Source organism: Pseudophryne corroboree, chromosome 1, assembly GCF_028390025.1.
Source record: "Pseudophryne corroboree isolate aPseCor3 chromosome 1, aPseCor3.hap2, whole genome shotgun sequence".
Classification (NCBI taxonomy): Eukaryota; Metazoa; Chordata; class Amphibia; order Anura; family Myobatrachidae; genus Pseudophryne; species Pseudophryne corroboree.
Window position 1 is genome coordinate 100797351 of NC_086444.1, and position 144179 is coordinate 100941529.

Here is a 144179-nt window from a genome sequence, read left to right on the forward strand (position 1 = left end):
ATGTGTAATTTACAGCAAATACAGTTAATGTTCATATTCTACTTTTGTACATAACTATACGCAGGAGCAAGCGATCCTTTCCTAACTAACACCGGAATGTTACTCTTAAAATACCCTACAGCTGGATACTAGACATCACCTTCCAACCTTTATCTGACCCTTCCTATCATGCAAAGACGAATCTCTCTGTCCAGGAACTGTTTAAACTAATATTACTCGTTGTCATGGTCTAGGGGAACTACATCTACAAAATGCACTATTTGGCTTAAATATGCTATGTTCTAATGACCCGCTACACGATCACAAACTCCGCCGTAAATACACATATCCCGCGCAGGATCGCCGGAGCGACTCCTACACAATTTGCGGATGTGTGCACTCACGGGGGACTGGGTGCACGAGCAGCGGGAATGTGCATGGGGTTAGTACAAGGCATATGTATAACAATATTTTTGGACTTTGGCAGTCAACAATAACTGCCACTATCTAAACAGAAAAATATACACTACAATCTTTACAGATGGTTAGATTAAAAGGAAAACAATACAATACCTAAAAATGATTGGGTAGTGGGAGGAGAGGAGTAGGCAGGAAATGTATGACCTAGTGGGATAGTAAAAGCATGTATGTATGAACTTCATGTCTGAGGGGCATGTATCATCGTGCCGTACATGTTCTAGATAAGCTTCGAGATATTGCGAAGTATACATTAAATCCTTCTTATCCCGTATTAAGGGTCTGTAAGTGGGCCAACAAACACTACCGAGCTCTTTTCGGCTTCTTGTTCCAACAAATGGGGTGCACATTTAGTTGATGATACATGCAGGGGGAAAAACATGTGAATGCTAGTATGTGGATATATATATCACCTGTCGACTATGTGTGTCACTACCTGAAGGTTGTAGAGATGAAGATAAGAAACATATCACAAATACATTCACATAATAATGTGTGCAATCATCTTTGGGTGTTGGTTGAAGTCTTGTCCGGATGGCTGTATCCTTGCTGTGGGTGGTAATCAAAGTCTTTCAAGTGTCCATAAAAAGGTCTTTAAAATCTTTAAAGTGTCTATCAAAGTCTGTAGAAATGTCCATCAAAGTCTGTAGAAATGTCCATCAAAGTCTGTAGACTTCTTCCGAATGGATGTATTTTTGCTTTGGAGAAAAACAAAGGAGAAACGGGTGAAAGAAACGGACCGTGGCATCACGTCTTATCACAACATTGTCTCAATTGATGGGTCATAAATTAAACCAGTTTGTGAAACAATGCCCTCGCTCCTCAAACTCATCACTTTGGTACTGCGCTTGCACCGCATTAAAATTCGAACACACCTAAATATCAAACCAATCATTATGACAACTCCCAGGATACAAAGGAGAAACTTTCCTACATTTACGATAACATTTTGAGCCCATTCTCCTAAACCAGAGAACCAATTGCGTGGGTTCAACCATGAAACCCAGCCGGTCAGTTCATTACTCACAGCAGTCAGGGTAAGGTTGTGTCTCCTTCGGAACTCCCACTTCAATTGCAAGATATCGTCCATCTTTTGATCTATGACCTCGGTTGGGTCATTAGTGCTGTTTGTAATATACGTGCAGCACTTCACACCATACTGAGTTGCTAGGGTGACACAGTACCCGTCTGTCACTGCTGTGATGTAATTGAGAACCATCCTGTGCTGGATCAGTTCCGTTTTGTAAGCTTGCAATTCCCTCCCAGTATACCTGAAGGTGTCATCATACATCTCGGTGATATTGTCTATCAGGTTCGCTAGAGCATGAATATACCTAAAATTTATAATTCCTCTGGCGGTATGGGTGATATCTAACGCGAGTAGGAATTGAATCCCGGTGGATTCGTGGATCAAATCAGAGGCTGCGTGCTCTGTCCTATCTATAAGGTTTCTCTTAACAATGTGTTTGTAGTGAGTGTGAGTGTAAGGAGCTTGAGCATTGCGGTGAACATCTTTCATCTTATTATGGGTAATGGTCATTACTTCTGGCAACACTCTACCAATGTAACACAATCCCTCTGAGTTTGGGGCAAGCCACTTATACGCCATCCTCCCGCATATGAAATATGCATCATCGGGGAGAACATATGGGACAGAATATGACATTACCATATTGCAAACCTTCCAGGTGAAAAATCCTATCCCTAACTTTCTCATTTGTTCAGTACATGTATCAGGCTGTATGATATGCGCACAGTACCCTGGAGATACTTCTCCAACCCGCATGGTCCTACTTCCTAGAGTGTACCTATACCAAAAATATCTCCCACCGTCGGCTATTTGGCGTATAAGTTCTGGGTCTACGGGCATTCTATCGGCTCTGTGTGAAAATGCCATGGTTTGGTTATTCCATGTCACTTCCCAATTTCCCGGCTTTCGGGGATTGGAAATGTTGAAACATATTAAGGACCTATCCACATGATATTGGTGGAGCTTCAAACTAGGAGGCCTAGAAATATTAAATTTCTTGTCCACCGGTCTCCCACCCCTTAATTCAAGTACCTCATCTAGTGTTAAAGGGTACGGTACTAATCCTGACTTGCTCTGACCTTGAGGTACTTGTGAGCACAATCAGCATTCTGTTTGGTTTAAAACCTTACCCACTAATGAGTGATAGTCACTCAATGGATGATGGTCCATGTTGATATTAAGGCTGGACTGACATCTCTGGATGCACCCGTCCTCAACTATGTTTTCACAATTTCTACAGAGACAATTTTCTTCAGCCAATAACCCTTCACAATGTCTCCTAGTGTCATGACTACCAGATCGTTTTCTGATACTCGCCTTTGCTCGGTGAATGTGTTGCTCTTGGAATTCTACTAATCCGTCCCTGTCATCAGAACCCATTCCAGATCCTTTCTCGACCTCTCTGGTACTCTCATCGAAATAGACTGCTCTGGTCAACTACAGGGTCAACAGAAAAACCCGGAACACAGTCTCTTGGGGTAAGTCCATCTTGCAGGAGGAGAAAAAAAAAAGTGGTAATGGGAGGTAAAGAAAATAATAGAAAGGAAAGAAAACTAGTGCGACAACCGCCTCTGGTCTTGTAGTTCTCTGTGCTCAGATGCCGTGACAACAGTCCTGCCTCTCAACCTTCCCGGAACAGGCACTCCAGTGATACGGTTTCCTCTACACTCTGCTCTTTGTCATGGGCTTTCTCTGGGTCACCGACCTTCTTACAGTGGGACGAGTGGACCCAAGTCTCTCTTTCGGCAACCTTCAATGCTGTCGTGCTGGTTAGTAAGACTTGGTACGGTCCTTCCCACCGGTCAATAAGGCAACCTGAGCGTAGAAAATTTCGAATCATTACATAATCCCCAGGTTCAATGTCATGACAATTACTGTCTGGCAGGTCAGGAATCACTAGCTTTAGATTGCTGTTTTGATTCCTCAACTGCTTGCTCATCCTAACCAAATACTTTACAGTCACTTCATTATTGCATTTCAAATCATCCTGGGGGTCAATCATTACATGGGGTTGTCGACCAAAAAGAATCTCAAAGGGTGATAGGTTAAGGGGGGACCTGGGAGTGGTTCTGATGCTGTACAATACAAGTGGCAAAGCTTCTGGCCACAACAATCCAGTTTCAGCCATCACTTTGCTCAGCTTGTTCTTAATAGTGCTGTTTACTCTTTCCACTTTCGCACTCACCTGTGGGCGGTACGGAGTATGCAGCTTACTATTAATTCCCATTAATTTGCACATTACCTGAAAGACTTCACCTGTAAAATGGGTACCCCTATCACTTTCAATTATCCTAGGGATACTATATCTGCACACAAATTCCTGCACGATCTTCTTTGCAGTGAACGTAGCAGTATTTGTGGCAGCGGGGAACGCTTCTACCCAATTTGAAAACACATCAATACAAACCAACACATACTTTAAATTTCTACAGGGTGGCAATTGTATGAAATCAATTTGTATTACCTGAAAAGGGCCGTCTGTTGGCGGGATATGGGATGGTTCTGTTGGTATTGACTTTCCAATATTCTTCCTCAAGCAGGTAAGGCATGTCATTGCTCTCTTACCCGCATGAGAAGAGAATCCTGGCGCGCACCAGTAGGCTCTTACCAACTTGCACATACCCTCTTTGCCCAGATGAGTCAGACCATGTGCCGCCTCAGCTAAACTTGGAAGGTATGCTCTGGGAGCTACTGGCTTACCCTGTCCATCTGTCCAGAGTCCTGAGGACTCCTGGCCATACCCTTTTGACCTCCAGACTGCCTTTTCCTGTGGGGAACACAAATTTTGCATTTAATTTAACTTTTGTGTGTTGACGATATTGAATACCATCAGTTGTGTGATGTCTGTTTGTATGGGGGTGCTGGCTGCTGATTTAGCAGCTTCGTCTGCCCAGCTGTTACCAAGTGACACTGGGTCTTGACTGTACGTGTGGGCTTTGCACTTTATAACAGCCACTCTGTCAGGTTCCTGTATCACTGCTAGAAGTCTTTTGATGTGGGTCGCATGCGCCACGGGTGTGCCAGCTGCCGACATGACATTTCTGAGGCGCTATAGGGCCCCGAAATCATGCACTACTCCAAAGGCATACCTAGAATCCGTGTAGATATTGGCTGACTTACCCTTAGCCAATTCACACGCTCTGGTTAGGGCGACCAACTCAGCAACTTGTGCTGAGTGAGGTGGGCCCAGGGGTTCCGCTTCTATGGTACCTTTGTCATCTACGACTGCGTATCCAGTACACAAGTCTCCCGAGTCCGTCTGTCTGTGGCAACTACCGTCAGTGTAAAAAGTAAAATCTACGCCTTCCAGTGGGTTGTCACTAATGTCGGGCCTTGCAGTGAAAGTTTGGTTCAAATATTCCATACAATCATGTGTGTCAGTGTCTGTACTAAATCCTCCTTCACCATCACTCTCATCCCCCACTCTTTGTACCTGTCCAGGCACACCTGGGAGATACGTTGCAGGATTTAGTGCGCTGCATCTCCTTATGGTGATGTTTACAGGGGCCATTAGTGCTAATTCCCACCTTGTAAACCGTGCTGATGAGACGTGTCTGGTTTGGGCAGAATTCAGTAAGGCTGACACTGCATGGGGTGTATGGATGGTCAGGTTGTGTCCTAACACTACATCTTCGCTTTTACTCACTAGCAATGCTATCGCTGCAACACTTCGCAAGCATGTGGGGAGAGACCGTGCTACGGTGTCCAATTGTGCACTGTAGTAAGCTACCGGCCTGCTGGCATCACCATGTCTCTGGGTTAAAACACCTGCCGCACACCCAGCACTCTCCGTACCGTATAACTCAAAGGGTTTCCCATAATCTGGCATACCTAATGCAGGTGCCTGTGATAGGCACTGTTTGAGTCTCTCAAATGCCAGTTCAGACTCATCTGTGTGCGAAATCCTATCTGGTTTGTTTGACGAGACCATCTCTTGTAAAGGTAAAGCTAGTATGGAGAACCCTGGGATCCAGTTTCGGCAATACCCACACATTCCTAGGAAAGTGCAGATATGTTGCTGGGTTTGTGGCAGAGTCATGTCGCGAATCGCCTGTATTCTATCAGCGGTGAGGTGTCTCAGTCCTTGTGTTAAGCAATGTCTCAAATATTTTACCTTGGTCTGGCATAACTGCAACTTGTCCTTTGAAACCTTGTGTCCCGTATCAGAAAGGTGAAACAGAAGCTGTTTCATGTCTCTCAAGGACGATTCGAGTGAATCAGAACACAGCAGTAAGTCATCTACATACTGTATTAATACTGATCCGCTCTCAGGTTGAAAGGATTGTAAACAGTCATGCAAAGCCTGAGAGAAAATACTTGGGCTGTCAATGAAACCTTGTGGTAAGCGAGTCCAGGTGTACTGTACTCCTCTGTATGTAAATGCAAACAAGTATTGGCTGTCAGGGTGCAGAGGGACCGAGAAGAAGGCGGAGCAGAGGTCAATAACAGTGAAAAATTTCGCAGTAGGAGGAATTTGCATAAGGATGACAGCTGGATTTGGCACTACGGGGAATTGGCTCTCAACTATTTTGTTTATCCCCCTTAGATCCTGCACTAGCCTGTAACCCCTCCCCCACTCTTTTTCACAGGGAAGATGGGACTATTGGCAGTGCTGGACGTCCTAACTAGGATGCCCTGTTGTAGCAAGCGCTCTATGACTGGGTACACTCCTAACTCCACCTCTGGCTTCAGAGGATACTGTGGGATTTTTGGAGCTATCCTACCATCTTTTACTTGAACTACTACAGGAGCTACATTTGCCATCAATCCAGTGTCTTGTCCATCTTTGGTCCAGAGGGACTCCGGTATCTGGGAGATCATTTCCTCTACCTTGGATGGACACCTGTCTATAACAGCAGTGTGTGACATTAACCTTTGTGGGGAGTCTAACATATCCTGCACTTCCTGAACGTGATTCTCGGGTATATCTAAGAAAACACCTTCAGGAGTACAATATATGACACACCCCATCTTACACAGTAAATCTCTCCCAAGTAGATTAGTCGGAGCCGATGCAGCTAGCAAAAAGGAGTGCTTGGTCTGCAATGGCCCTATCGTAATCTCTGCTGGTTTACTTAAATGGTAGTGTTGTACTATTTCTGTTACTCCCAATGCTGAAATTGTTTTACCCGTGGCTTTCATACCTACCGTTGAATTTAACACTGACTTGGCCACCCCCGTATCTACAAGGAAAGGTAGTGATCTACCAGCTACATCAATTGTGACCTCAGGTTCACTTCCAAGGCTCGCAATTAATTTCACTGGCTGCAGAATACAGGTGTGGCCCCACCCCTATTGTGTGTGGTGACCCCCCCGCAGCGCGCTGGCAGCTACAATATGTGAGGGGGGTAACTGAGAATTTTCAGAGACCTGCCAGTCTCTCTTTGGTGGGTACCTCTTTGTTTCCCCTGCATGCGGTTCATAACTTCTCCTCTGCGGTCCCTGATCCCAATTCTGTGTGTTATATTGTGGGTCATGTTCTGGTCTAGGGGGTCGATATCTCTTATGTGTACTGTTAGATCTGCAACTCCGTGCAATATGTCCTTCCTTATGGCAGTTATAACATTTTACTACATACGACTTACCATCAGGGGTCTGGGGTTTCAGCTGATGTGGCCTTGTTGTAAGGGCCTGTATACTTACTGTCATCAGCTTATCCCCGTGACTCCCTGTGTTTAATGATGTTCCGATCGTGCTCAATAGCGGACTCTCTTAAGGCAGCCACCGAGATACCTCTCCAGCTAGGTTGAGTGGTTTGTACCCTGGTTCTCAACACTTCCTTTAACCCGTCCATTAATACGGACACAGCTACCTCCCTATGATGTACATTATCCTTAATGTCTTCGATCCCAGTATATCTAGCCATTTCCTGCAGTGCTCGATGGAAATATTCGGATGCAGTTTCACCTTCTTTTTGTCTAATAGAAAAGATTTTATTCCATTTGACAACAGTAGGGAAATATACTCCTAGTTGCAGATTGATCTGTTTTACATTCTCCTGATTGTATTCATCAGTGAGAAGTACTTCTGCATCTAATTTACAGTCAGCAATGAATTTCACGGGGTCAATATTGGAGGGTAAACATGACCTTAGCACTGTCCGCCAATCTTTGTTTGTAGGTTCGGTGGCGTTACCTAATTCTCTAATAAACCTCTGGCATCCGACTAGATCTTTCCTGGGATCGGGAAATTCAGACATAATTGTTCTCAATTCTGCCTGGGACCAGGGACAATGCATAGCAATGTTTCTGATGGGAGTGACTCCCTGTGCATCAGTCTTCCCATTGGGGACTGCGATCACCCTGACAGGATTTAGTTCAATTACATCATTTTGTGTTGACTCTACAATGTGAGGTGCAATTGTTTCTGCATAATGTACAGTACCGTACTTACCTGTGGACACGACCTCACCTGTCCCTCCACTAAGGGCCTTTGCTACTGCTCTTACTGGTTGGGCCATGCCCACTTGAGTATCTTGTATGGTGGCTGCTAGAGAGAGTGCCGATATCATGCTGGGCTCATCTTCTTGGTCGCAGTCCTGAGGGAAGTTTAAGATGGGATACAACTTGCACGGGTTAGCATTATCATTAATACATTTGAACAATAAACAAGAAAAAGCGCTAGGAAACTGGATAAGAAATTTCTGACAAATTTAATAAAGAATAAAAATTATTCACTGTTGCAACAGCGTTTCGCTGTTATACACAGCTTTCTCAAGGTGATCACCTGGACTGTGGCAAAAAAGCTTCTTGGGATGAATTGTTTCATTTGAGTACCGGCAAATTTCAAATACCATATAAAGCATATGGGACTTTTTAAATTTTTGCAGTGCTATATTAGCCCTATTTTTAATTGATTCCTATGAATTTTCCAATTATCTGTTGCAACAGTGAATAATTTTTATTCTTTATTAAATTTGTCAGAAATTTCTTATCCAGTTTCCTAGCGCTTTTTCTTGTTTATTGTTCTCAGTTATAGGGTCTAACTAACCCTGGTATATTAGCTGCTCTAAGAAAGACCACTCACTACGAGCGCCAAAGGTTTTACTTGTTAATTCCATTTTTTCATTAATACATTTATCTACTTTACTCTTATCATATACCAGTATGCCATTCTCTGTAGCCACTTTCTCCCCTGTAATGTACGGTGGTGGTGGTGTAGTTGCAATCAGTTTCCTGCTAGGGTTGGAACCAGCTGTTTGAGCTAATCCCCTCTGCGTATCACTCTCTTGTTGCCATAAATGTAAACAGTTTGCATGTCTGATCCTTTCTTTTCGGGATTTTAACAGACATATCCTAATCCTTAAATTCTGCAACACTTCTGGATTAAAACTGCCCACTCTAGGGAATGGTTCCCTATCTCCCTCAGTCATACGTTCCCATTCATTGCATAAAACCTCTGTGTGAGATCCATATTTCTCACACATTATGTACCTCGCTGACCCTTTAGGCCGCGGAATTTCAACCTGAACCCTGGTTACTTGAGCAACTGGCCCCCATATTTGCAGGTATTACTCTCTTGGCTATTCCTGCAAAAACCAAAATACTCAATATAAGGCAACGGTGAAAGTTCACCGAGTGCTCTCACTCACTCTCGCCCACGTTGGCCAGTACACCTACACACTGTCCGCAGCGCTGGTCGTACTCAACCTAGGGCCTTGCGTAACCTCTATTTACTGGAAATATCTGGGAGTGTCTTACCCTAACCAGTAAATATTAGTCGTTGGAGATTTCCTGAGTGACCAGTGAAACTCCCTTAAAATAAAAAAAACCTGTTACACAAATCACGTCTGCGTGTACAATTAGCGTCTATGATCCCGCGATTCTACGCAAATGGCGTAATGGGTATCAAGTTGAACTAACTATTGCACACACTAACGCGCGGTACAGTCGCACTGCGTATAAGTAACTGTTACTTATCCGCCGTACGACCAACGGAATCAATTGTTTAGGCTGCGAAACCTCAGCCGGAGCGTATCCTCAAAACGGGCCTATATGGCTATCTCGCCAACCCCCGGGGCTGCGATATCTCTCTGCTCACCTCTCAGGCCGCAGTATTCAGAGCTTCACTGACCTGCTGGTCTGTGGTAAACTTGCTAACTTGCTCCTTTGTACTCTTATCAATGTTAACGTGAGCAAGCCAATCTCACGTCACCAAGTGTCCACTCCACTGGTGTACTCTCCTACGGGATCCCGAATTCCCTTGGGTCCAAAACTTTTATTGTTTGCACACTCAGACTCGTTCAATCATATATACCTTTTGGTTTTTCTGTACAGAAAATTAACTTTCATTCAGGAAAACAGAATAACTCCAGAGGTGATACAGTAAGTAAGGTCTTTAAACTAAATATTGGACACTGATCAATTTGTGCTATTATCGCGTGGCTACCGTATCGCCTAACCTGAAACAAAGCTATTGTGTGATTTGTATTTAGTGGGCGTACCTGTACGCACGTTGCGTAAAATACGCCACGTGTGTAGGCCTTTACGTTGCGTACTCAGTCTCGAACGTTTTTCCGAAACACGTGTACAATGGCCGTATACGTCCGCAGTAATACAAATACCACACTTCTATAAATGTAAACGATATTTAACTATAATCGCTTACCAAACACCACACAGTATCTCCTGTATAAACCTTTATAACTAGGCCAGGCTGCGTGTGTGTTTTACACCCTTAAATATTACTCTATATTTTTAACTAAATAGCAAAAAATTTCTCAGCACGGGTCAAAATGGATCTAATAATCAATGCTAATGGCAACAAACGAGTAGATATGCAGAATACACAAATAAAATACAGGCGTGTGCGTGTGTTGCGTGCGCAGTTGGCACCAAACAGAAATTTCACAGATTTAAAAATAGCTTTACGTTCTTACCTTTCGGATCCCACCAGCATCCCTACAAACCATGCGGAGCACATGCTTATCTAATCAGCACCAGTGTATCCACCTGACCAAGAGAAGGCTAACAGGGGATACCTTTATACCTTCCCGCCCTTTGCTGATAAAGTCTGCCTTGTCCTGCTAGGCTGCGGATATGAGGAGGACCGGACGTAGCCCCCAATTGATAATGTCAATTATTATCTTTAAAACACAAAGCTATATCACTAAACTCGCTATTACCGTGGAGCCGCTATGGCCGCTAGACTAAGTACACACACTACGTACTAAGTACGCTATTTGCGTACTGAGTACAGTATTGATACGCACTTAGCGTATCAGATGCCGTGCCGTGGGTATAACGCACATGCGGCACGTACGCACATGGATTCACGCTACGTACTAAGTACGCTATTTGCGTACTGAGTACCGTATTGATACGCTCTTAGCGTATCAGACGCCGTGCCGTGGGTACAACGTACACGCGGCGCGGACGCACAGAGTGATATACTGTAAACCTTATTAATGAAACAATGTAAGGATATGCTTATACTTTAAACCTTAGCAGCCAAGTACTGCAACAATGTAATACCTTAAAACCTTAAGTAGCGCTGGCGGTATGAAGTACCCGCAGTGCGTACACCTTAACAATGCTTATACACCTTATACCAATTAATACGCTATAAAGCCCTTTGCAAGAAAGTGAAAACAACACCGGTTTGTGGTAAACCACTGGGCTCTAACACCGCAGTGGATTATTCAGAGAAAAGGGGTAAACAGATACAAGTTATACACTACAGACTAACAAGGAAATCTAAACAGAATAACTAGAGAATAATGACTACAGAGAATATACATACGTGGGGAATCGTTCGCAAGCGCGTCCTGGACCAGTCCTCCGCTATCAGGTAGATAGCGTTCAGAGTCTTCTCACCGGCCAGGCAACAGTGGTCTTTTTATACACAACATGCATACACAATACAATGGTCACTGTAATCTCATTGTTCATTGGACACAGGGATATGTCGCTACATTACAGCAAAGGTCATAGGTGGATTTGAATAGGTAGGCGATGTCCTTCCCCCAACTGCTCTGGTGGGAGGTATCCCCTGGATTCCCGCCGCATGTGTAATTTACAGCAAATACAGTTAATGTTCATATTCTACTTTTGTACATAAGTATACGCAGGATCAAGCGATCCTTTCCTAACTAACACCGGAATGTTACTCTTAAAATACCCTACAGCTGGATACTAGACATCACCTTCCAACCTTTATCTGACCCTTCCTATCATGCAAAGACGAATCTCTCTGTCCAGGAACTGTTTAAACTAATATTACTCGCTGTCATGGTCTAGGGGAACTACATCTACAAAATGCACTATTTGGGTTAAATATGCTATGTTCTAATGACCCGCTACACGCTCACAAACTCCGCCGTAAATACACATATCCAGCGCAGGATCGCTGGAGCGACTCCTACGCAATTTGCGGATGTGTGCACTCACGGGGGACTGGGTGCACGAGCAGCGGGCATGTGCATGGGGTTAGTACAAGGCATATGTATAACAATATTTTTCGACTTTGACAATATATATATATATATATAATATATATATATAATCCACCCTATACAGGTTTCTTTTTCCCTTTTTGCTAAAAAACAAGATTTAAGGTAAGAACTTCCCGTTGTTAAATCTCTTTCTGCGGGGTACACTGGGCGCCACAGGGAATGACATTGGGGTGTAGAGTAGAATCTTGATCCGAGGCACCAACAGGCTCAAAGCTTTGACTGTTCCCAGAATGCATAGCGCTGTCTCCTCTATAACCCCGCCTCCGTGCACAGGAGCTCAGTTTTTGATAACCAGTCCAATGCAGTAGCAGGCAAAAGAGACGACAACTGTCTGTAGCCACAAACACCACATTCTCACGACAGGAGAAAGTGTCAGCGGCTAATGCCATACCAACCCAAAGAAGCTAAGTGCGTCAGGGTGGGCGCCCTGTGGAGCCCAGTGTACCCAGCAGAAAGAGATTTAACAACGGTAAGTTCTTACCATAAATCTCGTTTTCTGCTGCGGGGTACACTGGGCTCCACAGGGAATGACATTGGGGATGTCCTAAAGCAGTTCCTTATGGGAGGGGACGCACAGTAGCGGGCACAAGAACCCGGTGTCCAAAGGAAGAATCCTGGGAGGCGGATGTATCGAAGGCATAGAACCTTATAAACGTGTTCACTGAGGACCACGTAGCCACCTTGCACAATTGTTCAAGGGTCAGAACACGGCGGACCACCCAAGAAGGTCCAACAGACTGAGTAGAATGGGCCTTAATAGTAGCAGGAGCTGGACGACCAGCCTGTACATAAGCATGTGCAATCACCATTCTAATCCATCTGGCCACGGTCTGCTTGTGAGCAGGCCATCCACGTTTGTGAAAACCAAACAGTACAAAGAGAGAATCAGACTTCCTGATAGGAGCTGTCCTCTTCACATAGATACAGAGAGCCCACACCACATCCAAAAACCGCTCTTCGGAAGACAATTCAGGAGAGGCAAAGGCCGGAACCACAATCTCCTGATTAAGGTGGAAAGAAGACACCACCTTAGGTAGGTACCCGGGACGTGTTCTAAGGACCACCCAGTCACGATGAAAAATTAGATATGGTGACTTACAGGACAAAGCACCCAAATCCAACACTCGTCTGGCAGAGGCAATAGCCAGCAGAAACAACACCTTAAGAGAATGCCACTTAAGGTCTGCAGATTCAAGAAGCTCAAATGGAGACCCTTGCAATGCCTCCAGAACCACCGACAAGTTCCAAGGAGCCACCAGCGGGACGTAAGGAGGTTGAATCCGCAACACACCCTGAGTAAATGTATGAACATCAGGTAAAGCTGCAATTTTTCTCCGGAACCAAACCGACAAGGCAGAAATATGAACCTTGATGGAGGCCAGACGAAGGCCCAAGTCCAGGCCCTGTTGTAGAAAGGCCAAAAGTTTGGCCGTACTAAACTTGTAAGCGTCATGATTGTTAGATGCGCACCAAGCAAAGTAAGAATTCCAGATCCTATGGTAAATCCGAGCAGAAGCCGGTTTCCAGGCCGTCAACATGGTTTGAATGACCGCCTCAGAAAATCCTTTGGAGATGGAAGCTTCAAGAGCCACGCCATCAAAGCCAATAGAGCTAAATCCTGATATGCACAGGGGCCCTGAACGAGGAGATCTGGGCGATGCGGAAGTAGAAGTGGACGCTCAATCAAGAGATCCTGAAGGTCTGAGAACCAATGACGTCTGGGCCACGCTGGATCAATCAGAAGTAGGATTCCTCCTTCTTGCTTGAACTTCCTTATTACTCTGGGCAGGAGTGACACCTGAGGGAACACGTATGGCAGCCGAAAGTTCCATGGAATTGCCAGTGCGTCAACGAATGCTGCATGAGGATCCCTTGTCCTTGCTCCGAAGACCGGAACCTTGTGACTGTGTCGAGATGCCATCAGGTCCACATCTAGAAGGCCCCACTTGTCCACGAGGAGTTGAAACACATCTGGATGGAGGCTCCATTCTCCAGCGTGTACGTCCTGATGACTGAGAAAGTCCGCTTCCCAGTTTAGGACCTCCGGAATGAATACTGCCGATATGGCTGGCAGATGGCGTTCCGCCCACTGAAGAATCCGTGATACTTCCCTCATTGCCATGCGGCTTTGAATGTCACTTTGATGATTGATGTATGCCACCGTGGTGATGTCCGACTGTACTCGAACAAGTCTGTTCTGTATTAACTGCTGGGCCAAGTTCAATGAATTAAACACCGCCCGCAGTTCCAGAATGTTTATCGGAAGGAGAGACTCCTCCTTGGTCCACCGACCCTGAAGGGAGTGTTGCTCCAACACCGCGCCCCAACCTCTCAGACTGGCATCCATTGTCAGAAGAACCCAGTTGGAGATCCAGAAGGGACGACCCCTGCTCAATCGTTGGTCCTGAAGCCGCCAGCTCAGTGACAGACGGACCTCCGGAGACAAGGAGATCATTTGAGACCTAATCCGGTGAGGCAGGCCGTCCCACTTGGCAAGAATCAGCTTCTGCAGAGGGCGAGAATGGAATTGAGCATACTCCATGTCGAAAGCAGACACCATGAGACCTAGCACTTGCATTGCTGAATGTATCGACACTTGCGGACGAGATAGGAAGCATCGAATCCTGTCCTGAAGCTTCAGGACTTTCTCCTGAGACAAGAACAACCGCTGGTTGTGAGTGTCCAACAACGCCCCCAGGTGCACTATGCTCTGAGCAGGAACCAGGAAAGATTTCTTCCAGTTAATGAGCCACCCGTGGGCCTGCAGAAACTGGATAGTCAGATCCAGATGGCGTAGGAAAATTTCTGGGGAATTCGCCAGGATCAACAAGTCGTCCAGGTACGGTAGATCCTGACCCCTTGACGGCGGAGTACAGCCATCATTACTGCCATGACCTTGGTGAAGACTCGCAGAGCCGTGGTCAAACCAAAAGGTAACGCCCGAAATTGGTAATGTAGGTTGCCAACCGCAAACCTCAGGTACTGCTGATGCGACACTGCAATGTGAATATGCAGGTAAGCATCCTGTATGTCAAGGGAGACCATATAATCCCCAGGTTCCAAGGCTAGAATAATAGAGCGAAGAGTTCCCATACGAAACTTGGAGACCCTCACAAATTTGTTCAAGGACTTGAGGTTGAGAATGGACCGGGAGGACCCATTCGGTTTCGAGACTAGGAACAGCGGTGAATAGTACCCCTTGCCTCTCTGAGCGTAACCTCGAGTGATGACTTCCCGTACCCAGGCATCGGAAGTGGTCTTCAACTACTCCTGGGCATACCCTAGAAGTCGGTACCCCAACCCTGGGATCCCTCAGAGGGAAGCCCGCCCTGTCATGCTGCAGGCTTGTCAGTTTTGGAAGCAGGCTGACGGGCAGCCCAGGCCCATTTGGGTTCGGGCTTATTGGTTTTGGAAGTGCGAACCTGTTTCGGGTATGCTTTCCCTGAAGGACGAAAAGAGCGAAATGGAGTACTCTTAGCCTTTGGCACCGAAGGAGCAGTACTAGGCAGACATGCTGTTTTAGCAGAAGCTAAGTCAGCCACTATCTTGTTGAGGTCTTCTCCAAAAAGAATATCTTCCTTAAAAGGGAGTACCTCCAGGGTTTTCTTAGAGTCCATGTCCACAGACCAGGACCACAACCAGAGAATCCAGCGAGCCAAAATAGACGTAGTAGAAGCCTTGGCTGCCAGAATACCGGCATCAGAAGCCGCCTCCTTAATGTAATGAGACGCTGTGACAATATATGACAAGCATGGTCTAGCCTGATCAGAAGCGTTGGAAGGCAACTCCGCCTCCAACTCCTGAGCCCACGCTTCCACAGCTTCTGCAGCCCATGTCGCTGCAATGGTGGGCCTATGCGCAGCACCGGTTAGGGTGTAAATTGCCTTTAAAAACCGTCCACACGCTTATCCGTCGGCTCTCTCAGGGATATGACGGTAGTTACAGGCAGAGCTGAGGATACCACCAGCCGTGCTACCTGCGAATCCACTGGCGGGGGTGTTTCCCAATTTTACTTGGCTCCGCAGCGAGGGGGTAGCGAGCCAGCATCTTCTTGTGAGGCGTGAATTTCTTTCCTGGATTTCCCCAGGACTCCTGACGTATGTCGACTAAATGGTCAGAGTGAGGTAAAACTTGTTTAACCACTTTCCCTGGTTAAAGTCCCCAACAGTCACGTCAGTCCAGCTGTACTTGGAGGCCCACAGAGAATCAGATGTCACACCCAGTGCTGGGAAGATATATACTTTTATGTTTTTTCTTTATGTGAGTGCAATGTTATATTAAATATTTATTCTTTACACAAACGGAATTGCACTATATTGCTCTCTTTAAGTTTTAGTCATATAAAGATTGATCTCTTGTCGACCATATGAGGATAATAAAGATTTATGGATCTTCATGATCCCTATGAGGGTGATAAGCGCTGATTCATCTGTATCCATGTGAGTGGGACCAATAAACAAGTCTTTTTTTCTATGGTGCCATCTTTTATTTGCACAATTGGATTCTCCTTTAATTTTAGGAATAATGATCTACATCATGATGGATTGTTGATTTGATTTGATAGTGATATTTACTGTCAGTTACCATTGTGTAAGCAATTTTACTACATCTTTTTAACGGTAGTGCCATGTGTGGCCATTATATCTATATCCTGTGAACTACCTATATTAAATGATAAACCTGACGCACTTAGCCCCCTCAGGTTATAGAATATAGGGATAGCAATCTGAGTGAGATACACGAAATGGAGGTCAAACAGCAGCTATATGCACACACACACAGTGTCACAGTTTGTACAATGCAGAAATTATGACATGCAATAAAACTGCACTGGCCTAGCAATACATAGAAGTACTAAGTATAGCTATACACTCAATAGATAAAACAATGCACAGTAAAGACTGGATGTATACCACAGGGTACTTGTATAACCCTGACTAAATGCACTTTTCTTAACTAACACGGTCAGCAGACAGGTAGAATACTTAAGTGTCCTGTAAAATGCACAGCGCTGACGGGCAGGCGGCTTTACAGAGGAGGATTTGCCCAAACAGTCCCAGGATCAGCTCAGCTTGTCCTAATGGCGCCCAAACGCTGACAGGGAGTAAGGGAGAGAGAGATATGCAGCTCCTGGGCGGGAACATTTACTCTAAATGGCACCCTGGGGCTGGGGCTACAGGTCAAAGCCTTATCCCCCCTGCTGGACTTCACCACCGGGTACTGGTGACTTAAATAAATGGTTTTATGAGAGAAAACCGACCTGTGCCCATGCCCTGGTAGTCTAGTGGGGTCCCTGTATTGCCACAGTATCCACGCCAGCACACGCGGACCGCCACCCACCAGCTGCGCGGGATCGCGATTTACAGCGGGTCCCACCGGGGTGACCCACTTACCTCCTCCCTGAGTGCGGCCTCGCGATCCAGGAGAACAGCGGTTGTGTGTGTGACTAATTTGGAAGAAAACCGAAGCCTCCGCTGTAGGTACCCGGCAACCAGGGCGCGGGAGTATACATTGCTGCTGGGGGAGGTGATGGAGCTGCAGCAGATGTCTGACTGACATTTAACACAGTCAGTGTCTCTGCTGCAGCCCTTGAAGTCTTCAATTTTCTTTAAAAGCTTCTTCTCAGGGCTGCTGGAGCAGCCCCCCTGTTGTATGCCTGCTTACTGCATGGCACCAACTAAAAAACTGAGCACCTGTGCACGGAGGCGGAGTTATAGAGGATGCGGCGCTATGCATTCTGGGAACAGTCAAAGCTTTGAGCCTGTTGGTGCCTCGGATCAAGATCCTACTCTACACCCCAATGTCATTCCTGTTGAGCCCAGTGTACCCCGCAACAGAATTATATATTTAGGGGCGTGGTATACAAGGTCGACAGTAAGTATGTCGATAGGGTCTTTAGGTCGACATGAGTTTTTCATGTTTTTTTGGTGTCGTTTTCTCCGTATAGTGACTGGGAACCCCAATTAGTGCACTGTGTCCCCTCGCATGGCTCGTGAGCTTCGGGCACAGGTTACTGTTCCCAATTGTAGTCCACGTGGATCGTAACGTATGTAAGGTTCAAAAAAAGAAAAACTCATAGCGACCTTTTGACCTGTCGACCTAGAACATGTCAACCTAAAGACCATGTCGACCTAGAAACCCTGTCGACCAATAGTGGTCGACCTACTTACTGTCGACCTAAAGACCAGATCCCATATTTAGTTACATAAATAACAATTATATATTAATCAGCTGCTCCTGATAAGCAGCACACAATCCCCAGTGCCTGTAGAAGCAGCACATCTTGTTTGGGGATCTGGTTCAGCGATGCAGAGTATTTCCATGTAGTCCCATAACCAGACTAGTGAAAGAACATTGCTGCTCCCTTATGGTAAAGATGCAGAGCTCTAACTCGGAAATTGCATCAGCTGCAGTGGTCTGCCTCATCCAGTGCTTCCCTCATCTGGGCTGCAAGACCATCGTCCTGGAAGAGGGCACAGACTGGGACATAAGATACGCACATGCCATTTATTTGGCCCTGGCTGAAAAACACCTGTTAAAGTCAATGCTGCGCAAAAGCAGCAGCAGATCTGCTCAAATCTACTGATACTGAGGCAGTTGTGAGGCATATTGTTACACAGATGACCAGCAAATGATACAATGTCATCAACAATTTCCCTTGAACTCCTGGACAAACGATATAGGGGGTAATTCCAAGTTGATCGCAGCAGGAAATTTTTTAGCAGATGGGCAAAACCATGTGCACTACAGGGGGGGCAGATATAACATGTGCAGAGAGAGTTAGATTTGGGTGGGTTATTTTATTTCTGTGCAGGGTAAATACTGGCTGCTTTATTTTTACACTGCAATTTAGATTGCAGATTGAACTCACCCCACCCAAATCTCTCTCTCTCTAAATGTTTATTATAAATCGCTCTGATTACCAATGTTCTTAGTGTTTAGAGTGTGCACCTGCATTTTATATTTTTCTGTGTGGCATTACAAGTCTCAGTAAGGTAGCACATCTTGTTAAAAATTAGAGTGTGCATGTCAGCCGCCCCCTTTACTCTGTAATTGTGTATGTATGTACACTTAAAGGTTTAGACGCCTTCAATATACACTAGCACCCCACGCAACTGCCCTTAGGTGCTTTTAATTAGTATGGACCCTTGCATTTGTGGTCTACATATAAGAATGGGCACTACGATAGGTAAGACCTGGACACGTTTATAGAATTTGTCAGTATTAGGGATATTAGAGACCCACCTGATGAGGTCACATGGCCATTGTAGGTGGCCCCATATTTCTGGACAAAACTTATGCTAAGAACTGCATTTTCATATATATGTGATTTCGGGAGGGAGGTGTTTTTTTTCCTGTTGGTGTCTTGTGCTGGGTTGCCCTGCCGGGTCTGTAAAGGCTCTCTGCGGCTCCGTGCAAGTCATCGCTGGGGTCATATGGCCATGTGTAGACAGGGAGAGTACTACTTGATGCTTCTGTATTATTGTTATGCTCTATGTTATGGGTGCTTGTTCCGCTGTATGATCCCAGAAGTTCTATCCAGTTGGGGTTGGTGTGGTGGCCTAGGGGGGTTCTGACCTTAGCTGGGAGTTTCTCCTGCCTTAAGGTCATTCAATTCTTGGCCCCCTTTTGGATATTTGTATTTTGGGATATTGGATTTTGGCTTTGTTTACTACTAGTAGAACATGTAACGGTATTTTCTGCCTTAGTCGTTACTGTTAGCGTTTAGGGAGTTTTGTTCGTTAAGGGAACCAGGTATGCTGCAGGTTTTAAGTGGTATACGGGGTGGGGGTTATTTTAGGATGTTTTTGTTTTGTTCTCAGTTCCTGCTGTGCAATGTGCTTGTTCCTGATATGCTTGTGTCACAACTACAAATGGGCATATTTTTCCTGATGTGTGCAGGAGTTGGCTGGAATGTGTGGGGGATCAACGACAAAATTAAGCGCTCCCTAATACTTCGACAGATTAAGCATTATGCATCGGATATAACCTGCCTGATGGAAACTCACTTGGTGGGTACTAAAATTATGTCTCTTAAAAGGCCATGGGTGGGCTGGGCTTTCCATTCCATGCATACCGCAGCGTCCCGGGGAGTGTCAATCCTAATTAAAATATCTGTTCCCTTTTGACTTGATAGTGTGCAAACAGATCAGTGTGGTAGATACGTGTTCCTAAAAGGTAAAATTAATTCCGTCCCCCTGTTGTTGCTTGCTGTATTTGTGCCCCCTCCATACTCGCATGACGTACTTAAAAAGGCGACTGCTTTTATGGCTGCATCCCCTGGGGTAGCTGTTATCTGTATGGGTGACTTTAATAATGTCTTGAACTATGGGTTGGATAGGTTGTCTGCGGCATCCTCCAACCCACAGCCGAGGCGGTCTCCGTTTGCAGACACCGCCTCTGCGCTGGGTTTGGTTGATCCCTGGAGATTGAAATAGCCCGATTTGAGCCAATATTCGTGCTTTTCACACTCACACTCTTCCTTCTCTCAGATAGACTTGGCTCTCCTCTCCCGGGAGCTTGTGCCCAAAGTTTGTGCTGTTAAATATGAAACTAGGGGTATTTCAGATCACTCCCCTGTATCGTTGCATATTGACTTAGATTGGCAGCGGGGACAGGCGGTGTGGCGATTTAACCCTTTTTGGCTGAAGCATATGGGTGAGGGATCAGAACTGGAGGCTAGCTGGCTAGAATTCTTTGCTCTGCATGGCGACACCCCCGATGTGTCTCTGCTCTGGGACACCTTTAAGGCTTTTCTGAGAGGGACTGTGATCAAGAGGGTAAGAAGTCTTAAATCCTCCTTTAGAAAACGTGAAGCTGAGCTGGAGTTGATGCTTCAGAGTTGGTATATTTGCAAGACGGTTTGGATACCTCTAGGCTGACTTGGCTCCATGGCTCAGGGTGAATGGAAGGAATATCTGTGGGGGAAAACCCAGCACAGGCTTCTCTTCTCCTCGCATGTCTAATATGCTACTGGGGACAGACCGAGTTCTTATTTGGCTAATCTTGCAAAAGGGGACCGATCCTCTCATACAGTACTGGAGGTTGTGAATTCAGCCGGGACAGTCCTGGACCGCACCCCCCAGATTGTAGCGGAATTCGTTTAATTCTATCGGGCGCTGTATAGTTCCAAATTGACCTGTTCACCGATAGAACTGTGTGATTATTTAAATGGAATTCAACTGCCCTGTGTCTCTAGTGAAGCCAGAGCTCTTCTTGATGCTCCCTTGTCACTAGAGGAGATTGAGGCGGCAATCTCTGCCTCCCCTGATGGTAAGGCATCTGGCCTTGATGGCATTCCATCAGAATTGTATAAGAAACACGGTAATTTTTTTGCCCCACAATTGCTTACCTTATTCAACACACTCTTTGCCCAAAACATGCTCCCCCCGTCTATGGTGGAGGCATTAATCATAGTGTTTCCTAAGCCTGATAAAGACCCCAAGAGGGTTGAGTCATACCGTCCTATTTCCCTACTGCCCACTGATATTAAAATCCTAGCCAAGGTTCTGGCCTCCAGACTTAATCCAGGTTATAACCCAAATCATTCACCCTGACCAAACGGGCTTTATGCCTGGTAAGTCCACTGCTGTTAATTTAGGACGCCAGGTTTCTCGGGGGGAGGCCTGCTCTTCCGTTATAGCCTCCTTAGATACCGTGAAGGCCTTCGATTCAGTGGAGTGGGCCTTCCTATGGGAAACTATGAGTAGATTTGGCCTGGGCCCTAACTTTATCAGCTATGTTATTATATTTCCTGCCCATGGCCAGAGTCTCCGTGAATGGGTATGTGTCACACTCCTTCCCCCTGTCTAGGGGAACGAGGCAAGGCTGCCCTCTTTCCCCAACCCTGTTCGCCATTGCCATTGAGCCTTTGGCATGTTTGATCAGAGCTACTCAAGACATTGTGGGTATTAAAGGGGGCGCAAGAGAGGACAGGATAGCACTATACACCGATGACCTGCTATTATTTGTTGATGATTGTTTCCTCTATGCCTAAACTCCTCGATTTGATAACTACCTATGGCCACTACTCTGGGCTCAAAATTAACTGGGATAAGTCTACCATTACTCCACTTAGGGGTCCAGTCCCGCTAGCCCCATTGATCCATACCCCGCTTAAATGGGTAGATTCTTTCAAATACCTGGGAGTATGGGTGTCGAATGATCCCTCTACCTATGTTTCTCTTAATATTATGCCGCAAATTGAATATCTTCACTCGAAGGTCAAGGTTTGGGGGACCCTATAATAAAACAGGCCATTATTGTATGGAACAAGTACGTTATCTTATTAGGCCAAGGTATAGACCCAGATACGCCGTTGGACAATGTCCTTGGTTTCCCAGAATTGGCCTCACTACAACCTGTGGTGGCGTGGGGGAGATGGGGTGTGACATCCCTGGGACACTTGTATGATGGAAACATATTGAAATCCTTCCAGCAGCTCCAACAGGAGTACGTTATACCCTCTTCCTATTTCTACCGTTACCTGTAATTGAGACATGCGATTAACGCACAATTTCCCGATACCCCTCCAAAGATTATCGACTCCCCAGTCAAGTCCCTTTTACAGAACCTGGGGAATCGACATTTGGTATCCAATATCTATACAACTATACTTCGGCCTCACTACTCTGACCCGCTGTCCCTTCTTAGGAATAAGTGGGAATCTGATCTGGGTTCCGTCTCTGATGATATGGGAGGGTGCTCTAGGCTCTCCACGACTATCTACCACCACTACTAGATATCAACAAATCCAACTGTTTATTCTACACAGAGTATATATGACACCAGTGCGATTATGCCGCATAGGGGGTACTCACTCCACCAGATGCCCTAAATGTGACAATTTAGATGCAGATTTCTGTCACACTCTCTGGCGTTGCCCCAAGCTATATTCTGGTCTGGTGTTATTAACGCCCTGGTGTCCACTGAAATTCCATCATCTGTGTGCTCCCCAGTGACATGTGTGCTATCAGCTATGGAGGAGGACGCTCTACAGACGTTATGTGATTAATCTTTGTGGCTTGGCCAAGGTGTGTATTGCCAGACTCTGGTTGGCCAGAGAGGCTCCCACGTTACAGTCATGGGTTTCGCTTGCTAATGACATGGCCGCTCATGAGAAATACGTATATTTAGCCAGGAAATCAGGGAAAAAATATCAAGACCTGTGGGGTAGATGGCTCGACTCCCCGCAATCAATGAACCGGAGTGCTTGAGCACATGCCACTGTGTGTCCAGGACCTAGATGTGTAGTGTATTAAGATATGTACCAGGGGGCTTGAATGAGACTGTCGAAAGTAGATCTGCACCGAGAAAGTTGCCTCTCCTTCTTGTGTGTTGTTCCCTGGCGCCCGCCACCAGCCACTCCTATACCTGTACTTAATGCTGTGTGCCGTGTTGCATAAATATGTTTCATTGACATAGGCGATTCTATGTAATGTGCCTGAATACTGTACAATGACCCGTGACACTTCTTAAGAATTTATAGATATATACTTTGGAACTTAAGCCTGCACATCTCTAATGTTATGATTGGAAATTGCTAGTGATGGGAATCTGCGTATTCCCTTAGTTTAGGTAATGTTTATTTTTTAGTGCTTTGTTTTTTTGTTTCTTTGGAAAAAACGGAAAATCAATAAAAACTATTGAATTTAAAAAAAAGAACTGCATTTTCACTCCATGTTAAATTGCAGTTTATTATAATCGCTCTGATTACCAGTGTACTTAGTGCTTACAGTGTGCACCTGCATTTTCTTTTCTTTTTCTGTCAATGACTTAGTGCAAGGATCTGACAATGGCACCTCTGACCTTGTGACCATGCTGTCAGTCTTGCAGTACTGAACAGGTTCCTGGATCTGCCTGTGCCATCTGGTTGCCATCATGCAGCTTCTAGGTCCTTTAAGACAAACTAAAGCAAAGTTTTATGGTAGACCACAGTAAGATGCTGGATTGAATTAAATCTGGGTACAGATAATGAATTCTGAATTTATTGAGGCGACTAAAGGGGAGGATCTCTGATAACACATTTGGGTTGAATAACAGAAAGAGAGCTTTCTAAAGGGGGATGCGTTCAAGATGCCGGCTGTTGGACTGGCTCTCCAGCTGCTGTAAAATTACACAATCCAGCATGTTCTGCTACAGTTTTAGCATTCCATAATGGCAAACCTGTGGCAGGGCATGCTGGGACTTGTAGTTTCACAACACCTTGGGAGCCATAGGTTGGCCTGGCCTGTCCTAGAGGGGGGAAAAATTCTCCAGAAAATTTCTCTAACTAAATGCAACATTACAGACAAAAACCATAATGTAAAATCTTTTATTTACTGTATTTATACAAGGGAGAACAGAAAAGATAAATAACTCTCACAACAATGAATGTACAAAACATGTTAAGTGCTTATACATAATGCAGTATGGCAGCAGCTGTACCTCAGAATTATCAGTGCAGATGGATTCAGTACAGGCGGTCAGGACCATGACCCCCTTCCCCCCACCACGGTAATATTACAGGTTCTATAGTATGACTAAAATAAACACACATCAGACATTCCAGTCTACAAGGGCCCAATAAGAAAATAGGAGGCATTATCCTATGGACGATATCTCTCCGCTAGATTACAGAGTGCTGCATCTCTGAAAAACGTACCAGTCACAAGAGTAAAACATGAAATTAAACTTGATTATTTTTGATGAACTGCTGTATGTACGGATAGCAAGTCTTTGTGGAGTATGTCTAGTGCACATTACACAAATAATGGAACCCTATATGCCTAATGAAGTTTCATTCCTTAAAAGAACCATTAAACCACAAGTTGGCTTACAGAAAAACACTTAAATATTATACAGTGTGGTTTTGGATCACAAACATATGTAAAAAAAAAAGTTAACATGTTACCATAACTTAAGATATTTAAGACACAGCGGATTCCCTATGTGCAATTCCGTGAATGGACACAGCTAAAACTGAAAACAAAGCACTAGCCTGCACTTAGCCGCATAGCAAACGTAAATACTATGTGAAATATCTCAAGTTCTATCAAGATGTGCAAATTTTTACATGTCTGTGATTGCAATCATGTGAAGCAGTATGCGTTTAGGTGTAATGGTTCTTTGAAGTGGGTCTTTTGCCAACACAGAGTGGAGGAAACTGTATTGTGGGGGGATTGTATCAGCTTATTAGGGACTACTGAGTAGTGGGGTCACTAGTGAATTAATAAACTGTATTACAGAACTGCAATAATAAGCCTTCGAGGAGTGTAAACCAGTGATTTTCATATCCAAACCCCATGTACCCAACAGGTCACATTTTCAGGATTCCTATCTGTGAAAGCATGAGGGACAGTTACTGACAAAGCAAGAGAGATTAATTTACCAGTGCATGATTAAAGAAAACTAGAAAACATGACCTGTTAGGAGTACTAACGGACTGGAGTTTAAAACCCCTGGTGTAAACTAGAGCTGAGCGGGTTTGGATTTACTCTGATCACAAAACGGCATCTTACTGGCTCTCGGATGTCATGTTTTTTGGTTAGCCAATAAGAAAAATCCGGATGAATCCGAACTGGCGTTAATTCTGGCGTTAAGAACCAAGTAAATCCGAACACGCTCATCTCTAGTGTAAACATGGCTCATTATATGCATATTCAGGCTATTTAAACCTTTCTCTGAAACTCTATAACAGCAGATCCCATAGACTATAATCTGACATGACAAGGCCTCGTGGCATCAAAATAATCATGACCAAATCTGTGCAAATCTATAAATTAATTACTAAGCATAGCTATACTTAAGCGCACCAATTGCTGAGCAGCCATATTCAGGCTATAACAGTCTTACAAAGAATCATGGCCATTATACATTGGTAGTTTGCAGATTGACTGGCTGCACTATCAGAGATATTGATTGGTTCAGTCTATAAAATAGCTGCATGCGTTGAGTTTCAGCGACATTTAATGATATACAAAATAAAAAGTATTTTTATTTAAACCGGTCACCTACATAGGCGAGTCCTAGTTCTGGGTGTAGAGAAATAGGGCATAAAGACTGGAGTTAGCATTACGGTTAGATGCTACAACTTCATGCTTTGGAGGATTTTAACAAGATTATAATTTGAAGAAGAAAGAAAACTGCCATTAATCATAGCGGAGATATATATATATATATATATAGATAGATAGATAGACATATATATAGATAGATATACATATATATATATATATATATATATATATATATATATAGTTGAGTATCCCTTATCCAAAATGATTGGGACCGGAAGTATTTTGGATATCGGATTTTTCCGTATTTTGGAATAATTGCATACCATAATGAGATATCATGGTGATGGGACCCAAGTCTAAGCACAGAATGCATTTATGTTACATATACACCTTATACGCACAGCCTGAAGGTCATTTTAGCAAATATTTTTAATAACTTTGTGCATTAAACAAAGTGTGTGTACATTCACACAATTCATTTATGTTTCACATACACCTTATACACACAGCCTGAAGGTAATTTAATACAATATTTTTAATAACTTTGAGTATTAAATAAAGTTTGTGTACATTGAGCCATCAGAAAACAAAGGATTCACTATTTCGCTCTCGCTCAAAAAATTCCGTATTTCGGAATATTTGGATATGGGATACTCAACCAGTATACGTATGTATGTATATATATATATATATATATATATATATATACATACACACACACACACACACACACACATACATACATTCACATATATATATTTATACATATATATATATATATATATATATATATTTATTTATTTTGGGTCATATTTCCTAAGCAGCAGGTTTCCAAAACTACAGACTTTCAGTGGTTTCGCCTGTGATATTTTAAACAGCAAAAAAATTAGTAGTTTTGAAAAGTTGAGGCTTAGTAAATATACCCATAGATGTCAGAAATGCAACTACTGCTGCAAAGAAAATTAAAGTGAAATGAATGAAATCATCAGGGATTAGACTTGAGGGCCTTTAAAAGTATAGCTCCATATTCTAGACTATAATAGGTGCTACGTAAACAACAGCAAGACTATAGGAGGAAGGGGGGTCATAGGGTCTGGTTGAGACATTTTTTATTCAAGGACACAATTCCTCTAATTGTCAGGAACAACAAACAGTAAACAGTAAAACAAAAGGTTGGCAATCTAGGGCTCTCCGCATGGTCTGAAACTGCAAGTACCAGCATACCCTGCCAGCCAGTTTACAGGGCATGCTGGAAATTCGGTTCCACAACAGTGAAAGAGACACAGGTTGCGTAATCCTGCAGTCTGAAGACACATTACATTCTGAGAGATACAACACACCGGCAATCATACTGAATGGCTAAAACAATCTATAATGAGGGCAAGAAACTCATCAATGACCGCATCAGGCTGGAAACAAAGCTTGAAAATCATGTCACATGGTCACAGCTTCATTCAGAAATAAAAGGAATCCGATTACACAGCCCGCCAACATTCCCCATATCATTAATATATTTCAATGCCTTTTTTATTTTTTTTCCACATTTCCTTCCATTTGCACAAAACTTTTTTTTTTTTTTTTTTTTGAGGCAAGATTGGTATTCATTCAAAACCTAAAACCACAGAATCTACACACTTTATCACTAAAGCTATATAATACAATATCAATATACATCTGGCACCTTCGGACAACAGCCCCTTCCACGTTAGGTTTCCACTGACTTGTTACATAGAGAATGGAAATCATCTGCATCACAAACAGAACCCTCTTCGATATTTTAACGTCACCCCCCTTACAAAGTTGATGAAAGTGAGAACACAAACGGTCTGTTTTTGAGAAGATCCCGTGGACATGCTGAGCAAACAGAATACCTGTGGGTAAACTAAGCTGTGTGTTTGCTAAGGAAGGTTTCCATGTCAAGGACACAAACAGATCCAAAATACTTCTGACAAAAGGGAAATGGGCAAAGTGGGGTGGGTGGGTGTAAGCTCGTCACGACCAGCTACACCCACCCAGTCTGAATGATTCGGCCTATCCTAGGCCTCATTCAGTAACTGCCACATCCCTTGTATCATCTGCAGTTCCCATCTCATCAAAGTTATGACAATATACTTTTGAATTTGTTTCATTTTATTGCAGCCAAAAACACTGTTCTTTTAACTGTACAGAAATTAAACTATAATATATACACAAACTGTCGTTTTAAGTTACAGGGTATCAGCGTACGCTTTTTTTTTTTTTGGCATTCAGTTAAACAAAGATTGCATAAATTTCTAGTTTTCAGATAAGCTTGAACTTAACAAATTTGGTGTAAGAATGATACATCTGCCCTGTTTGCTGAACATACTGGACGTGCCGCGCAATCGGTTCACTACGCCTGTGTTTTCACTGTTTTCTCTTGCGCTCTGACTCCAAGCAGAATTTTTCGTAGGCCTCTTCCATCTCTGGGTCCATCGCGTCGTCATCTAAATCATCAAGGAACCTAATGAGGGAAAAGAAAACACAAAGTATTAACCTTACAAAGAATTAAGGGTCAAAAAGGGTTGAGATTACCTAAAGGATCAAAAAAAGGGGCAGACTAGATGGGCCAAGTGGTTCTTATCTGTCGTCAAATTCTATGTTTCTATGTTTATTATGAGAACATAATTGTAGACTGTGCTGCCATCTTCTAGGCAGACTTACTTACTGCATGGGCAGGCAACACAGCACGTTCAACATAAACCAGCACACACACGTCCAGCATATTTTACACTATAATGCATGTGTAAGCCTCATGTAACCAATTACTAACCACTGTATACATGGTGAGTTTTGATGTCCTGAAGCCCATGTAACAAGGAAAAATTAAAGTACTCCCTACTATAAATTAATACAGATCTAACACATAAGTGATGTCAATATAAACATGAATACATGTACATAAAACCTGTATGAACAGTGTGTTATGACAGAAGCCGATTTGCAGCCACCATGTGATTCACACAGCTCTTATGGGAGCTTGTTTAAAAGACTCTAGATTAATAGAAAACTTTCCCACCCATCGTGTGCATTTACATTTTTACTTCATGTATTTAAAAATGTGGGTGAGGTCACCAGATAGACAAATAGGAATTAAATACGGGGGGGGGGACAAAAAGACACATTGAGGAGGGACAAGTTAAAACCAGGCTAAACGCGTGTACAGTAAACATAATTATGTTGGGAATTATATGTATGTTAATGTGTACATGTGTGTTTGTGGATAGAAATGTGCAGCGGGGAGTATTACTAATGTATGTCCACGACCTGTGGGTACCGTCTGTGGTCCACACATTAATAGTACCCAGTAAAAGCACAGATTATGGATTATAAGACTTTAAATATCTGTTTCTTCTACTTTGTTGCATTAGTTTGAAAGACTTCACTGCCGAAATCTATTTTCTCAGTCACTGAACAAAGTAAATAAAAATATATACAGAAAAAACCCAAAAAAACTGTGTCCTCTCTCTAAATTGTGGATCTGATTGAGTTACTAAATTTAAATATTCAGTGCCTGTCCTGCTAAAGCCCTCCATATCCCAAGAGTACTCCAGTGACCCCTAGTGGATGAAAAAGAAATCATGTTTGTAAACATTCATCTGTCTTTTGGCACTTGGGAACCGTTACAGTCATACTGACCATGGAAGGGGGGGGGGGGGGGGATGGAATACAATAAGCCACAGTACTAATTGATCCCTGGGGATTTATTTAATTGCCCCTTATATCAGACAGTATCAAAAAATAAGATTTTAAACCTACCGGTAAATCTTTTTCTTTTAGTCCGTAGAGGATGCTGGGGACTTCGTAAGGACCATGGGGTATAGACAGGCTCCGCAGGAGACATGGGCACTATAAAGAACTTTAGAATGGGTGTGCACTGGCTCCTCCCTCTATGCCCCTCCTCCAGACCTCAGTTATAAGAACTGTGCCCAGAGGAGACGGACAGTACGAGGAAAGGATTTTTGTTAACCCAAGGGCAAGATACATACCAGCCCACACCATCCACACCGTACAACTTGGAACATACGAACCAGTTAACAGTATGAAACAAAACAGCATCAGCCAGAGACTGATCAAAATTGTAACATAACCCTTATGTAAGCAATACTATATACAAGTCTTGCAGAACTTCGTCCGCACTGGGACAAAGATTTACCGGTAGGTTTAAAATCTTATTTTCTCTTACGTCCTAGAGGATGCTGGGGACTCCGTAAGGACCATGGGGATTATACCAAAGCTCCAGACCGGGCGGGAGAGTGCGGATGACTCTGCAGCACCGACTGAGCAAACACGAGGTCCTCCTCAGCCAAGGTATCAAACTTGTAGAATTTAGCAAAAGTGTTTGACCCCGACCAAGTCGCCGCTCGGCAAAGCTGCAATGCTGAGGCGCCTCGGGCAACCGCCCAAGAAGAGCCCACCTTCCTAGTGGAATGGGCCTTTACCGAATTTGGTAACGGTAATCCAGCCGTAGAATGAGCCTGCTGAATAGTATTACAGATCCAGCGAGCAATAGTCTGTTTAGAAGCAGGAGCGCCAACCTTGTTGGCTGCATACAGGACAAACAGTGCCTCTGTTTTCCTAACCCGAGCCGTCCTGGCTACATAAATTTTTAAGGCCCTGACTACATCAATGGACTTGGAATTCTCCAAGTCACCCATAGCCACAGGCACCACAATAGGTTGGTTCATGTGAAAAGATGAAACCACCTTTGGCAAAAATTGAGGACGAGTCCTCAATTCTGCTCTATCCACATGGAAAATCAGATAGGGGCTCTTGTGAGATAAAGCCGCCAATTCGGACACCCGCCTTGCAGATGCCAAGGCCAACAACATGACCACCTTCCAAGTGAGAAATTTTAATTCAACTGTTTGTAGAGGCTCAAACCAGTGAGATTTTAGGAACTGTAACACCACGTTAAGGTCCCATGGTGCCACTGGGGGCACAAAAGGAGGCTGGATATGCAGCACTCCCTTTACAAAAGTCTGTACTTCTGGGAGAGAAGCCAATTCCTTCTGAAAGAAAACTGATAGGGCCAAAATCTGTACCTTAATGGAGCCTAACTTTAGGCCCATATTCACTCCTGTTTGTAGAAAGTGGAGAAAACGGGCCAGATGGAAATCCTCAGTAGGAGCATTCCTGGCTTCACACCAAGATACATACTTCCTCCAGATGCGGTGATAATGTTTTGCCGTCACCTCCTTCCTAGCCTTAATCAGAGTAGGGATGACTTCCTCCGGAATACCCTTCCCCGCTAGGATTTGGTGTTCAACCGCCATACGTAACCGTGGTAAGTCTTGGAAGACGCAGGGCCCCTGCTGCAACAGGTCTTCCCTGAGAGGAAGAGGCCACGGATCTTCTGTGAGCATTTCCTGAAGATCTGAATACCAGGCCCTTCGAGGCCAATCTGGAACAATGAGTATTGTCTGCACTCTTTGTCGTCTTATGATTCTCAGTATTTTTGAGATAAGCGGAAGAGGAGGGAACACATAGATCGACTGAAACACCCACGGTGTCACCAGGGCGTCCACCGCTACTGCCTGAGGGTCCCTTGACCTGGCACAATACCTCCGAAGCTTCTTGTTGAGGCGTGACGCCATCATGTTTATTTGTGGGAGTCCCCACTGACTTGTTATCTCTGCAAAAATTTCCTGATGAAGTTCCCACTCTCCTGGATGGAGATCGTGCCTGCTGAGGAAGTCTGCTTCCCAGTTGTCCACTCCCGGAATGAAGACCGCTGATAGAGCGCTTACGTGATTTTCCGCCCAGCGAAGAATCCTGTTGGCTTCCGCCATTGTCACTCTGCTCCTTGTCCCGCCTTGGCGATTTACATGAGCCACAGCTGTGACGTTATCCGATTGAATCAGAACCGATAGGTCGCGAAGAATATTCTCCGCTTGTCGTAGGCCGTTGTATATGGCCCTCAATTCCAGTACGTTGATGTGTAGACAAGCCTCCTGACTTGACCATAGTCCCTGAAAATTTCTTCCTTGTCTGACTGCTACCCATCCTCGGAGGCTCGCGTCCGTGGTCACCAGAACCCAGTCTTGAATGCCGAACCTGCGACTCTCGAGAAGTTGAGCACTCTGCAGCCACCACAGGAGACACACCCTGGCCCTGGGGGACAGGCTTATTTTCCGATGTATTTGTAGTTGGGACCCTGACCACATGTCCAGAAGGTCCCACTGAAACGTCCTCGCATGGAACCTGCCGAAGGGGATGGCCTCGTAGGTCGCCACCATTTTTCCCAGTATTCGAGTGCATTGATGGACTGACACTCTTTTCGGTTTTAACAGGTCTCTGACCATGTTCTGGAGTTCCTGGGCTTTTGCCATTGGGAGAAAAACCCTCTTTAGTTCCGTGTCCAGAATCATGCCTAAGAAAGATAGCCGAGTCGTTGGAACCAACTGTGACTTTGGTAGATTTAGAATCCAGCCATGCTGCTGCAGCACTCTCAGGGAGAGCGACAAGCTTTTCTGCAATTGATCTCTCGATCTCGCTTTTATCAGGAGATCGTCCAAGTACGGGATAATTGTGACCCCTTGTCTGCGCAGGAGCACCATCATTTCCGCCATTACCGTGGTAAAAAAAACTTGGGGCCGTGGAAAGCCCAAACGGCAACGTCTGAAACTGGTAATGACAGACCTGTACAGCGAATCTCAGGTACGCCTGATGAGGGGGATATATGGGGACATGAAGGTATGCATCCTTTATGTCTAGTGACACCATAAAATCCCCCCCTTCCAGGCTAGAGATAACTTCCCAGAGCGATTCCATCTTGAATTTGAACTTTTTCAAGTATAGGTTTAGGGATTTTAAATTTAGAATGGGTCTGACCGAGCCATCCGGTTTCGGGACCACAAATAGGGTTGAAAAGTACCCCTTCCCCTGTTGAACTAGGGGAACCTCGACAACCACTTGTTGTTGACACAGTTTTTGAATTGCAGCTAAAACTATCTCCCTTTCTGGGGAAGAAGCTGGTAAAGCTGATTTGAAAAACCGGCGAGGAGGCACGTCTTCGAATTCCAGCTTGTAGCCGTGGGATAAAATTTCCATTGCCCAAGGATCCACGTCTGACTGAACCCAGACGTGGCTGAAGAGTCGAAGACGTGCCCCCACCGGCGCGGACTCCCTCAGTGGAGCCCCAGCGTCATGCGGTGGATTTAGTAGAAGCCGGGGAGGACTTCTGCTCCTGGGAACTAGCCGTAGCAGGCATTCTTTTCCCTCTACCCTTACCTCTGGCGAGGAAGGAAGAGCCCCGACCTCTTCTAGACTTATGCGACCAAAAGGACTGCATCTGATATTGTGGTGTTTTCTTTTGCTGTGGGGGAACATAAGGTAAAACCATTTTATATATGAGAGACGCTCAGAGAGACATTGGGCTGCTAGGTTCGAGAGCCAACGCCATGGCGATTTCTGCTAGGCGAGCCCTGTGGACCCGCCAATGGACGGGTGATGCCGACTCAAAGAGGCATATGTAAGTTTTGCCTTACAAGGGTGAGGTTTTATTTGGGGAAGGTCTCGCGGACCTGTTTTCCACAGCTACCGCGGGTAAATCTACTTTATCCATATCTAGGGTATCAATGTCAGCTGACAAGGTATCTGCCCAAGCTGCCACAGCGCTACAAACCCAAGCCGACGCTATTGCCGGTCTGAGCAAAGCACCTGTATGTGTATAAATTGATTTTAAGGTAGTCTCCTGTCTGCGATCAGCAGGATCCTTGAGGGCTGCCGTGTCTGGAGACGGTAGCGCCACCTTTTTGGACAAGCGCGTTAAAGCCTTGTCCACCTTGGGAGAGGATTCCCACAGTAACCTGTCCTGTGCCGGGAAAGGATACGCCATAAGAATTCTCTTGGGAATCTGCAGTTTCTTGTCTGGAGTTTCCAAAGCTTTTTAAATAACTCATTCAGCTCATGAGATGGGGGAAAGGTTACCTCAGGTTTCTTTTTCTTCAACATGCATACCCTCGTGTCAGGGACAGAGGGGTCATCTGTGATATGCAACACATTTTTTATTGAAATAATCATATAATGAATACTTTTGGCCACCCTTGGGTGTAACATCGCATCATCGTAGTCGACACTGGAGTCAGAATCCGTGTCGGTATCAGTGTCTGCTACTTGGGACAGTGGACGTTTCTGAGACCCTGAAGGCCCCTGTGACACAGTCAAAGCCATGGATTGACTCCCTGTTTTATCCCTGGACTCTGCTTTGTCCAATCTCTTATGTAATAAAGACACATTTGCATTTAAAACATTCCACATATCCAACCAATCAGGAGTCTGCGTTGCCGACGGAGACACAATCATCTGCTCCACCTCCTCCTTAGATGAGCCTTCCGCTTCAGACATGCCGACACACACGTACCGACACCCCCACACACTCAGGGATATATCTATATGGAGACAGTCCCCTAATAAGGCCCTTTGGAGAGACAGAGTATGCCAGCACACACCCAGCGCCACCGGACACTGGAATAAAATCCCAGTTAGTACAGCGCTTTTATATAAATATATCCAATTACACTCACTGCGCCAATTAAAAATGTGCCCCCCCCCCTCCTCCTCCTTTTTTGCCCTCTGTAACAGTGTTCAGCAGGGGAGAGTCCGGGGAGCCAGCTTCTCTGCCGTGTGCTGTGGAGAAAATGGCGCTGGTTAGTGCTGGAGGATCAAGCTCCGCCCCCTCAGCGGCGGGCTTCGGTCCCGCTCAAATTATTTATACTGGCGGGGGTTTTATTAATATACCGCCTCCGCAGTATCTAATCAATACGCCAGTGTCCTTTGAGGTTAATATTGCTGCCCAGGGCGCCCCCACTGCGCCCTGCACCCTTGCAGTGCCCGCTGTGTGTGTATGTGCGGGAGCAATGGCGCTCAGCGCTACCGCAGCACGTTACCTCAGTGAAGATCTGAAGTCTTCCGCCGTCTTCTTTCTTCGTATACTCACCCGGCTTCTATCTTCCGGCTCTGTGAGGAGGACGGCGGCGCGGCTCCGGGACGAACGGCGAGGGTGAGACCTGCGTTCCGACCCTCTGGAGCTAATGGTGTCCAGTAGCCTAAGAAGCAGAGCCTATCATTTAAGTAGGTCTGCTTCTCTCCCCTCAGTCCCACGATGCAGGGAGCCTGTTGCCAGCAGTGCTCCCTGAAAACAAAAAACCTAACAAATGTCATTTTCAGAGAAACTCAGGAGAGCTCCCCTGCAGTGCACTCAGTCTCCTCTGGGCACAGGATCTAACGGAGGTCTGGAGGATGGGCATATCGGGAGGAGCCAGTGCAAACCTATTCTAAAGTCTTTAGAGTGCCCATGTCTCCTGCGGAGCCCGTCTATACCCCATGGTCCTTACAGAGTCCCCAGCATCCTCTAGGACGTAAGAGGAAAAACCCTATAACTGGCCCATATTTGCAAAACGCGAAAAACTCATGGACCCCGAGAGCTTATCTCAGATCCTGTGTTCTTCCCGTGAAAACAGGTCAGTTTTTACTCGAACAAACCAGGATTCAATTGAATTACCCGATAACACCATTGGGCACTTTTTTGGCACGAGAACTTTGTGTGATCGATTGAATTCCCCCCAATGAGACGGAGAAAAGGAAAGAAAAAAAAAATGAACATTGAACTGCTACAGTAACTTAAAATAAATAAAACAAAGATTATGCGACAAATGCAAGAACACAGAAAAACAATACATACGGCTCTCCAGAACCAGGTAAATCTGTCCCGTTTTCATCGCAGAAAAAGTCTTCTCTATCCAGCATCTCCTGGTACTTTTCCTGATAATCTGAAGACAGACCAACAATGAGTGGCTGATTCGTAGCCCAACATTAGCAGCAAGATCAAATCGTCATGATAACTGGAGAGGAGGGAATGTGGGAATGTATTACCTGGGTCGGCCGCAGTGAAGGGAACACCTTCTGATGTGTAAAATGTGGGCTCATTCTAAACAAAGAAAAACCACCAGAACATTCAACAATGAATTTCATGCCGTACCGGTTACTGGTATTACATTTCTGGTTATAATAAAATCTGCTATACACTCATATCTCGGTCATGGCTATATGTAGCTTTCCAGTATCTGTGCGAGATACAGATGGATTTCACAGACACTGACATTAAGGGAGTCATTTCGAGTTGATCGCTAGCTGCCGATGTTCGCTGCGTAGCGATCAGTGGGAAAAACGGCTAATCTGCGCATGCACGGCAATGCGCATGCGCGTTGTACGGGTACAAAGTCCATTGTGGTTTTGCACTGGTTCTAGCGACGATTCCAATCGCACATACGGCCGCAAGGTGATTGACAGAAAGAGGGCGTTTCTGGGTGTCGACTGACCGTTTTCAGGGAGTGTTTGGAAAAACGCAGGCGTGCCGGAGAAAACACAGGCGTGGCTGGGCGAATCCTGGGTGGGTGTGTGACATCAAAAGCAAACTCCCCAACGGCAGAATCAACGCACACGAAGAGTAAGGTCAGGGCTGGTCTTGTTTCGCACAAAATGTTTTTGCAGGCGCTCTACTGCACAGGCGTTCACGCTTCTGCAAAGCGAAAATACACTCCTCGGTGGGCGGCGACAATGCGTTTACACGGCTGCTAAAAACTGCTAGCGAGCGATCAACTCGGAATGACCCCCTAAGTACACAGACTCAACATAGCGTAGCAAGAGTGTTTTGCTTTCACAGAACTGGGTCTAACATAAATAAGTCCTGAGCCCTTCCTTATGAACAAGTAACATGAACATGTGAGCAAAAACAGACTCCTCCACTTACAAACTGTATTTAAACAATTAATAATGATGATGGTGAATGGAATAATGTACTTAAAGCTTGGAAACAAAAAAAAAAAAATAGAACAAAAGAAAAGCTGTATGTGAGACTCCCAATGTTGTCAAAGTCAGAGCAAGGACAGACAGACATGGAAGACCCACTTCCATACAAATGCCCAGCTCCACCTAAACCCGCCCACATCACAAGGCCCTGCCCACTCTGGGTCAGCAAATCAGTACAATGCAGACAAGAGCTGTATTTTGGGAAGTATGAAAGTGATATTTAGAACTCAGCAGCAGCCATAAATATAAAAAACGCACTGTTCAATATGAGTGGGTGCTTATGGCTTCCTGTGTTACATTAGAATAGATCCTATAACTAGTCACATTACTTTCATATGTAGTTGAAATGAAGCACTTTCAGATGCCTTCAAAGGTGTGAAAGTTTCAGACTGGTAGACATTAAATGTGTTAAAATTCACATTCACTAACCAAACGGGACTTGTCATTATTTTTGTTAGTTTGCAACGGTCCTTGGGACCAGTAGGCGCCTACGCTTCACTGTGACGCAAACAGACGCTTCACTTGGACAGTCTGGTCTATAGTCTGGGTGTCCTGAGTCCAGATACATGAGCAAGGGTAGCAAGAGACAGCTTTGGAACTAGTCGCCTCTCCGCTCTGCACAAGATCTACGTCTCTCATCCACACGCATTACTTGTTCACACTCAAAATGACAGGACTTTACCCGGGCTTCACCCACTCTGTGGAATGCCCTCCCACGCACAGTAAGACTCGCCTCTAGTCTCCAAACCTTTAAACGTTCCCTGAAAACTCACCTCTTCAGACAAGCCTATCAAATTCCAGACCCACCCACATAACCTTCAGTGCTTCCCTATCTAATTACATCCTCTGTAGAGTATTCATAACATCACATATCTTGTCTTTCTTTAGTCTCACACCCTCCTGACACTTGGCCAACTTTGTGGGGTATCATCATACAACCCATTAAGAACCTAGCAACCTGGTGGACCATTATGCAATAGGTAGCATCTATCCTTGTGTATCAATGCCTATTTCCCTATAGATTGTAAGCTTGCGAGCAGGACCTTCCTGCCTCTATGTCTGTCTGTTTTTACCCAGTTTTGTTCTATTACTGATTTCTAATTGTAAAGCGCAACGGAATATGCTGCGCTATATAAGAAACGGTTAATAAATAAATAAATAGTTGGTAGAAAGAAAATGGACTTTGACACCAGTGATTCTGAATCAATAAACTAAAGGGAGGGGTGGTTATTATGTTGCAGACTTACTGCGGCTGGCACCCACAGAGAAGGAAGAAGGGCATTCATACACAGAGAACGCGTCATGGCAAAGCTCTGGCCTGTCTATATAATTCGCTCAATCTCCGGAGGTCTCAGAGAATCACTAGTAGCAGGGACCACTATGCGTAATCTTACCATGAAGTAATTCGGGTCATTTTCAGGAGTTGCTTCACTGAAGGTTGATGCCGATTGGACCCTCCCCCAGTTACTCGACCGAAGTTCTACCAACTTCAGTAGCATCTGTTTCACATCTCTGAAACGGACAAACAAACCACATATAATTTATGTAAGAATAGGGATAGGTCATTGCCCTCCAAAAGGGGCTTCTTAGGGTCCCATAACTCAAATTTGATACAAACTGTGATGGGCTAATTGCCATTTTCAACCTGCTACAGTCTGCATCCAGAACCACATTCTTCATTCTCTGGATCACTTCCTCCATGTAGGAGTTCCCTTTCTCTTTCCAGGCATCTTCTAGAACCGATCCAGTTAACTAGGAAACAAAACACAGATAACATCATGTAATTTACTCTCATCTACCAGACACAGCCCAGGGAGAAAGTACATCTACTGTACACCCATATCCATCACATTCACTACAACGTGTTCTGCCGGCACTATTGCTATGGCGAGTACGAGGACTAACTCAATCTTTAGTGAAAGCAAATGGTAACTTATGGTAACTACCTTTTTCCATCTTCGGTTAACTCATAATTTTTTCCCTATTCACGGAGTACTGCCATATATCTATGGAAGAGTTTATACAATCAGCAGTTGTCTATTCTAGCAGCTTCACTATACACTGAAATACTCTGTGCTACTGTACATGTGTAAATGAAAGTAACTCATGTAATCTAATAACAATTTTGAGTTAGTTTACTTTTTACTGAAAAGTTCTAGCAATACTTAAATTATCCCTAATGGACTATAAGTAATGATTTATCAAAGTACAATGTTACACCTCCACTAACACAAATTTTTCACAATTATAACAAATAATAAAAACATATCATGTAGCAGCTGCCAATATAGCCTCCTAGTAAGATCAAAATCCTTCCTGACCCCAATGAGTACAGATTGCTCCGGCGGAGGGAGGTTTGTCACTCTGGTACCAAGCGACCGGGTGTGGGGTGTGTGTGTGTGGGGGGTGTCACTATGGCACCTGGCACCCTCTGATGGGGCTAGGGGGTGATTACTATGGCACCCAGTTACCGGGTGTGGGTTGGGACATGGCATGGGAGTTACTCTGGCACACACTGCTCGGGGGAAGGGGAGCACTCTGGCACCCACCCGAATGTGCGGTTTTCGCGATTTTGTTATCGATTTTATATCACCGGTATCCAATTCCAAAAACACTGTTTCCTTGCAAAAATAAATAGGGTCCGCGAAAAGATGCGGACCAATGTATCTTCGTGACACTTATTGCGGCAAAAAATAGGATTTTGGTACTTACCAGGTAAATCCTTTTCTTTGAATCCATAGGGGGCACTGGAGTACTCTTGGGATATGGACGGGCGTAGCCGAACAAGGGCACTGAATATTTAAATTTAGGACCCTCCCCCCCCTCCATATCCCCGAGTACCTCAGTGTACTCTCTCAGTGTTTTTTACTGAGCGAACAGGAACGATATAGAGAGGTTGACAATGGAGAATACCTATAACATAACGGACAACACAATGTTGACCCATAACCTTACTGTCAACTAAACAGTTGACACCATAACCGATAGAACTTTATAATTTGAACCAATCGGTGAAAATGTGTTACCATAAGCTCCTCTGAGCTTAATATCAATCAAGTAAAACTTGTTACCCTAAGCTCCCTTGAGCTTAAAACAACCCAGGTAAAACTGCTCTGGGTGGGCGTCCAGTGCCCCCTATGGATTCAAAGAAAAGGATTTACCTGGTAAGTACCAAAATCCTATTTTCTTTATCATCCACTAGGGGTCACTGGAGTACTCTTGGGACGTACCAAAGCTTCCCTCGTGGGCGGGAGAGCTGTTTGATACTTGTAACAGTAGGCAGCCCAAAGCTAGATGCTGATGGCGCCACCATTTATAACGTGTAAACGTGCACCAACATGGTGCACATGAAGGCTATATAGCCGCGTTTTAGACACTCCACGACCCACTGGGTCTGACATTCCCACAGAACCTGTGGGATGAGCTATTACTGACGTAGGCGATTGTAACTTAGCCTTAAAGTAAACCTGACTTGTAGTCATTATTATTACCCAACTGGATAATGTCTGCTAAGAAACTGGCTAACCCCAGTTGGCAGTATCATAGAGAACAAACAACGTATTCATATCACGTACTGTTGACGTTCGGGACATATATAAACGCGTAATGCGTGTACCACATTCAGAATACTAGAATGTGCTGTCCACACAGGAACCCCTATTGGTATATTGATGTGAAGAATACGAAAGCGTGATTCGTCCGAAGATCTGCTTTGTCATGAGAAAACTCAAATACGGTGGTTTGGAATACAAGGCACCCAAATATGAAAACAAAACCCTTGCCGAAGCCAAGGCTATAAGAAAATTGTTTTCCAAAGTGAGAAACTTAATTCCCATTTGTTGAAAGGGTTCAAAATATGAAAACTGTAAGAAATCTGAACCCAACTTCAAGTCGCCTGGCGCTGTAGGTGGGATAAATAGAGTGTGAACTTTGATGACACCTTGTAGAAAGATGTGTACAGACGCCAATAGAGGCAAACGTCTTTGAAAATAAGTTTACCACACAGATACCTGCACTCTTCGTGCAGATCAACGCCGTTTTCCATCCCACCCCGTTTAACAGAATACGGGTTACTTGAAGGATGATGTTGGAAACTTCCGAGGTTTACAACCTATGTAAGCACACGAAATTTTGTAAAAATGAGCTGCCTTAAACGGCTTACTATTTCGTAACATGGTTAGTATAACCGATACTGTAATGCTCAATTTCTTAAGAGGGCGGTCTGCACCCTCACCCCGTCAACCGCAGCTGCGGTACATAGATAATAGGTACATAGGTAACTATGGGTAAACTAACGTTCCCTGATGTAACAGGTTGGACGTATTATGAGCGGGCCAAGATCGTGTGCAAGTATTCCTTGAAAATTCGAGAAGCAAACTTCTCCGAAACCCATGAGCTACCACCAGTATGACTGTGACAAACTGTCTTATGAGCCGTTTTGACAACGGAGAGAGCAGCGGAAACTGGTGGAGCCAGATACACGATGCTGAATGACCACATGAATGTGAGAGACTCCACCGCCACTGCCCTTGTGATCTGTTTTGTACACATACTGAGCTTTTGTAATTGTGGCGAGATGCCATCATGTATACTTGAGGGTAACCCCCTTCTGTGGACTCACATATGAAACACCTCTGGATTTAATGTCCAGTTTTCAGGATCCAAATCCTGACGGGTGAGATCCTCTGTCTAACAGATGTCCACTCACGTAATGATCTCTTGACATTTTCACGTAATGGTGTTCTAAGCCATTGAGGATTTGAGTCACATGCCGCATTACCATGCGGCTTCTTGGTTCTCACTGGTTGTTGTGTATGCAACTGCCGTTGCCTTGTTTGACTGCTTAAGGCCAGCGTGAGACAGGCATCAAACATTTACCTGAAACTCATGGTTGTTCCTCTCCACAGAAATCTTTAGTAAAAGGCGAAAGATTTATTCGTTCTGAAGAGAAACCAGAGTATATACCTGGTCAGACTGAAAGCGAATCATGTATTGCATTGTAAAATGCACAGAGTTCTAGGACCTTTATCGACAGCAATCTGTCGTGTTTTAGAACCTTGTTGCTGATTTTAACTACAAATCCTGACCCTCTGCGACTGTCGTCCAGAGTATATGCACCCTTTTCCCTCTGTGGGAAACGCGAGTGAAGGGTGGCGAACTAAATTGAAAACACATCTTTATTCTTAATAGGTGAATACACCAATGTACCGCTAGTGTGCGTGTTTTGCACTAATTACTAGACGTACATTTGTTATTGCTGGTGTAGTAGGTAAAAGTCTTTGATTTACCGTATTTATCATCTTACCTAGGCATTGACATCGTTTAGACGGAATTAGATGTGATTGTTTTCGAACTTGATCTGCTACCGCAGTATACCTTAGTAGCGCAAGTTCCAGGAACTTTGTTGAGACAGAGTTCTTATGTGAGATGAGCTATCATCCCAACCTCACTGTGGTAAATACCCAAAGCGATAAGCAACGGTAGACATGAAATGGTTAATGGTTGTGGCGATTTGCAACCGCTAGAACCTGTGAAGAACAAACCGGACTGGGTAAATACGCATTCAAATGCAATTATGCAATTGTGTGGCTCCAATAAGCAAATACTAACCGCAGAAAATCCATTTTCTAACTGTAGTAAATGACTTGCTGATTGATATTGCAACGGAGCTGTTTGGTTTTGCTCAAACAGAGGGGAATAAGTAACTCTGACTCTGTTGTCGTACTACTGCCTGGTTTATAAACCAGCAAAGACTAAATGACAACCTGCCAACCGTTCGACAGAGGCAGTTTTGTCCTTTAAGCTGTAAATAGCTGAGACCTGTATGAGTTGAAGTCCTGAAACCTCGCAAATGTAACATGTAAAGACGCGCTTCCACAATTGTAAAAGAAGTCATCAAACCACTGGCTTGCTGACTGTAACGTCCTGTCGTTACAAGGCGTGACTGTTCCTTATAAAGGGATAAAACGCCGTTACAAATATACTGTATGCGGTAATGGCTGAATATCATAAAGGGATAAAATACCGTTACAAGTATATCAAATTTATGAGCAAACAAGCTCTGGCCTTGTCGCGCTTAACTAGCGACAATGAAAATAACCGGCGTTAGCAGAAGCTTTACAGATATACTCTGCAGCTTCTTTTACCAGTGATCGTCATTGTTTGATACATAGATTCTTGTTTGACAGAAAATCATCTAGCAATGGCGGATCGCGTCCTTTTGGAAACGATTATGTATGGTTGTTAACAACCCCCCCGCACTATCTGAGTGCTGGTCTAATGTACCCTTCTCACTCGTAGTTATAATTTGACATAGAATCGAGTGAAATAAACACTCTGGTACCCAAAGGGAAATTGGCCCTTTGGAAGACTGTCTTTTGTTAGGGCTGGCGGAGTCATTCCGAGACTCCGATGTTACCGCTCTTTTAATTTGAATTGCCAATGTTAACATAGGATTTTTAAAATTATTTTTAGTCTGCACTATAGCCTTACTCGCTATGTAGACAGACACCATAAAATAATAGGCAATAGACAGACACTTGCACGACAATGAAGTTATTATGTGTCATATATATATATGTTATTGCTGAACAGCATATTCATATGAAACTCAAGCTTGTTTCTCTCTACGGAAATCTTTAGCAAAAAACGAAAGATTTATTCGATATGACGAGAAATCAAAATATTTTCTTTTATGTGAAAAGCAGTTCACATGGGCATATGAAACCCGAACCAAATTCCTACTAACTTCCCTGCGCCTCTGGTGGCTGAGAGATGTAGGGCAGGAATGTTCTAGAATTAATTAGAAATACAGATTACATGGCTGACTTATGTGAAAACTGAACCAAAAAATTCCCACTAACACCCCTGCGCCTCCTTGTGGAGTATAGGTGTATGGGCGGAATGTTCTGGAATTATAACCTGGAAGAACAGCAATGATTAAAATGACCGTCATGCCATGCTTCCACTGAAAATCACAGGACAGGTTACCTGCTGCAGCGTTAATATATAGGCTTAATAGCCTATTATACATTAAATATAGGCTTAATAGCCTATTCTACAGTTTCTATTATACAGTAAAATCCGTATGCTTTAGTTAGCCTTCCAGTTATTTTCATTAACTGTTTAAACACTAAGCAGTCTCTTACCCCATGCAGCCTTCTGCTGCTATGGGCTTTACTCAACACTGCCTGCAGTGAATTGTATTATTTCCAACATATCTTATTCCCAAGCAGCCTTTGCTGCTGCTATGGGTCAATAACTTGTTTAAAAACTGAGCAGTCTCTTATTTAGAACTGAGCAGTGTCTTAACCCATGCAGCCTTTGCTGCTGCTATGGGCTTTACTCACCGTCACCCCCCCGCAGCCGCGCTGCTTGTGATGTAGCTTCTCCCTGTGCAGCGCCGGAAGCGAGTGCAGGGAGCTCCGGGGAGCGCTGCTATATTGCGCCGGGGAGCCCTAGGAACGGGCGGCGCCTCATACAGCAGTGGCCGGGTGCAGCGCTGGAAGAGCGGCCGGCGTCTTTAGTGACGTACGGCCGCTCGGAGCTTTAGACCCGGGTACGCAGAGTGGCTGCTTGGGCGGCGCTCGCGTACAGTGGCTGGGAGAGCGGCCGGCGTCTGAGTGACGTGCGGCCGCTCGGTTACCGTGCTGGGAGAGCGGCCGGCGTCTGAGTGACGTGCGGCCGCTCGGTTACAGTGGCAGAGTACTGGTACAGTGGCTGGGAGAGCGGCCGGCGTCTGTGAGTGACGTGCGGCCGCTCTCTCGTTCAGCGGGGTCCTCTGTAAGCGGCGGGCAAAGCGGCGGTAAAAATAAAGGCTTTTCCCACACAGCAGGGCGGCAGCGTGAGCTGACCGCCCTGACCCCCCCACCATACCTTGTAGTGTCGCACTTTTGTAAGCTCCGTCCAGATTGTGACGGGGCTTCCATCCTGGCTGTGACGGGGCTTCTTACTGTAAGCACCGTCCAGTTTTCAGCTCTCCTCCTGGCTGTGACGGGGCTTGTAATCTCCGTCCAGTTGCAGTAGGAGACAGTCTGCCTGTGGCTGTGAGGGTGCTCTTTGTGAGGACCGACACGCCATGCGCTGCCTTGTAGCGCCTGTGGCTGTGAGGGTGCTCTTTGTGAGGACCGACACGCCATTCGCTGCCCGTGCAGCGGCACTATCCCGGACCCATGTTTTTCCAGAAACTGGGAAGGGATGTGCTAAGTGTAAAAATAAAAATTAAAAATAAAAATCCAAGTGTGGATATACCACAAGCCTTGTTCGTGCTGTGAGCACCGAAAAAACACTGAGAGAGTACACTGAGGTACTCGGGGATATGGAGGGGGGGGAGGGTCCTAAATTTAAATATTCAGTGCCCTTGTTCGGCTACGCCCGTCCATATCCCAAGAGTACTCCAGTGACCCCTAGTGGATGATAAAGAAATAGTCACTTATCGGGGCTTAAACCAATCCCTGATAAGCGTTGGCTATCGGGGCTTATAAGACAGCCCACAGTGAACCAATAAGCCATGGTAAACTACCGCAACTAATTGTATAGCCCCCCCTATATGAGAGTAGCAGGACCCTGCAAATAGTACAAATGATACAGGAAAGAGAGCTACAAGAAACATAGTTAGACTTTATCCAGTGTTTAAACGGAGGTTGACATTATACCCATGTACAGATTTCCTGTCTGAAACCCCGAGGCGGACTACTGTTTGTAATTACAGCACGAATCAGATGGCCTTTTAAAGTAATGTATATAACAATCTAAGGCGGACCCTTCGTATACATTTACACCAACTCTAGCAGTGAAGGCTACATGAATGACAAAGGTTTGGATCGGGTTGGTCTGCTAAACACTTTCTGATCACGGTCTTGTACAAACAACACACATATCTCAGCAGTCAGTGACCAGGATCGCCCCAGCTGCCGGATTACCTTCAGTAGTTTCACAGCGCAGATGACGTTATCATCCACGGGATTGGAGAACAGAGCATTCAGCAGCTCCTTCAGACCGCTCTGGAGGATCACAGCTCTGGTCACCTGGCCTTTTGCTCCTTTGATCTGCAGGAAGAAGCAGCGCATATTTCTTGCTATCTCTTGGTGACGGGCCACAAGTAACCCTATGAACACTCACATGTATTCCCCAGCTCCATCCTGATAGTTTGTCATCGCTTGTAAAGCTTATATAAAATGCCTGCTGATACCTTATTACACATAATGGTACCTCTCACTGATGTATTCAATTTCTACAGAGATTAAAATATGCGACATGAAAACAAAAGTGGTTACCGTGAGTTACAGCCCATGTGAGCACCAACTACGGTGTTATGAAATAAAACTTTATCAGAACTAGAACTTATTTACAGCTGTGAAGGTCCACTGCATTGGAGAACCTCAAGGTGCAAATTACAAAGAGAATATATTCCGTAATCAGCCTTTCACTACCTGCCTAAAGCATTTGCTATACTCCACCCTTGTCATAATACACTTTCTTTGAATTTTTGTAACTAAGAAGCCTGAGGTACATTGGTGTTGCCACACCAAGGGCCCAATTCCTTTAACCATAAAGCTCTGTACTGATGGCATTCTGAACAATGTAAAGGCAAGTACAACATCTGTTAGTTTTACTCACACCTACCATGATACTACACATCGGGTGAGTTTCTAAGAGCACGCGTCTAAAGAGCCCTACACACTTGGCGAAATTGAAGGACGATATGCACGATAAATCGTTCATATCGTTTAGTGTGGATGCATCAACGATGCGCGTCCCCGCAGTCGATCATCGTTAGTCAATCAACGTTTATTCATGCAAGCCAATTTGCGCGATATCGATATAATGTGGTGTCATATTGTCCAAATCGGCCATGAAAATCGTTCAGTGTGTATGTAAAAAATGGTTGATGTATAATAGGCCAACGATAATACCGTTGGTCGTCAAAATCAGCCAAATCGCAGAGTGTGTAGGGCCCTTAACTGGATCTCCTACAACGTTGTCGTATTGCAACTTAAAAAGTACAAGGGGTGCAGTGATTGGCTGCTGGCCGCACATGTTAAAGATACTGTTGGGTTATAGCCCCTAAATTTAAGCACGCGAAGCCAATCATTACCCTCACACCCAATAATAATTGAAAATAAATGAATCAGTCATTAGTAATGAGAAGGTAAATGTTATCCATCACAGCTACCAGGTGCTGAAGGACAGTGGTACAGATCCAGTCACCTACTGATTGGCGTGTGTCGCCACGGAACACACTGTAAATGCAGTTCTTTCACATAGGTGTAACCCAGTTATCCAGACAGGTCACATAAAAGAATATATAAAAAGATGGTGCATTTACTGAAAAACATCTTGCTGTCTTACCTCCAGGTTAAGATAAAGTTCCCCCAAAAACAGTACAAAGGCATGAAAGCGCTTCCGTGTCGCTTCGTCTCCTTTCGCTGCCTGATCTCTTTTTTCAAATTCTGTCTGACACCTGTAGGCGGGATTACCATTAGTAATACAAACAGCTAGAAGATGTGGGATAAAGGATTAGTAACGTACAGCATCAGAAATATTCTCAGTAACACTAATAAAACATATCGGCGTAAGTAAAAAGGCATCTGGGGACAAGCTTGGCGCTACTTTAATGCTTTGTAGAATTTATGCTAAGAAACACAGATCACAGATGTACAAAATCCCAGTGTCTTCCACTCCCAAGGATAAGGAACAGGTATGAGTTACCAGAGGGATGTAAACAAGCTGTCACTACGTTCTATGTGGTCTGTCTGGGGTCTGATCTGGCAGCTGGAGCATTACCTAGCTCGTTCTGTGTACTATGAGACGACCTGTGCATTTGTAACTTTGCTATGTTGCTCTGAGTACATATTTGTTACATGGAGGGGTCCCATTACCTACTTTGCCAAAGATAACCAAATTCCTGGTATCCGCTTGTTACTATTATTAAAATAAAACAAAGGCTTACCAAAAAAAAATAAGAATTTACTTACCGATAATTCTATTTCTCATAGTCCGTAGTGGATGCTGGGACTCCGTCAGGACCATGGGGAATAGCGGGCTCCGCAGGAGACAGGGCACATCTAAATAAAGCTTTTAGGATCACATGGTGCGTACTGGCTCCTCCCCCTATGACCCTCCTCCAAGCCTCAGTTAGGTACTGTGCCCGGACGAGCGTACACAATAAGGAAGGATCTTGAATCCCGGGTAAGACTCATACCAGCCACACCAATCACACCGTACAACTTGTGATCTGAATCCAGTTAACAGTATGATAACAAAAAACGAAGTAGCCTCTGAAAAGATGGCTCACAACAATAGTAATAACCCGATCTTTGTAACAATAACTATGTACAAGTATTGCAGACAATCCGCACTTGGGATGGGCGCCCAGCATCCACTACGGACTATGAGAAATAGAATTATCGGTAAGTAAATTCTTATTTTCTCTAACGTCCTAGTGGATGCTGGGACTCCGTCAGGACCATGGGGATTATACCAAAGCTCCCAAACGGGCGGGAGAGTGCAGATGACTCTGCAGCACCGAATGAGAGAACTCCAGGTCCTCCTTAGCCAGAGTATCAAATTTGTAAAATTTTACAAACGTGTTCTCCCCTGACCACGTAGCTGCTCGGCAAAGTTGTAATGCCGAGACCCCTCGGGCAGCCGCCCAAGATGAGCCCACTTTCCTTGTGGAGTGGGCCTTTACAGATTTAGGCTGTGGCAGGCCTGCCACAGAATGTGCAAGTTGGATTGTGCTACAGATCCAACGTGCAATCGTCTGTTTAGACGCAGGAGCACCCATCTTGTTGGGTGCATACAATATAAACAACGAGTCAGATTTTCTGACTCCAGCTGTCCTTGAAATATATATTTTTAATGCTCTGACAACGTCCAGTAACTTGGAGTCCTCCAAGTCGCTAGTAGCCGCAGGCACCACAATAGGCTGGTTCAAGTGAAAAGCCGAAACCACCTTAGGGAGAAAATGAGGACGTGTCCGCAGTTCTGCCCTGTCCGAATGGAAAATCAGATATGGGCTTTTGTATGATAAAGCCGCCAACTCTGAAACTCTCCTGGCTGAAGCCAGGGCCAATAGCATGGTTACCTTCCATGTAAGGTATTTTAAATCTACCGATTTTAGAGGCTCAAACCAATGAGATTTGAGAAAATTCAAAACTACGTTCAAATCCCACGGTGCCACTGGAGGCACTATTGGGGGTTGTATATGTAGTACACCTTTGACAAAAGTTTGTACTTCAGGCACTGATGCCAATTCCTTCTGGAAGAAGATTGATAAGGCCGAAATTTGAACTTTAATGGACCCCAATTTTAGGCCCATAGACAATCCTGCTTGCAGGAAATGTAAGAATCGACCCAATTGAAATTCTTCCGTTGGAGCCTTCTTGGCCTCACACCACGCAACATATTTTCACCAAATGCGGTGATAATGTTGTACAGTCACTTCCTTTCTAGCCTTAATCAAGGTAGGAATAACTTCCTCTGGAATGCCCTTTTCTTTTAGAATCCGGCGTTCAACCGCCATGCCGTCAAACGCAGACGCGGTAAGTCTTGGAACATACAAGGTCCCTGCTGAAGCAGATCCCTTCTTAGAGGTAGAGGCCATGGATCCTCCGTGAGCATCTCTTGAAGTTCCGGATACCAAGTTCTTCTTGGCCAGTCCGGAGCCACCAGTATTGTTCTTACTCCTCTTTTCCGTATAATTCTCAGTACCTTTGGTATGAGAGGCAGAGGAGGGAACACATACACTGACTGGTACACCCACGGTGTTACCAGAGCGTCCACAGCTATTGCCTGAGGGTCTCTTGACCTGGCGCAATATCTGTCCAATTTTTTGTTGAGGCGAGACGCCATCATGTCCACCTTTGGTCTTTCCCAACGGTTCACAATCATGTGGAAGACTTCTGGATGAAGTCCCCACTCTCCCGGGTGAAGGTCGTGTCTGCTGAGGAAGTCTGCTTCCCAGTTGTCCACTCCCGGGATGAACACTGCTGACAGTGCTATGACATGATTCTCCGCCCAGCGCAGAATCCTTGCAGCTTCTGTCATTGCTCTTCTGCTTCTCGTGCCGCCTTGTCGGTTTACGTGGGCGACTGCCGTGATGTTGTCCGACTGGATCAACACCGGCTGACCCTGAAGCAGCGATTTTGCCAGGCTTAGAGCATTGTAGATCGCTCTTAGCTCCAGTATATTTATGTGAAGGGACGTCTCCAGGTTTGACCACACGCCCTGGAAGTTTCTTCCCTGTGTGACTGCTCCCCAGCCTCGTAGGCTGGCATCCGTAGTCACCAGGACCCAGTCCTGTATGCCGAATCTGCGGCCCTCTAACAGATGGGCACTCTGCAACCACCACAGGAGAGACAACCTTGTTCTTGGTGACAGTGTTATCCGCTGATGCATGTGCAGATGCGATCCGGACCATTTGTCCAGCAGATCCCACTGAAATGTCCGTGCATGGAATCTGCCGAATGGAATCGCTTCGTAAGAAGCCACCATCTTTCCCAGGACTCTTGTGCATTGATGTACTGACACAGTTCCTGGTTTTAGGAGGTTCCTGACAAGTTCGGATAACTCCCTTGCTTTCTCCTCCGGGAGAAACACCTTTTTCTGAACCGTGTCCAGAATCATTCCCAGGAACAGCAGACGAGTTGTCGGGGTCAATTGAGATTTTGGAAGATTCAGAATCCACCCGTGTTGCTGAAGCACTACCTGGGTTAGTGCTACACCGACTTCCAGCTGTTCTCTGGACTTTGCCCTTATCAGGAGATCGTCCAAGTAAGGGATAATTAATACGCCTTTTCTTCGTAGAAGAACCATCATTTCGGTCATTACCTTGGTAAAGACCCGAGGGGCCGTGGACAAACCAAACGGCAGCGTTTGAAACTGATAATGACAGTCTTGTATCACGAACCTGAGATACCTTTGGTGTGAGGGGTAAATTGGGACATGCAGATAAGCATCTTTTATGTCCAGGGACACCATGAAGTCCCCTTCTTCCAGATTCGCTATCACTGCTCTGAGTGACTCCATCTTGAACTTGAATTTCTGTATGTACAGGTTCAAGGATTTCAGGTTTAGAATAGGTCTTACCGAACCGTCCGGCTTCGGTACCACAAATAGTGTGGAATAATACCCCTTTCCCTGTTGTAGGAGGGGTACCTTGACTATCACCTGCTGAGAATACAGCTTGTGAATGGCTTCCAAAACCGACGTCCTTTCTGAGGGAGACGTTGGTAAAGCAGACTTTAGGAACCGGCGAGGGGGAGACCTTTCGAACTCCAACATGTAACCCTGAGATATTATCTGCAGGATCCACGGGTCCACTTGTGAGCGAGCCCACTGATTGCTGAAAATCTTGAGTCGACCCCCCACCGCTCCTGAGTCCGCTTGTAAAGCCCCAGCGTCATGCTGATGGCTTTGTAGAACCCGGGGCGGGCTTCTGGTCCTGGGCAGGGGCTGCTTGCTGCCCTCTCTTACCCTTTCCTCTGCCTCGCGGCAGATAAGACTGTCCTTTTGGTCGCTTGTTTTTATAGGAGCGAAAGGACTGCGGCTGAAAAGACGGTGTCTTTTTCTGTTGGGAGGGGGTCTGAGGTAAAAAAGTGGATTTGCCGGCAGTTGCCGTGGCCACCAGGTCCGAAAGACCGACCCCAAATAATTCCTCTCCTTTATATGGCAATACTTCCATATGCCTTTTGGAATCCGCATCACCTGACCACTGTCGCGTCCATAAACTTCTTCTGGCAGATATGGACATCGCGCTTACTCTTGATGCTAGAGTACAAATATCCCTCTGAGCATCTCGCATATAAAGAAAAGCATCCTTTAATTGCTCTAGTCAATAAAATACTGTCCCTATCCAGGGTATCAATATTTTCAGTCAGAGAATCCAACCACACTACCCCAGCACTGCACATCCAGGCTGAGGCTACTGCCGGTCGCAGTATAACACCAGTATGTGTGTATATACTCTTCAGTGTAGTTTCCAGCCTCCTATCTGCTGGATCCTTGAGGGCGGCCGTATCAGGAGACGGCAACGCCACTTGCTTTGATAAACGTGTGAGCGCCTTATCCACCCTAGGGGGTGTTTCCCAGCGCGCCCTAACCTCTGGTGGGAAAGGGTATAATGCCAATAACTTCTTGGAAATTAGCAGTTTTCTATCTGGGTTAACCCACGCTTCGTCACACACGTCATTCAATTCCTCTGATTCTGGAAAAGCTACAGGTAGTTTTTTCACCCCCCACATAATACCCCTTTTTGAGGTACCAGCAGTATCAGAGATCTGCAAAGCCTCCTTCATTGCCGTGATCATATAACGTGTGGCCCTATTGGAAAATACGTTTGTTTCTTCACCGTCGACACTAGATTCATCTGTGTCGGTACCCGTGTCGACTGACTGAGCCCCTGACGGTGTCTGAGACGCCTGAGCCGGTACTAACTGGTTTTCCGGCCGTCTCATTTCGTCAACTGACTTTTGTAATGTGCTAACATTATCACGTAATTCCATAACTAAAGCCATCCATTCCGGTGTCGACTCCCTAGGGGGTGACATCACCATTACCGGCAATTGCTCTGCCTCCACACCAACATCGTCCTCATACATGTCGACACACACGTACCGACACACAGCAGCCACACAGGGAATGCTCTAATCGAAGACAGGACCCTCTTAGCCCTTTGGGGAGACAGAGGGAGAGTTTGCCAGCACACACCAAAAACGCTATAAATGTATATAAACAACCCTAGAAGGTGTTGTTTTTGATATAAGCGCTTTTAATATATCAATATCGCCAAATTATGCCCCCCTTCTCTTTGTTACCCTGTTTCTGTAGTGCAGTGCAGGGGAGAGTCCTGGGAGCCTTCCTCACCAGCGGAGCTGAGCAGGAAAATGGCGCTGAGTGCTGAGGAGAATAAGCTCCGCCCCTTTTTCGGCGGGCTTTTCTCCCGGGTTTTAAGAAAACTGGCCTGGGTTAAATACATACATATAGCCTTAATGGCTATATGTGATGTATTTATTTTGCCACTAAAGGTATTTAATATTGCTGCCCAGGGCGCCCCCAGCAGCGCCCTGCACCCTCCGTGACTGAATCAGTGAGACGTGTAGCAACAATGGCGCACAGCTGCAGTGCTGTGCGCTACCTTCATGAAGACTGAGGAGTCTTCTGCCGCCTGCTTTCCGGACCTCCGTCTTCAGCGTCTGCAAGGGGGATCGGCGGCACGGCTCCGGGACGAACCCCAGGAGGACCTGTGTTCCGACTCCCTCTGGAGCTAAGTGTCCAGTAGCCTAAGACTCCAATCCATCCTGCACGCAGGTGAGTTGGAAATCTCTCCCCTAAGTCCCTCGATGCAGTGATCCTGTTGCCAGCAGGATTCACTGAGATTTAAACCTAAAAAAACTTTTTCTAAGCAGCTCTTTAGGAGAGCCACCTAGATTGCACCCTTCTCGGACGGGCACAAAAACCTAACTGAGGCTTGGAGGAGGGTCATAGGGGGAGGAGCCAGTACGCACCATGTGATCCTAAAAGCTTTATTTAGATGTGCCCTGTCTCCTGCGGAGCCCGCTATTCCCCATGGTCCTGACGGAGTCCCAGCATCCACTAGGACGTTAGAGAAATAGGATTTTAATACCTACCGGTAAATCCTTTTCTCTTAGTCCGTAGAGGTTGCTGGGGACTCCAAAAGGACCATGGGGTATAGACGGGATCCGCAGGAGACATGGGCACTTTAAGACTTTAAATAGGTATGAACAGGCTCCTCCCTCTATGCCCCTCCTCCAGACCTCAGTTATAGGAACTGTGCCCAGAGGAGACGGACATTTCGAGGAAAAGGATTTTGTTAAACTAAGGGTGAGATACCTACCAGCTCACACCACCACACACCGTACAACATGGCCTGTAACTACAACCAGTTAACAGCGTGAACCAAAGCGATCAGCAACAGGCTGACCTTAACCAAAACACAACCATTGTGTAACATAAGCAATAACCGTTAACAAGTACTGCAGATAGAGTCCGCACTGGGACGGGCGCACAGCATCCTCTACGGACTAAGAGAAAAGGATTTACCGGTAGGTATTAAAATCCTATTTTCTCCTTCGTCCTAGAGGATGCTGGGGACTCCAAAAGGACCATGGGGTTTATACCAAAGCTCCAGACCGGGCGGGAGAGTGCGGATGACTCTGCAGCACCGGTTGAGCAAACATGAGGTCCTCATCAGCCAGGGTATCAAACTTGTAGAATCTAGCAAAAGTGTTTGAACCAGACCATGTAGATGCTCGGCAAAGTTGTAATGCCGATACACCTCGGGCAGCCGCCCAAGACAAGCCCACCTTCCTAGTGGAATGGGCCTTCACCGAATTCGGTAACGGCAGTCCAGCCGCAGAATGGGCATGCTGAATCGTATTACAGATCCAGCGTGCAATAGTCTGCTTAGAAGCAGGAGCCCCAACCTTGTTGGAAGCATACAGGACAAACAGCGCCTGTTTTCCTAATACGAGCCGTTCTGGCTACATACATTTTCAAAGCTCTGACCACATCGAGAGACTTAGAATCAGCCAAGGCTTCAGTAGCCACAGGTACCACAATAGGTTCATGTGAAACGAAGAAACCACCTTTGGGAGAAATTGTTGACGAGTCCTTAATTCCGCTCTATCAACATGGAAAAACCAAGTAGGGGCTTTTGTGAGACAAAGCCGCCAACTCTGACACCCGCTTTGCGGACGCCAAGGCCAATAGCATGACCACTTTCCAAGTGAGAAATTTAAAATCAACCTTTTGTAAAGGTTCAGACCAATGTGACGTCAGTAACCGTAACACCACGTTAAGGTCCCATGGAGCCACCGGGGACACAAATGGAGGTTGGATGTGCAGTACCCCTTTCACGAAAGTCTGTACTTCTGGAAGCGAAGCCAATTCCTTTTTGAAAGAAAATAGATAAGGCTGAAATCTGCACTTTAATGGAGCCTAACTTTAGGCCCGCATTCACACCTGCTTGCAAAAAATTGAGAAAACGACCCAGCTGTCTTCTTCCGTAGGCGCCTTCTTGGATTTGCACCAAGACACACATTTTCTCCAAATACGGTGGTAATGCTTCGCCGTTACCTCCTTCCTAGCTTTCAGTAGAGTCGGAATGACCTCTCCGGGAATACCCTATTGAGCTAGGATTTGGTGTTCAACCGCCATGCCGTCAAACGCAACAGCGGTAAGTCTTGGAACACGCACGGTCCTTGCTGTAATAGATCCTCTCTCAGAGGAAGAGGCCAGGAATCTCCTATGAGTAATTCCTGAAGATACAGATACCAGGCCCTCCGTGGCCAATCTGGAACAACGAGTAACGCCTGAACCCTTGTTCTTCTTATGATCCTTAACACCTTTGGAATGAGTGGAAGTGGAGGGAACACACAGACCGACTGAAACACCCACGGTGTCACCAGAGTTTCCACTGCTATTGCTTGAGGGTCCCTCGACCTGGAACAATATGTCTGAAGCTTCTTGTTGAGGCGAGATGCCATCATGTCTATTTGAGGCAGTTCCCAACGACTTGTCACTTCTGCGAAGACCTCTTGATGAAGACCCCACTCTCCTGGATGGAGATCGTGTCTGCTGAGTAAGTATGCTTCCCAGTTGTCCACGCCTGGAATGAAGACAGCTGACAGAGCGCTTGCATGTTTTTCCGCCCAGCGAAGAATCCTTGTGGCCTCCGCCATCGCTGCTCTGCTCCTTGTGACGCCCTAGCGGTTTATGTGCGCCACCGCTGTTATGTTGTCCGACTGAATCAGAACGGGTAGGCAGCGAAGGAGATGTTCGGCTTGTAGGAGGCCGTTGTAAATGGCCCTTAATTCAGGAATGTTTATGTGCAGACAAGCTTCTTGGCTTGACCATATTCCCTGGAAATTTTCCCCCTGTGTGACTGCTCCCCAACCTCGGAGACTCGCATCCATGGTTACCAGGACCCAATCCTGGATCCCGAACCTGCGACCCTCTAGAAGGTGAGAACTTTGGAGCCACCACTGGAGAGAAATCCTGGCCCTGGGGGATAGACTTATCCTCCGATGCATGTGTAGATGAGACCCGGACCACTTGTCCAACAGGTCCCACTGAAAAACCCTGGCATGGAACCTGCCAAACGGGATGGCCTCGTAGGCCGCCACCATTTTCCCCAGCACTCGAGTGCCTTGATGAATCGACACACTTGCCGGTTTCAGAAGTTCCTTGACCATGTTCTGGATTTCCAGAGCTTTTTCCAACGGGAGAAAAACTCTCTGAAGATCCGTGTCCAGAATCATGCCCAAGAACGACAGCCGTGTTGTCGGAATCAACTGTGACTTTGGCAAATTTAGGAGCCAGCCATGTTGCTGTAGAACCGTCAGGGAGAGCGCAACGTTTTGTCTTAACTGCTCCTGTGATCTCGCCTTTATCAGGAGATCATCCAAGTACGGGACAATTGTGACCCCTTGCTTGCGCAGGAGCACCATCATTTCCGCCATTACCTTGGTGAAAATCCTCGGGGCCGTGGAAAGACCACACGGCAACGTCTGAAATTGGTAGTGACAATCCTGAACAGCGAACCTCAGGTATGCCTGATGAGGAGGATAAATGGGGACATGTAGGTAAGCATCCTTTATGTCGACTGACACCATAAAATCCCCCCCCCCCCCCCCCCTCCAGACTGGAGATAACTGCTCGGAGAGATTCCATCTTGAATTTGAAACTTTTCAAATACAGATTGAAGGATTTTAAGTTCAGAATCGGTCTGACCGAGCCATCCGGCTTCGGGACCACAAACAGGCTGACACAGCTTTTGTATTGCCGCACACATTACCTCTCTTTCCGGAAGAGAAGATGGCAAGGCCGATTTGAAAAATCGGCATGGAGGCACGTCTTGAAACTCCAGTTTGTATCCTTGGGTCACAATTTCCAGCACCCAAGGATCCAGTCCCGAGAGAACCCCGACCTGACTGAAGAGCTGAAGACGCGCCCACACCGGTGCGGACTCCTGCAGGGGAGCCCCAGCGTCATGCGGTGGACTTGGCAGAAGCCGGGGAGGACTTCTGCTCCTGGGAGCCTGCCACAGCCGGCGATCTTTTTTTACCTTTTCCCTTACCTCTTGCCGCAAGGAAGGATGACCCACGTCCTTTCCGGAATTTCTGCTACAGAAAGGACTGCATCTGATACTGAGACGTTTTCTTTTGCTGTGGAGGAACAAAAGGCAAAAAAGAGGACTTACCCGCGGTAGCTTTAGAAACCAGGTCCGCGAGGCCTTCACCAAACAAAACTCCACCCTTATAGGGCAGAGCCTCCATAGCCTTCTTAGAATCAGCATCACCATTCCACTGATGAGTCCACAACTACCTCCTAGCCGAGATTGCCATGTCATTGGCCCCTGATCCCAAGAGTCCAATATCTCTCGCAGTCTCCTTTAGGTAAGACTGCAGCGTCCCTGATATGACCCAATGTCAAAAGCCCGCTATCCCTATCCAGGGTGTCCATTTCAGATGACAAAGTATCTGCCCACTTTAGGAAACGGACATGCCATAGTAATTTTCCTGGGAATTTGCCACCTCTTGTCTGGAGTTTCCCAGGCCCTTTCAAAAAGAGCGTTCAGTTCATGAGAGGGAGGAAACGTTACCTCCGGTTTCTACCCATTAAATCAACAGACCCTTGTCTCAAGGACAGCGGGGTCTTACGTGATATGTAACACATCTTTTATCGCCACAATCATGTATTGAATACTCTTAGTCACCCTAGAGTGCAACTTTGCAACCTTATAGTCGACACTGGAGTCTAAATCCGTGTCGGTATCAGTGTCTGCTATCTGGGTTAATTAACGTTTTTGGGACCCCGAAATTTTTTATACTGGCGGGGGTCTCCTAACAGTGCCTCCGCACTGTATATACATGCCAGTCCTTATTTTTTAGGTTTTTATTGCTGCCCAGGGTGCCCCTCCTGCGCCCTGCACCCATGTAGTTGCTGTGTGTGCGGGAGCAATGGCGCGCAGCGCGACCGCTGCGCGGTACCTCAGGAAGACTGAAGTCTTCTGCCGCCTTCACTGAAGTCTTCTTTGCTTCGGTTACTCACCTGTCTTCTTTCTTCAGGCTCTGTGAGGGGGACGGAGGCGCGGCTCCGGGAACGAGCAGCTAGGTGACCCAAGTGATCAGACCCTCTGGTGCTAATGGTGTCCAGTAGCCTAAGAAGCAGAGCCACTCAACTCACAGAAGTAGGTCTGCTTCTCTCCCCTCAGTCCCACGATGCAGGGAGCCTGTTGCCAGCAGTGCTCCCTGAAAATAAAAAACCTAACAAAAGTCTTTTTAGAGAAACTCAGTAGAGCTCCCCTAGTGTGTGACCAGTCTCCTCTGGGCACAGAATATAACTGAGGTCTGGAGGAGGGGCATAGAGGGAGGAGCCAGTTCACACCCATTTAAAGTCTTAAAGTGCCCATGTCTCATGCGGAGCCCGTCTATACCCCATGGTCCTTTTGGAGTCCCCAGCATCCTCTAGGACGAAGGAGAAATTTAAAAAAAAATTTAAAAAAAGAAGAGTAGAGATACAGTCCATAGCAACTCAGATTCTAGCTATCACTCATGTAGTAAAGTGTTCGGCCAACAGATACACTACAAGGGCCATACATCCAACCTTCAAAAGGGCGGTGCATAACCTTACTTTTAAGAACAAAAAAAGCAACTGGTGGGTTAGGAAATGACCAACAGTCATAATGTCACCAGTCATCATACCGAGATGGTCATACTGTCGACGTTGAACCTGTCAACAGTCATCATGTAGACAGTGATGAAATGCAGATATGTTGGAATATCAATGGTGACTAATGGTGACTTTTTATTATTATTCTTATTATTATCCTTTATTTATATGGCGCCACAAGGGAGCTGCAGCGCCCAATTACATAGACAAATAATCAAAACAGGAAAACAGTGACTTATGGTTGAAGACAATATAGGACAAATACTATAAGTACCAGGTGGCAGAAAATCGCAGAATTTGGTGCTGTTGAAGATGGCTTAAGTAAGAAAAGGATAAGCACATGAGGGAAGAGGGCCCTACTCGTGAGATCTTACATTCTACTCCTGGCGGCTGAGGCGGCTCTAGCAGTGTTCTCGGTATCCCAGTGGTCATGTGACCGACTCATGGGTCAGACCTCTGATCCTCTGGCGTTCAGGTATTTCTCCCGCTATCCCTAACCTCCAATGTCTAACGATAACCCCCTGCTTTCACAGCCTAACCCTCCCGCAGCCCTCCCCTAATTTCGGGATTTCACCTGGTGACATGTTGACACCATAATGGTCTATATTATGAATATTGACAATGTCGATGTTTTGACTGCAACCCCCCTCTTTCCTCCAAAAAAAACAGAAAAAACATCTGCACACTAACAATCCTCATCCTGAACTCTCCCCATATGCCCCATTACCTGCTCTAAAATAGCCCCACGTGTCATAAGACTTCAGATACTCTAACGTACAGCAAAACTCCCGCACCTGTCACTCACCCACATGGCCCCCAGACCTCTTACACATGCCAATAAGAGCTCTCATGTTTACCTACATTAATCATATGCAGCTATGCAACTCTGCAGATTTTGAAGCCCTGAATCACAACAATGGTTGAGCTTGGGCACACTGGCGACATGTTAGGATTCCGCATATCTCAGTGTTGGGAGTAAATACGTTTACTGGTGCCCGCAGAGAAGGAGGGAGAACAAAATGCACCCACTCCTCCGTTTCGTGACCTCCCGGTAGAGAGCGGAGCCAATATATGACGTGGCCGTGAGCTGCTCTCAGTCAGGTTAAAACTGCCCATACCCTGAACCATAACCAGTACAATCTAACAAATGTTCCGAACGACTATAGACTAGTGCATGGTCATGAACGATAAGCGATCGCAACCTGAAACCGGTCGGGATCACAAGATTAAAAAACCAGACTGAGCCGTTCAGCAGATTCCATGCGGTAAATGTAGATCACCTCCATACATCTTGCAATGTATAGAGGCAGCCGGTTATCGGGCCATCACACCTTCCCGCAGGATCCCGGTGGTCAAAATCCTAATACCAGCATCCTGACGCTGAGAAAGCCAGCGGATCACTGAGGAGAGTATGAGGGTTTGGGTGAGGTGGTGTAAGGGGACTGTTAGGGGTAAAACACTTACCCGGAAACAGTCACCATTCTCTGCGTCAGGATTCCGCCCGCCCGGATTTCATAACCAACCCAATCTAGCAAATAAGAGTCATAGCAAATACAATATTGGTTGGAGACCAGCAGCAGCAAAACAGATGAACTCCTGGGCATAACAGGAAGATTAAAGAGACTTTTCTATTTACCTCTTAAGCAGCAACTGTCTGAAGTTCCAGTTCTGTGGGTTTATCTGAAGGTTAATGGACAGGTGATTGCACAGACGTGCGCCCGTGTAGGAGAAATTCGGTACTGAAGTTGCCTTCAAAATATAAGTATAGATAGAATAACTATAGGAAATGTTTATGAAAGCAATTTAAATTGTAATATAATATAACTGGAGAATGATATCTATTAAGTAGTGAGGCGCTGATATGACGGTATAATTACACAATGTACAGTGGAAGTGAGACTTCTAACCTGCAATATAACCTCCTGTATTAGTGAGTTATAAAAAGAAAAATACTGTACCGAATATTAACATTTTGGTTATTACATTATAAAATCAACGCCATATATGCAGACATAAGTCGCATCAGTCTTGGCCCCATTAGAGGTTACGGAGCTTAATTTCTCTACCGCCCACATATAATAGAATCCATTATTAACTGTATGTTTTTGGAATGTGGGAATAATTTCGGAGCAAACGGAGGAAACTTGTGCAAAATATATTATCATACAAGCAGCACACAGATACTGTACCAGCAGCTGTGTGCAAAGCTAGCCACAATCCTGACCAAACAGTCATGAAAGTAATTTAAGAACAGATATCATTATGGCAGAAGCATGATGGAACTGGGGGAGGGAGTGTGACAGAGGCCTACAGATCAGACACAAAGGGGGTTTTCGCTCAACATACAGCGTCAATCAATTTAAAATTCTATTTCATTTTTAGTTTTTTAACCATCCATAGAACATTGCTGCCCCTTCCTCACAGGGTAGAGAATGGCTTCTCAAACACAAATAAAACACCAAAAACCAAACAGAATTTTAAAACCACATCAATTAAATGCACACTGTGGGAACATCATGTTCAGAAAAACAGGACCCATATAAATACAAGCTGTACCTTTAGATATTTGTGTGTTTCATCTATCTACAGTACGCTCTTACACTTGTTGTTCTCTGTCACTTCCAATCCAAGTGACCATAAATATTATACATGCTCCATCAATATAACCCAGTATATTCCCTGTTCTGCATATAAATCACCCTTCCCTGGTTCCTAATAATCTCAGCAATAGATCACTATTAGTGCAAATAAATTGAGATTGTTATTTATTTAAATTAAATGTTGACAAGTAACAGGATCTTTAAAAATCATGGGACTGTAAATAAATAAAAACACGAATCACTCCTGAACGGTCACCTGTTCACACAACGAAACGCGTTACTTACCTGCTGATAGAGAAGCTCCACCACTTCCTGTAAGGACTCTTCGGTGGTGACCCAGTTGTTTAGTACATCTGTAAACTGGTAGATTTCAGCCTCAAAGCTCCCAGGCTGTTCTGTTAAATGGTTTAGTAGATCCTGGACGTATTCTGCCATAGTCGGCTCAGGGACAACCGGGTAGCCTCCGTTTTCTTCCACATAGTTCTAGGACAATTATTTACCCCAGGTTACCATTTTCATATGGCGACAATAAGCAAAGCAGAATATAATAACTGTGCCAACATTTCCAAAACACCAACTTGAGACAAAAGCGGAAAATCAATTCCAGGCAAATAAATCGGAGCAGCGAGCCATACCAACAATAGCAGCACTTTATGGCAGTCCGATATTGCACTAGTGTTTGCAGCACCATAGGGTAGCAAGCACTTTTGGGTGAATTTGGGATTCATCCAAGCGAGCAAAGGGTGCGAGAAGCTGTGCCGTTACCGGCGTTTAAACACCACAACAATTCGCACCCGTCACCTGAAATTGATTCTCCCCCCAAACCATGTGGTTCAATAAATCAATAAGAGCACCTCAGAAAATGCACAAGTGCAGCTACTCACTCTTCCATTAGCGCCTTCAGGCCAGGTTCCCCCTGCATACTTCATAGTGAAATATTTTAAGTCAAATACTTTTTTTCTCTCTAAAGAATCATCTTAAAACAACACACAACATATATACTACCCGCCCGCTACTATTTTGTACGACAAAGAAATGATCAAAATAACAAATTCTGACATCTCTTAATGGAGCTTATTACAATTGGTTATTAAGATGACAAGGAAATGACATTAGGAGAGCTGTAAGAGTGACAAAGATGCGGCATGTTACCTATATAAATAGGAAACAAGGTTCGTATGAAATCCCATTCTGGTGACCAGTACACACGGCTGCACTCAATATCCTGGTGAACAGTACACACGGCTCTACCCCATATTCTGGTGACCAGGACACACGGCTGCACCCCATATTCTGGTGACCAGTACATGCAGCTGGGCCTCATATTCTAATAACCCAATCACAAGGCTGCACCTAGCTCTGGTGACTAGTACCTTGTTTGGGTGGCTAATATGTATACCAAAGTCATCTCTTATGACTACTGCTAGGTTGTGTCAGGCACAATTATTCACCTGTTTCTTTCTCGGCAAACCAGATGTGCACCATTGCTCCATCTCCTAGCATTTACATCACAGAGCGGCAAACCCTACTTACAGATCAAATGGATCTGAGACGCACTGACTGGTAAAGGGGCTTTGCATGTTGCTTCTTGATATGTAGTCTTTCAGAACTGTATTATCTTTTATGTTTATGGAATAATGTGACAGTAACAGGTGCTGTCCAAGTATTTCCATGCAGAGGTCTGTGTTTTCTAGGACCCACGTGATTACGAACTTGGTGCAATCATGCTATGGCAGAACCAACTGTGGTGGCTAGTATACAACAACAGTGCCCCACTGTTGTATAGCAGGAACGCACTGTGTATAGCAGAGTGCATTTCTGTGTTGGTCTACTCAGCCCGAACACCTGTGCCACCACTAGCTGGTGGAACTCTGGCTCCTCCTGCAGCGAACGCCTGTTTGCGGGTTACTAACAACGTTGATAGAAGCGCCTGTTTGCAGCGCGAGAACTTCCCCAAATTTAGCAGGACTTTTAGGTTAAGAACACTGTAGATTTACCAGACCTTCTAAAACAGACAAGTGGTGTTGCCCACAGCAACCAGATTCTATAATTTTTTGTAGAATGCAATAGAGCAGTGATGGGGAACCTTTAGTACTCCAGCTGTGCCAAAGGTTCCCCAATACTGCAATAGAGGAATGATAGCTAGAATGGGCAACATTTTTATTCAGTGGGAGTAAACCTACCACTAAATAAAAAAGCCAAAGAAAGTCAACAAAATGAAATAAACATATGAGAATGCCGCAAGCAGTAGGTCATATGACTCTGACTACGCTTATTACACACCAGGATATGCAAGTAACGAACTGAGCTGAGCCAAAAATGTTCATTAACCCATAAGGCCCATTCCTCTAAACATCAAAGCAGATGCCTGCACAAACCCACGCATCCATAATTGTCGGCACAGAGGGAGGACCGTAATGGGTCCCATACATATTGCTGCAGGAAACTGGGAATATTAACAAGTTTAAAAATCTTGATTCCCTGACCAAATACGGTCAGGATCTGCAAATTGGGGATTTTTGAAACAAAGAATTTCACCAATGGATCACCGATTGGCGGGTCAGGTTACCGAGACTCTGATGTATGGAGGCCAGAACCCAGTACTCTAAAGAGGTGTTCAACCACCTTAATGAGCGGCTGCTGACTGCACAGCCATTCCTGCCCAGCAAAGGAATGCTTTGTAAAAGATACAAGCTCTGGTGCTTCCATATCCTGCTTACCCTTATCAATCACATGGCTGCCGGGGCTAGACAAAAGAAGAGAGCGTGGTTGGGTCAAATCAGCAGTTTAGCTGTCAGTTCCCTTTTCTTTTTTTTATGGTTCCCTTTAGTGCTGAGCCAAGGGTCTACATAAGTGGACGCAGACTCCATGAACTCAAGAGAGGGGTTCCGAAGGTCAGTCTGAGAAAGCTTTGGCTTACGCAGACTGACAGGGCGCAGGAATCATTGCGACCAGTGATCCCATGCTGCTTCTTAAGCTGGGTACACATTTGGCGATAGTGTCCTGTAGTATGCTTATGAAGGACGGAACATGATCGTTCTGTTCTTCATTAACATCACTCGATGTGATTCCAGGTTCCGGTATGTCGACCTGTCATTTCGGCTGGGTGCACATCGCTCGAGTGTGTACCCTGCTTTAGGACACAACACTCTGATCACAGATGCGTACCTTACATGGCATTCCCAGGCCGCTTCCCAACCAAATCAGAATCAGGCCTATAGTTGTCTATAGCAGACACATGGGTCTGAATGACATGCATTTATGGCTCTACATAAATCATACATACGTCATGCACAGCCAGAGGTGGTCTGAGTACTTCAAAGTGTCCACACATCGCTTCAAACAGAACTTACTATCAGATATGAAACCTGTACAGAACTGCCCTCATACCATGCGGATATTAAACAACAGCCAGAGACTGGAAAGAATACACAGAATGTGATACTTACATCTACAGAATATCCAGACGGGTAGAACTCTGCTGCGTTCACGGACAGGTTAGAGATGACGGCCCCGGAATCCTGGTGCTGGCCCTTGGACACTGCCATGGAATTGGTTTGGGCAGATAAATGAGCCTTTTTCTGGCTTATCTGTTGAGCTATGGAGAAAATAAATGAACACTTTGTGATTAAACACTCACCACAGTCACTGCAAGAGATGTAGGTGGAATAGTAGAAAACCAGCAAAGCAATGACGTTACAGTAGAGACATGGCTGTAACATTCAAGAAAGATTATAGCGATCAGTGCAATGGCTATAAGGATTATAAAGAGCTAATAGTGATTATAGATGTACTGAACACGCAACACTAGCCCTAACACAGCAATGTGCAACAGAGGGAGCTAGGCTGCATTCAGCCCCCCGAGCCTTCACCCGCAGACCCCAGATTTGTCTGTTGCTGACTGTAACACTTGTTATCATATATTGGCGTCTCTCCGATTAAATGTATTGTTACTTATTAGTGAAATGAAGGGTAATGCACAGCCCCTATAAAGGTTCGAGTGCCACTCGTGTGGCTTCTGAAGTGTATCAGGCTGCATACTGCTGCCCTAACACATTACCCAGTCTCAGACAGGTGACAGGCTCCCAGAGCCGGAATCCCGGTCACGCACAGGACATATTTTCCAGATTGCCAGGCCACTTCTGTCACACTGACCCAGCCGGCACCAAACCTATTTTAGGCACGACCAACATTTTCTTTAACATGAAGGCTCCTAATAGACAGGTTGCCATGCATCAGAACACATGAAGGAGAAGGTCAAAATTGTTCAGACACAGGAGGGATCTATCACATTATCAAAAGTACACGCTGAACAGTATTTTAGTAAAAAAAATAAAAAAAAATAAAAAAAAAAATAAGATTTTACTTACCGATAAATCTATTTCTCATAGTCCGTAGAGGATGCTGGGGACTCCGTAAGGACCATGGCGTATAGACGGGCTCCGCAGGAGACATGGGCACTATAAAGAACTTTAGAATGGGTGTGCACTGGCTCCTCCCTCTATGCCCCTCCTCCAGCCCTCAGTTAGAGAAACTGTGCCCAGAGGAGACGGACAGTACGAGGAAAGGATTTAGTTAATCTAAGGGCAAGATTCATACCAGCCCACACCAATCACACCGTATTACATGGAATATACGAACCTGTTAACAGTATGAAACAAAACAGAATCAGTCCGAGACTGATCAAAACTGTAACATAACCCTTATGTAAGCAATAACTATATACAAGTCTTGCAGAAATATGTCCGCACTGGGACGGGCGGCCAGCATCCTCTACGGACTAGGAGAAAAAGATTTACCAGTAGGTTTAAAATCTTATTTTCTTTTACGTCCTAGAGGATGCTGGGGATCCCGTAAGGACCATGGGGATTATACCAAAGCTCCAGACCGGGCGGGAGAGTGCGGATGACTCTGCAGCACCGATTGAGCAAACACGAGGTCCTCATCGGCCAGGGTATCAAACTTGTAGAATTTTGCAAAAGGTGTTTGAACCAGACCATGTAGATGCTCGGCAAAGTTGTAATGCCGATACACCTCGGGCAGCCGCCCAAGACAAGCCCACCTTCCTAGTGGAATGGGCCTTCACCGAATTCGGTAACGGCAGTCCAGCCGCAGAATGGGCATGCTGAATCGTATTACAGATCCAGCGTGCAATAGTCTGCTTAGAAGCAGGAGCCCCAACCTTGTTGGAAGCATACAGGACAAACAGCGCCTGTTTTCCTAATACGAGCCGTTCTGGCTACATACATTTTCAAAGCTCTGACCACATCGAGAGACTTAGAATCAGCCAAGGCTTCAGTAGCCACAGGTACCACAATAGGTTCATGTGAAACGAAGAAACCACCTTTGGGAGAAATTGTTGACGAGTCCTTAATTCCGCTCTATCAACATGGAAAAACCAAGTAGGGGCTTTTGTGAGACAAAGCCGCCAACTCTGACACCCGCTTTGCGGACGCCAAGGCCAATAGCATGACCACTTTCCAAGTGAGAAATTTAAAATCAACCTTTTGTAAAGGTTCAGACCAATGTGACGTCAGTAACCGTAACACCACGTTAAGGTCCCATGGAGCCACCGGGGACACAAATGGAGGTTGGATGTGCAGTACCCCTTTCACGAAAGTCTGTACTTCTGGAAGCGAAGCCAATTCCTTTTTGAAAGAAAATAGATAAGGCTGAAATCTGCACTTTAATGGAGCCTAACTTTAGGCCCGCATTCACACCTGCTTGCAAAAAATTGAGAAAACGACCCAGCTGTCTTCTTCCGTAGGCGCCTTCTTGGATTTGCACCAAGACACACATTTTCTCCAAATACGGTGGTAATGCTTCGCCGTTACCTCCTTCCTAGCTTTCAGTAGAGTCGGAATGACCTCTCCGGGAATACCCTATTGAGCTAGGATTTGGTGTTCAACCGCCATGCCGTCAAACGCAACAGCGGTAAGTCTTGGAACACGCACGGTCCTTGCTGTAATAGATCCTCTCTCAGAGGAAGAGGCCAGGAATCTCCTATGAGTAATTCCTGAAGATACAGATACCAGGCCCTCCGTGGCCAATCTGGAACAACGAGTAACGCCTGAACCCTTGTTCTTCTTATGATCCTTAACACCTTTGGAATGAGTGGAAGTGGAGGGAACACACAGACCGACTGAAACACCCACGGTGTCACCAGAGTTTCCACTGCTATTGCTTGAGGGTCCCTCGACCTGGAACAATATGTCTGAAGCTTCTTGTTGAGGCGAGATGCCATCATGTCTATTTGAGGCAGTTCCCAACGACTTGTCACAAGTCGCCGCTCGGCAAAGCTGTAATGCCGAGACGCCTCGGGCAGCCGCCCAAGACGAGCCCACCTTCCTAGTGGAGTGGGCCTTTACCAAATTTGGTAACGGCAATCCAGCCGTAGAATGAGCCTGCTGAATCGTGTTACATATCCAGCGAGCAATAGTCTGCTTAAAAGCAGGAGCGCCAACCTTGTTGACTGCATACAGGACAAACAGAGCCTCTGTTTTCCTAACCCTAGCCGTCTTGGCTACATACATTTTTAAGGCCCTGACTACATCCAGGGACCTGGAATCCTCCAAGTCACTCGTAGCCACCGGCACCACAATAGGTTGGTTCATATGAAATGAAGAAACCACCTTAGGCAAAAATTGAGGACGAGTCCTCAACTCCGCTCTATCCACATGAAAAATCAGATAGGAGCTTTTGTGAGACAAAGCCGCCAATTCAGACACCCGCCTTGCAGATGCCAAGGCCAACAACATGACCACCTTCCAAGTGAGAAATTTTTATTCCAGGGGCTCAAACCAGTGAGATTTCAGGAACTGTAACACCACATTAAAGTCCCATGGTGCCACAGGACGCACAAAACGAGGTTGCATGTGCAGCACTCCCTTTACAAAAGTCTGGACTTCTGGGAGAGAAGCCAATTCCTTCTGAAAGAAAATCGATAGGGCCGAAATCTGTACTTTAATGGAGCCCAAATTAAGGCCCATATCCACTCCTGTCTGCAGAAAGTGGAGAAAACGGCCCAGATGGAAATCTTCCGTAGGAGCATTCTTAGCCTCACACCAAGATACATACTTTCTCCAGATACGGTGATAATGTTTCACCGTCACCTCCTTCCTAGCCTTTATCAGAGTAGGGATGACTTCTTCCGGAATGCCTTTCCCAGTTAGGATTCGGTGTTCAACCGCCATTCCGTCAAACGTAACCGCGGTAAGTCTTGGAACACGCAGGGCCCCTGTTGCAACAGGTCCTCTCTGAGAGGAAGAGGCCACGGATCTTCCATGAGCATTTCCTGAAGATCTGAATACCAGGCCCTTCAAGGCCAATCTGGAACAATGAGTATTGTCTGCACTCTTTTTCGTCTTATGATTCTCAATATCTTTGAGATGAGTGGCAGAGGAGGAAACACATAGACCGACTGAAACACCCACGGAGTCACCAGGGCGTCCACTGCTACTGCCTGAGGGTCCCTTGACCTGGCACAATACCTCCGAAGCTTCTTGTTGAGGCGTGACGCCATCATGTCTATTTGAGGAAGTCCCCAACAATCTGTTATCTCTGCAAAAACTTCTTGATGCAGTCCCCACTCTCCTGGATAGAGATCGTGTCTGCTGAGGAAGTCTGCTTCCCAGTTGTCCACACCCGGAATGAATACAGCTGACAGAGAGCTTACGTGATTTTGTGCCCAGCGAAGAATCCTGGTGGTTTCCGCCATTGCCACTCTGCTCCTTGTCCCGCCTTGGCGGTTTACATGAGCCACGGCTGTGAAGTTGTCTGATTGAATCAGAACCGGCAGGTTCGCGAAGGAGATTCTCCGCTTGACGAAGGCCGTTGTACATGGCTCTCAATTCCAGTACATTGATGTGTAGACAAGCCTCCTGGCTTGACCATATCCCCTGAAAATTTCATCCTTGTGTGACTGCACCCCATCCTCGGAGGCTCGCGTCCGTGGTCACCAGAACCCAGTCTTGAATGCCGAACCTGCGACCCTCTAGAAGGTGAGCACTCTGCAGCCACCACAGGAGAGACACCCTGGCCCTGGGGGACAGGCTTATTTTTTGATGAAGTTGAAGATGGGACCCGGACCACTTGTCCAGAAGGTCTCACTGAAACGTTTGCGCATGAAACCTGCCGAAGGGAATGGCCTCGTAGGACGCCACCATTTTCCCCAGAACTCGAGTGCATTGATGGACTGACACTCTTTTCGGTTTTAACAGGTCTCTGACCATGTTCTGGAGTTCCTGGGCTTTTTCCACTGGGAGAAAAACCCTCTTTTGTTCCGTGTTCAGAATCATGCCCAAGAAAGATAGCAGAGTCGTTGGAACCAACTGCAACTTTGGCAGATTTAGAATCCAGCCATGCTGCTGCAGCACACTCTGAGAGAGTGACACGCTTTTCAGCAACTGATCTCTCGATCTCGCTTTTATCAGGAGATCGTCCAAGTACGGGATAATTGTGACTCCCTGTCGGCGCAGGAGCACCATCATTTCCGCCATTACCTTGGTGAAAATCCTCTGGACCGTGGAAAGCCCAAACGGCAACGTCTGAAACTGGTAATGACAGTCCTGTACAGCGAATCTCAGGTACGCCTGATGAGGGGGAAATATGGGGACAGGTTTAGGGATTTTAAATTTAGAATGGGTCTGACCGAACCATCCGGTTTCGGGACCACAAATAGGGTTGAGTAGTACCCCTTCCCCTGTTGAACTAGGGGAACCTCGACAACCACTTGTTGTTGACACAGTTTTTGAATCGCAGCTAACACTATCTCCCTGTCTGGGAAAGAAGCTGGTAAAACCGATTTGAAAAACCGGCGAGGAGGCACGTCTTCGCATTCCAGCTTGTAGCCTTGGGATACAATCTCCATTGCCCAAGGATCCACGTCCGATCGAACCCAGACGTGGCTGAACAGTCGAAGACGTGCCCCCACCGGGGCGGACTCCCAGCGTCATGCTGTGGATTTAGTAGAAGCCGGGGAGGACTTCTGCTCCTGGGAACTAGCCGTAGCCGGCAGTTTTCTCCCTCTACCCTTACCTCTGGCGAGGAAGGAAGAACCTCTTCTGGACTTATGCGATCGAAAGGACTGCATCTGATATTGAGGAGATTTCTTCTTTTGCTGTGGAGAAACATAAGGTAAAAAGGTAGATTTACCCGCGGTAGCTGTGGAAACCAGGTCTGCGAGACCTTCCCCAAATAAATCCTCACCTTTGTAAGGTAAAACTTCCATATGTTTCTTTGAGTCGGCATCACCCGACCATTGGCGGGTCCACAGGGCTCGCCTAGCAGAAATCGCCATGGCGTTGGCTCTCGAACCTAGCAGACCAACGTCTCTCTGAGCGTCTCTCATATACAAGACTGCGTCTTTTATGTGACCTAAGGTCAATAAAATAAGATTTTACTCACCGGTAAATCTATTTCTCGTAGTCCGTAGTGGATGCTGGGGACTCCGTAAGGACCATGGGGAATAGCGGCTCCGCAGGAGACTGGGCACAGCTAAGAAAGATTTAGGACTACCTGGTGTGCACTGGCTCCTCCCACTATGACCCTCCTCCAGACTTCAGTAAGGATACTGTGCCCGGAAGAGCTGACACAATAAGGAAGGATTTTGAATCCCGGGTAAGACTCATACCAGCCACACCAATCACACCGTATAACTCGTGATAATATACCCAGTTAACAGTATGAACACAACAGAGCCTCTCAAAAGATGGCTCAACAATAACCCTTGTAGTTAACAATAACTATATACAAGTATTGCAGACAGTCCGCACTTGGGACGGGCGCCCAGCATCCACTACGGACTACGAGAAATAGATTTACCGGTGAGTAAAATCTTATTTTCTCTGACGTCCTAGTGGATGCTGGGGACTCCGTAAGGACCATGGGGATTATACCAAAGCTCCCAAACGGGCGGGAGAGTGCGGATGACTCTGCAGCACCGAATGAGAGAACTCAAGGTCCTCCTCAGCCAGGGTATCAAATTTGTAGAATTTTGCAAACGTGTTTGCCCCTGACCAAGTAGCAGCTCGGCAAAGTTGTAAAGCCGAGACCCCTCGTGCAGCCGCCCAAGAAGAGCCCACTTTCCTCGTGGAATGGGCTTTTACAGATTTAGGGTGCGGCAGTCCAGCCGCAGAATGTGCAAGTTGAATCGTGCTACAGATCCAGCGAGCAATCGTCTGCTTAGAAGCAGGAGCACCCAGCTTGTTGGGGGCATACAGGATAAATAGCGAGTCAGTCTTCCTGACTCCAGCTGTCCTGGAAACATACTTTTCAGGGCCCTGACTACGTCCAACAACTTGGAAGCCTCCAAGTCTTTTGTAGCCGCAGGCACCACGATAGGTTGGTTCAGATGAAAAGCTGATACCACTTTAGGGAGAAACTGGGGACGAGTCCTCAATTCTGCCATATCCATATGGAAAATCAGATAAGGGCTTTTACATGACAAAGCCGCCAATTCTGATACACGCCTGGCCGAAGCCAAGGCCAACAACATGACCACTTTCCACGTGAGATATTTCAAATCCACGGTTTTTAGTGGCTCAAACCAATGTGACTTTAGGAAATCCAACACCACGTTGAGATCCCAAGGTGCCACTGGAGGCACAAAAGGGGGCTGAATATGCAGCACTCCCTTAACAAAAGTCTGAACTTCAGGTAGTGAAGCCAGTTCTCTCTGGAAGAAAATCGATAGAGCCGAAATCTGGACCTTAATGGAACCCAATTTAAGGCCCATAGTCACCCCTGACTGTAGGAAGTGCAGGAAACGGCCCAGCTGAAATTCCTCCGTTGGGGCCTTCCTGGCCTCACACCACGCAACATATTTTCGCCATATGCGGTGATAATGGTTTGTGGTTACTTCTTTCCTAGCTTTAATCAGCGTAGGAATGACTTCCTCCGGAATGCCCTTTTCCTTCAGGATCCGGTGTTCAACCGCCATGCCGTCAAACGCAGCCGCGGTAAGTCTTGGAACAGACAGGGCCCCTGCTGCAGCAGGTCCTGTCTGAGCGGTAGAGGCCATGGGTCCTCTGAGATCATTTCTTGAAGTTCCGGGTACCAAGCTCTTCTTGGCCAATCTGGAACAATGAGTATAGTTCTTACTCCTCTTCTCCTTATTATCCTCAGTACCTTTGGTATGAGAGGAAGAGGAGGGAACACATAAACCGACCGGTACACCCACGGTGTCACTAGAGCGTCCACAGCTATCGCCTGCGAGTCTCTTGACCTGGCGCAATACTTTTCTAGCTTTTTGTTTAGGCGGGACGCCATCATGTCCACCTGTGGCCTTTCCCAACGGTTTACAATCATTTGAAAGACTTCTGGATGAAGTCCCCACTCTCCCGGGTGGAGGTCGTGCCTGCTGAGGAAGTCTGCTTCCCAATTGTCCACTCCCGGAATGAACACTGCTGACAGTGCTTACACGTGATTTTCCGCCCATCGGAGAATCCTTGTGGCTTCTGCCATCGCCGTCCTGCTTCTCGTGCCGCCCTGTCGGTTTACATGGGCGACCGCCGTGATGTTGTCTGACTGGATCAGTACCGGCTGGTTTTGAAGCAGGGGTTTTGCCTGACTTAGGGCATTGTAAATGGCTTTTAGTTCCAGAATATTTATGTGCAGGGAAGTCTCCTGACTTGACCATAGTCCTTAGAAGTTTCTTCCCTGTTGACTGCCCCCCAGCCTCGAAGGCTGGCATCCGTGGTCACCAGGACCCAGTCCTGTATGCCGAATCTGCGGCCCTCTTGAAGATGAGCACTCTGCAGCCACCACAGCAGAGACACCCTTGTCCTTGGAGACAGGGTTATCAGCCGATGCATCTGAAGATGCGATCCGGACCACTTGTCCAACAGGTCCCACTGAAAGGTTCTTGCATGGAACCTGCCGAATGGAATTGCTTCGTAGGAAGCTACCATCTTTCCCAGGATCCGCGTGCAGTGATGCACCGACACCTGTTTTGGTTTTAGGAGGCCTCTGACTAGAGATGACAGCTCCTTGGCCTTCTCCTCCGGGAGAAACACTTTTTTCTGTTCTGTGTCCAGAACCATCCCCAGGAACAGTAGACGTGTCGTAGGGACCAGCTGTGACTTTGGAATGTTTAGAATCCAGCCGTGCTGTTGTAGCACCTCCCGAGATAGTGCTACCCCGACCAACAACTGCTCCCTGGACCTCGCCTTTATCAGGAGATCGTCCAAGTACGGGATAATTAAAACTCCCTTCTTTCGAAGGAGTATCATCATTTCGGCCATTACCTTGGTAAATACCCTCGGAGCCGTGGATAGACCGAACGGCAACGTCTGGAATTGGTAATGACAATCCTGTACCACAAATCTGAGGTACTCCTGGTGAGGATGGTAAATGGGGACATGCAGGTAAGCATCCTTGATGTCCAGTGATACCATGTAATCCCCCTCGTCCAGGCTTGCAATAACCGCCCTGAGCGATTCCATCTTGAACTTGATTTTTTTTTTATATATGTGTTCAAGGATTTCAAATTTAAAATGGGTCTCACCGAACCGTCCGGTTTCGGTACCACAAACATTGTGGAATAGTAACCCCGTCCTTGTTGAAGTAGGGGTACCTTTACTATCACCTGTTGTGAATACAGCTTGTGAATTGCCTGTAACACTGCCTCCCTGCCTGAGGGAGTGGTTGGTAAGGCAGATTTGAGGAAACGGCGGGGGGGAGGCGTCTCGAATTCCAGCTTGTACCCCTGAGATACTATTTGAAAGATCCAGGGATCCCCCCGTGAGCGAGCCCACTGATTGCTGAAATTTTTGAGACGGGCCCCCACCGTACCTGGCTCCGCCTGTGGAGCCCCAGCGTCATGCTGTGGACTTAGAGGAAGCGGGGGAGGACTTTTGCTCCTGGGAACTGGCTGTATGCTGCAGCTTTTTCCCCCTACCTCTGCCTCTGGGCAGAAAGGACGCGCCTTTAACCAGCTTGCCCCTATTGGGCCAAAAGGACTGTACCTGATAATACGGTGCTTTCTTTGGCTGTGAGGGAACATGGGGTAAAAATGTAGACTTCCCAGCTGTTGCTGTGGAAACGAGGTCCGAGAGACCATCCCCGAACAACTCCTCACCCTTATAAGGCAGAACTTCCATGTGCCTTTTGGAATCTGCATCTCCTGTCCACTGCCGAGTCCATAACCCTCTCCTGGCAGAAATGGACATTGCACTAATTTTGGATGCCAGCCGGCAAATATCCCTCTGTGCATCCCTCATGTATAAAAGTGCGTCTTTAATATGCTCTACGGTTAGCAATATAGTGTCCCTGTCGAGGGTATCAATATTTTACGACAGGGAATCTGACCATGCAGCTGCAGCACTGCACATCCATGCTGAAGCAATAGCTGGTCTCAGTATAACACCTGTGTGTGTATATATAGACTTCAGGATAGCCTCCTGCTTTCCATCAGCAGATTCCTTCAGGGCGGCCGTATCCGGAGACGGTAGTGCCACCTTCTTTGACAAGCGTGTGAGCGCTTTATCCACTCTAGGGGATGTTTCCCAACTATCCTCTGGCGGGAAAGGGTACGCCATTAGTAACCTCTTAGAAATTACCAGTTTCTTATCAGGAGAAGCCCACGCTTCTTCACACACTTCATTTAACTCCTCAGATGGAGGAAAAGCTACTGGAAGTTTTTTCTCTCCAAACATAATACCCTTTTTTGTGGTACCGGGGGTAACATCAGAAATGTGCAACACATTTTTCATTGCCTCAATCATCGTCGTCGACACTGGAGTCAGTATCCGTGTCAACATCTGTGTCTGCCATCTGAGGTAGCGGGCGTTTTAGAGCCACTGATGGCTTTTGAGACGCCTGGGCAGGCACAGGCTGAGAAGCCGGCTGTCCCACATTTGGTATGTCGTCAAACCTTTTATGCAAGGAGTCGACACTGTCGCGTAATTCCTTCCACAGCACCATCCACTCTGGTGTCTACCCCGCAGGGGGTGACATCACATTTATAGGCATCTGCTCCGCCTCCACATAAGCCTCCTCATCAAACATGTCGACACAGCCGTACCGACACACCGCATACACACAGGGAATGCTCTGACAGAGGACAGGACCCCACAAAGCCCTTTGGGGAGACAGAGAGTATGCCAGCACACACCAGAGCGCTATATAACACAGGGATCCCACTATAAATGAGTGTTTTCCCTTATAGCTGCTTTTTATATATAAATATATACTGCGCCTAAATTTAGTGCCCCCCCTCTCTTTTTTACCCTTCTGTAGCTTGTAGACTGCAGGGGAGAGCCAGGGAGCTTCCTTCCAGCGGAGCTGTGAGGGAAAAATGGCGCCAGTGTGCTGAGGGAGATGGCCCCGCCCCTTTTCCGGCGGACTTCTCCCGCTTTTTCTGGAATTCTGGCAGGGGTATTTTTACACCTATAAAGCCTCTAGGACTATATATGGTGTAGATTTGCCAGCCAAGGTGTCTTATATTGCCCTCAGGGCGCCCCCCCCCCCCCCCAGCGCCCTGCACCCATCAGTGACCGGAGTGTGAGGTGTGCATGAGGAGCAATGGCGCACAGCTGCAGTGCTGTGCGCTACCTTGTTGAAGACTGAAGTCTTCTGCTGCCGATTTTCCGGAACTCTTCTTGCTTCTGGCTCTGTAAGGGGGCCGGCGGCGCGGCTCCGCGAACGAACACCAAGGTCGGATCCTGCGGTCGATCCCTCTGGAGCTAATGGTGTCCAGTAGCCTAAGAAGCCCAAGCTACCACCAGTTAGGTAGGTTCGCTTCTTCTCCCCTTAGTCCCTCGCTGCAGTGAGTCTGTTGCCAGCAGATCTCACTGTAAAATAAAAAATAAGATTTTACTTACCGATAAATCTATTTCTCGTAGTCCGTAGTGGATGCTGGGACTCCGTCAGGACCATGGGGATTAGCGGCTCCGCAGGAGACAGGGCACAAAAATAAAGCTTTAGGATCAGGTGGTGTGCACTGGCTCCTCCCCCTATGACCCTCCTCCAAGCCTCAGTTAGGATACTGTGCCCGGACGAGCGTACACAATAAGGAAGGATTTTGAATCCCGGGTAAGACTCATACCAGCCACACCAATCACACTGTACAACCTGTGATCTGAACCCAGTTAACAGTATGACAAACGTAGGAGCCTCTGAATAGACGGCTCACAACAATAACAACCCGATTTTTTTGTAACAATAACTATGTACAAGTATTGCAGACAATCCGCACTTGGGATGGGCGCCCAGCATCCACTACGGACTACGAGAAATAGATTTATCGGTAAGTAAAATCTTATTTTCTCCGACGTCCTAGTGGATGCTGGGACTCCGTCAGGACCATGGGGATTATACCAAAGCTCCCAAACGGGCGGGAGAGTGCGGATGACTCTGCAGCACCGAATGAGAGAACTCCAGGTCCTCTTTAGCCAGGGTATCAAATTTGTAGAATTTTACAAACGTGTTCTCCCCCGACCACGTAGCTGCTCGGCAGAGTTGTAATGCCGAGACCCCTCGGGCAGCCGCCCAGGATGAGCCCACCTTCCTTGTGGAATGGGCCTTGACAGATTTAGGCTGTGGCAGGCCTGCCACAGAATGTGCAAGTTGAATTGTGCTACAAATCCAACGAGCAATCGTCTGTTTAGAAGCAGGAGCACCCAGCTTGTTGGGTGTATACAGTATAAACAGCGAGTCAGATTTTCTGACTCCAGCCGTCCTTGAAATATATATTTTCAATGCCCGGACAACGTCCAGCAACTTGGAATCCTCCAAATCGCTAGTAGCCGCAGGCACCACAATAGGCTGGTTCAGGTGAAACGCTGACACCACCTTAGGCAGAAACTGAGGACGCGTCCGCAGTTCTGCCCTGTCCGAATGGAAAATCAGATATGGGCTTTTATACGATAAAGCCGCCAATTCTGATACTCTCCTGGCTGAAGCCAGGGCCAGTAGCATGGTTACTTTCCACGTAAGATATTTCAAATCCACCGATTTGAGTGGCTCAAACCAATGGGATTTGAGAAAATCCAAAACTACATTAAGGTCCCACGGAGCCACTGGGGGCACAACCGGGGGCTGTATATGTAGTACTCCTTTTACAAAAGTCTGGACTTCAGGAACTGAAGCCAATTCTTTCTGGAAGAAAATCGACAGGGCCGAAATTTGAACCTTAATGGACCCCAATTTGAGGCCCATAGACAATCCTGTTTGCAGGAAATGTAGGAATCGACCCAGTTGAAATTCCTCCGTGGGGGCCTTCCTGGCCTCACACCACGCAACATATTTTCTCCAAATGCGGTGATAATGTTGTGCAGTCACCTCCTTCCTGGCTTTTACCAGTGTAGGAATGACCTCTTCCGGAATGCCTTTTTCCCTTAGAATTCGGCGTTCAACCGCCATGCCGTCAAACGCAGCCGCGGTAAGTCTTGGAATAGACACGGTCCCTGCTGAAGCAGGTCCCGTCTTAGAGGTAGAGGCCACGGATCTTCCGTGAGCATCTCCTGAAGTTCCGGGTACCAAGTTCTTCTTGGCCAATCCGGAGCCACGAGTATCGTTCTTACTCCCCTTTGCCGTATAATTCTCAGTACTTTGGGTATGAGAGGCAGAGGAGGAAACACATACACTGACTGGAACACCCACGGTGTTACCAGAGCATCCACAGCTATTGCCTGAGGGTCTCTTGACCTGGCGCAATACCTGTCCAGTTTTTTGTTGAGGCGAGACGCCATCATATCCACCTTTGGTTTTTCCCAACGGTTCACAATCATGTGGAAGACTTCTGGATGAAGTCCCCACTCTCCCGGGTGTAGATCGTGTCTGCTGAGTTAGTCTGCTTCCCAGTTGTCCACTCCCGGAATGAACACTGCTGACAGTGCTATCACATGATCTTCCGCCCAGCGAAGAATCCTTGCAGCTTCTGCCATTGCTCTCCTGCTTCTTGTGCCGCCCTGTCTGTTTACGTGGGCGACTGCCGTGATGTTGTCCGACTGGATCAACACCGGCTGACCCTGAAGCAGGGGTTTTGCCAGGCTTAGAGCATTGTAAATCGCTCTTAGCTCCAGTATATTTATGTGAAGAGACATCTCCAGGCTTGACCATACTCCCTGGAAGTTTCTTCCCTGTGTGACCGCTCCCCAGCCTCTCAGACTGGCATCCGTGGTCACCAGGACCCAGTCCTGTATGCCGAATCTGCGGCCCTCTAACAGATGAGCACTCTGCAACCACCACAGAAGAGACACCCTTGTCCGTGGCGATAAGGTTATCCGCTGATGCATCTGCAGATGCGATCCGGACCATTTGTCCAGCAGATCCCACTGAAAAGTTCGTGCGTGGAATCTGCCGAATGGAATCGCTTCGTAAGAAGCCACCATCTTTCCCAGGACTCTTGTGCATTGATGCACAGACACTTTTCCTGGTTTTAGGAGGTTCCTGACAAGTTCGGATAACTCCCTGGCTTTCTCCTCCGGAAGAAACACCTTTTTCTGAACCGTGTCCAGAATCATTCCCAGGAACAGCAGACGTGTCGTCGGGTTCAATTGAGATTTTGGAAAATTCAGAATCCACCCGTGCTGTTGCAGCACTACTTGGGTTAGTGCTACTACGTCTTCCAGCTGTTCTCTGGACCTTGCCCTTATCAGGAGATCGTCCAAGTAAGGGATAATTAATACGCCTTTTCTTCGCAGAAGAAACATCATCTCGGCCATTACCTTGGTAAAGACCCGAGGTGCCGTGGACAATCCAAACGGCAGCGTCTGAAACTGATAATGACAGTTTTGCACCACGAACCTGAGGTACCCTTGGTGAAGGGCAAATTGGGACATGCAGGTAAGCATCCTTGATGTCCAGGGACACCATAAAGTCCCCTTCTTCCAGATTCGCTATCACTGCTCTGAGTGACTCCATCTTGAACTTGAATTTTTGTATGTACAGGTTCAAAGATTTCAGATTTAAAATAGGTCTTACCGAGCCGTCCGGCTTCGGTACCACAAATAGCGTGGAGTAATACCCCTTTCCCTGTTGTAGGAGGGGTACCTTGACTATCACCTGCTGAGAAACCAGCTTGTGAATGGCTTCCAATACCGTCGCCCTGTCTGAGGGAGACGTTGGCAAAGCAGACTTTAGGAACCGGCGAGGGGGAGACTTCTCGAATTCCAACCTGTAACCCTGAGATACTACCTGCAGGATCCAGGGGTCCACCTGTGAGCAAGCCCACTGCGCGCTGAAATTCTTGAGTCGACCCCCCACCGCTCCTGAGTCCGCTTGTAAAGCCCCAGCGTCATGCTGAGGGCTTTGCAGAACCCGGGGAGGGCTTCTGTTCCTGGGAAGGAGCTGCTTGCTGCCTTCTCTTACCCTTTCCTCTGCCTCGGGGCAGATATGACTGTCCTTTTGCCCGCTTGTTCTTATAGGACCGAAAGGACTGCGGCTGAAAAGACGGTGTCTTTTTCTGTTGGGAGGGGGTCTGAGGTAAAAAAGGTGGATTTCCCGGCAGTTGCCGTGGCCACCAGATCCGATAGACCCACGCCAAATAATTCCTCCCCTTTATACAGCAATACTTCCATATGCCGCTTGGAATCCGCATCACCTGACCACTGTCGCGTCCATAAACTTCTTCTGGCAGATATGGACATCGCACTTACTCTCGATGCCAGAGTGCAAATATCCCTCTGAGCATCTCGCATATAAAGAAAAGCATCCTTTAATTGCTCTAAAGTCAATAAAATACTGTCCCTATCCAGGGTATCAATATTTTCAGTCAGGGAATCCGACCAGACCACCCCAGCACTGCACATCCAGGCTGAGGCGATGGCTGGTAGCAGTATAACACCAGTATGTGTGTATATACTTTTTAGGGTAGTTTCCAGCCTCCTATCAGCTGGATCCTTGAGGGCGGCCGTATCAGGAGACGGTAACGCCACTTGTTTTGATAAGCGTGTGAGCGCCTTATCCACCCTAGGGGGTGTTTCCCAGCGCGCCCTAACCTCTGGCGGGAAAGGGTATAATGCCAATAACTTTTTTGAAATTAGCACTTTTCTATCTGGGTTAACCCACGCTTCATCACATACATCATTCAATTCCTCTGATTCAGGAAAAACTACAGGTAGTTTTTTCACACCCCACATAATACCCCTTTTTGTGGTACTTGCAGTATCAGAGATATGTAAAGCCTCCTTCATTGCCGTGATCATATAACGTGTGGCCCTACTGGAAAATACGTTTGTTTCTTCACCGTCGACACTAGATTCAGTGTCCGTGTCTGGGTCTGTGTCGACCGACTGAGGTAAAGGGCGTTTTACAGCCCCTGACGGTGTCTGAGACGCCTGGGCAGGTACTAACTGGTTTGCCGGCCGTCTCATGTCGTCAACTGATTTTTGTAATGTGCTGACATTATCACGTAATTCCATAAACAAAGCCATCCATTCCGGTGTCGACTCCCTGGGGGGCGACATCACCATTACCGGCAATTGCTCTGCCTCCACACCAACATCGTCCTCATACATGTCGACACACACGTACCGACACACAGCAGACACACAGGGAATGCTCTATTGAAGACAGGACCCCACTAGCCCTTTGGGGAGACAGAGGGAGAGTTTGCCAGCACACACCCAAGCGCTATAATATATATGGGAACAACCCTATATAAGTGTTGTATCCTTATAGCAGCTTAAATATAGTAATATCGACAAAAAAAGTGCCCCCCCTCTCTGTTTTACCCTGTTTCTGTAGTGCAGTGCAGGGGAGAGTCCTGGGAGCCTTCCTCACAGCGGAGCTGAGCAGGAAAATGGCGCTGTGTGCTGAGGAGAATAAGCCCCGCCCCCTATTTCGGCGGGCTCTTCTCCCGGAGTTTGTGAGATCTGGCAGGGGTTAAATACATCCATATAGCCTCAAGGGCTATATGTGATGTATTTTTAGCCATAAGAAAGGTATTATACATTGCTGCCCAGGGCGCCCCCCCCAGCGCCCTGCACCCTCAGTGACCGCTGTGTGAAGTGTGCTGACAACAATGGCGCACAGCTGCAGTGCTGTGCGCTACCTCATGAAGACTGAAAAGTCTTCTGCCGCCTGTTTCTGGACCTCTTCAATCTTCGGCATCTGCAAGGGGGGTCGGCGGCGCGGCTCCGGGACCGGACTCCATGGCTGGGCCTGTGTTCGATCCCTCTGGAGCTAATGGTGTCCAGTAGCCTAAGAAGCCAATCCATCCTGCACGCAGGTGAGTTCACTTCTCTCCCCTAAGTCCCTCGATGCAGTGAGCCTGTTGCCAGCAGGACTCACTGAAAATAAAAAACCTAAAAACTTTTTCTAAGCAGCTCTTTAGGAGAGCCACCTAGATTGCACCCTGCTCGGACGGGCACAAAAACCTAACTGAGGCTTGGAGGAGGGTCATAGGGGGAGCCAGTGCACACCACCTGATCCTAAAGCTTTATTTTTGTGCCCTGTCTCCTGCGGAGCCGCTAATCCCCATGGTCCTGACGGAGTCCCAGCATCCACTAGGACGTCAGAGAAAACCTAAATATACTTTCTTTCTAGGAGCTCAGGAGAGCCCCTAGTGTGCATCCAGCTCAGCCGGGCACAAGATTCTAACTGAAGTCTGGAGGAGGGTCATAGTGGGAGGAGCCAGTGCACACCAGCTAGTCTAAAGCTTTCTTTATAGTTGTGCCCAGTCTCCTGCGGAGCCGCTATTCCCCATGGTCCTTACGGAGTCCCAGCATCCACTTAGGACGTCAGAGAAATTATTAATGAAACTTTTCTAAACATTTATAGAGAATATGAAAGTGTTCCCAGCGCGTGAGGGTGTTACCGTTGTGGGAAGAGGGGAACTGGGTCCTAGTTTGAGACAGAATTTCAAATATAATTAATAAAGACCTTATTACAAATATACATACGTGCATTGTATACAAATATGTACTTAATGCTATCCCAACTAACACCATCTAGCTGTATACACAGCATCAGAGCCTAAACTATACACTTATTTTCCTTCTTTTTTTACTACAATCCTAACATCCTCCAAGCCCTGTGGATGATTTGATCTTTTCCCTTTATCTGTAGGCAGGGCTGCTTGCTGTAGCAGCTGCGGGGAGCAGTTAGCTTCCAGACGGATGGAATCCCGGCGGTCAATATACAGACGCCGGGATCCCTAAGGAGGATGCAGTGCCGGTGTCTACATACCAATGCCGCTCGGGATGACGGCGTCACCTTACAGACAGACAGCATTCTGATCATCCTTACAGACAGCGTCCTGCCTCGCGCATAGGGGTTAGGTTTAGGCAGGGGAAGGGGGGGGGGGGGGGGGGTTAGGGAGCAGGGATGGGAAGGTTAGGCACTTAGAACAGGAGGTTAGTGTTAGGCATCAAGCGGGGAGGGTTAGGTTTAGACAGCGGGGAAGGGAGGGTTAGGGTAGGGAAAAAGGTGAGGGTTAGGGGGATTAATGGGGGTCTGATGAACGGAATGCCACTGTCAGTAAACTGGCAGCTAGCATCCCGTCCATCGGCAAATCATACTGAACCCGCAGCTACAACCTCTATGATCCATCAGAGACTGAGCGTAGGTATAAGGTCCTATATTTCCTATTCTATCATTGCTAAGCATTTACTTTCCTTACGCAATGCCTTAATCACTTCCAGACTGGTCACCTTGCGTATGTACAGAACAGCGTGTTTGCAAATATTATACTGTATGTGGATGTGTATTAGGAATAATAAGATTTTACTTACCGATAAATCTATTTCTCGTAGTCCGTAGTGGATGCTGGGGACTCCGTCAGGACCATGGGGATTAGCGGCTCCGCAGGAGACAGGGCACAAAAATAAAGCTTTAGGATCAGGTGGTGTGCACTGGCTCCTCCCCCTATGACCCTCCTCCAAGCCTCAGTTAGGATACTGTGCCCGGACGAGCGTACACAATAAGGAAGGATTTTGAATCCCGGGTAAGACTCATACCAGCCACACCAATCACACCGTACAACTTGTGATCTGAACCCAGTTAACAGTATGACAAACGTAGGAGCCTCTGAACAGACGGCTCACAACAATAACAACCCGATTTTTTTGTAACAATAACTATGTACAAGTATTGCAGACAATCCGCACTTGGGATGGGCGCCCAGCATCCACTACGGACTACGAGAAATAGATTTATCGGTAAGTAAAATCTTATTTTCTCTGACGTCCTAGTGGATGCTGGGGACTCCGTCAGGACCATGGGGATTATACCAAAGCTCCCAAACGGGCGGGAGAGTGCGGATGACTCTGCAGCACCGAATGAGAGAACTCCAGGTCCTCTTTAGCCAGGGTATCAAATTTGTAGAATTTTACAAACGTGTTCTCCCCCGACCACGTAGCTGCTCGGCAGAGTTGTAATGCCGAGACCCCTCGGGCAGCCGCCCAGGATGAGCCCACCTTCCTTGTGGAATGGGCCTTGACAGATTTAGGCTGTGGCAGGCCTGCCACAGAATGTGCAAGTTGAATTGTGCTACAAATCCAACGAGCAATCGTCTGTTTAGAAGCAGGAGCACCCAGCTTGTTGGGTGCATACAGTATAAACAGCGAGTCAGATTTTCTGACTCCAGCCGTCCTCGAAATATATATTTTCAATGCCCTGACAACGTCCAGCAACTTGGAATCCTCCAAATCGCTAGTAGCCGCAGGCACCACAATAGGCTGGTTCAGGTGAAACGCTGACACCACCTTAGGCAGAAACTGAGGACGCGTCCGCAGTTCTGCCCTGTCCGAATGGAAAATCAGATATGGGCTTTTATACGATAAAGCCGCCAATTCTGACACTCTCCTGGCTGAAGCCAGGGCCAGTAGCATGGTTACTTTCCATGTAAGATATTTCAAATCCACCGATTTGAGTGGCTCAAACCAATGGGATTTGAGAAAATCCAAAACTACATTAAGGTCCCACGGAGCCACTGGGGGCACAACCGGGGGCTGTATATGTAGTACTCCTTTTACAAAAGTCTGGACTTCAGGAACTGAAGCCAATTCTTTCTGGAAGAAAATCGACGGGGCCGAAATTTGAACCTTAATGGACCCCAATTTGAGGCCCATAGACAATCCTGTTTGCAGGAAATGTAGGAATCGACCCAATTGAAATTCCTCCGTGGGGGCCTTCCTGGCCTCACACCACGCAACATATTTTCTCCAAATGCGGTGATAATGTTGTGCAGTCACCTCCTTCCTGGCTTTTACCAGTGTAGGAATGACCTCTACCGGAATGCCTTTTTCCCTTAGAATTCGGCGTTCAACCGCCATGCCGTCAAACGCAGCCGCGGTAAGTCTTGGAATAGACACGGTCCCTGCTGAAGCAGGTCCCGTCTTAGAGGTAGAGGCCACGGATCTTCCGTGAGCATCTCCTGAAGTTCCGGGTACCAAGTTCTTCTTGGCCAATCCGGAGCCACGAGTATCGTTCTTACTCCCCTTTGCCGTATAATTCTCAGTACTTTTGGTATGAGAGGCAGAGGAGGAAACACATACACTGACTGGAACACCCACGGTGTTACCAGAGCGTCCACAGCTATTGCCTGAGGGTCTCTTGACCTGGCGCAATACCTGTCCAGTTTTTTGTTGAGGCGAGACGCCATCATATCCACCTTTGGTTTTTCCCAACGGTTCACAATCATGTGGAAGACTTCTGGATGAAGTCCCCACTCTCCCGGGTGTAGATCGTGTCTGCTGAGGAAGTCTGCTTCCCAGTTGTCCACTCCCGGAATGAACACTGCTGACAGTGCTATCACATGATCTTCCGCCCAGCGAAGAATCCTTGCAGCTTCTGCCATTGCTCTCCTGCTTCTTGTGCCGCCCTGTCTGTTTACGTGGGCGACTGCCGTGATGTTGTCCGACTGGATCAACACCGGCTGACCCTGAAGCAGGGGTTTTGCCAGGCTTAGAGCATTGTAAATCGCTCTTAGCTCCAGTATATTTATGTGAAGAGACATCTCCAGGTTTGACCATACTCCCTGGAAGTTTCTTCCCTGTGTGACCGCTCCCCAGCCTCTCAGACTGGCATCCGTGGTCACCAGGACCCAGTCCTGTATGCCGAATCTGCGGCCCTCTAACAGATGAGCACTCTGCAACCACCACAGAAGAGACACCCTTGTCCGTGGCGATAAGGTTATCCGCTGATGCATCTGCAGATGCGATCCGGACCATTTGTCCAGCAGATCCCACTGAAAAGTTCGTGCGTGGAATCTGCCGAATGGAATCGCTTCGTAAGAAGCCACCATCTTTCCCAGGACTCTTGTGCATTGATGCACAGACACTTTCCCTGGTTTTAGGTGGTTCCTGACAAGTTCGGATAACTCCCTGGCTTTCTCCTCCGGAAGAAACACCTTTTTCTGAACCGTGTCCAGAATCATTCCCAGGAACAGCAGACGTGTCGTCGGGGTCAATTGAGATTTTGGAAAATTCAGAATCCACCCGTGCTGTTGCAGCACTACTTGGGTTAGTGCTACTACGTCCCCCAGCTGTTCCCTGGACCTTGCCCTTATCAGGAGATCGTCCAAGTAAGGGATAATTAATACGCCTTTTCTTCGCAGAAGAAACATCATTTCGGCCATTACCTTGGTAAAGACCCGAGGTGCCGTGGACAATCCAAACGGCAGCGTCTGAAACTGATAATGACAGTTATGCACCACGAACCTGAGGTACCCTTGATGTGAAGGGCAAATTGGGACATGCAGGTAAGCATCCTTGATGTCCAGGGACACCATAAAGTCCCCTTCTTCCAGATTCGCTATCACTGCTCTGAGTGACTCCATCTTGAACTTGAATTTTTGTATGTACAGGTTCAAAGATTTCAGATTTAGAATAGGTCTTACCGAGCCGTCCGGCTTCGGTACCACAATAGTGTGGAATAATACCTCTTTCCCTGTTGTAGGAGGGGTACCTTGACTATCACCTGCTGAGAATACAGCTTATGAATGGCTTCCAATACCGTCGCCCTGTCTGAGGGAGACGTTGGCAGAGCAGACTTTAGGAACCGGCGAGGGGGAGACTTCTCGAATTCCAACCTGTAACCCTGAGATACTATCTGCAGGATCCAGGGGTTCACCTGTGAGTGAGCCCACTGTGCGCTGAAATTCTTGAGTCGACCCCCCACCGCCCCTGAGTCCGCTTGTAAAGCCCCAACGTCATGCTGAGGGCTTTGCAGAAGCCGGGGGGGGGGGGCTTCTGCTCCTGGGAAGAAGCTGCTTGGTGCACTCTCTTACCCTTTCCTTTGCCTCGGGGCAAATATGACTGTCCTTTCGCCCGCTTGTTCCTATAGGAACGAAAGGACTGCGGCTGAAAAGACGGTGTCTTTTTCTGTTGGGAGGGGACCTGAGGTAAAAAGGTGGATTTCCCGGCTGTTGCCGTGGCCACCAAATCCGATAGACCGACCCCAAATAATTCCTCCCCCTTATACGGCAATACTTCCATATGCCGTTTGGAATCCGCATCACCTGACCATTGTCGCGTCCATAAACTTCTTCTGGCAGATATGGACATCGCACTTACTCTCGATGCCAGAGTGCAAATATCCCTCTGAGCATCTCGCATATAAAGAAAAGCATCCTTTAATTGCTCTAAAGTCAATAAAATACTGTCCCTATCTAGGGTATCAATATTTTCAGTCAGGGAATCCGACCAAACCACCCCAGCACTGCACATCCATGCAGAGGCGATGGCTGGTCGCAGTATAACACCAGTATGAGTGTATATACTTTTCAGGGTAGTTTCCAGCCTCCTATCCGCTGGATCCTTGAGGGCGGCCGTTTCAGGAGACGGTAACGCCACTTGTTTTGATAAGCGTGTGAGCGCGTTATCCACCCTAGGGGGTGTTTCCCAGCGCGCCCTAACCTCTGGCGGGAAAGGATATAATGCCAATAACTTCTTTGAAATTAGCAGTTTTCTATCGGGGTTAACCCACGCTTCATCACACACTTCATTCAATTCGTCTGATTCAGGAAAAACTACAGGTAGTTTTTTCAGACCCCACATAATACCCCTTTTTGTGGTACATGCAGTATCAGAGATATGCAAAGCCTCCTTCATTGCCGTGATCATATAACGTGTGGCCCTACTGGAAAATACGTTTGTTTCTTCACCGTCGACACTAGATTCGGTGTCCGTGTCTGGGTCTGTGTCGACCGACTGAGGTAAAGGGCGTTTTACAGCCCCTGACGGTGTCTGAGACGCCTGTACAGGTACTAACTGGTTTGCCGGCCGTCTCATGTCGTCAACTGATTTTTGTAATGTGCTGACATTTTCACGTAATTCCATAAACAAAGCCATCCATTCCGGTGTCGACTCCCTAGGGGGTGACATCACCATTACCGGCAATTGCTCCGCCTCCACACCAACATCGTCCTCATACATGTCGACACACACGTACCGACACACAGCAGACACACAGGGAATGCTCTTATCGAAGACAGGACCCCACTAGCCCTTTGGGGAGACAGAGGGAGAGTTTGCCAGCACACACCCAAGCGCTATAAATATATAGGAACAACCCTATAGAAGTGTTGTCTCCCTTATAGCAGCTTAATATATCAAAAAACGCCAAAAAAGTGCCCCCCCCTCTCTGTTTTTGCTGAGGAGATAGGCCCCGCTTCCTATTTCGGCGGGCTCTTCTCCGGTGTTTGTGAGACCTGGCAGGGGTTAAATACATCCATATAGCCGCAGGGGCTATATGTGATGTATTTTTTAGCCAGAACAAGGTATTCTCATTGCTGCCCAGGGCGCCCCCCGCAGCGCCCTGCACCCTCCGTGACCGCTGGTGTGAAGTGTGTGACAACAATGGCGCACAGCTGCAGTGCTGTGCGCTACCTCATGAAGACTGAAAAGTCTTCTGCCGCCGGTTTCTGGACCTCTTCACTTTTCGGCATCTGCAAGGGGGTCGGTGGCGCGGCTCCGGGACCGGACTCCATGGCTGGGCCTGTGTTCGATCCCTCTGGAGCTAATGGTGTCCAGTAGCCTAAGAAGCCAATCCATCCTGCACGCAGGTGAGTTCACTTCTTCTCCCCTAAGTCCCTCGTTGCAGTGAGCCTGTTGCCAGCAGGACTCACTGTAAAATAAAAAACCTAAAAACTTTTTCTAAGCAGCTCTTTAGGAGAGCCACCTAGATTGCACCCTGCTCGGACGGGCACAAAAACCTAACTGAGGCTTGGAGGAGGGTCATAGGGGGAGGAGCCAGTGCACACCACCTGATCCTAAAGCTTTATTTTTGTGCCCTGTCTCCTGCGGAGCCGCTAATCCCCATGGTCCTGACGGAGTCCCCAGCATCCACTAGGACGTCAGAGAAAATAAGATTTTACTCACCGGTAAATCTATTTCTCGTAGTCCGTAGTGGATGCTGGGGACTCCGTAAGGACCATGGGGAATAGACGGGCTCCGCAGGAGACTGGGCACTCTAAGAAAGATTTAGTACTACTGGTGTGCACTGGCTCCTCCCTCTATGCCCCTCCTCCAGACCTCAGTTAAGGAAACTGTGCCCGGAAGAGCGGACATTACAAGGAAAGGATTTTGGAATCCAGGGTAAGACTCATACCAGCCACACCGTATAACTTGTGATAACATACCCAGTCAACAGTATGAACAACAACAGAGCATCAGACAAACCTGATGCAACCATAACATAACCCTTATGTAAGCAATAACTATATACAAGTATTGCAAAAGAAGTCCGCTCTTGGGACGGGCGCCCAGCATCCACTACCGACTACGAGAAAATAAGAATTTACTTACCGATAATTCTATTTCTCGTAGTCCGTAGTGGATGCTGGGGACTCCGTCAGGACCATGGGGAATAGCGGGCTCCGCAGGAGACAGGGCACATCTAAAAAAGCTTTTAGGTCACATGGTGTGTACTGGCTCCTCCCCCTATGACCCTCCTCCAAGCCTCAGTTAGGTACTGTGCCCGGACGAGCGTACACAATAAGGAAGGATCTTGAATCCCGGGTAAGACTCATACCAGCCACACCAATCACACCGTACAACTTGTGATCTGAACCCAGTTAACAGTATGATAACAAAACGAAGTAGCCTCCGAAAAGATGGCTCACAACAATAGTAATAACCCGATTTTTGTAACAATAACTATGTACAAGCATTGCAGACAATCCGCACTTGGGATGGGCGCCCAGCATCCACTACGGACTACGAGAAATAGAATTATCGGTAAGTAAATTCTTATTTTCTCTAACGTCCTAGTGGATGCTGGGGACTCCGTCAGGACCATGGGGATTATACCAAAGCTCCCAAACGGGCGGGAGAGTGCGGATGACTCTGCAGCACCGAATGAGAGAACTCCAGGTCCTCCTTAGCCAGAGTATCAAAATTTGTAAAATTTTACAAACGTGTTCTCCCCTGACCACGTAGCTGCTCGGCAAAGTTGTAATGCTGAGACTCCTCGGGCAGCCGCCCAGGATGAGCCCACCTTCCTTGTGGAATGGGCATCTACATATTTCGTCTGTGGCAGGCCTGCCACAGAATGTGCAAGCTGAATTGTACTACAAATCCAGCGTGCAATAGACTGCTTAGAAGCATGAGCACCCAGCTTGTTGGGTGTATACAGTATAAACAGCAAGTCAGACTTTCTGACTCCAGCCGTCCTAACTATATATATATATATATATATATATATATATATATTTTTTTTTAGGGCCCTGACCACGTCTAGTAACTTGGAGTCCTCCAAGTCCCTAGTAGCCGCAGGCACCACAAGAGGTTGTTTCAGGTGAAAACGCTGACACCCCTTTATGAAGAAACTGGAGACGAGTCCCAGTTCTGTCCTGTTCAAATGGAAAATTTTAATATGGGCTTTTGTAAGACAAAGCCGCCCATTCTGACAATCGCCTGGCCGAGGCCAGGGCTAACAACATGGTCACTTCCCATGTGAGATATTTGTCAACAGCATGGTCACTTTCCATGTGAGATATTTCAAATCCACAGATTTGAGCGGTTCAAACCAATATGATTTTAAGAAATCCCAACACTATGTTGAGATCTCACGGTGCCCCTAGGGGCACAAAAAAGCTGTATATGCAATACATCCTTTACAATCTGGACTTCAGGAACTGAAGTCAATTCTTTCTGGAAGAAAATCTACAGGGCCGAAATTTAAATGTTAATGAACCCCAATTTGAGGTCCAAAACACTCCTGTTTTCAGGAAGTGTAGAAATCGACCTAGTTGAATTTCCGTCGTGGAGCCTTCCTGGCCTCACCCACGCAACATATTTTCACCACATGTGGTGATGACATTGTGCGGTCACCTCCTTCCTGGCTTTGACCAGGGTAGGTATGACCTCTTATGGAATGCCTTTTCCCCTCAGGATCCGGCATTCAACCGCCATGCCGTCAAACGCAGCCGCGGTAAGTCTTGGAATAGACATGGTACTTGCTGAATCAAGTCCCTTCTTAGCTCCCCAGGCGCTTAGTCCTCTGTGAGCATTTCTTGAAGTTCCGGGTACCAAGTCCCTCTTGGCCAATCCGGAGCCACTAGTATAGTTCATACTCCTCTATGTCTTATAATTCTCAATACCCTGGTTATGAGAAACAGAGGAGGGAACACATACACAGACTGGTACACCCACGGTGTTACCAGAACATCCACAGCTATCGCCTGAAGGTCTCATGACCTGGCGGAATACCTGTCCCGTTTTTTGTTCGGGCGGGACGCCATCATGTCCACCTTTGGTCTTTGCCAACGGTCCACAATCATGTTGAAAAACTTCCCTATGAAGTTTCCACTCTCCCGGGTGGAGGTCATGCCTGCTGAGGAAGTCTGCTTCCCAGTCGTCCACTCCCGGAAAGAACACTGCTGACAGTGCTATCACATGATTTTCCGCCTAGCGAAAAATCCTTGCAGTTTTCACTGCCCTCCTGCTTCTTGTGCCGCCCTTCTGTTTACGTGGGCGACTGCCGTGATGTTATCCCACTGGATCAATACCGGCTGACCTTGAAGCAGAGGTCTAGCTAAGTTTAGAGCATTATAAAATTGCTCTAAGCTTATTTATGCGGAGAGAATTCTCCAGACTTAATCACACTTCCCTGGAAATTTTTTCCCTGTGTGACTGTTCCCCAGCCTCTCAGGCTGGCCTCCGTGGTCACCGGCATCCAATCCTGAATGCCGAATCTGCGGCCCTCTAGAAGATGAGCACTCTGTAATCACCACAGGAGAGACACCCTTTTCCTTGGATATAGGGTTATCCGCTGATGCATCTGAGGATGCGATCCGGACCATTTGTCCAGCAGATCCCACTGAAGAGTTCTTGCGGGAAATCTGCCGAATGGAATTGCTTCGTAATAAGCCACCATTTTTACCAGGACTCTTGTGCAATGATGCACTGACACTTTTCCTGGTTTTAGGAGGATCCCGATTAGCTCGGATAACTCCCTGGTTTTCTCCACTGGGAGAAACACGTTTTTCTGGACTGTGTCCAGAATCTTCCCTAGGAACAGTAGACGTGTCGTCGGAAAAAGCTGCGATTTTGGAATATTTAGAATCCACTCGTGCTGTCGTAGAACTACTTAAGATAGTGCTACTCCGACCTCCAACTGTTCTCTGGACCTTGCCCTTATCAGGAAAGCGTCCATGTTTCTTTTAAGAAAAATCATCATTCCGGCCATTACCTTGGTAAAGACCCGGGGCGCCGTGGACAATCCAAACGGCAGCGTCTGAACTGATAGTGACAGTTCTGTACCAGGAACCTGAAGTACCCTTGGTGAGAAGGGCAAATTTGGACCTGTAGGTAAACGTCCCTGATATCCAGTGACATCATATCGTCCCCTTCTTCCTGGTTCGCTATCACTGCTCCGAGTGACTCCATCTTGATTTGAACGCTTGTATGTAAGTGTTCAAATATTTCAGATCTCACCGAGCCGGTTGGCTTCAGTACCACAATATAGTGTGGAATACTACCCCCTTCCTTGTTGTAAGAAGGGTACTTTGATTATCACCTGCTGGGAATACAGCCTGTGAATTGTGTGAGGGGGAGACGTCTCGAATTTCCAATGTACACCTGGGATATTACATGTAGGATCCCGGAGTTCCCTTGCGAGTGTTGCTGAAACTCTTGAGATGACCCCCTACCGCACCTGAGTCCGCTTGTACGGCCCCAGCGTTATGCTGCGGACTTGGCAGAAGCCGTGAGGAGCTTCTGTTCCTGGGAATGAGCTGCTTGCTGCAGTCTTCTTCCCTTTCCTCTCCCCCTGGGCAGATATGACTGGCCTTCGCCCGCCTGCCCGTATGGGGACGAAAGGACTGAGACTGAAAAGACTGTGTCCTTTTCTGCCAATATGTGACTCGGGGTAACAAAAGGTGGATTTTTCAGCTGTTGCCATGGCCACCAGGTCCAATGGACCGCCCCTTTATACGGCAATACTTCCATATGCCGTCTGGAATCTGCCTCACCTGACCACTGTCGTGTCTTCGTCTGGCAGATATGTACATCACATTTACTCTTGATGCCAGAATGCAAATATGCCTCTGCGCATCACACATATATAGAAATGCATACTTAAAATGCTCTATAGACAATAAAATCCTGTCCCTGTCAAGGGTATCAAAATTTTCAGTCAGGAAATCCGACCAAGCCCCCTCAGCGCTGCACATCCAGGCTGAGGCGATTGCTGGTCGTAGTATAACACCAGTATGTGTGTATATACTGTTATGATATTTTCCAGCTTCCTATCAGCTGGCTCCTTGAGGGCGGCCGTATCTGGAAACGGTAACGCCATGTTTTTTATATGCGTGTGAGCGCCTTGTCCACCCTAAGGTGTGTTTTCCAACTCGCCCTTACTACTGGCGGGAAAAAGGGTATACCGCCCATAACTTTCTGTCGGAGGAACCCCACGTATCATCACACACTTCATTTAATTTATCTGATTCAGGCAAAACTACAAGTAGTTTATTCCCACCCTACAAAATACCCTTATTTGTGGTACTTGTGGTATCAGAAATACGTAACACCTCCTTCATTGCCCTTAACATGTAACTTGTGGCCCTAAAGGAAAAATACGTTTGTTTCTTCACCGTCGACACTGGGGTCAGTGTCCGTGTCAGTGTCTGTCGACCGACTGAGGTAAATGGGCGTTTTTACAAGCCCCTGACGGTGTCTGAGACGCCTGGACCGATACTAATTTGTCCGCCGGCTGTCTCATGTCGTCAACCGACTTGCAGCGTGTTGACATTATCACGTAATTCCATAAGTAAGCCATCCATTCTGGTGTCGACTCCCTAGAGAGTGACATCACCATTACAGGCAATTTTCTCCGTCTCCTCACCAACATTTTCCTCATACATGTCGACACACACGTACCGACCTACAGCACACACATACAGGGAATGCTCTGATAGAGGACAGGACCCACTAGCCCTTTGGGGAGACAGAGGGAGAGTTTGCCAGCACACACCAAAAGCGCCATAATGTATATAACAACCCTAGAAGGTGTTGTTTCTATATATGGGCTCTTAATATATAATTATATCGCCAATTTATGCCCCCCTTCTCTTTAACCCTGTTTCTGTAGTGCAGGGGAGAGTGGGAGCCTTCCTCACCAGCGGAGCTGGTCAGGAAAATGGCGCCGAGTGCTGAGGAGAATAAGCTCCGCCCCTTTCACGGCGGGCTTTTCTCCCGGTTATTAGGAAAACTGGCCTGGGTTAAATACATACATATAGCCTTAATGGCTATATGTGATGTATTTATTTGCCTCTAAGGTAATCTATATTGCTGCCCAGGGCGCCCCCAGCAGCGCCCTGCACCCTCCGTGACCGAGATCAGTGAGCCGTGTAGCAACAATGGCGCACAGCTGCAGTGCTGTGCGCTACCTTCATGAAGACTGAGGAGTCTTCTGCCGCCTGTTTCCGGACCTCCGTTCTGCCGTTCTTCAGCGTCTGTAAGGGGGATCGGCGGCGCGGCTCCGGGACGAACCCCAGGCTGACCTGTGTTCCGACTCCCTCTGGAGCTCAGTGTCCAGTAGCCTAAGACTTCAATCCTCCTGCACGCAGGTGAGTTGCAAGTCTCTCCCCTAAGTCCCTCGTTGCAGTGATCCTGTCGCCAGCAGGAATCACTGATTAGAAACCTAAAAAAAAAAAAAAAACTTTTCTAAACAGCTCTTTAAGAGAGCCACCTAGATTGCACCCTCTCGGACGGGCACAAAAACCTAACTGAGGCTTGGAGGAGGGTCATAGGGGGAGGAGCCAGTACACACCATGTGACCTAAAAGCTTTTTTAGATGTGCCCTGTCTCCTGCGGAGCCCGCTATTCCCCATGGTCCTGACGGAGTCCCCAGCATCCACTAGGACGTTAGAGAAATAGATTTACCGGTGAGTAAAATCTTGTTTTCTCTAACGTCCTAGTGGATGCTGGGGACTCCGTAAGAACCATGGGGATTATACCAAAGCTCCCAAACGGGCGGGAGAGTGCAGATGACTCTGCAGCACCGAATAAGCAAACACAAGGTCCTCCTCAGCCAGGGTATCAAACTTGTAGAACTTTGCAAAAGTGTTTGAACCCGACCAAACAGCTGCTCGGCAAAGTTGTAATGCCGAGACCCCTCGGGCAGCCGCCCAAGAAGAGCCCACCTTCCTTGTGGAATGGGCTTTTACTGATTTTGGAGGCGGCAAGCCAGCCGCAGAATGAGCCTGCTGAATCGTGTTACAGATCCAGCGAGCAATAGTTTGCTTTGAAGCAGGAGCACCCAGCTTGTTGGATGCATACAGGCTACATAAATCTTCAAAGCCCTGACTACATCTAGTAACTTGGAATCCTCCAAGTCACGAGTAGCCGCAGGCACCACAATAGGTTGGTTCACATGAAAAGATGACACCACCTTTGGCAGAAATTGCGGACGAGTCCGTAATTCTGCCCTGTCCATATGGAAAACCAGATAGGGGCTTTTACATGACAAAGCCGCCAATTTTTGACCACTTTCCACGTGAGATATTTTAACTCCACGGTCTTAAGCGGCTCAAACCAGTGAGAGGAAGTGAAGGAAACGGCCCAGCTGGACTTCCTCTGTAGAGGCATTCCTGGCCTCACACCCAGCAACATATTTTCGCCGTATACGGTGATAATGTTTAGCCGTCACGTCCTTCCTAGCCCTTATCAGCGTAGGAATAACCTCATCCGGAATCCCTCTTTTCTACTAGGATCCGGCGTCCAACCGCCATGCCGTCAAACGCAGCTGCGGTAAGTCTTGGAACATACAAGGTCCCTGCTGCAACAGATCCTGCCCTAGAGGCAGAGGCCATGGGTCCTCTGTGAGCATTTCTTGCAGCTCTGGATACCAAGTCCTTCTTGGTCAATCCGGAACAATGAGTATTGTTCTCATTCCTCTTTTCCTAATGATTCTCAGCACCTTGGGTAAGAGAGGAAAAGGAGGAAACACATAAACCGACTGGAACATCCACGGTGTCACCAGTGCGTCTACAGCTATCGCCTGAGAGTCTCTTGACCTGGCGCAATACCTCTGTATCTTTTTGTTGAGGCGGGATGCCATCATGTCCACCTGTGGCAGTTCCCACCGACCTACAAGCTGCGCGAAGACTTCTTGATGAAGTACCCACTCTCCCGGGTGGAGGTCGTGCCTGCTGAGAAAGTCTGCTTCCCAGTTGTCCACTCCCGGAATGAACACTGCTGACTTACTGCGCTTACGTGATTCTCCGCCCAGCGAAGAATTCTGGTGGCTTCTACCATCGCCACCCTGCTCCTTGTGCCGCCTAGGCGGTTTACATGAGCCATTGCGGTGATATTGTCTGACTGAATCAGAACCGGTTGGTCGCGAAGCAGGGTCTCCGCTTGACTTAGGGCGTTGTATATGGCCCTTAGTTCCAGGATATTGATGTGAAGGCAAGTTTCCTGCCTTGACCACAGCCCTTGGAAATTTCTTCCCTGTGTGACTGCCCCCCACCCTCGGAGGCTTGCATCCGTGGTCACCAGGACCCAGTCCTGAATGCCAAATCTGCGACCTTCGAGAAGGTGAGCACTCTGCAGCCACCACAGGAGAGACACCCTGGCTCTGGGGGATAGGGTGATTAACCGATGCATCTGAAGATGTGATCCGGACCACTTGTCCAGTAAGTCCCATTGGAAGGTCCTCGTATGGAACCTGCCGAAGGGAATGGCCTCGTATGATGCCACCCTCCTTCCCAGGACCCGAGTGCAGTGATGCACTGACACCTGTTTTGGTTTTAATAGATTCCTGACCAGTGTCACGAGCTCCTGAGCTCTATCTATCGGGAGATAAACCCTTTTCTGGTCTGTGTCTAGGATCATGCCTAGGAAAGGCAGATGAGCTGTAAGAACCAACTGCGACTTTGGAATATATAGAATCCAGCCGTGTTGCCGTTACACTTCCAGAGAAAGTGATACGCTGTTCAGCAACTGCTCTCTTGATCTCGCTTTTATGAGGAGATCGTCCAAGTACGTGATAATAGTGACACCTTGCTACCGCAGGAGCACCATCATTTCTGCCATTACCTTGGTGAATATTCTCAAGGCCGTGGAGAGAACAAACGGCAACGTCTGAAATTGGTAATGACAATCCCGTACCGCAATTCTGAGGTACGCCTGATGAGGTGGATAAATGGGGACATGAAGGTATGCATCCCTTATGTCCCGAGTCACCATAAAATCTCCCCCTTTCAGGCTTGCAATAACCGCTCAAGCGATTCCATCTTGAACTTGAACCTTTTCAGGTATATGTTCAGGGATTTTAAATTCAATATGGGTCCGACCGAACCGTCTGGTTTCGGGACTACAACATGGTCGAATAATAACCCCCTCCTTGTTGAAGGAGGGGAACCTTGACCACCACCTGTTAAATATACAATTTGTGAATTGCAGTTAACACTGTTTCCCTCTCGTGGGGGGAAGCCGGCAGGGCCGTCGGTGAGGGGGCATCTTCTCAAAGTCCAGCTTGTATCCCTGAGACACAATATCTATTGCCCAGGGATCTAACAGGGAGTGAACCCACTTGTGGCTGAACTTACGAAGGCGTGCCCCCACCGGGCCTAGCTCCGCCTGTGGAGCCCCAGCGACGTGCGGTGGATCTTTGTAGAGGCCGAGGAGGACTTCTGTTCCTGGGAACTAGCTGTGTTGTGCAGCTTCTTTCCTCTGCCCCCGGCTCTGGCAAGAAAGGACGCACCTCGGACTTTCTTGTTTCTTTATTCGAAAGGCTGCATTTGATAATGTCGTGCTTTCCTAGGCTGTGCAGGAATATAAGGCAAAATATCAGAATTACCAGCTATAGCTGTGGAGACCAGGTCCGAGAACCCTTCTCCACACAATCCTTAGCCTTCCATATGCCTCTTAAGTCGGCATCATCTGTCCATTGCACATTCTACAGGACACGTCAAGCAGAAATCGACATAGCTTTGACTCTAGGACCCAGTATACTCATGTCTCTTTGGGCATGTTTTATATATATATATATATATATATATATACACACCTATCTCTTAAGACAGCATCTTTAATATATATATATATATATCTCTATATATATATATATCTCTATATATATATATATATATATATATATATATCTCTATATATATATCTATATGCATACTAGGGTCTCAATCTCTGCTGATAAGGTACCTGTCCACGCTGCCACAGCGCTATAAACCCATGCCGACACAATCGCCGGTCTGAGTAGTGTACTAGAATGTGCACGCTATCTGCAGGATCCCTGAGAATAGCTAGTGCTACCTTCTGTGCAAACGTGACACCCTAGGGGAAGATTCCCATCACATACTGGCCCTAGTGGGGAAAGGATACTGCCTGAGAATTCTTTGTGGGAAGCTGCAGTCTCTTGTCTGGAGATTCCAGCTCTTTTTCCTCATTAGAGGAGGGAAATTTACCTCAGCTTTCTTCCCCTTAACATGTGTACCCTTGTGTCAGGGACAAATGAGTCATCAGTGATATGCAAATCATCTTTTGTTACAATAATCATATATTGAATACCTTTCAGCCATTTTGGCTGTAACTTTGCATTATCGTAGTCGACACTGGAGTCAAACTCTGTGTTGATATCAGTGTTTATTATTTTGGATAGTGAGCATTGTGAGACTCTGAAGGTCTCTGTGACATAGGGACAGACATGGGTAGATTTCCTGTCTGTTCTCTAATCTTTTGTGCAATGAATTTGTGATAAAAGATATATTTGGTAACTACAGCAGAGAGCTGACCACTGTTTGTTTCTTGCTAAAAGATATATTTGGTAACTACAGCAGAGAGCTGACCACTGTTTGTTTCTTGCTAAAAGATATATTTGGTAACTACAGCAGAGAGCTGACCACTGTGTTTCTTGCTAAAAGATATATTTGGTAACTACAGCAGAGAGCTGACCACTGTTTGTTTCTTGCTAAAAGATATATTTGGTAACTACAGCAGAGAGCTGACCACTGTGTTTCTTGCTAAAAGATATATTTGGTAACTACAGCAAAGAGCTGACCACTGTTTGTTTCTTGCTAAAAGATATATTTGGTAACTACAGCAGAGAGCTGACCACTGTTTGTTTCTTGCTAAAAGATATATTTGGTAAATTGTTTAAGTGGATTATTATCTGTAGTCAGCAAAAACTTTGACTGGGGTTTAGTGACCTCACATTTGCTAGTTGATTAACACCTTTTGGTGGAGGGTTGCTGTGTGGGGGAGGGGGTTGTAATCATAAAGAACATGTGTTTGTAGACTTACTTATTCAGTATAGTATAGGACGCCAGGCCTATTAGGACGCTGCAGTGGCTAGTGTATGAAGTGGCTAGTTATTAAGTGGCAGCTAATATCAATAGCAGTGTTTGTTAAACCGAAGGAAAACAGAAGGTAAACAAACTAATAAGATAACAAACGGACTGCATTACAACCTAAAAACTCTGGAACTTTATGTGGCCTCTCCTCGCCTCAAACATGAGAACACCAAGACCAGGCTTACCACCTCTCTGGCTGAGAACATCAAGTCTGCCCCTGGGCCTAACCATCAAGATGAACAGGGAACTGTGGGGGCACAGCACCAGGCTCAGCAGGGACATCCCCATTGCTTCTGAGTATGCCCCCCACATTCTCCTACCCACCCATACTATGATCTTACCAAAATAATGTTATCCCAATTTTACTTCTGCCACTAGTTACCTGCTATTGTGTTTTTTTTTTCCTTCAATAGCTCGCTTCCACCCCACCATGTGTTTTTCCTGTAATGTTAACCTCCACTGATTGCACACCTTGCCATTGCGCCCTACATACAGGGTACATCATACTACTACATAAGCATCAGTTTTCCCATATATGAACTTGGCCCTTGTATGGCTCACCTCCCACAGTGTAACCTTCAAAGTGCGCCCAACATGGCTGCCCCATATGGTACACTTGTGGATGGGATGAAAAATACATGGACCTTGTGGTTTTGTTGGAACCCTACTCTAAACTGTAGGACTCTGAAATCACCCCCATTTTGTGTCATCTCTTCTAGGAGTAGACTATTCCACCCTGGGTAATCCTACGCTGAGCGCCCAAGATGGCTGCCGCACTTGGTACCTGTGAGGGTGGTATACACAACCCTTGGAAGTTATTACCCAAAATGCCTACACCAATCCTGCATTATGCTTTCTGTGTGCTTAATGTTTTCTTTTATGTCTGTGTGGCTTATCTATTGCTGTATTACTTAAATCCTCTGTATCATGTGTATTGTTTTTGATGTCTGTAAAGCGCCTTGAGTCCTGTTGGAGAAAGAGCGCTATATAAATAAAATTATTATTATTATTATTATTAAATTCACCTCAGCATTTACACATATCCAAACAGGTGTCGGCGTTGTCGACGGAGACACCCTCTCACACACATATTTGCTCTATCTCCTCCTTAGGGGAGCCTTTTACCTCAGACATGTCGACACACACGTACCGACACACCACACACACAGGGGATGCTCTATTTGAAGACAGTTCCCCCACAAGGCCCTTTGGAGAGACAGAGAGAGAGTATGCCAGCACACACCCCAGCGCTATATGACCCAGGAATCACACAGTAACTTAGTGTTAACCCAGTAGCTGCTGTATATATTGTTTTTACGCCAAATTTATGTGCCCCCCCTCTCTTTTTCACCCTCTCTATCGTGCTTCTGCAGGGGAGAGCCTGGGGAGCTTCCTCTCAGCGGAGCTATGGAGAGAAAATGGCACTGGTAAGTGCTGAGGAAGAAGGCCCCGCCCCCTCAGCGGCGGGCTTCTCCCGCGATTTTGTGTAAAATTAATGGCGGGGGCTCATGCATATAACAGTGTCCAACTGTACATATGCTGCTTTTTGCCAGGAGGTAATCAATTGCTGCCCAGGGCGCCCCCCCCTGCGCCCTGCAGTGACCGGAGTGTGTGGGTTAGTGTGGGCGCAATGGCGCACAGCTGCAGTGCGCTACCTCATATGAAGACAGGATTCTTCTGCCGCCGATTTTGACGTCTGCTTGCTTCAACCCGCCGGCTTCTGACTTCTGGCTCTGCGAGGGGGACGGCGGCGCGGCTCCGGAAACGGACGACAAGGTCAGGTCCTGTGTTCGATCCCTCTGGAGCTAATGGTGTTCAGTAGCCTAAGAAGCGCAACCTAGCCGCAGTTAGTAGGTTTGCTTCTCTCCCCTCAGTCCCACGTAGCAGAGTCTGTTGCCAGCAGTAGATCTCTGAAAATAAAAAACCTAACTAAAATACTTTCTTATTAGCAAGCTCAGGAGAGCTCACTAAAATGCACCCAGCTCTGTCCGGGCACAGATTCTAACTGAGGTCTGGAGGAGGAGCATAGAGGGAGGAGCCAGTGCACACCAGTAGTACTAAATCTTTCTTAGAGTGCCCAGTCTCCTGCGGAGCCCGTCTATTCCCCATGGTCCTTACGGAGTCCCCAGCATCCACTAGGACGTTAGAGAAATATTACATCCTAAAAATAACACTTATTTTCCTAAAACAAAACAAGAGTGCCATCCATTTGTTTATTTGCTACGTGCCTATGAACGGGGTGTGCAAGACTGGACACAAGGGCAATATTTCTTCTGGACTGAGTCCTGGGCATACACTATATTATTTGCAATAAAAAATTGGAGTTTCTTACTGTGCGCAATACGAAGCAGCCACACTGCTGATCTAAGTGATACACCACTCACTCAACACAAAAATTCGATCAGACTGAAGCGGCGCCAAGTATGAAGAGGAAAGAATATTTACTCCCCATGCATGTAACTACCGATGCACAGATAGTCCGTACACTGTAGGGCGTAAGATACCCGGCATGAGAGACGTTAGTTGGTTTTGCACAATACAAATTGCAGATGAAGCACAATGGAACTCGACGTGAGGAAAGGCTGCGGCTCTTTTTACACAGATTCTGATGTACAAATGTCCCTTCATCATATTGATCAGTGTAACCTAGCGATACAGTTCTCTCACTCCCACTTGTTTTATTTATGCGATTAAGACACATTTTGAGCAAGTGGGACGTTACGGAGCAAGGCAACTTTCTGAGGACGTGATGCTCTGAGAGGGGCTATTTGTTGTGACAAAGGCAACATTAAAATCAGGACAGACCTAGATGAAGTCCAGGTGTACCCATCAAGACTACCTCTTGTAAGTAATAGTTGATTTGAGAAAACAAAAAGGAATGGGGAAGAATTAACTCCACTAATGTATTTTTTTATACAGATCAGAATGTAACTCTATACCCAGTGTTAAGCATTTGGTCCGGTGCCCCCTCGTGGACGTAAAAGAAATTTACATTTGCAAAACAATCAGTATTAGCTCCAGCTAGATGTAAGGCATAAAAGACTATACACTTGAATTTATTTTTAACAGGAGCTACAGCCAATATGGCTCTTACCACTATACCGTGCGGTCATGTGTGTACAGCGACAGGGGAAGCCCACCGTATACCTACAGTTCTGAAATTCTATTGATGTAGTACTCAAACAAAGCAATGAATGTATACACATATTCTTGCTGTAAGTTACGGGGAAATAGGAAAACTGCTTTAGAACACATGTAGTAATCTCCCCCCTGAAACGACATTAATCTAAAATGCAGTGTAATAATGTGTGTAATAAAGTTTTACTGTCACGGTGTCTGTGTCCTGTTTTTATTTGGGTATTTTTTTTCCAGTAGAACTACAGGTACCAGCGGGCCCGTTTTTCTCCCGCATGCTGGTACTTGTGGTTCTCCAAGTACCAGCTTGCGGGGGAGGCTTGCTGGGACAATTTTTTCAAGGCTATCAGCCTCCCATCCGCAGCCAATGGATGGGGGGGATAGCCTCGGGCTTCACCCCTGGCCCTTGGGTGGCTGGGGGGGGGGGACCCCTTGATTGAAGGGGTCCCCACTCCCCCAGGGTACCCCGGCCAGGGGTGACTAGTTGGATATTTAATGCCACGGCCGCAGGGCACGGCATAAAAGTGACCCCCGGCTGTGGCATTATCTGTCCAGCTAGTGGAGCCCGATGCTGGTGTTAAAAATACGGGGGACCCCTGCTCGTTTTGTCCCCCGTATTTTTGGCACCAGCACCAGGCGCAGAGCCCGGTGCTGGTTTTAAAAATACGGGGGATCCGCTGTTAATTTTCCCCCCGGATTTTTAAAACCAGGACCAGCTCGAAGAGCCCAAGGCTGGTTATGCTTTGAAGGGGGGACCCCACGCCATTTTTTTTCCGGATTTTTCCCGTTTTTTAAAATCGCGGCAAAATCCGGCAAATCGGCCGTTTTTCGCCCGCGGGACTGTCGAATCCGTTTTTCATTGAATATGGTGAATTCCGGCAGCCACCTGCCGGAATTCACCTGTCGAATTGTGTCGAATTAAAAAACGGCGATAATTTGCCGCGATTCGCCGTGAATTGCATATACCCCTAAGTCTCATAAATGAAACTGTGATTTGTTTGATATATGTGATATGCCGTTGTTATGCAATTTCTGTAACTTTATCTCCATTCTTTTGAATAAAAATTACTTTATTAAAAAAAATATATATATAAGCAGAAGCAATGGAGTAGTGGTACAGGTTGAGTATCCCTTATACAAAATGCTTGGGACCATAAGTATTTTGTATATCGGATTTTTCTGTATTTTGGAATAATTGCATACCATAATGAGATATCATGGCGATGGGACCCAGGTCTAAACACAGAATGCATTTATGTTCCATATACACACAGCCTGAAGGTCATTTATTACAATATTTTTAATAAAATAACTGTGTATTAAACAAAGTTTGTGTACATTGAGCCATCAGTAAACAAAGGTTTCACTATCTCACTCAAAAAATTCTGTTTTTCAGAATATTTGGATATGGGATACCCAACCTGTACTGCAGGCTTTCCCAACCACGGTCCTCAAGGCACACCAACAGTGCAGGTTTTAGTGATATCCAGGCTGCAGCACAGATGGTTAACTCAAAATAACTGAGCTACTAATTAAGTCACCTGTGCTGAAGCCTGGATATCACTAAAACCTGCACTGTTAGTGTGCCTTGAGGACCGTGGTTGGGAAAGCCTGCTGTACTGGGTGTCGCCATAGGTGTATGAGCAGTGATAACGGGAGAAATGATGAAGCAGAGATACAGTTTAGCCGAACAAGAGTGGTAAGAGTGATGTAGTAGTGATACTGAATACAGTGACGGGAGCTGCTCTACAAGTAAACTGGACAACAGCAGTAGTAATGGGATAAGAAATGAAGGCAGTGTCATAAAATGCAGTGTGTGTGTTTGGGGGGGGGGGGGGGGGGGGAGCAAAAACAAGGGATGCAACTTTGGGGGAGAAAGTAGCAAAGGTAACACCAATTGGGAAAAGGGGCAGTAGCAAGAGATGGGGGGCACAGTATACAATATGCAGTGCGACAAGGGTATGTGGTGCAATGGGCAGGCACTTAGGGGGATGTATTAATAAGGGGTACAGCGAGTAGGCATGGGGGAATATAACAAAGAATAGAACACAGTGGCAGGGGTATGGTGAGCACTTAGTGTGCACTGTGGATGGATTCAGTGACAAGAGGTACGTAGTGCAGTATGCCGGCACCAGGGGGACACAGTGGCAGGGGTATGGTACACATTAAGCATGCACTGGGGAGGGATGCAGTGACATAGGTATATGGTGCAGTGAGTCGACAATGAGGGGGATGGGAAGGGGACGCAGTAACAGGGGTATGTGGCGCACACAGCAGGCAATGAAGGGGAGATGCAGTAATAGAGGTATGGGCTACTGTGAGTTGGCATTGGGGGAGGCTATGCAGTGACAGGGATATGTGGTGCACTGAGATTGGGAGATGCAAGGGTATGTGGTGAACTGGGAGGGGGGAGATGCAGGGGTATATGGTGTACAGAGCGGACACTGAGGGTGGTGGGTGCCTACCTAGCCCCTGTCGCATATTGAGAATCGGGCACAGCCCGAATCTCACCGTGTGTATGGGCCATAAGGCAGGGGATGCAGTGACAGGGTTCTGGGGATGCACGGAGCGGGAACTGGGGGTGGGGGGTCATTGCAGTGGCAGGGGTATGGTGTGCAGTGAGTGAGCACTGGGGGGATGCAGGGTTAGGGAGTGCAGTGAGTTAGCACTAAGGCAGTGGATACAATGACAGGGGTCTGGCGTGCACAGAGCAGACACTGGGGGTGGGGGGTAAATGCAGTGATAGGGGTATGTTGTGCAGTGAGTGAGCACTGGGGGGATGCAGCGAGCTAGCTCCAAGGCAGGGGATACAGTGACAGGGGTCTGGGGATGCACAGAGCGGGCACTGGGGGTGGAGGGGTAAATGCAGTGACAGAGGTATGTTGTGCAGTGAATGAGCCCTGGGGGGATGCAGTGGTAGTGTTAAGGGGTGCAGTGAGGTAGCACTAAGCCAGGGAGATAAAGTGACAGGGGTCTGCAGCGCACAGGGCGGGCACAGGGGATGGGGGGTAAATGCAGTGATAGAGGTAAGGTGTGCAGTGAGTTAGCACTAAGGCAGGGGATACAGTGACAGGGGTCTGGAGCGCACAGAGCGGGCACTGGGGGTGGGGGGTAAATGCAGTGACAGAGGTAAGGTGTGCAGTCAGTGAGCCCTGGGGGGGGGGGGGGGAGGGGGACTGCAGTGGCAGTGTTGGGAGGTGCTGTGAGGTAGCACTAAGGCAGGGGATACAGCGACAGGGTTAGGGGTACAGTGTTTTAGCACTAAGGCAGGGGATACAGTGACAGGGGTCTGGAGCGCACAGGGGGGTAAATGCAGTGACAGAGGTAAGGTGTGCAGTGAGTTAGTACTAAGGCAGGGGATACAGTGACAGGGGTCTGTGGTGCACGGAGCGGGCACAGGGGGTGGGGTGGGGGGGGTAAATGCAGTGACAGAGGTAAGGTGTGCAGTGAGTGAGCCCTGGGGGGGAATGCAGTGGCAGTGTTGGGGGGTGCTGTGAGGTAGCACTAAGGCAGGGGATACAGTGACAGGGGTCTGGAGCGCACAGAGCGGGCACAGGGGGTGGGGGGTAAATGCAGTGACAGAGGTAAGGTGTGCAGTGAGTTAGCACTAAGGCAGGGGATACAGTGAGTGTTAGGGGTACAGTGAGTTAGTACTAAGGCAAGGGATACAGTGACAGGGGTGCAGTGAGTTAGCACTAAGGCAGGGGACAGAAGGTAAATGCAGTGACAGAGGTAAGGTGTGCAGTGAGTTAGCACTAAGGCAGGGGATATAGTGAGAGTGTTAGGGGTACAGTGAGTTAGCACTAAGGCAGGGGATTCAGTGACAGGGGTCTGGAGCGCACAGAGCGGGCACAGGGGGTAAATGCAGTGATAGAGGTAAGGTGTGCAATGAGTTAGTACTAAGGCAGGGGATACAGTGACAGGGATCTGGGGTGCATGGAGCGGGCACAGGGGGTAAATGCAGTGATAGAGGTAAGGTGTGCAATGAGTTAGTACTAAGGCAGGGGATTCAGTGACAGGGATCTGGAGCGCACAGAGCGGGCACAGGGGGTAAATGCAGTGATAGAGGTAAGGTGTGCAATGAGTTAGTACTAAGGCAGGGGATACAGTGACAGGGATCTGGGGTGCATGGAGCGGGCACAGGGGGTAAATGCAGTGATAGAGGTAAGGTGTGCAGTGAGTTAGCACTAAGGCAGGGGATACAGTGAGTGTTAGGGGTACAGTGAGTTAGCACTAAGGCAGGGGATACAGTGACAGGGGTCTGGAGTGCACAGAGTGGGCACAGGGGGTAAATGCAGTGACAGAGGTAAGGTGTGCAGTGAGTGAGCCCTGGGGGGAATGCAGTGGCAGTGTTGGGGGGTGCTGTGAGGTAGTACTAAGGCAGGGGATACAGTGACAGGGTTAGGGGTACAGTGAGTTAGCACTAAGGCAAGGGATACAGTGACAGAGGTAAGGTATGCAGTGAGTTAGCACTAAGTCAGGGGTCTGGGGTGCACGGAGCGGGCACTGGGGGTGGCAGGTAAATGCAGGGACAGGGGTATGGTGTGCACTGACAATGTACAGGATCCATTTCCCGCTCCCGGGTACCTGCGGTGATGTCGGGCCCCCGGGGCGGGCTTGTAATTGGCGGACGGAGCGGCTCCTGCTGCTGCTGGAGACCTCCCGCCCTCTGTGATGTGGGCTTCCCCGACTCCTCTACGTGGCTCTGGGCCCTGAAGCCGGCTACCTTCCCGTTGTCGGTGGTCTCCGCTCCCCGGCCACGGCCTCTCCCTGCCCCCGTCCCCAGACTCAGCGTGCCGCGGCCTCTGCTTCTACCTGCCCCCGGGGCGCGATCAAAGCCGTCAGACATAGCTCTATAACAGCAGTCCGGTCGCGGAGCTCGGTATACGAGCAGCCCCCCGGGCCCGATCACTATGCCCGCTCCGCCCCTGCCAAGACCACAACAGGAGAACTGGGAGGACAGCGCCATCTGCAGCCTCGGAGGCCCGGGCCGGCTCCAGCAATTGCATTAGATGCAGAGGGCACAGCAGAGGGTTACAGCACCACCTGCTGCCCGGAGGACCGTAATGCTGCTGCTGCTCTGCGTACTGTGCTCTGCATTGTTAGCAATACCTGGGGCAGTCTGAGAGCGCTTCAACAAGAAGTGTTTACTCTAAACATATCAGCATGTGACTAGGAGATATATTCAGCGTTCTAAAGAAGACAAGCGAAGTGTTCCATAGCAATCTATCAGATTCTAGCTGTCATGTAGCTACTACATTCTTTAAAATCGTAGTATAAGCTGTTTGGTTGCTATAAGCAGCAGCTCCCTTTGTCCTCTTTAGAAGATTTGATACATCTCAGGGTAGTCGCTGCCAGTGGCCATGACAATAACATAACAGGCAGAGACCCCCTCAGGGTTTGCAGGCCACAAAGCCCACCTTAGCATGCTATATTACCATACCAACCAGCATGACCCTCTGCAGGAGGGACACAGTGCTCGGCTTCTTGACTTTTAATTTATGATTGCTGACACCTGTGTTGAACAGGTTAATGGATAAGAAAGGTGTTTCAGCCCAGGTGCCGGCAATCATAACTGAAGCGGGAAGTCCAGGAGCAGAGCATTCTGTCCCTCCTGGAGAGGGTCATGTTGGGGGGTATGGGTAAACGACAAAATCATTGATAGACTGTGCAGCAAGGTCAATTTTGGCTAGATCGTTCATGATCGTTCACTGTTTACACAGTGTATGAACAGTGAATGATTTTGGCTAGATCACAGGTTCTCAAACTCGGTCCTCAGGACCCCACACGGTTCATGTTTTGCAGGTCACCTGGACATTTTTAAAATGTGACAGTTGGTGATACACAGTGCAGTTGCTGGGTGACATGGAAAACGTGAACCGTGTGGGGTCCTGAGGACTGAGTTTAAGAACCACTGGGCTAGATGATGTCATCTAGCCACTAAGAAAAAAATTAAATTTGGAGCCAAAAATCATCTAGGCAAGATCTTTTGAAAGACTGAAAGATTTGGCTAGATCTTTCCATGTGTACACTCTAGATCACAGGTTCTCAAACTCGGTCCTCAGGACCCCACACGGTGCATGTTTTGCAGGTCTCCTCACAGAATCACAAGTGACATAATTAGCTCCACCTGTGGACCTTTTAAAATATGTAAGTGAGTAATTAAAACACCTGTGCACTTGCTGGGTTACCTGCAAAACATGCACTGTGTGGGGTCCTGAGGACCGAGTTTGAGAACCACTGCTCTAGATCGTGAGTCAGGAGCAGGGAGCTGAAAGTGAAAGAGTTTATCTTTCGGTCTTTCAGTGTGTACCCAGCTTTACACCTTGAGATATGCACTAACTTTCCTTAAGATTTTGACTATATAGTCAAAATCATACAGCTTTATTTCACCATGTGTATACACCTTAAGGACTGAGGGGTCTATTTACTAAGCCGTGGATGGAGATACATTACCAGCCAATCAGCTTCTAACTGCCATGTTACAGGCTGTGTCTGAAATATTACAGTTAGAAGCTGGTTGGCTGGTACTTTATCTCCATCCAATAAATAGACCCCTGAAAGAGTTTTGAATGCTGATACTGGCTGATCTGGGTCATACTGTAGCAGTCACAGCCTGAGAATTAGATAGTGAAAGGAGCAGTGTCCCCGGTGAGCTGACATATCAGCTTGTTTGGATATAGTATAAGAAACTAGGGTCTATACAGCAGTGTATATACAGGTCGCTGCCTTAAATACATGTATTCAGAAATGAAATACAACAAAAGTAAATCAAAGATAATGACAGTAATATTGATATCTTTGTATAAGCTTGTTTGGTATACTACCATCTTTATGCAGATGATATCCAAATGGTCCTCCCCTCTCTCACATTTCATACCGTCTTTCCACCATCTCATTATCTTGAATGCTTTTGCATGCGTAATATGTCCAAGACTAAATTTATGGTCTCCACTCCATAGATCTCTTCAGGGTCATACCTAACAGTGTGCGAGTGGTGCCAACACGCAGGATCTAGGGCCGTAACTAGGCTGGTGCGGCTGGTGTCTCTGCACAGAGCACATGATGCTCTACGAATGGAACCGTCAGCCGCCATAATCTCTGTTTAACAGACACCCGCTGCAATGTATCTGTGTCTGTTGGACACGCAGGCAAGTCGGCAGAGTCCAGAGACGCTAACAGTTAGGCTCTGTGACAGATGAGTACTGTGTGGACATAATATGTAAAGGGTATTATTGCTGTGTGGGCATAATGTGTAAGGGGCAATAATGCTGTGTGGGCATAATGTTTAAGAGGCACTACAGTACTACTGAGTGTGCATAATGTGTAAGGGGCACTACTGCTGTGTGGCATAATGTGTAAGGGACACTACTGCTGTGTGGGCATAATGTGTAAGGGACACTACTGTGTGGGCATAATGTGTAAGGGGCATTACTGCAGTGTAGGCATAATGTTTAAGAGGTACTACTTTGTGTGCATAATGTGTAAGGGGCACTACTTGGTGCGCATAATGTGTGAGGGGCATTACTGCTGTGTGGCATAATGTGTAAGAGGCACTACAGTACTACTGAGTGTGCATAATGTGTAAGGGGCACTACTGCTGTGTGGCATAATGTGTAAGGGACACTACTGCTGTGTGGGCATAATGTGTAAGGAACACTACTGTGTGGGCATAATGTGTAAAGGGCATTACTGCTGTCTGGGCATAATGTGTAAGGGGCATTACTGCTGTGTAGGCATAATGTTTAAGAGGTACTGTGTGTGCATATAGTGTAAGGGGCACTACTTAGTGCGCATAATGTGTGAGGGGCATTACTGCTGTGTAGGCATAATGTTTAAGAGGTACTACTGTGTGTGCATATAGTGTAAGGGGCACTACTTAGTGCGCATAATGTGTGAGGGGCATTACTGCTGTGTGGCATAATGTATAAGAGGCACTACAGTACTACTGTGTGTGCATAATGTGTAAGGGGCACTACTGTGTGTGTATAATGTGTAAGGGTGCTACTGTGTGGTGTAATGTGAATAATGGGAACATGCTATCCTTTTTTAAAATATGGGGGGGCACCAATGCTCTTTCTGGCACAGGGCACCAAAATGTCTAGTTACGGCTCTGGCAGGACCCTATGACTGCGGCACCATGCAGCCACTAGTGTTACTGTAGAGCTGCCCAGAGCATCCAAGGGACGCCTCCAACAATTTTTGCCATTACTGATTATCATCATCTGGTACAAAAGGTGGCGAGCAGTTTTTGTGCCATCCACTGACCTGTCACACCACACCTCCTAAGGCCTATTTCATACACATCAATTTTGACCAGACGGCAAAAAGTTGGACAAAAGTTGTGAGTTTTTTTGCCGGTCGGCAGTGTCTTTCACACACAACGGCTTTGAGCAGAGTTTAATAAGTGCACATGTGCAGCAGCAATGGCACAAAAAAACTGGTGTGTGTGAAAGAGCCTATTCACATAAACACTCCACTGCCTTCAGGGATGGCATACCTCCCAACATGACCCTCTCCAGGAGGGACAGAATGCTCTGCTCCTGGACTTCCCTCTTAATGTATGATTGCCATCACCTGTGCTGAAACACCTTTCTTATCCATTAACCTGTTCAACACAGGTACCGGGTATCATACAGAAAGAGAAAAGTCCAGAAGCAGGGCATTTTGTCCCTACTGGAGAGGGTCAGGTTGGGAGGTATGGTTTATCTGCGGGAGTGCGCCTAGTGAACGATCTAGCCTGTACACACGGAACAATAGTTTCTGTAGCAGGGTACACTGTGTTCCACAGGAAAACATCGGGGTGTAGAGTGGATCTAGATCCAGAGGCACCAACAGGCTAAAACTTTAGGCTGTCCAAGGATGCATTGGGGCCTCCTCTGTTACCCCGCCTCAAGGCACTGTGAGCTCAGTTTTTCAGTTGGTGCTGCAACAGCAGGTAACCATAACAGGAGGGCTGCACTGGGCAGCCCTAAAAAAGCTTTTTCTGACAGAAAATTTCTACAAAACTGGGCTGTCAGGGCTGTATGTTATGGTGACACTTCAGCGCTGCAGCTCCATCAACTCCCAAGCGGTGTCGCATACTCCAGCAGCCTGTTCCCGGGTACTTGCGGCAGAGACGCTACGGCTTTAGGCACACGGTCGTAGATGTACACCTGGTTCATGTGGCTGCTACGGAGAGGAGGTAAGAGGGTCCCCCAGGTGGGATCTGCCATTAAATCGCGTTCCGAATACATGTCTAGGGAGACGGACTGCGACGCTGGCGTGGACATTGTCACCGAGCAGGGACCCCACTATATCCGCCAGGGCATAGGAGTACAGGTCGGGTGTACTAACGCCCCTGTTAATAAGCCTCCGTAGTACCGGCGGTGAGGCCCAGCATAGGGGAGTCGGCGCTTGACCTGTAGCCCCTCCCTGGCCCAGGGCGACATCTACTGCAGATGTTCCCACCCTTGAGCTTCCTCACACTCTCCCTCACTCCCTGACTGAGACGCTGGACGCCATTTTAGGTATAGCTGCGGCTGGTCTCTAGGACTGCAGGGCAAGGTCTCCCTTTTAAAGCCGCCTGTATACAGCGCTGTGACTTTGAAAACACTTGAGTATTCAAGAGGCCGACATCTGCAGTTCAACCAGGTCTGGTTAAAGACCACTTCAGACCCATGGGTGTGAGAAGTTGTCTCTTACGGGTATGCAGTCTCTTTCAAGAGACGTCCCCTGCACCAGCTTTACACCACGGTCATCCCTAATCTAAGGGGGATAGTTCCGCAACAGGTTACTATTACAGACAATAACCACTAATGGATAATGGTCCGATTACCGACCTTTAATGATAATGTACACGGAGTGTACTTTATAATTCCACGTCGGTGGTGCTCCCAGAGTCAGTAAGCTTCAAGAACTAAAAAGGAGAGGAGAAAGACTCTATGTTGGGGCACTCTTTATCAACAACTAGACAAAAATGGTCATCCTTTCAGAGCCACTACAGGCGCAAACTCTGCAGCAGGTTGGGAGTTCCCTCCTGGATACAGGTGTGGTAGTGCTGGTACCTTTGTCCCAAAGGGGCAGTGGTTACTACTCGACCCTGTTCTAGTCCTGAAACCCAATGGGTCATTCTGGCCTATACTCAACCTCAAATCACTAAACAAGTTTGTGAGAGTGTCCAAGTTCTGTATGGAGACACTGCGCTCAATTGTGCTGGCGATGGAACCCGGAGACTATATGGTATCCCCGGATATTCAGGATGCGTACCTGCATATACCTATTGCCAAGTCACATGAGCAGTATCTGCGGTTTGCTATTGGCAACCTACATATCAGTTCCAGGCTCGCCATTTGGACTGGCTACGGTTCCTCGGATCTTCACCAAGGCCATGGCCGTAATGATGGCACATCTCCGTCGCCAGGGAGTCAGGATCCTGCCATATCTGAACGACTTGCTGATCCTGTCAAACTCCCACGATGTCCTCCTCAGTCATCTACAACTGACGGTAAGCTTTCTAGAAGCGCACGGGTGGCTCATCAATTGGAAGAAATCCTCGCTGGATACACTTGGCGATGCAAGTACTTGGCCTTATGATGTTGGCATTCAACATGGTAGAGTACGCTCAATTTCATTCCCGCCCTCTGTAGAGGTTAATCCTTTCCAAGTGGGACAGTCTACCTCTTCGGATTAGATCTCACATGATTACTTTGACTCCGGAGGTTCGTCAATCGTTGACCTGGTGGCTCCAGGACCAGCAATTGAGCAGGGACCGTCCCTTCTGGATCCCCCACTGGGTCTTGCTGATGACTGATGCCAGTCTGCGTGGTTGGGGTGCGGTGTTGGAGCAACACTCTTTCCAAGGTCGTTGGACCAAGGAGGAGTTCTTCCTCTCGATAAACATTGTGGAACTGCGGGCGGTGTTCAATGCGTTAACTCTCGCCCTACCTTTGGTACAGAACAGGCCTGTTCAAATACGGTCAGACAATGCCACCATGGTGGCATACATCAACCATCAAGGCGGCACTCAAAGTCGCATGGCAATGTTGGAAGTGTCAAAAATCCTTCAATGGGCAGAACGCCATCTGCCAGCAATATCGACAGTGTTCATTCCAGGGGTCCTAAACTGGGAAGCGAACTTCCTCATTCGTCAGGATGTACATGCCGGAGAGTGGAGTCTTCATCCGGAAGTCTTTCAACTCCTAGTGGACACGTGGGGCCTACCAGATGTAGACCTGATGGCGTCTCGACGCAATCACAAAGTTCCAGTCTTCGGATCAAGGACCAGGGTTCCTCAAGCAGCGTTCGTGGACGCACTAGCCATTCAATGGAACTTTTGGCTGCCTTACGTGTTCCCTCCAGTGTCACTCCTGCCCAGGGTCCTGTGGAAGTTCAAGCAAGAAGGAGGAATACTACTTCTAGTCGCTCCGACGTGGCCCAGACAGCATTGGTTCTCAGACCTGAAGGGTCTATCGACAGAGCATCCTCTTCTACTTCCTCAATGACCAGACCTCCTCATACAGGGCCCTTGTCTCTATCCAGACTTGGCCAGACTGGCTTTGACAGTGTGGCTCTTGAAGCATCACTCCTGAGGGCCAAAGGATTCTCTGAGGCTGTCATTCAAACTATGTTGAAAGCCTGTAAGCCGACGTCTGCTCAGATCTATTATAGGGCCTGGAATTCTTACTTCACCTGGTGTGCTGATAAGAACTATGCAGGGCCGGATTAACAATGGGGCGGATGGAGCTGCAGCTCCAGGCCTCCCATTGAAAATAGGCCCACAACACCCCAAACCAGCTGGCCAAAGTTCCGACCACAGAGGTCTGAAACTCTGCCGGCCCGAGTCAGTCCTGAATACCTCTGAGGCTCTGCCCCCGAATCCATCCATAGCCCCGCCCACTGGCCTATCCTCACAATCAGAGGCGGCCTGGGCTGTTGGTTAATCCCAGGTGTGCCCCCTGCTCTGTAACTCCTCCCACTATCATCGGGGGCGTGGCCAAGGCAGGGTCGGGCTGGTGACAAGCTGTATACGGTAGGTACTCACTATCAGCTGCTGAAGCTGTGGTGCGCCCTGCTGTAACGCTGAGGAGAATCCTGATCAGTGCAGGAACTCCTCAGCAGCATCTGCTGTGCTCCGATTGGCTGAGTGACACATCACACACAGTCACTCAGCCAATCAGAGCACAGACACCCCCCCACCCACACACAGACCAGCAACTACCCGGGCAGCAGGCTGCAGAATGATATTGCAGCCAGGAACTCAACACAGGAGAGATGGTTAGTCACCTGTCAGTGTGTCACACACACATACATGTGTATAGTACTGTACAGGATAATTACTTTTATAAGCTTGATTTCGCCTCACCAAAACCTACAAGTTCCATCTCTATCCAGCACCTCCTGTAACACCCTCCCTGCTCTTTTGCAGTATGTATAGTTATCTATACTATGTATACAACATGTACTCTGCATATATATGTATATTATGTACGTGTATTGTATGTGTGTGCTTTATATATATATATATATAATATACTATACGCTATATATGCATGTGTATTGTATGTGTGTGCTTTATATATATATATATATATATAATATACTATACGCTATATATGCATGTGTATTGTATGTGTGTGCTTTATATATATATATATATATATATATATATACATATATATATATATATATATATATATATATACTATACGCTATATATGCATGCAGGGATGGTATCGGGATCTTTGTGATGGCAGCGGTCAGAATACAGACAACATCACCCTTACATGCCAAATCTTGACACCTGGAAGGTAAGTATACTATTACTAACCCTCATCTACTCCCCCACCTAACCCTCCCTTCCCGCAGCCTGACCCTAACTTTACTCGGTGATGCCTAAACCTAACCCACCCCCCACACACATGTAGCCTAAAGCTAACCTTTCCACCCCCGCAGCCTAACCCTTCCCGGTGGTGCCTAACCCCCTCTCCCCACAACTAACCCTCTTCCTGCAGCCTAATACTAACCCTCCCACAGCCTAAACCTTTCCCCTCCATCTCCTACCACAGCACACTTACGTTCGGGTTTTTATCCACGTGTGTATCCCGCACCAGCATTCTGACCAATGTTGGTATTCCGGCATCAGCATTCCAAATGCCGATATCCTGAACGCCGGTATGCTGACTGCATCCCATGCATGCATACTATGTATAGTGTGTATATATATATATATATATATATATATACACACACAGTATATGTATGTATGTGTGTATATATATATATATATATACACAGTATATGTATGTATGTATGTATGTATGTGTGTATATATATATATATATATATATATATGTATATAATTTTATATTTATAATTTTTTCTATGTATACTATGTGTATGTATTACTGTTCTATGGCCCTCATTCCGAGTTGATCGCTCGCTAGCTACTTTTTGCAGCCGTGCAAACGCATAGTCGCCGCCCACGGGGGAGTGTATTTTCGCTTTGCAAGTGTGCGATCGCATGTGCAGCCGAGCGGGACAAAAAAGTTTTTTGCAGTTTTAGAGTAGGTCTGAACTTATTCACCCCTTGCGATCACTTCAGCCTGTCCGGTCCCGGAATTGACGTCAGACGCCCGCCCTGCAAACGCCTGGACACGCCTGCGTTTTCCCTACCACTCCCAGAAAATGATCAGTAGACCCCCAAAAAACGCCCTCTTCCTGTCAATCTCCTTGCGATCACCCGTGCGAATGAATTCGTTGCTAGAAGTATTGCCCAGCAACGATGCTGTTTGTACCCGTACGACGCGCGTGCGCATTGCGGTGCATACGCATGCGCAGTAGTACCCTGATCGCTGCGCTGCGAAAATCAGCAGCGTGCGATCAACATACATACAGATGCGTCCGTGTACACTGATGCTCGCAGCACAGCTACAGTGTGTACAGGGTGCCAGCCAGGGTTGGATTAATAATGGGGCAGATGTAGCTTCAACACCTGCTAGAGACAGGAGGAAAAAAAATCCAGCTGCCAGCAGGCACTTGAGGTCCCGCTCACTCGCACCGCAACTAATCTCTCCCCCTGCCATCCAGCAAAAATTAACCTCGCACGGGGTTCTTCAAATGCAAGTGAAGTGTGATGCCACACCAAGCGCTGCCACACCACCAGTGCACCAGGGGCAGTTGAGCTGTGCTTACCCTCAGCTCTGTGAAGGCGGCCCGCGTGATTGTGACAGGGCTGCTTGTTATCAGGCGAGAGCCTGAGCTATGCAGTCAAACTAAAAGTCTCAACCCTGGTGCAGTGGGAAGGAGCTCTGACGTCTCAGGCCCCTGCTCCAGCAGCAGAGAAGAGTTTTGGGAGAGCACGGAGCCGCTGCTTTGGCCCCTGTCTCAACTCCCTGCCCCTCCCAGGTGAGAAGGCAATCTCTGCGATTGCAAGCTCTGTGGGCAAGGAACCTGCACACTTAAATCTGAATTTTGCATCATATTATCTGATTTTGGGGATGTGTGATACGTACTAGGTGGCAAGTTGTAGGTGAGGTCTCTCTGATGGTACCTGTGTAGTGGAATAACAAGCTCTAGTTGGGGAGAGAGCAACATATGATTGTCAGCTCCTAAAACAAGATACAAATATCAGTGAGACCTTGGATTATGCTGCTGTTAGATAAGATTGTAAACCGATGGACAAAAGTTTAGAAGGTTTATGGCACATGTGTTTGATTGTAAATCCTGGGTGATATTACTAGGTATGTGTGATGACATGTACAGTATTTGATTGTAAGCTCTTGGGATGTTGAAACTCCCTATCTGTGAGATATGTTTGTAAGATTGTGAGATCTGCGGACAAGCGCCTAGTATCTGTGTGATACGTGTTAGGTAGTGAGCTCTGTAGGTGGAGAGGTATCTGTGTATAATATGTGGGAATGAAAGCTTAGTATAATGCATGCCGACTCTCCTGCCTACGGATTACTTCCTCCCACTCCTACCTCCAAGATTTCTCACATGCTGCTCCCTTTCTCTGGAATTCTCTACCACTCCCCCTCAGACTCTCCACCTCTCTACAAACCTTCAAACGGGCTCTCAAGACCCACTTCTTCACCAAACCCAGCCAACTCTCCTCCTAACTCTCTGTTTAACGCTCACTGTTTACTTTTACTTCATACTCCCTTCGACGGCACTAAATCCCCCAGTTCTCTGCCACCCTGATATTTATTTCAGTGTCGTCTGCTGATGAAGCTATGTTTATATACCCGGTACTTGTCCTACAGTATATTGTCTTCAACTGAAAGTCACTGTTTTCTTGTTTTGCCTATTTATGTACTCTGTAATTGGGCGCTGCGGAACCCTTGTGGCACCATATAAATAAAGGGTAATAATATTAATAATCAGGGACGACCTGCTGGCCGCTGCTATTCAGGGATAGGCAGTCTGTGTCTTGTAGCCAGAGAAATGTGACTGAGGTTTTCGAGGTAGGCGCTAGTCACACTCCATGGCAAAGGCCACCCCACACATAACTAGTCACACCTCCATGGCAATAGTCACATCATCTGCTGCGGCACACAATAGGCCCTTCACAAATGTCAGCTCCAGGCCCATGTGGACCTTAATCTGGCACTGGAACTATGATGCGTACAGATTCAAAACATCCAGAATCCTGGCTTTCCTGCAACAAGACCTGGACTTAGGCCTTCGTCTGGCCTCCCTCAAGGTTCACATATCTGCCTTGTCGGTGTGGTTTCAGAGAAAAATTGCGTCTATACCTGACGTTCATGCATTCACTCAGGGTGTGTTATGGATTCAGCCTCCCTATGTCCCTGCTGTGGCTCCATGGGATCTGTCTGTTGACCTGAATGACCTGCAAGAGTCTCCATTTGAACCTCTTGAGTCAGTGGATCTTAAATGGCTCACTGACAATGTCCTGTTTCTGCTGCCCATTGCCTCTGCTAGAAGGGTGTCAGACTTGGGCACTTTGTCCTGTTGTCCACCCTTTCTAATATTCCATCGTGACCGGGCAGTTGTGAGAACTTGCCCAGGTTACTTACCTAAAGTGGTGTCATCTTTTCACCTTAACCAAGAGATTGTGGTTCCGGCCTTTATTTCTTCTGACTTGTCCCCCAAAGAGCTGTCTTTGGATGTAGTAAGGGCTCTCCATAAATACCCTTTTTGTACTGTTTGGTTTCCACAAACGTGGCTGGCTTGTGAATAAGCAAACCTTGGCCAGATGGATTAACATGGTGATTGCACAAGCTTATGCGCAGGCTGGACTCTCAGCTCCTGCTGCTATTAAAGCCCATTCTACTCGGTCTGTTGGACCTTCTTGGGCGGCCCGCTGTGGAGCATCCACAGAACAATTGTGCAATGCAGCTACGTGGTCCTCAGTGAACATGTTCATTAGGTTCTATGTCTTTGATACTTCTGCCTCCCAGGATGCTTCCTTTGGATGCTGGGTTCGCATACCTGCTAAGGTGCGTCCCCTCCCTTGAGGAACTGCTTTAGGACATCCCCAATGTTTTCCTGTGGAACACAGTGTGCTCTGCTGCAGAAAAGGAGAGTTATGGTAGATGTACCATTGTTAACTCTCTTTCTGCGAGGTACTCTGGGTTCCACAGGGCGCCCACCCTGATGCACCTAGCTTCTATGGGTTAGTATGGCATTAGCCGCTAGTCCCTTCTCCTGTCGTGAGAATGTGGTTCTATGTGACTAACATCTACCTTCTCTCTTACCTGCTCCTACATTGGACTAGTTTACGAAACTTTGCTCACAGTGCCTGGAGGCGGGGTTACAGAGGAGACCCCAATGCATCCTGGGACAGCCTAAAGCTTTAGTCTGTTGGTGCCTCTGGATCAAGAAGCACTCTACACCCCAATGTTTCCTGTGGAACCCAGTGTAGCTCGCAGAAAGAGAGTTAACAATGGTAAGTCTACCATAACTCTCCTTATCGTTCAACAACCTATCTAGCCAAAATAGTTGGCTAGATAGTCCTTTGTGTACCCAGCTTTAGGAAGCTTGCGATACCAATTTGATCCTGATGCACGCTCCCGTGGGGTTGGTACCGTAAGCCTAGATAGACTGTGCAGGCAAGTCAATCTTGACTATCTAGTGTACTATCTAGTACAAAGTATAGTCAAAATTGGCACTTTGTCAAAATCCTACATAGATAAAATTGAAAATACAAGGATCTCACAGTGTGTACACACCTTTAGTTCTAAAAATAAGATATTTTTTTTCACTACAAAGAGCCATGTTCTTACCATTTCAGCTTTTGTTTTTAAGAACCTAAAAAAAAAAAAATGCAGAGATGTCAGCTTCTGCCATTACCCTCTTTCATAATGAATTTAAATAACATCTTGCAATTTGCCGATGCCAGCTAAGCTGAATTTGCACAATGCATTGTAAGCAGAGGACAGAATGCGAATGTTTATTTCTTTCTTTCAACTTGCAGCCATCAGAGCAAGGAATGTAATTACTTGCATGTAGTCCAGGGTTTCTGTAAAGCTGCCAACAGTATTAGCAATCCACTTCTAACCTCAGAATGGCTCTTCTCTTGCAGCACTTATCTTTTGTCTATATGACTCATGGAAGCTACTTCTGGTTTTCAGAGTTTCACTTTCTCTTTCCATGACTACAGATACTCTCTCCTTAGCAATGTACTACAGTGGTGCAAGTAAAGAAAACTTCTTAGGAGTACTCTAAAAGATGAGCATGGCCAAGAGCGTAGAGAGCCACGCCGAGCCCCTGTAAAAGGGGGGGGCATGGCTTAAAAATGGTAATATAAAATTATACGGCCCCGTGCACCCAGGGCCGGCTCCAGGCCTACTAGCACCCTGAGCGAGAAAATGTAAAAGCGCCCCCCCCCCCCCCCATGCGCGCGCCGAAGGCGCGCGCGCGTTCCCAGAAAAGTGGGTGTGGCCTCTGGAAAAGTGGGCGTGGCCTCGTAACTTCATATCATCAAACTATAAACATATTTTCACACAATTAGCAGCCTTACACATAGCCACAGTAGTGTTCCTTACACACAATGTCTCCAGTATAGTGCCAGATACACATAATGTGCAGTGCCAGCTACACATGACATGCCCCGCAGCAGTGCCAGCTACACATGACATGCCCCGCAGCAGTGCCAGCTACACATGACATGCCCCCCAGCAGTGCCAGCTACACATGATAGTGTTCACTTTTTAGGGCATGGTGCTGATCACAGGGAGGGCACATTTTTAAGTTAGGAGGGCAAAATGATGTACATAATGCTTGTTGTTCCCATACCTATATGTCAAAGCGTGGACAGTGCGCGCCGAAGGCGCGCAGCAAAAATTAAGGGGAGTTACTTCGTGGGGAAGGTACGTGGCCACATAATAGTGGCAATTTGCATTACACCACACAGTAGTGCAGCTAATACACACTGCACCAGGTAGAACCTCCTATACACTTTGCGCCAGGCACAGCACTGAGACACATTGCACCAGGGAGATAACTGAGACACATTGCCTAGCGGGAACACTACATAACATGCTCCCCAGCAGTGCCAGCTACACGTGACATGCCCCCCAGCAGTGCCAGCTACACGTGACATGCCCCCCAGCAGTGCCAGCTACACGTGACATGCCCCCCAGCAGTGCCAGCTACACGCGACATGCCCCCCAGCAGTGCCAGCTACACGCGACATGCCCCCCAGCAGTGCCAGCTACACGCGACATGCTCCCCAGCAGTGCCAGCTACACGCGACATGCCCCCCCCCAGCAGTGCCAGCTACACGTGACATGCCCCCCCAGCAGTGCCAGCTACATAAATGGCCACACAGTGCCAGATATGCACCCACAGTTCAGATACATAAATGCCCCCAAAGTGCCAGATACATAAATGCCTCCACAGTGCAGATATGCCCCCCACAGTGCCAGATACATAAATGCCTCCACAGTGCAGATATGCCCCCCACAGTGCCAGATACATAAGTGCCCACACAGTGCCAGATACATAAGTGCCCCCACAGTGCCAGATATAAAAATGCCCACACAGTGTGTCACGAACCGGTCTCTCACCTCTGCGGGTTCTGGGGTTCATCCGTTGCCAGTGCGGTTGCTCGCGGTGCTGTGCGCCCGTGTGGGGACGCGGCGTGATCAGTGGCACAGGTAATGCAGAGTCTGGGAACTGGGAGTGCGGGGACCAAATGGCCTAAGGCACTGCGGTGTGTCTGCTGTATTGGAGGTGGCCATGTTGGAGACCAAATAGGTAATACAGAGCACTTGTGAAAACACCTGTGGGCAGGTGTAAGCCAATCCCGTGCGTGTGCTGCCTTTAAGTAGGCTGGGATCATGTTACTCTGGGCCAGTGCTTTGTTGTATCAACGCTGTGCTCTAGCTCTGAGCTCTCTCCGTGCATTCCTGTGTGATTCCCGTGGTCCAGATATCGCCTCCGTTCCCAGAGGTCCGTCTGCAGCCTTCACTGCTGAAAGATCCACCGGCTCTCCGCTGTGCTGTCAGTTAATTGCTCACCTACTGGAAACAGTTGAATTCCCAGAGTCTTGCATGAGGTTACCTTGTCGGCCTACCATTCAAAGTTTGGAGGATTCCATTTCCCTCAGCTGTTCGTTTGTTCAACTCTGCATTTAACCCATTCATCACCTTGTCATCTACTACAGTTTCACAGTGATCTCCGGAACCCGCAAGTAACCCAATTCAGTACTTTATATTTTCTATGTTGTCATAACAAGGATAATTCTTCACAGTCTCTCAGTTAACTCTCAAAACTCCATTGCAAATCCTTACAGTTATTTCTTCATGTCTGCATTAACCAGTTAAACACATTCTGCAGTTCAGTATCAAAGCTTGTTTATATTTGGACAATTCAACATTTATTCATCAGCTTGTTTTTGCATATGTTTCCATGAACATTTCTTTTATTTATTTTTGAGTTTTCTCTAGCATATTATTTCTGCCATTCCTGCAATACTTCAGTATAAAATGATGATTAACAACTAGTCATTTAACTCCTTACTGAATTGTTATCTTAATAAATATATGAAACGGAACTTCCTTCGTCCTCCCTGCTTTCTTCATACCCCAGCACCTACACCTGTGGTTGGTTCCGGGTTAACGGATTCACAAAAACACCCGGACCTGACAGTAAGCACTGGCCACATGGATCCGTCAAGTGACCAATTCGCAGGAGGCGGTGCTACGTCAGATATCCTTTCCCGTCTGGAAAACCAGGAGTCTATACAGACACAAATAGTGCAGTTTATGCAAACTATGGCAGACCGTTTAGAGACTCTTCATACAGCTATTAAAACGTCTCAAGTCCAGATTCCAACTCCGGTTGTCCCAGTTACCACTACAGCTTCTCCTGTGATGCTGCCTACGTCCCGCTTGCAGTTACCCTCTCCGAGTAAGTTTGACGGAACTCCAAAACTTTGCAGAGGATTCCTGAATCAATGCGAGATCCAGTTCGAACTGATGTCCGCCAGTTTCCCATCAGCTCGTTCTAAGGTCGCATATATTATTGCCCTCCTCTCCGGTCAGGCTCTGGAGTGGGCATCACCATTATGGGAGAGAGGTGATCCTATCCTCTCTAATTACAAAGAGTTCGTATCTTCCTTCCGGAGAATCTTTGACGAACCAGGCAGGACCACCTCAGCATCCTTGGAGATTCTCCGTCTACGTCAAGGTTTACGTCCTGTCAGTCAATATATTATTCAGTTTCGCACGTTGTCTTCAGAGTTAAACTGGAATGAGGAGGCCCTGATCGCCGCGTTTTGGAATGGACTTTCAGAGAGAATCAAGGATGATTTAATTATCCGGGATGTGCCAACTAAACTGGATGAATTGATTTCTCTCTGTAACAAACTTGACCTACGCTACAGGGAGCGATGTTTAGAGAAATCCAGGGCAGAGCGATCCAGTCCACGTTATCATCCTAGGCCTCGACAAGATTCTTCATCACAGTCTCCGGTAACGACAGAAGAACCTATGCAGATTGGGCGCTCTCGCCTCACAGAAGAGGAACGACTTCGTCGTCGACAGGGTAACCTCTGCATGTACTGTGGGTCCTCCGAACACTTAGTTAAATTCTGCAAACTCCGACCGGGAAACTCTCGCTCCTAGCTTATTCAAGAGAGGTTAAGCTAGGAGTTACTCTAGAATCACGTTCTGGGAAAGAGCCGACCTTGTCTATTCAATTAGAAGTTCCAAGTTCTACAGTGAAAGTTTCAGCTCTCCTAGATTCCGGGGCAGCCGAGAACTTCATCTCCTCAGCCTTTGTCATACGGTCTAAAGTTCAAACCATGCCTCTGGAAGCAGCAGTTGCTGTTACAGCAGTGGATGGCAGTTGAATTCCAGATGGTATAATTACTCATCGAACCGTATGTCTTAAGATGAAAGTTGGTGTGCTCCATTCCGAATACCTCTCCTTCTACGTGATTCCCAAAGCCTCTCAAGATGTGATACTTGGTTTACCTTGGCTGCAGAAACATAATCCTCAACTTAATTGGCAAACCATGGAAGTCCTTTCGTGGGGTAAATCTTGTACCAAGGACTGTTTAGCCTCAATTGTACCTCTCCGGTCAATTAGCCTTCCCGATCTACCTCCGGTGTATCAACCCTTTGCGGATGTTTTCAGTAAACAAGCAGCAGACTCTCTACCTCCTCATCGCGAATGGGACTGCCCAATCGTCCTGGTTCCGGGCAAAACCCCTCCTAGGGGACGAATTTATCCGCTATCCATCCCAGAGACGCAAGCTATGTCTGATTATATACAGGAAAATCTAACCAAAGGATTTATCAGACCATCTTCTTCACCTGCAGGAGCCGGATTCTTTTTCGTTAAGAAGAAGGACGGTGGGTTACGACCATGCATAGATTACCGTGGACTCAATGAGATCACTGTGAAAAACAAGTATCCATTACCCTTAATTCCAGAGTTATTTGACCGGGTAAAGGGAGCTACTGTGTTTACAAAACTGGATCTCCGAGGGGCCTACAATTTAATCCGCATCCGGGCAGGGGACGAGTGGAAGACTGCTTTTAATACCCGGGATGGGCATTACGAATACCTTGTAATGCCTTTTGGTCTTTGTAATGCACCTGCAGTTTTTCAAAGCTATGTGAATGAACTTTTTCGGGTTCTTCTCTACAAGTGTCTAGTAGTGTACCTGGATGATATCCTAATATTCTCTAAGGATCTAAAGTCTCACCGTTACCAAGTTAAAGAGGTACTGACACGTCTGAGGAAAAATCAACTTTATTGTAAGTTAGAGAAGTGCACTTTTGAAGTATCTTCCATACCGTTCCTTGGTAACATCATTTCTGGATCAGAGCTATGTATGGATCCCGGTAAGGTACGAGCTATCCGAGATTGGTCCACTCCTACAACTCTCAAGGGGATTCAGCGATTTCTTGGCTTTGCTAATTTCTATAGGAGATTCATTAAGAATTATTCTACGTTAGCTGCTCCCATCACAGCCCTAACTCGCAAGGGAGCAAATCCTACGAACTGGTCTTCTGAAGCAATCAAAGCCTTCTCTGATTTAAAGCAAGCCTTTGTGTCAGCCCCCATTCTCCGACAGCCTGATTTGAATCGTCCCTTTCTACTAGAGGTGGATGCATCTACAGAAGCAGTAGGAGCTGTGTTATTCCAAGTCTTTGAAGATAAAAAAGTCCATCCCTGCGGATATTTCTCCCGTAAGTTCCTCCCGGCCGAGCGTAATTATGCAATCGGTGAGCAAGAATTACTTGCCATCAAGTTGGCATTTGAGGAGTGGAGATACCTTCTAGAAGGAGCACAACATCGCATTACAGTATATACTGATCATAAGAATCTTCTATATCTGCAGTCAGCTCAGTGCTTAAATCCACGACAAGCTCGATGGGCGCTTTTCTTCACACGATTTAATTTCAAGCTCGCCTATCGTCCAGGGTCTCAGAACAAAAAGGCAGATGCCCTTTCTCGGTCCTTTGCTTCTTCTGAATCAAATGATGCTACCACGAATCAAGCCATTGTGAATCCTACGTCCTTTTTAATGACTCGAACCTCTCCAGTTCCTCCGCCTGGCAAGACCTTTGTCGCCACAAGTCTCCGAAAACGGCTGCTTACCTGGGCTCACTCCTCCTCCTTCATGGGTCACCCTGGGGTTCTAAAGACTCTCAAATTTATTCAACAGTCTTATTGGTGGCCACGTCTCAAAGCCGATGTCCAAGAGTTTATAGCAGCATGTCCTAAATGTGCCCAACATAAGAGTCCAAGAAGTTCTCCACCAGGTTTATTACATCCATTATCCATACCCAAACAACCATGGACTCATATCTCAATGGATTTCGTGACCGATCTACCTCCATCAAAAGGGCGAAATACCATTTGGGTGATAGTGGATCGATTTTCGAAAATGGCACATTTCATTCCATTAACTGGGTTACCATCAGCCCCTTTATTAGCCAGATTGTTCATCTCTGAAATCTTCAAGTTGCATGGCCTTCCTCGAGAGATCATCTCTGATCGGGGAACACAGTTTGTGGCCAAGTTTTGGAGGTCGCTTTGTTCATCTTTAAATGTCAAGTTGAATTTTTCTTCTGCATATCATCCTCAGACAGATGGACAAACTGAGAGAGTAAACCAAGACCTTGAAACATTTCTCCGGCTATATATATCGTCCTCACAGGATGACTGGGTTGACTACCTTCCATTGGCAGAATTTGCTCATAATAATCTCTTCCATTCGTCTTCAGAATCTACGCCCTTTTATATTAACTTCGGCTTTCATCCTCGTGTGCCAGAGTTCCATCCATTGCCAGCCCTAGAGGTTCCAGCAGCAGATCAAGAGCTTCAACGTCTATCTAGAATCTGGAGTTGTGTGCGTAAGTCATTGATCAAAACTTCCGCTCGTTATAAATCTTTTGCAGATAGAAAACGTAAAGCTGTACCGAATTACAAGGTGGGAGACCAAGTTTGGATTTCTACGCGCAATCTCAGGTTCAAAGTTCCTTCTAAGAAATTTGCTCCCAAGTTTATTGGTCCATTTCCCATTGTAAAAGTACTCAACCCTGTGTCATACAAAGTCAAGTTGCCACCATCTTTGAGAATTCCTAACGCCTTTCATACATCTTTACTGAAGCCTTTGATTCTCAATAAGTTCCGTACTACCCAGTCCAAATCTCCTAAAGTTCACTCTTTGCAGAATGAGGAATTTGAAGTTAAAGAGATTGTGGACTCACGTTCCCGATATGGACGTTTACAGTTTCTGGTCGACTGGAAGGGTTACGGTCCGGAGGAAAGATCCTGGGTTTTCTCTGAAGATGTTCATGCTCCAAGACTGGTACAGAAATACTTCTCCAAAAAATAAGAATTTACTTACCGATAATTCTATTTCTCGTAGTCCGTAGTGGATGCTGGGACTCCGTCAGGACCATGGGGAATAGCGGCTCCGCAGGAGACAGGGCACAATAGTAAAAGCTTTAGGATCAGGTGGTGTGCACTGGCTCCTCCCCCTATGACCCTCCTCCAAGCCTCAGTTAGGATACTGTGCCCGGACGAGCATACACAATAAGGAAGGATTTTGAATCCCGGGTAAGACTCATACCAGCCACACCAATCACACTGTACAACCTGTGATCTGAACCCAGTTAACAGCATGATAACAGCGGAGCCTCTGAAAAGATGGCTCACAACAATAATAACCCGATTTTTGTAACAATAACTATGTACAAGTATTGCAGACAATCCGCACTTGGGATGGGCGCCCAGCATCCACTACGGACTACGAGAAATAGAATTATCGGTAAGTAAATTCTTATTTTCTCTGACGTCCTAGTGGATGCTGGGACTCCGTCAGGACCATGGGGATTATACCAAAGCTCCCAAACGGGCGGGAGAGTGCGGATGACTCTGCAGCACCGAATGAGAGAACTCCAGGTCCTCCTCAGCCAGGGTATCAAATTTGTAGAATTTTGCAAACGTGTTTGCTCCTGACCAAGTAGCAGCTCGGCAAAGTTGTAAAGCCGAGACCCCTCGGGCAGCCGCCCAAGATGAGCCCACCTTCCTTGTGAAATGGGCATTTACATATTTTGGCTGTGGCAGGCCTGCCACAGAATGTGCAAGCTGAATTGTACTACACATCCAACTAGCAATCGTCTGCTTAGAAGCAAGAGCACCCAGTTTGTTGGGTGCATACAGGATAACAGCAAGTCAGTTTTCCTGACTCCAGCCGTCCTGGAAACCTATATTTTCAGGGCCCTGACAACATCTAGCAACTTGGAGTCCTCCAAGTCCCTAATAGCCGCAGGTACCACAATAACTGGTTCAGGTGAAACGCTGACACCACCTTAGGGAGAAACTGGGGACGAGTCCGCAGCTCTGCCCTGTCCGAATGGACAATCAGATATGGGCTTTTGTGAGACAAAGCCACCAATTCTGACACTCGCCTGGCCGAGGCCAGGGCCAACCGCATGGTCACTTTTCATGTGAGATATTTAAATCCACAGATTTGAGCGGTTTAAAATGTGATTTGAGGAATCCCAGAACTACTTTGAGATCCCACAGTGCCACTGGAGGCACAAAAGGGGGTTGTATATGCAGTACTCCCTTGACAAACTTCTGGACTTCAGAAAGTGAAGCCAATTCTTTTTGGAAGAAAATTGACAGGGCCGAAATTTGAACCTTAATGTACCCCAATTTGAGGCCCATAGACACTCCTGTTTGCAGGAAATGCAGGAATCGACCGAGTTGAAATTTCTTCGTGGGGCCTCACACCACGCAACATATTTTTGCCACATGTGGTGATAATGTTGTGCGGTCACCTCCTTCCTGGCTTTGACCAGGGTAGGAATGACCTCTTCCGGAATGCCTTTTTCCCTTAGGATCCGGCGTTCCACCGCCATGCCGTCAAACGCAGCCGCGGTAAGTCTTGGAACAGACATGGTACTTGCTGAAGCAAGTCCCTTCTTAGCGGCAGAGGCCATGAGTCCTCTGTGAGCATTTCTTGAAGTTCCGGATACCAAGTCCTTCTTGGCCAATCCGGAGCCACGAGTATAGTTCTTACTCCTCTACGTCTTATAATTCTCAGTACCTTGGGTATGATAAGCAGAGGAGGGAACACATACACCGACTGGTACACCCACTGTGTTACCAGAACGTCCACAGCTATTGCCTGAGGGTCTCTTGTGTTCAGGCGGGACGCCATCATGTCCACCTTTTGGTCTTTCCCAACGGTTCACAATCATGTGGAAGACTTCCCGATGAAGTCCCCACTCTCCCGGGTGGAGGTCGTGCCTGCTGAGGAAATCTGCTTCCCAGTTGTCCACTCCCGGAATGAACACTGCTGACAGTGCTATCCCATGATTTTCCGCCCAGCGAAGAATCTTTGCAGTTTCTGCCATTTCCCTCTTGCTTCTTGTGCCGCCCTGTCTGTTTACGTGGGTGACTGCCGTGGTGTTGTCCCACTGGATCAATACCGGCTGACCTTGAAGCAGAGGTCTTGCTAAGCTTAGAGCATTGTTTTATGTGGAGAGAAGTCTCCAGACTTGATCACACTCCCTGGAAATTTTTTTTTTCCCTGTGTGACTGCTCCCCAGCCTCTCTGGCTGGCATCCGTGGTCACCAGGACCCAGTCCTGAATGCCGAATCTGCGGCCCTTTAGTAGATGAACACTCTGCAGCCACCGCAGAAGAAACACCCTTGTCCTTGGAGACAGGGTTATCCGCTGATGCATCTGAAGATGCGATCCGGACCATTTTTCCAGCAGATCCCACTGAAAAGTCTTGTGTGAAATCTGCCGAATGGAATCGCTTCGTAAGAAGCCACCATTTTTCCCAGGACCCTTGTGCAATGATGCACTGACACTTTTCCTGGTTTTAGGAGGTTCCTGACTAGCTCGGATAACTCCCTTGCTTTCTTCTCCGGGAGAAACACCCTTTTCTGGACTGTGTCCAGAATCATCCCTAGGAACAGCAAATTGTCGTCGGAAACAGCTGCGGTTTTGGAATATTTAGAATCCACCCATGCTGTCGTAGAACTACTTGAGATAGTGCTACTCCGACCTCCAACTGTTCTCTGGACCTTGCCCTTATCAGGATATCGTCCATTTTCTTTGAAGAAGAATCATCATTTCGGCCATTACCTTGGTAAAGACCCGGGGTGCCGTGGACAATCCAACCGGCATCGTCTGAAACGGATAGTGACAGTTCTGTACTACGAACCTGAGGTACCCTTAGTGAGAAGGGCAAATTGGGACATGGAGGAAGCATCCCTGATGTCCCGGGACACCATATAGTCCCCTTCTTCCTGGTTCGCTATCACTGCTCTGAGTGACTCCATCTTGATTTGAACCTTTGTATGTAAGTGTTCAAATATTTCAGACTTAGAATAGGTCTCACCGAGCCGTCTGGCTTCAGTACCACAATATAGTGTGGAATAATACCCCTTTCCTTGTTGTAGGAGGAGTACTTTGATTATCACCTGCTGGGAATACAGCTTGGGAATTGTTTCCAATACTGCCTCCCTGTCGGAGGGAGACGTTGGTAAAGCAGACTTCAGGAACCTGCGAGGGGGAGACGTCTCGAATTTCCAATCTTTACCCCTGGGATACTACTTGTAGGATCCAGGGGTCCTGTACGGCCCCAGCGTCATGCTGAGGACTTGGCAGAAGCGGTGGAAGGCTTCTGTTCCTGGGAATGGGCTGCCTGCTGCAGTCTTCTTCCCTTTCCTCTATCCCTGGGCAGATATGACTGGCCTTTTGCCCGCTTGCCCTTATGGGGACGAAAGGACTGAGGCTGAAAAGACGGTGTCTTTTTCTGCTGAGATGTGACTTAGGGTAAAAAAAGGTGGATTTTCCAGCTGTTGCCGTGGCCACCAGGTCCGATGGACCGACCCCAAATAACTCCTCCCCTTTATACGGCAATACTTCCATGTGCCGTTTGGAATATGCATCACCTGACCACTGTCGTGTCCATAAACATCTTCTGGCAGATATGGACATCGCACTTACTCTTGATGCCAGAGTGCAAATATCTCTCTGTGCTCTATAGTCAATAAAATACTGTCCCTGTCAAGGGTATCAATATTTTCAGTCAGGGAATCCGACCAAGCCACTCCAGCGCTGCACAGCCAGGCTGAGGCGATAGCTGGTCGCAGTATAACACCAGTATGTGTGTATATACTTTTTAGGATATTTTCCAGCCTCCTATCAGCTGGCTCCTTGAGGGCGGCCGTATCTGGAGACGGTAACGCCACTTGTTTTGATAAGCGTGTGAGCGCCTTATCCACCCTAAGGGGTGTTTCCCAACGCGCCCTAACTTCTGGCGGGAAAGGGTATACCGCCAATAATTTTCTATCGGGGGAAACCCACGCATCATCACACACTTCATTTAATTTATCTGATTCAGGAAAACTACATGTAGTTTTTTCACACCCACATAATACCCTTTTTTGTGGTACTTGTAGTATCAGAAATATGTAACACCTCCTTCATTGCCCTTAACATGTAACGTGTGGCCCTAAAGGAAAATACGTTTGTTTCTTCACCGTCGACACTGGAGTCAGTGTCCGTGTCTGTGTCTATGTCGACCGACTGAGGTAAATGGGCGTTTTAAAGCCCCTGACGGTGTTTGAGACGCCTGGACAGGTACTAATTTGTTTGCCGGCCGTCTCATGTCGTCAACCGACCTTGAAGCGTGTTGACATTATCACGTAATTCCTTAAATAAGCCATCCCTTCCGGTGTCGACTCCCTAGAGAGTGACATCACCATTACAGGCAATTGCTCCGCCTCCTCACCAACATCGTCCTCATACATGTCGACACACAGCACACACACAGGGAATGCTCTGATAGAGGACAGGACCCCACTAGCCCTTTGGGGAGACAGAGGGAGAGTTTGCCAGCACACACCAAAACGCTATAATTATACAGGGACAACCTTTATATAAGTGTTTTCCCTTATAGCATCTTAATATATAATCATATCGCCAAATAAGTGCCCCCCCTCTCTGTTTTAACCCTGTTTCTGTAGTGCAGTGCAGGGGAGAGCCTGGGAGCCTTCCCACCAGCAGTTCTGTGAGGGAAAATGGCGCTGTGTGCTGAGGAGATAGGCCCCGCCCCCTATTCCGGCGGGCTCTTCTCCCGGTTTTTCTGAGACCTGGCAGGGGTGAAATACATCCATATAGCCTCAGGGACTATATGTGATGTATTCTTTTTAGCCAGAAAAGGTATTAACATTGCTGCCCAGGGCGCCCCCCCCAGCGCCCTGCACCCTCAGTGACCGTTGGTGTGAAGTGTGCTGAGAGCAATGGCGCACAGCTGCAGTGCAGTGCGCTACCTCATGAAGAATGAAAAGCCTTCAGCCGCCGGTTTCTGGACCTCTTCTTACTTCGGCATCTGCAAGGGGGTCGGCGGCGCGGCTCCGGTGACCCATCCAGGCTGTACCTGTGATCGTCCCTCTGGAGCTAGTGTCCAGTAGCCTAAGAAGCAAATCCATCCTGCACGCAGGTGAGTTCACTTCTTCTCCCCTAGGTCCCTCGTTGCAGTGAGCCTGTTGCCAGCAGGACTCACTGAAAATAAGAAACCTATCAAAACTTTTACTCTAAGCAGCTCTTTATGAGAGCCACCTAGATTGCACCCTGCTCGGACGGGCACAAAAACCTAACTGAGGCTTGGAGGAGGGTCATAGGGGGAGGAGCCAGTGCACACCACCTGATCCTAAGGCTTTTACTTTTGTGCCCTGTCTCCTGCGGAGCCGCTATTCCCCATGGTCCTGACGGAGTCCCAGCATCCACTAGGACGTCAGAGAAATCCTGATAAGGTTCAAAGGTGTTCGGAGACCGCCCTTAGAAGAGGGGGTACTGTCACGAACCGGTCTCTCACCTCTGCGGGTTCTGGGGTTCATCCGTTGCCAGTGCGGTTGCTCGCAGTGCTGTGCGCCCGTGTGGGGACGCGGCGTGATCAGTGGCACAGGTAATGCAGAGTCTGGGAACTGGGAGTGCGGGGACCAAATGGCCTAAGGCACTGCGGTGTGTCTGCTGTATTGGAGGTGGCCATGTTGGAGACCAAATAGGTAATACAGAGCACTTGTGAAAACACCTGTGGGCAGTTGTAAGCCAATCCCGTGCGTGTGCTGCCTTTAAGTAGGCTGGGATCATGTTACTCTGGGCCAGTGCTTTGTTGTATCAACGCTGTGCTCTAGCTCTGAGCTCTCTCCGTGCATTCCTGTGTGATTCCCGTGGTCCAGATATCGCCTCCGTTCCCAGAGGTCCGTCTGCAGCCTTCACTGCTGAAAGATCCACCGGCTCTCCGCTGTGCTGTCAGTTAATTGCTCACCTACTGGAAACAGTTGAATTCCCAGAGTCTTGCATGAGGTTACCTTGTCGGCCTACCATTCAAAGTTTGGAGGATTCCATTTCCCTCAGCTGTTCGTTTGTTCAACTCTGCATTTAACCCATTCATCACCTTGTCATCTACTACAGTTTCACAGTGATCTCCGGAACCCGCAAGTAACCCAATTCAGTACTTTATATTTTCTATGTTGTCATAACAAGGATAATTCTTCAGTCTCTCAGTTAACTCTCAAAACTCCATTGCAAATCCTTACAGTTATTTCTTCATGTCTGCATTAACCAGTTAAACACATTCTGCAGTTCAGCATCAAAGCTTGTTTATATTTGGACAATTCAACATTTATTCATCAACTTGTTTTTGCATATGTTTCCATGAACATTTCTTTTATTTATTTTTGAGTTTTCTCTAGCATATTATTTCTGCCATTCCTGCAATACTTCAGTATAAAATGATGATTAACAACTAGTCATTTAACTCCTTACTGAATTGTTATCTTAATAAATATATGAAACGGAACTTCCTTCGTCAGCCCTGCTTTCTTCATACCCCAGCACCTACACCTGTGGTTGGTTCCGGGTTAACGGATTCACAAAAACACCCGGACCTGACACAGTGCCAGATATGTCCCCACAGTGCCATATATAAAAATGCCCCCACAGTGCCAGATACATAAATGCCCCCAGTGCCAGATACATAAATGCCCACACATTGCCAGATGCATAAATGCCCCCAGTGCCAGATACATAAGTGCCCACACAGTGCCAGATGCATTATTGCCCCCCACAGTGTCAGATACATTAATGCCCCCACAGTGCCAGATACATTAATGCCCCAGTGCCAGATATGCCCCCACAGTGCCAGATAAATAAATGCCCCCCACAGTGCCAGATAAATAAATGCCCCCCACAGTGCCAGATAAATAAATGCCCCCAGTGCCAGATAAATAAGTGCCCCCACAGTGCAGATATACCCCCACAGTGCCAGATACATAAATACCCCCACAGTGCCGATATGCCCCCCCAGTGCCAGATACAGAAATGCCCCCACAGTGCCAGATACATACATGCCCCCACAGTGCAGATACATAAATGCCCCCACAGCGCAGATATGCCCCCACAGTGCCAGAAATGCCCCCACAGTGCCAGATACATTAATGCCCCCTCACAGTGCACAGATAAATGTCCCGTCCCCCCGCAGTGCCAGATAAATGAATGCCCCCCACAGTGCCAGATAAATGCCCCCCACAGTGCCAGATAAATGCCCCCCACAGTGCCAGATAAATGCCCCCCACAGTGCCACATATGCCCCCAGTATCTGCTGTGCCGAGGGAGGGGGAGTGCTGCTGTGCGCGCCCGCTGTCTGTGCTGTCTGCGCGCGCTGAGCGGCGCTGGTGTCTGACATCAGACGCCGGCGCCGCATAGCGCACACAGCGGCGGCGCACACAGCAGTGTCAGCCGGGACAGCAGGGGAGATCAGGGCCGGCTCCAGGCTCCGACATGGCGGCGCCAGCGCACGGCGCACATTAAGGGTGGCGCCCTGCGCGGCCGCTCGAGTCGAACATGCCTCGAGCCGGCCCTGCGTGCACCACAGGGGGTACAGTTTTCCTGAAGAGATCACCAGGAAGATGACGTTGCCGGCCAAGGAACAGGGGGGTGGCAGATTCGGGCCCCTCTAGCAGCCCAGGCAATATGTATCCACTCCCTGCCACCTCTCTGTGCCACTGGGCATGGCCACATGTCACGAGGGACATGGCCCCTTGAATCGGGTTGTGTGCCAGCATGACAAGCTATCCATTTCTCGTCACTCTGGGAACATTCCTCTCCATTCCATTTTAAATACACCTTACCTTTCTAGTGGTTTCTCACAATGGGGAACCTCTGAAGAAATTGATCATCCCTGGGCAGGCAGTGTATTCAGTCAGTATTCACTATTCATGTAGGAAATCCCATGGTCCAGAAGATACCTGTTTGTGTAGAAATATAACCAATGTCGTCATCATACAACAAAGGTTCAACCAGACTTGTGTCACCTTCTGCCCCCTCGTATACCCTCCAGCCTCCTGTGTCTCAACAGCCTCTTGCCCCATCACTCCAGTGTCCTGTCTTTCCAAACTTCTGCGTCTCTCAGCCACACCATCTCAGCCACTCCATCTGACAGACACACCATCATCCCTCCCCTGTTCCTCTCAGACGCACCTTCATCCCCCCTGCTTCTCTCAGTTACACCATCATCTCTCAGCTGCACCAACATCCACCCCCTGCTTCTCTCAGCCGTACCATCACACTCCACTTCTCTTAGCCGCGCCATCATCCACCCCCTGCTCTCAGTCGCACCATCACACTCCATTTCTCTCAGCCGCGCCATCATCCACCCCCTGCTCTAAGCCGCACCATCATCCACCCCCTGCGTCTCCCATCTCCCTCCTGCGCCTCTCAGCCTCCTCCTCACTCCACATTTCTCTGTCTCCCCCACCGCATGTCTCTCAGTTTCCCTATCCTCCTGTGTCTTTCAGCATCTCCCTGTGTCTCTCAGCATCCCACTCACTTTCTCTCAGCCTCACCTCTGCAGTATCTCTGAGGTGCATGGTGAGGCCAGGCAGAGACGCTGCATGAAGTGCACAGCAGGAATCCTGGATCCTCTTCACGCAGGAACAGGGAGCATGACATCACGGCAACAGCGTAGCGCTCATGGCTAGATAGGAAGAGCTGTCACACCACCGAGCACTGTAGATTTTGCATGACGGAGCAGTTAAGTTTGTAACTAATGGCGGCTGCGAGGTGATTTGGTTTATACCTGCATCACTGTGTACGCCTGCATTTTATTTAAAAGGAGCACTAAGAAGTTTATAGTCCAAAAATAACTTAAATATGGGACTCCATTTTTTCCGACAAAACTGCTGATAACAGGTTTCTTTTCTGCTTTGTGCCATTAATAAAATGGTTGATACCATTGTAATCGGAGATCTGTCCCATTTTCCGGCATTTACTGCCATCCCCATAGACTTCTATGGAGACAGCAGGATCTTACCACCCACAATGGGGACCAACAAAGCTGGAGAGACTCTGCTGACTCCTTGACATGTTTCCTCTCAGGAATACCGGTGGTTGTTTACATTTCAATGTTAAAGATTGTGTTGTGGCTTGTTCAGTTTGTGCCCAACACAAAGTTTTGGAACCGCTCTGTCCCATACATGCTTTGTCCATTCCTGGGACACTATCGACACATATTTCTATGAATATCAATATCAATCTTCCATCCAGTAAGATGGTTCACTTTATGCAACTAACTTGACATCTATCAGCTCCAAATATGTTTTTTTTAAATTAAAGACGTGTTTTCTTTGGACTCGGACTCTAAAAACAAAGGTGTCAATGGTTAAAGTTGATTGTGATAAGTGAATGATATGTACAACTTCCTTAATGATAATTGTATTCTGTTTGCTGATATATACATTGCTTCAATAAATACATATAAAAAAATAAAAATAAATTTAAAGACGTGTTTTGAGACCACAGGCCGAGACAGGTTTCCAGTTTTCAATGCTGTAGGAGATTGCACATGTTTGTGATGAAGCACTGTGGCCGGAGATCAGGCCACATGGCCAAGATGGCGGTCGCGGCACTGAGAGGTTAACCCTCAAGCTTCTGCATTATTTTTTCATAGACCTATCAGCGCTGAGGCACCAGTTGTAAATGTGATAGCTGATGGCAAGTAGCAGGACTGCAGCCAGGAGCACTTAGACCCAGGCTGCGCTGGCATGATGCTAGGATATAGCATAGATAGGTTCCAGCACTGGGAGCTAGAACTAGTGCAGCATTGAAGGAACCTGGTGGTGGCAGCACAATACCTGCCCACTGTGTAGTGATTGGAGTCAGTAACAGGCAGTTACTGCTGATAAGATGGAATCCCCTATTGGCCTGGGTCCCATGAGACCAAAGCACATCTGTGATTGCTCAGCTCAGGCAGCGAGGCGCATCCAGTCACAAGCACTTATAATGAGATCTCAACTAACAGTCAATGCTAGGTGATTGTGAACTTTGAATGAGACATCAGATTCTGACTTTCTGGCTTGCTTTTTGACAAATTCTCTGTTTGCACTGGATGAATTATTTTGTACTGACGTGGCTCGCTTGCTCAAACCAAAACATACTACAGGTATGGATTTAACCAGGGATGCCTCCTTTCTCCCTCTTATACCCCTTTCAGACAGAAACTGAAATTACCGGGTGAAGCAGTTCCACCCGGTAATTTAATGAAACAAACGGGTTCTTTTTCTGTGTGAAAGGGTCAACCCTGGTTGAAATTCCTGGGACTTCGACATGGGAATTTCGACCCGGTTTGACCCTTTCACACAGACAAAATACCCGTGTTGATCTGCAAATTACCTGGTCGAAATTCTCGACCTGGTAACTTGCTTGTCTGTGTGAAAGAGGGGGTCAGGCAGGTCCCGGCAAAACTCCTCGTCATTGAAATGCCAGGTAATTGCCGGGACTTTCAGACTTTTCTGTCTGAAAGTGGTGTCACAGGAAAAAAAAATTGTATTTGTTCAGGGAGGATTGGCTAGAGGTTTCTTTGGCCAAAGAGTCCAACGTCACTAAGTTTTTTGAAGTATGGGAGAGCTACATATCTATACTCCAACCCCCACCCCACACAGAACAATTGTTTACCCAGTGTTTCTCTTCTACATTGTGGTATTTAACGAGACTTGTGGACAATGATCTCCCTATTGGTACCCATACACTTGTGCGATTGCATTCGATGAGATATCGGGCCGCTGCATTGTGCGATTCAGCGTGTTTACGCAACGTGCATACACATCGTAAAAGTTATTAGCGTATGCTTAGAGGCCACAGCGGCCCGAACCCTAGTGTAATAAGGTACTGCTTTTTCCCTGTAACTTAATCGAACTTAATAGGTATGCTGTTGCAGATAACTGGAATGGTAGCTGTTATGTGGAGAAGGATGGGTACTGGAGGAAGGGTAGGTGGGTGGTGAACTGAAGTTCAATGGGAGATGATGAGCAGGTGCTTGAGGTTCTGGCCCATGTACGTTCCACTCTGGTGTCAGTTGTCCTGAGAGTGTTTGGTACAAAACCTGTGACACCAGGCGCTGGCACTCTACTTGCTGCTGCGCAGAAACCTTACGCATAGTTTTGCTCACATATGATGCAAAGTCATCAAATTCATCCGGTTTCCAGAGCAACTGTGAACGGGCCTCCAATAGTAGCGGGTCTTCTACAAATTTGGTTTTCCGTGGCTTCCTCCTGGCAGCCTGTCACTGTGGAGAGAGGTTGGTTCCTCTGGTGAGGTGTTGATGAGGGCAGGGGTACAGCTGCGGTCTTCTTGAGGTGTCTGTTGGTCTTGTGACTGTAGGGTAAAGAAAAACATATTTAGTGAATATTCAAAAAAAAAATTATTTTACAGTTCCCTACAAGCGTGGCAGAATGGCAAGCTATTGCAGAAGACTTTGACAGGCGCTGGAATCACCCAAACTGTGGTGGTGCGATAGAAGGGAAACATGTGCGCATCACCAAACCCACTAACAGCAGGTTGGACTACTTCAATTATAAAGGCTACTTTAGCATTGTTCTCATGGTGGTGGTCAATGCAAACTATGAATTTATTTTCCTGGATGTTGGGAAAAATACTCGTTGCTCAGATGGTGGATCGTTGAAAAATACGCGCTTCTATGATAGGCTCACCACCAACTCCATTCATCTGCCGCCTGTGGAGCAAACAAAGAATAGCCTGGGATTTGTGTTCGTGGCACATGAGGCCTTCGCACTGCACGAGCACATAATGAAGCCCTACCCGCAAAGAGTCTTGAATCACGATAGGCGCATTTTTAACTACCACCTTTTTCTAGGGCCCGCAGGGTCTCAGCAACCGGTTCAGGATCTTCCACAAACCCATTAACATGAGGCTGGACAAAATTGACTCTGTAGTAACAGCATGTTGTATACTCAGGGCCTTTTCTTGGGGCAGGCGAGCAGTGCAACCGCACTGGGCACCCGCCGCGGCACTAACTGTGGCTCCTTGCTTCCCCCTCCTATTTCTCCCCGAGTAGCCCGCTCGGGGGGCGGAGTTTCACGGAATGACGCTGTCGTTACGTCACGACGCAACCCCGTCACTCCACGAAACTCCCCCCCCCCCCCCCCTGAGCGGAGTACAGAGGGGGATCCAAGTTAGGAAGAGGGAAAGGCCGGCGCAAGGAGCGACTGGTGAGGCGGGCCGAAGAGCGGTAATCACCTCTGTAAGTATTCTCTCTCTCCCTCTCTATGTGTAAAATGGGGACACCTGCCGTAATGTGTGAAATGGGGACTCTTGCCTGCCGTAGTGTGGGGATTTAATGTATCAAGGGCATTGCGGTGTGTGGCATAATATGGTGCAGGGGGCATTACTGTGTGGGGCTTAATATGGTAGATTTTTTTTTTCCTGTGGTGGTCGTGATCTGTTGGAGCAGGGTCAAAAACTGGATTGTGAGGTAGTCTTTTCAGACGAGGCCATGCCCATTTAAATGAGGCCACACCCATTTAGATGAGGCCATGCCCCCTTGCCGGGTGCACGCGCAAGTTTTTTTTTTTTTTGTTATCTAGGTGTGTGTGGGGGGCACATTTTTTTATGTCATGGGGGGGCGCATTTTTAAATCTCGCACTGGGAGTCAAATTGGCTAGAAACAGCCCTGTGTATACTACACAACATTCTCCGTCGCAGGGCCACGAGGCAAATGCCTTTGCTCCCAGCAGGACCGGAAGATCCCAACCAGCCAGTGATGACAGCGCCGATTTCCTCGGTGGGACCACCTGCAGCAACTTTACGCGGCACTGCAAGGGCAAAAGAGGTCAGTGAAAAATATAATGCCTTCTTCAATGGGGAAGGAGCTGTGGCATGGCAGGAGGAATGTATTAGGTAAAAAAAAAATTAAAAGCAACTTACCCCTTCAGTCTCCTTCACGTTCAGACTTCCCTCCTCGGACTCTGCCACCACCACTCCTTAGCTGACCTTTTCTTCAAGAGAAAGTGGAGATCTTTGTAGTACCACAGCTGCTGCACATACACCTTGTCTGCACCGGCCCCTGACCTCTTGGACTCCTCTTTGACAAAGACTGTCCGTAGATTGGCGATTTCCTTCCGGACCCAGGCCACCGAGGCAGCAGAGTAGGTGGGCTTCGAGTACTCCACCATGCGGTTATAAGCAGCCTCCTTCTTCTGTTTGTTGCTGTAGTCTGGTCAGGACGTCAGCCACAGACACTCCTCCTCACGGTACAGGCTGATAAAGCTGTAAAGAAAATCGCGGCTCTCAAAGGACATCTGCAAAATGCAAAAAAAGGAAAATGAATACACATGAAAAAAGTTCTATTATTCTAGTTACTGGTGTGAGTTATCTGAAATATGTTGTGAGAATACATTGGGGTGCAGGGTGCAGCAGCATAGTGGTGGGCTGTGGCTTGCAGTGGCGCAGTATAATGGCGTTTAGGGCGCGGCTGCCGGGGGCTTGCAGTGGTGCAGCATTTTGGGCAGTGGGCCAGTATAATTCTGGGTGCAGCAGCATAATGGTGGGCAGTGTTGGTAAAAAAGAATAATAGTCATTGGTGGCCAGTTGTATAGCCTGCCTACCTTGTGCGGTGTGTTTGGGAGCACAGCGGCGTGCTTGCAGCCTCCTCTCCAGTCATGTGCGCAGTGAGGGGAAGAGTAGTGTCCAGGAAGTCGGCTCCTGTCTTCACATATCGCACATCGCAGTGTGATAAATCGAAAGTGGTAAAAAACCAGCATGCGATCGCGCCGCGATTCAATAAATATTAAGTGCAGTACATACTATCTTGAGACGTGAGATTCGACCGGCGTGCCCGCACATCGCGTCAAAAGGTACCTAAAATGTGCATGCAATCCTCCGATTTCTCTCACAGATCCAGTCGAAATCGAAGGTTAGCACCAATTTATCTCACAAGTGTATGGGCACCATATCTCTTAGAGAGATATTCTTTTAGTTTGCACCGCATGTTCTTCAGTCTTAATTTTTAACTATGAAGTCTTAGGGGTCTATTCATGAAGCAGTGAAAAGTGTGAAGAAGTGAGCCTGTCGAGAAGTTGCCCATGGCAACCAATCAGCTGCTCCGTACAATTGTATAGTATGCAAATTATAAATGTTACTTCAATGCTGATTGGTTGCAATGGGCAACTTCTCCACATGCTAACTTCTCCATACTTTTCACTGCTTCATGAAGAGACCCCTAAAAGTCTTAATTTAAAGTCTTAATTTTAGTTTCTTATAGTGATGAGCGGGTTCGGATCCTCGGAATCCGAACCCCCCCGAACTTCACCCTTTTTACACGGGTCCAAGGCATACTCGGATTCTCCCGTATGGCTCGGTTAACCCGAGCGCGCCCGAACGTCATCATCCCGCTGTCGGATTCTCGCGAGATTCGGATTCTATATAAGCAGCCGCGCGTCGCCGCCATTTTCACTCGTGCATTGGAAATGTTAGGGAGAGGACGTGGCTGGCGTCCTCTCCGTTTATTTCTTGTTGAGTTGATGCAAATATTTGTGCTTGCTTATATCATTGTGGGGACTGGGGAGCAGCTTTATATTAATATAGGAGGAGTACAGTGCAGAGTTTTGCTGATCAGTGACCACCAGTTTTATCCGTTCTCTGCCTGAAAAAAACGCTCCTTATCTGTGCTCAGTGTGCTGCATATATCTGTGCTCACACTGCTTAATTGTGGGGACTGGGGAGCAGCTGTATTATATAGCAGGAGTACAGTGCAGAGTTTTGCGGACAGTGACCACCAGTATACGTTGTCTGCCTGAAAAACACTCCATATCTGTGCTCAGTGTGCTGCTTTATTGTGGGGACTGGGGAACACCAGTATAATATATATATATATATATATAGGAGGAGTACAGTGCAGAGTTTTGCTGACCAGTGACCACCAGTATATAATATATAGCATTACGGTACAATAGGCCACTGCTGTACCTACCTCTGTGTCGTCAAGTATACTATCCATCTACATTCTATACCTGTGGTGCATTTTAGTTTTGCAGTTTGCTGACACAGTGACCACCAGTATATATACCAGTACGGTACGAAAGGCCACTGCTGTACCTACCTCTGTGTCGTCAAGTATACTATCCATCTAGATTCTATACCTGTGGTGCATTTTAGTTTTGCAGTTTGCTGACACAGTGACCACCAGTATATATAGCAGTACGGTACGGAAGGCCACTGCTGTACCTACCTCTGTGTCGTCAAGTATACTATCCATCTACATTCTATACCTGTGGTGCATTTTAGTTTTGCAGTTTGCTGACACAGTGACCACCAGTATATATAGCAGTATGGTACGGAAGGCCACTGCTGTACCTACCTCTGTGTCGTCAAGTATACTATCCATCTACATTCTATACCTGTGGTGCATTTTAGTTTTGCAGTTTGCTGACACAGTGACCACCAGTATATATAGCAGTACGGTACGGAAGGCCACTGCTGTACCTACCTCTGTGTCGTCAAGTATACTATCCATCTACATTCTATACCTGTGGTGCGACCTTGGTGCGCCTCTTTTTTTCTTTGCATCATGTGCTGTTTGGGGACTATTTTTTTGTAGTGCCATCCTGCCTGACACTGCAGTGCCACTCCTAGATGGGCCAGGTGTTTGTGTCGGCCACTTGTGTCGCTTAGCTTAGTCACACAGCTACCTCATTGCGCCTCTTTTTTTCTTTGCATCATGTGCTGTTTCGGGACAATTTTTTTGAAGTGCCATCCTGCCTGACACTGCAGTGCCACTCCTAGATGGGCCAGGTGTTTGTGTCGGCCACTTGTGTCGCTTAGCTTAGTCACACAGCGACCTTGGTGCGCCTCTTTATTTCTTTGCATCATGTGCTGTTTGGGGACAATTTTTTTGAAGTGCCATCCTGCCTGACACTGCAGTGCCACTCCTAGATGGGCCAGGTGTTTGTGTCGGCCACTTGTGTCGCTTAGCTTAGTCACACAGCAACTTTGGTGCGCCTCTTTTTTTTCTTTGCATCATGTGCTGTTTGGGGACAATTTTTTGAAGTGCCATCCTGCCTGACACTGCAGTGCCACTCCTAGATAGGCCAGGTGTTTGTGTCGGCCACTTTTGTCGCTTAGCTTAGTCACACAGCGACCTTGGTGCACCTCTTTTTTTCTTTGCATCATGTGCTGTTTGGGGACTATTTTTTTGAAGTGCCATCCTGCCTGACACTGCAGTGCCACTCCTAGATGGGCCAGGTGTTTGTGTCGGCCACTTGTGTCGCTTAGCTTAGCCATCCAGCGACCTTGGTGCACCTCTTTTTTTCTTTGCATCATGTGCTGTTTGGGGACTATTTTTTTGAAGTGCCATCCTGCCTGACACTGCAGTGCCACTCCTAGATGGGCCAGGTGTTTGTGTCGGCCACTTGGGTCGCTTATCTTAGTCATACAGCGACCTTGGTGCGCCTCTTTTTTTCTTTGCATCATGTGCTGTTTGGGGACAATTTTTTTGAAGTGCCATCCTGCCTGACACTGCAGTGCCACTCCTAGATGGGCCAGGTGTTTGTGACGGCCACTTGGGTCGCTTAGCTTAGTCATCCAGCGACCTCTGTGCAAATTTTAGGACTAAAAATAATATTGTGAGGTGTTCAGAATAGACTGAAAATGAGTGGAAATTATGGTTATTGAGGTTAATAATACTATGGGATCAAAATGACCCCCAAATTCTATGATTTAAGCTGTTTTTGAGGGGTTTTTGTAAAAAAACACCCGAATCCAAAACACACCCGAATCCGACAAAAAATTTTCAGGGAGGTTTTGCCAAAACGCGTCCGAATCCAAAACACGGCCGCAGAACCGAATCCAAAACACAAAACCCGAAAAATGTCCGGTGCACATCACTAATGGCTAGTGGTTCAGATTCACATGAGGATGGAAGCACTCATCCTCTCGCTAGAAAACTGCAGTGCCACTCCTAGATGGGCCAGGTGTTTGTGTCGGCCACTTGTGTCGCTTAGCTTAGTCACACAGCTACCTCATTGCGCCTCTTTTTTTCTTTGCATCATGTGCTGTTTGGGGACTATTTTTTTGAAGTGCCATCCTGTCTGACACTGCAGTGCCACTCCTAGATGGGCCAGGTGTTTGTGTCGGCCACTTGGGTCGCTTAGCTTAGTCATCCAGCGACCTCGGTGCAAATTTTAGGACTAAAAATAATATTGTGAGGTGTGAGGTGTTCAGAATAGACTGGAAATGAGTGTAAATTATGGTTATTGAGGTTAATAATACTATGGGATCAAAATGACCCCCAAATTCTATGATTTTAAGCTGTTTTTGAGGGATTTTTGTAAAAAAACACCCGAATCCAAAACACACCTGAATCCGACAAAAAAATTTCAGGGAGGTTTTGCCAAAACGCGTCCGAATCCAAAACACACAACCCGAAAAATTTCCGGTGCACATCACTAGTTTCTTATATCATCTGCCTTAGTTCTTGATTATGTTCAAATTGATACTATGCTTACCTTTGTCACTAATTTTGTATTGTTAATCTTTACAAATTATCTCAAAATGCTTCTTCATTTGCCATCACATTGGGGTGGTCCCATCACATTGTTTAGTGTACTATTTGTTGCAGTGATGTGCGGTGGGGTGAGGCAGGTGAGGTAGAGCCTTTTCTGTCACACTTACGTTTGTACCAGAGTTTTGACTGTATAAAGTATATGAAAAATACAAAGAATATGTTTGAAATATCTTCTTTGCATTATTTAATAATTTTTATAGCCAAAACTCTGGAGTAAAAAGTCTATGGCAGGTGAGGCAGTGCCTCACCTGCTTATCTTTTCCGCACATCTCTGATCAAAACTCACCAAATTTCCAGGAGTTTATACTGCTGCACCTGTGTATAATGCCCAGATGTACCCTTTGGCTCATATTTTGTGTGTAAATCTGGCTCTGGTGCTAGCTAGTGCCTCCTTAGCCTTTTAGCTCACCGCACGTCCCTGATTTGAT

At 47.1% G+C, this 144179-nt stretch overlaps 1 protein-coding gene, 1 non-coding gene and 1 pseudogene across 4 annotated transcripts; all 3 read right to left on the bottom strand.

The window, feature by feature from the left end:
• Positions 1 to 24238: 24238 nt before the first annotated feature.
• On the bottom strand, positions 24239 to 106873 carry PAIP1 (poly(A) binding protein interacting protein 1). 3 transcript variants are annotated; one of them, XM_063961787.1, is made up of 11 exons: positions 106484 to 106871; positions 64512 to 64660; positions 61348 to 61545; positions 60099 to 60211; positions 47117 to 47228; positions 45688 to 45813; positions 38412 to 38518; positions 38161 to 38278; positions 35831 to 35885; positions 35640 to 35727; positions 24239 to 28418 (listed from the first exon to the last, which is right to left on the bottom strand). In XM_063961787.1, the coding sequence occupies exons 1-11, from the start codon at positions 106863 to 106865 to the stop codon at positions 28322 to 28324; spliced, it is 1545 nt and encodes a 514-aa protein (XP_063817857.1). In that variant the 5' UTR covers positions 106866 to 106871; the 3' UTR covers positions 24239 to 28321. The 3 variants fall into 3 exon arrangements, with proteins under 3 accessions (XP_063817857.1, XP_063817846.1, XP_063817868.1); XM_063961776.1 differs by having other exon boundaries at positions 38385 to 38518; XM_063961798.1 differs by lacking the exon at positions 45688 to 45813 and having other exon boundaries at positions 38385 to 38518; positions 106484 to 106873.
• On the bottom strand, positions 41613 to 41727 carry LOC134961321 (U5 spliceosomal RNA). The gene has a single exon (XR_010187888.1). It is a non-coding gene; the product is annotated as a U5 spliceosomal RNA (small nuclear RNA).
• Positions 43345 to 43452, bottom strand: LOC134932432 (U5 spliceosomal RNA; annotated as a pseudogene).
• Positions 106874 to 144179: the final 37306 nt, after the last annotated feature.

Bases quoted from the DNA above. Each gene is read 5' to 3' on its own strand.
- PAIP1 (XM_063961776.1), bottom strand. From the start codon at position 106,865: ATGGCGCTGTCCTCCCAGTTCTCCTGTTGTGGTCTTGGCAGGGGCGGA. The intron at 38,519-45,687 runs GTAATCCGGCAG...TTTGTTTCCTAG, and splicing joins GCGCTGTGAAACTACTGAAG to TTAACTGGATCGGTTCTAGA. The intron at 35,728-35,830 runs GTAATACATTCC...GTCTGTCTTCAG, and splicing joins CTTCACTGCGGCCGACCCAG to ATTATCAGGAAAAGTACCAG.